We start from the raw sequence: 144,179 nt of genomic DNA on the forward strand, positions 1-144,179 counted from the left end.
GTTTAAAACACTGATTAAATTAACAGCTGGAAGACATCAATGGGACTACTCCCTTACATTTTACTAGGTTTAAAAAAAAAATGTAAGTGCTCATTTATTTTGCCAACAGCTAATTCATCCTCAATTAGGTATCATTTTTCAATCTATTCATTTTCTGTATTTGAAATCGAGGTCAACAGTTAAGGCCAAATACAATACATGGATCATCTGTAATATTAATTTGAGACAATAATCATCACTGTCAAGTTTTTCTAGTCAAAACTAGTTGCCGATTCATATTTTAAATTCTAGCTTGAAACCTTTTTGCGGACGCATATAATGACCATTCCCATGACCTACTATGTTTCATAAGTTGCATAAATGTTTGGGGTTGATATCATCTGTTACACAAATGTGCTGCAATTGAAAATAATACTACAAAATCCCTCAGAAATTCCACATTAAGACACTAATACCTCAAGGAACATCATTAAAATTCATGCTGTGATTTGATATTAAGAACCGATGGCACAAGCTTTAACACTGCTCCTGCTAAAGCCTCGGAGAGACACTAATGTCTATTTAAAAGATGAATACAATATGATGAAGTTATTATTTGAGCGAAACTCTATGGGTAAGAACATCTGATTGATCTGCAGTCTTCCTTGTCTTGGTTAACTGTGCAGTAAGTCTTCAGTCCAGAGATCGCATCGGGACAGGAGGGCCGGTAGTGGACTGCAGTCGCTTGTTCGACAACGACCTGCCTGATGGGTTAGTATCATCAAAGCTTTTCCTTTCAAATGACTTATCCTATTTGTGCACACAGTACTAGCTTGCTTATTCTCGAAGTCTTTCATTTTCCTGGGAGCTGTCTGGATTTAATTCTTTTAGAAGCATTTCTTTAGTGAAGTAATCTATAGTTGCGAGGATTGTGTTGGGGCAGGGGGATCGTTTTTCTGTGATTTTGTGTGCATTTAAAAAAGGATACATTCTTTTTTAAATGCATACAAAATCAGTATTGGTATGCAATTCATTTAGATGCTGAACAGTGTGTGAACAATATTACTATCCTCCCTGTGAAGCTTTTGTCTTGTGTGTAAAGAGAAATGTCTTTGTTATTACTTATGTTTGCTGTTAAGCCCCTTTTTCTAAACATTATATAATCAGATTCAGCAACAGTTTTTATTTTTTTGATTGTCTTTTCTAACCCTTTGTCTTAATGTCATGAAACAGTTGGGAAGAAAGGAGGACGGCCTCTGGAGGATACAGTACCTGAACCACATCACACGTACCACGCAGTGGGAGAGACCGACCAGGTAAACTACACACTTCTTCATCCAGGGCTTTAAATACGACACACTTGAACTTTTAATAACAAAGCATCAGGGGTCTCTGTAAGTGGTTGTACTGTTCCCAACTTCCCCTTCCAGAAGGAAAGAAACGTTCACTAAGCCCAACTCCCAACACAACAATAACAGTCTGTCGTAATGAGTGAATTGCTGACAACTTCCTTAGCCCCCACCCACCCCCCACCCCACCGCAACACACACACACACACACACACACACACACACACACACACCTCTCTAAGTATACTAGCCAGCCAGTCGGGCAGCTAGGTTTTACTTGGCCCCTGTTCCTGCTGGAACAACTGTCGCCTTCCTACTTGGCCCATATCAGTGGAGCCGTTAGGGGAGTAAGCAAACAAATAACGCCACCACCCCCCCCACCGTCACCTGTCACTGGTCCTGACTGACGACAAATGTAATCTGTTCCAGAGTTTAGAAAGAATAATCCATTAATCAGTTTAAGGTGTATGTGGGTGGAAATGTCTCAAAGACTGGGAAGAAAAGAGTGAAAACACCTCTAAAGTAAAGAAGCAGGGTTACTTGGAGGGAGAGGTGGGATATTAGTGAAGGGGGAGAAAAAGGAAATGGGAGGAAGGAAGAGTGTGTGGAAGGGGGAGTGGGTGGGCTCTGGGTTGACGTACAAGGGTCCAAGGTTTTAGATAGCCAAGGCGTCAGTAACTCTGGACAGCCAGACAATGGTCACACACACACACACACACACACACCACACACACACACACAAACACACACACACACACACACACACACACACACACACACACAACACACACAAACACACACACACACACACACACACACACACACACACTCTCTCTATGTGTCGGCCTGTCTATGTCTCCTAAACACACTAAAGATTCTACTGTAGTCTTTGGAGGACTTTCTGTTTGCTTTTATGCAACCCTTAAGCCTTAAAATCACTTTAATCTTAAGCATAACCATGAAATACATTTTTCTTTTTGAGGACTGATGACACAGCTGTTCCACAATAATTACCCTACACCAGTGTGTATGTCTAGACATCACAAGTGCAGATAAACTGGCTGCACCTTTGACTTAACCCATAGCACACCTTTAACACAGAAACACACTTCTTTTCACCCTCCACACCCAGCTTCCTGCATGGCTCATAGTCACACAGTGCATCTAAGGAATCAAAAATAAAACGTTCAATTCTGCTTCTCAATTGATTTTTTCTGTTTTATGTAGTACATTGAGTTCGTTTTCCCCGATTTGTTACAAAATGTATGATGTATTAATATATATCTGGAACATTTCTTTGAAAATAGACTAAACTCCATTTACATGAACCACTCTCCGCTCTTTCCCAGGCCAGCGTCGGAGTACTCCAGCCCCTCAGGGCGTCCTCTGAGCTGTGTGGTGGACGAGAACACGCCGGTAATGACGCCCGTTAACGGGGCCGAGGCGAGCGTGCCGCAGGGCGTACAGCGGGTCCAGGAGAGACGGGTTCGATCTCAGCGGCATCGCAACTACATGAGTCGAACACACCTGCATACACCCCCTGACCTGCCTGAGGGTTATGGTGAGAGACAGAGCATCACACACACACACACACTCACACACACACACTCACACACACACACCACACACACATACACATACACATACACACACTCACACTGCCTTCACTAACTGGTTTAAGAAATATCTGGAGAGAAATATGGTCTCATTAGGTCCGCAATTTAAGTACGGCGACACCATGATAAAAGAAACACACATGTGCAATAGCTGTGACCATTTACATACATACATCAACACACTCACACAGCCTCTCAATTACTTGATCCCAATGCGAGATTTCAAAAACACAAGATTAAAGACACAGTGAGCTGTTCCTCTGGCAGTATCTTGTTTGTAGCCCGGAGGCAATGATACTTTGAACATTTGTTTTCCTTTTGATGATGAGAGTAAAGTTGAAATGCCCCTTTTTCCACTTATTTTCTATCCGTCTGTCTCCTGGCTCTTTCCTTTGGCTCTCTCACACTTTCTCTGCTGACCCACAGCACCACATCATGACAACCACGGTCAACACCTGATGTGTGATCATATTCCTCTCCTCTACTCCACCTTTCTTTCCTCTCTCCTCCTGTTTTCAAACACTTCCCAGAGTTGAAATACTTGGCTTACAGACTGAATTGAAAGCGGCATATTCAAGGCTCAGTTTTTAGCTCTGGCCTTTCTTTAAACACGTTTGGAAAATAATGCAGGAGCTACATAAGTATATTTTCCATCATTGGAATTTTCTTTTTTTTCAGTTAAGTGTACTTTTCAGCGAACCCCACAATACCCACAGAGTCTGTAAAATAAATTATTATTTTAAATGTGGTGCTGCATGCCCTTGATTTTTTTAGAATGGCACAATTGGACCTTTGCCCCCTTTGAAATGTCCTGCTGTGTCCACTGACGCTGGCCAAGGTCGGACAAAGTGAGTCACTGATGCCCAACGGCTAGTGAGCTTTCTTTCTCCGCTGAACCCCCTGAACCAGTGGCTGGGTGTGGTGATGGAGAGAGGGAGGGAGGGAGTGTGTGTGAGGGGGAAAAAAAGAGGGAGAGGTGGGTAGGAAATGAGTTGTGCCAGTAGGAAGTTGGGGTGTGGGGTACTGATGGATTAGCGGGTGCATATACACACACATGAGCCTCAGAACACTGAGCCTGTGCAGCACACAGATTTTGTGCACACACACACACACACACACACACACACACACACACACACACACACACACACACACACACACACACACACACACACACATTCATCCGTGAGCTGGAGGGAACCACACATCTAACGGGCCGATGAGGAACAATTCTCATTTCTTTTTTGCTGTCCTCGGTTCTCCCAGTTGTTTACAGCATATCATTTTCGTTGGTTTGGAAAGACGGACAGAGTTTTCTTTTCCATTTTCTTTGGTTTTGTAGATTAATGGGAAGGGATTACTTTCAGAGCACACACACACCAACCTTTAAGAGAAAACAAGGATGCATCAAGTAACTATGTACAAGGAAAAAGTCACGAGTCTTTGATAAGTTTTCCTTACATTTTATTTCCCCCATTCTTTTGGGATAGTGGAGACTTGGAGAGGAACTCATTGATTACTTTGGCACCCACTTTACAAAACTGTTGTCCTTTCAGTTTGCCTATCACTTCAATTATAAACAGGATTCCCTTTCTCCAAAATACACAAATTCACTATCCATGCTTGTACCCACCAGGACTACAGAACAACAGTTTTGAGCGTCGTGTATCAGTGTTGTTTTTGCCATTTTGATCCAATATGTTTCTCTCTTTCTCCTTTTAGAGCAAAGAACAACTCAGCAGGGTCAAGTCTACTTCCTCCACACGCAGACTGGGGTCAGCACATGGCATGACCCCCGGGTGCCCAGGTAACTCCTTTTTGATTTATAGTTTTCACTTCGTTATTGTCTTTATTTGGTATACAATTTATGTTTCTTTTAGGTAATGTGATGTATGAAATGTGAGTAAAACCATTTCAAAAACACACGACCTGAGGTATTAAGGGAGATTTCTACATCAAAGTGTCTACAAACAGGTTTGTTCCTGTATGTCTCCAACTATTTTAAAACCTACAAACAACCCACATTTTAATCAAGGTTACTTCAATGGCTTGCAGCCTCTCTGCCCATGTTCATTTGGGAAATTATTTTATTTGTACTCGTTATAATCGGGAGCAGACTTCTACGGCTAATTCAGCCTTTGGTAAAAACATCTCTATGAACAATATGCTAACAGGGAGAAGCTAACTGCAATGATGGCAATGGCAGTGATACAAGATCCCATGATCTCACTTGACCTCACAACACCACTAAACTCTGTCGTTATGTGTTGATGAGAAACCCCTAGTGGCAGTTAAGTGCACGATAAATGCACTGCAGTGCTGACAGCCGTAATGTATTATCCTTAATATAAAACCTGACATATATTCCCAAACTGACACGACCAAACTGGACTTAACTTTCTGTATCCAGAAACGTTAGTCTTTATAGTCATATTTCAGGATCAAGTCCGGGTCAGCCAAACTAGTGACCGCTGAAGTCCGATGTGGATTTGGAAGAGAAACATTTTTGGCGCTGTTTGAGCAGAAATGCTAGTGTTCTGCATTCAATCAAACTCTTTCACTGACTCAATAGCCCACTCGTTAATTCACCGAGACTTCAGGCTATGATATTGCGTTACATTTCTGGCCATGTTGCTGCTCAGCGGAGAAGCACGTTGAGTTAACATCCAGCTCACAGCAGCAACCTTTGGGTTTTTCATTTGGACAGAGCTTTTCAAAATGACCCAGTATTTTGTGATGAGTGCAGCGAGGCATGTACTCTGTCCCTCAGTGTCCTCACTTCACACAAGGACAATACACATACATACACACACACACACACCATACACACACACATAGACAAAAACACAAGTTGCCCTGAGGCTTTTGCGCTGTCCCAGATAATGGCTTAGCTTTCTACTGACGGGAATGTCAGTGTACAGGAGCGTAGAAGTATCAGGAAATTAGAGCAAGGGCTTTTTCAGCATTGGCTTTGTTAATGTTGACGATGCTCTTTGTTCTGTTGAGAGCTCTGTTCGAGCGATCTGATTGAGTTATGTGAATCTGCTGTGAAGAAAAAGTCAACGTACCAGTTCATATGAATGTAAACGGCAGCCCATATTCATCAAATGTTAGCAAGGTTAACATTTAGTCTTGGTTATTAAATATTAGTTGAAAAGGTGTTCCGTTTTTTGTGTTAAAATCTGATCGCTACTTACTATTCCTACTTACCTATTAACTTAAAAAAAGCAGCTCAAATTGCATCATAGCTAACAACAAAAATATAAAACACCATAGAAGGCTGGGGTAGGATTCTTCTTAAAAACATTGTAATCCCTTTCAACACTCACCTATGCCACGCTTGAAATGTATGAAGATGTCTGCATGTGCGTGGAATTTCTTATGTTTTTAGTTTTTTTGGCACGTTGGAGTGTCAACCTCTACAAATAAAGTGACCAGGTGCCATATTGTAACATGCATCAAAGAGGAATCCAAATAATGAATGACATGATGCTGAAAAAACACACTTACATCGAGGCGAACGGACAAAGATCGTTCCTTAGCTGAGTTAGTGAATCTGGGGTTGGCTTAGGATAAAAGCGTCAAACAAGTGTAATGTAATGTGAGGCTAATCAATGATATAGTTCTTAAGCTCGTCACAGTGTGGGGATCAAAGTTGTTTGTTTTAGCCAGATTCACGTTGGTAGTGTGAATCTTGCTGATGGTTTTGGTTTGATTTGTTCAGGGATCTCAGCAATGTGAACTGTGAGGAGCTGGGCCCACTGCCTCCAGGCTGGGAGATAAGAAACACAGCCACGGGTCGCGTCTACTTTGTCGACCACAACAACCGGACAACTCAGTTCACAGACCCGCGACTCTCTGCTAACCTGCATCTAGTACTCAAGTAAGTCTATAAATCACTGATGTGTTCAGGCCCACAGGGCAGGATGTTCAAGGACATTACCTTGGCTGTAGTTGAGATTTGAATGACCAAGAACATCAAATATTGCTTTTTTCCTGCAATTACTATATCTGCTGTAAGATAATCACTGACGGCTGTCTTGGTTTCATTCGTCTCACCTTATATTTTTGTCCTCTTTGTCCGTTCTGCCTGTCTCATGTATCTGTCAACGCTCTTTTTCCATCCTCCTCTTCCTGCCTTCCTCAATGACGGAACTATCTTGGCCTAATTTTCCTCTCTGTATTTGTTTTTCTTGTTTTAATCTACGTTTATTCCTTTACTTTGTGTCCTTTTACTTGTTTACTTGCTCTCTTTCCTGTCTCCTGCTCTCTTTTTAATCTTGTCCAATGCTCCAATCCTCATCTCTGTCATTTCCATTGTTTTCATTCTCTTTTCTCCATTTTTCCCTTTCTCTGAATTTTTCCCTTCTCTTCCCCTGTTTTTTTTTTCGTACAGCCCAAGTCCAAATGGTTCCCGTGTGGCCATGGAAAGCCAAAACACTAACCTCAGGTAACCCACACACACAATACACAATACACTCTTGGTATCTGTCTGTATAAAGCATTTTCAGCAGCTAGTCACTCAAAGCTAATTGCACGCACGCACGCACGCGCACTGTTATTATCGCGAGAGAAAATGCTGACTGTGATACGTTTCCACAGGGGAATGTCCAATATGTGCGTTTTATACATGTCGTACATAACCTTCCTCAGGGTTGACTTTCATGTGGGTGTCACTCAAGTCTGAAACACACTCTCACACATATACACACACACACACACACACCAAATGTCAGGGGCTGTCAGTTGGTCTTTCAGTGTGTTTGTCTGTCAGCAGTCTGCCTCCACTGCTTGCAGCAAAGATAGCAGAAAGGCCTGAAAAAAATACTAAACCCGTGTTAGCATATCGGCTGCTAGCTTAGCAACAGTTTTCATATCCTCACACATTGATAAGGTACTTTAGCAGTACGTCTAGATAAAATGACAACTGTCAAGGCTGTGATATTCGTGTGGAAGGAACCTGTGAGTTGTTTGAATCCCTGATACGATGAACTGAATTCTGGGTTTGTTCTGTGTATTTTGGCTGTCGGGGAGCTCCCTGTACTTTCTGCCTGCCAGTGTGTGAGGCAGGAGTCATTAGAACAAAAGGAACATGGAGAGATGTGGAGATTTTCCCCTTTGCTTTTTTAGTGCAAATTCTCAGCTCAAAACCACTTTCAATAACAAGCGGGCTGGCACGATAGGACATGTTTGGGAAATCAACATCTGGTCATTTGGTCAAATAGTATCCATATGTGTCAGAACAGCCTCTGGTTGTGAGTTGAAGCTCAGCTATGTTATCCAGTCAGCATCATTAACTGCCTGTCTGACTCCTTATTAGGAGAGATTTGAGGCAGTCCAGACAAAGTTTGAGAGCTTCTTGAAGGTCAAAATTAGCAAGCTTTAATTTCCAATGCAGCTTTCCGTGATACACACTGATTAATGAAAACAAGATCAAGGCATGTTTTTATACAGACCATGTCACAGCAATAACTGTGCAATGTACAACACTCTGGAAGGTAAGCAAGTGCACACTTTTGCCCCCCCCCAGCCTCCTCTGTGCTTCAAAAAACTGTTAAAGTTATCAGCCTGTCTGCTGGCTCACTGTCAGGACATCTGTCTTTTATCAACACCTGGATTTAAAGATATTTCAACACGCACGCACGCACGCACGCGCTAAGATGCAGCATTGCATTGACCGGTTTCCATTTAGGGAGATTAAAGGTAGTGGTTGTAGTGGGGTTGCATGTGAGAGCCAGCGGACTGCAGTGCCTGTAGAAACTGTTTGTGTTTCGTCTGTAAGATCAGATTGCGTGGAACAAATTTGACATTACAACATCGGGAGTCTGCAGTTTGCACCTCAGTCTACGGAGCCTCCAGGATGCATCTTGGTGTTGGTGTGACTCAGACGGCCCGGTTGCCGTCGACTTCAGACTAATGAAGGCCTTGAATTGTCAGACAGTCAGCCACAGCTGCATTACTGTGGTCTGCCGCGCTGTCTCTCACATGCTCAGCTTCTTCCCTCGCACCAGCACCTAGTATATGTCTGAACCATTACATCAGTGTTTGCTCAAGGTATTTTAAGTTGGATTCATGTTTAGTGGGCATCAGCAGGTATTTTCCCCACCCAGTTATAAATCTTCATGACATTTATATCAACATTTGCATTGATGTTTTAAGAAATGATGATTATATACTATAGTATACTTGGTATATTATGGGTGTGTGGTTATATTTAACTATGAAAGATAAATAAATGCTGGAAATTACTGGGTTAGCGATACATCCCACACATGTATATAGATATAGAGCGGGATACAGGTGGGTAGGCAGGTGGATATTGAGTTATATTTATTATGTATTTGCACGCACAATGTACTACACTCTGTAGTTGGCGTCAAATACCTTTTTGGTCTCATGCTGTATACAGTAAGTCAAATTATGCAGAAAGCACAGATTGTTTTCTGTTATGGTAACATTTTGCAAAGCTTTCATTCGTTATTCTTGGAGACTGTCGTAAAATGCAACATACTTTTGTCGGTACGCAGTCTCATCACTACAGTCTGTCTGCTTCTGGTTTCCTGTACTTCCTGTAGTTTTTAAACCAACACAAGTGTACAGATGTGGTATTTTGCTAGGTGGGAAGAATGTTAAAGATCACACAATTACTGGTAAAACACACACATATTATCCAAGTCAATAATTCAGTGCATACACTTTGACTCCACGTTCTGCAGCACCAGCTGATGCTCACACTCATAAAGGGCCCTTTGATTCTCCAGGCTGGGTGGGGGGCAGAGTGGGAGAGTTGGTGTAGCTTTAACACCACTACACCTACTCAACACTCATTACAGCCCACCTGTGCTGGCTGACATTAAAAAGAGGTTTCTCTCCACACACACAGCCGTGCTTTCTTGTGCGTGCACTCCCTCACCTCACACACCCAGTCTGAGGATGGAGGACTATCATGACTCTGCAGGTTCAGGTGCAGGTGACTTAGTTCTGGCACACTCCTTCATTCCTTCACTTCTCCTTTTCCTCCTGCTCCGTCCACCTTGGAATAACAATAATAAAATCCTCTGGCTCTTGGATTGAATTTGACAGTTATATTTCTCCCCAAGTGGTGTTTTTACCCAAGCTGTCACAGCCATTCCTCTCTTTCGGCTCGGGCAGATTTTCAGCTTTGCCGTCCTTGTATTTTCTATATTTACCATCAAATATGCAGAGCTCGTCCCCGTTTGGAAACCAAAGACGATGAACTATGTCGAAACGTATTTTTAATTACACCGTGCCCTCGGAAGGAAAAGAGAAGTGCGCTTAAATTACGCTTTATTATATGGTTCTTCAGCCTCCGAGCCAAAGGCAACTCATTCCATTTTGTTTTAAGGCCATCTTTTCTTCCCCTCCTCCTTCCTAAAGTGGTTTTCAGGACTGCAGTCTTACCCTTTCTTTGACATGCTAGGAGCCCCAGCGCCTGCCAATAAAATAAATAGCAGCGGACTTGATTATACAGGGATAGACTGGTGAAACTCTGCACCCGTTTAGTTTGGAAAGCCCAAATAGATGAGGCTTTTTTTTTCTCAACCCACTGAACCAGAGAACCCAAATGTACAAGTGTCGGAATAAGTGGGTGGCTATGCGCTGCTACCTCAGAAGGTCTCTCCTTCCTTTTTATACACCAGTTCAGTCTTGTGTTTGGCCAACAGCAGCCTCCTCTCCCAGCGGAGGACAGTAGCATCATTTAAAGAAATCCTCTGCTGGCTCAGCGTTTCCTCACAGGAGAATGAGCGCTGCTGTCCTGTTGAAGGGAGAGATGGATAATGTTTTTAGGAGGCCCACCCAGGCGTCCCACCACCAACACCACAACGAGGCAGAGACACCAGAACTCTGACCATGGCGCACCTTTGCCAAGATTGTATTTTAAAGCCGACTCATCGCTTTAAATATATACAGGCTCTGAATAGCAAGAGAGGAGAAACAGGCAGACATGAACTTAAAACAGTTGCTGTAGTCTACATTTATCAGAAGTCGTTTGCAGCTAAAAGAAAGGCATCTTCAGAACGTGTGTTACTCAACAGAAACAAGACTGTAGAGTTGCAAAAATGTATGTTAATAATGTCTGGCAGCTCCTGTGGTCGTATCTTGGAAGTTCAAGTAGTGGTTGGGCAGGGATACCTTATCAGACTTGGCTGTCAGCTTCTTTGTTCCTTTCGATACATCTTTACTTCCTGTCAAGAATAGAGTTAGACGCAAAGAGAAATGTGTGATCGAGGTCCGTCCAGCTATACTTGCACCTCTCTCCTTTTGTATATTGATTTTCCTCTGTGTGTATCTCTTTCTCTTTGCTTAGCCAGGGTTTACCTCCATCTCTGTCTTTCCTGCTAGTGATATTTTTCAAACGTCTGGTCAAAGGGCTGGCCTGTCCTCAGGGCTTAGGGCTCTGTTTAGAGCTCTTTTCTTTGAGGGGAGTGAGGAGGGTGAGGGCTGAAGAGGGAATCTCTTACAAAACGTCCTAGTTCAGCCGTTGGAGAATATTTGAGATGGAGGGGTTGGGGAATTCCCTTCAGGACAGATTCCTCTTTTTACTTCTATACATCTGTTGCCTAAAAGTAGTACACCAGAACAAATATAAGAACTACTTATGGGAATGTGATGGTAGATGGCTGTAATACACTAAGTCCAAATAAGAAAAGGCTGCTCAGGACAAATTGTTTAATGCTGCTGTTTAAGTGAATTAGTGAATCAGACTGACTTTGGACCCTCTTCACATTATTCCTCCAGTGAAACGCCTCCGTTGAAGGAGCAGGTTGTTCCCGGGGTCCCGCCGCAGCCCCACTCCCCCGCCCAGCTGCCTGAGGAGGCGGAGTGCCTGACGGTGCCCAAATACAAGAGAGACCTGGTGCAAAAGCTGAAAATCCTGCGGCAGGAGCTCTCTGCGCAACAACCACAGGCCGGTCACTGCCGCATCGAGGTCTGCCGCGAGGAGATATTTGAGGTAAAATTGATGAAATAATGATTTACTCAACTGAACACACAACAACATTTTACAATGCACTTGTTTCTGTTAGCAAAAAGCTACCTAGAAAGCTGCACGATGTACAAACACTACCTTTGTTCATGTTTATTTGAGCTGAAAGTCATGATTATTTGTCATATTGTGGAATCACCTATTTTTCTGGCATTACTGTCCAAAGATATTGAAAAATGTCCATCCTAAAGATCAAGGCAAGGTGTTCCAATGTCTTCTGTTTATCAAAAACCAAAGATATATTCAGTTTATTAAGATATTGAAACACAGGAAAACATGAAACCTACATATTAGGGAGGCTAAAACAGTATTTCCTGCCATATTTTTCAGGAGAAAATACTTTAACAATGAATCTATTATCGAAATGTTGGCGATTATATTTCTAATGACTGAATTGTCATTTGTCAACTAATCGTCGCAATTTCCATGTTTATAGAAATAAAAAAACGCCATGATCCCAACACTTTATTTGTCTGAAAGGCTTCACTTCAGAAGGGCAGGTGTTCATTTTCAAAATCTCCTCGAACCTTGTAAACGAGACACCCTAACCTGAAATTCCTGGTGTGATTTAAACCATAAAGGGAAACATGTGGCTCACTGATGAAGGGCATCTGAGCACAGCTGCAAACATGTGCACATAAATGAATGCAAACACAGAATTTCCCTTGAATTCGTATAACATACATTGACCATGTGTGCACAAAATTCCCCATCTGGCATTCACAAAAGCATCACATGCTGACATGCAAACCCCAAAAGTCCTTGAAAACAAAAACTGAATCCTCACAAACCCAGATCTCTGCATTTTACTAGCATTTTTTCACCCCATTTACGACGTGCACCAGAAAAGGGCCCAGGGCAGCGCAGAACCACTGCTCCAAACTGCTTTATTATTCCCAGTGAAAAGCAGAACAGAAAGGCCTTCACAACACCACAAAAACACTCTTTCTCTGTTGCCTTTCTTCTCCTCCTCTGTCTCTCTTTTTCCTGCTCTCCCAATCATTTGTTCTACCAAGGCAAGGCATTCTTTCTGGATGATTTCAGCAGCTAAAGAGATGGGGAAGGAGGAGAGGGGAGGGTGGGAAGGAGCTAAGGGCAGAAGTGGCAAGTATTCGTGGCCAGACATAACTTCATAACTACAAGTTGAGCAATGAAAAATATGACTTCATCGCCCTTCGACGTGACAGCTGTGCAAAGCAGCTCTGCAGATCCACTTGAGGTTTTCTCGTGCAGGAACCAGAGCTTCAGTTAGCCTCTGGCACGGTGTGCATGCACTTACAATTATTCTACTCTGATTTCTTATCCACACTTGTTCTGTGCCACAGGTTGACAAACGATTAACACAAAGGAAATATTTTCTTCTGTGCACATTCCATAATCAATTCAATGCATGTTTAATCACTATCGTTTTAGAGTATCTGAAATGTTTGAGTGTTATCTTCCACTCTGTGCAGCAGTGACAGATTGTTTACTGTGGCAGGGCCTCTGTCTCTGTGGACTCCTGTGAGAGGACAGACACAGAGATGACTCTTATGTAATGTAAAAAGGAAAACACTGACTATTTGTTTAACTGTAACTGGGGAAGGGTTACTATGAATAGATGCAAGGACAGGATTGCCAGGATGCTCTGGTATGAATGTATTCTCTTTAAGAGCAATACATAAAATATGAAATGTTAGAAACATGTATTGAAATAATAGTTGCCCTTACTAAAGCTAAATAGTATAAAGTTGTAATTGACTATTTTATCTACTTCATAAAGAGATTTAACTTGTCACATTTGATTTATTTCCTAACGAATGTATTAAAGTAGTAGATAAAGGGTTAAAATCCTAAAAACGAACTTGCAGTTTCAACCTCACGTCAGTGCCATAGACTGTATATATAAAGTACTCAACACTGATCACTCTTGTACTTCTTAAATTAAAGGATTTTCAATTTAACTGAAATTACTGGTACAGAGCAACAAAGTATTTGTATGTTATCCCATTGTATTCCAAAAAAATAGGAAAAGAAACCTTTATCATTTCATTTTTTCTCAGTAACCAATAATAATGACATTATTTTGTAATTTAAAGTGGACCTATCATGCTATATTTTAATAATATATTGTAGGGCCATACCTATATAAAACATGTCTGTGAATTTTTTTTTTCAAAATACCAAACAGATCATGCATTTTAGCCATGCCTCATTTCACTCTATTTGCTGTATTCCAGCCCTGTTTTTGCAAGGGCTGATTCTGTGAGAAGTCTTCTTCGCTGCTTTTGTGGCAGACTACACTTTCGAGCGGCAATGGCCGTGGCCGTGGCCCAACCCCCCCATTCCCCTGATAGGTGGAGAGTTGCCCATATAGGCAGAGCTCCCCGTTTCTGACGTCAGAACAATTTCAAATCTGTATCAGCTCCGTTGCAGCCCCGTTTTTAGAGATTTGGGTATGGAGGAAAAGAGAGAGGGTTGTGTTTTCTGACACTTGGTGAGTTCTCTGACACACCGGGGACACGTATTCATGTATAAAAGACGTACAAAAGTGCATTTTGCATGATAGGTCCCCTTTAAATTTGTAACATATGACCAGGTTCTCCTCAAAACTACTTACACTCCAGCAAACCTCAAATCAGTTACAATCTTTCTATTTATGAAGGTAGTAGAGATGTCCATCAAATGACATTTTGGAGTCTTGCTTTCTATTTAAGATCTTGTTTTGTGCATCGTTTTAAATGTTCTGTATGTCTTGAATCGCAGGAGTCGTACCGGCAGGTGATGAAGATGCGTCCGAAGGATCTCTGGAAAAGACTGATGATCAAATTTAGAGGAGAAGAGGGACTGGACTATGGCGGGGTAGCAAGGTATTTAGACGCATGTTTATTTTCAATGGTTTTAAATGTCAGGAAATATGTGGTTATGCTTATTTCAATCTTTTGTGTTTTAGGGAATGGTTATACCTGCTGTCCCACGAGATGCTGAACCCGTACTACGGCCTGTTCCAGTACTCCAGAGACGACATCTACACTCTGCAGATCAACCCGGACTCTGCTGTCAACCCGGTACCAATTATTACGCTTTTCCAACATGCATCTAACATTTGATAATAACTTGTGTATCAAGCTAATCTTCATTTGCAGACATAAACCGGACATTTCTAACTTTGGGAATATTTACAAACCGTGTGGATGTGTAAGCTAGAAATAAACAATTGGTTTTAAAAATGATCAACAAAGAGCAGCAATTTGACACAACATTAATTTGATGGGATTTGAAAAAGGTGACTACAATTTAAAATGTTAGATCTTTCGTTTAGTATTTGGATTTTGCTCAATATGTGAACAAATCAGATTTTTTTGCATGCTGTAAATAATGATGAAGTCTAAGAGAGCAACGAATCTCTTGAGTAAAAAACTCAAGCTGATTAATGTGAATCTTCATATACTACATAACACAGAAGCTGATATGATATGAATGAAAGCCTTCATATTGATATCCCTGTCTGATGCGCAGGAGCACCTGTCGTACTTCCACTTCGTGGGTCGCATCATGGGCATGGCGGTGTTCCACGGCCACTACATCGACGGAGGCTTCACTCTGCCCTTCTACAAACAGCTGCTGGGGAAACCCATCACGCTGGACGACATGGAGTCCGTCGACCCCGACCTCCACAACAGCCTCGTCTGGATCCTGTAAGACTTATTTTATACCGGGCCATACATTATTCTCTAAATTATTTCCCTGGCAACATGAAATTATAGGAAACGTATATTATAAAACTGATATTAACACGATTTGCTAATTAAATGTACTTATCAAAGCAGGTATAAATGCAGGTTACACAGAACTTCATTTTAAAGATCTCTTCTTTAACTGTATGCTAATACAACAATGCTAAGCTATGGAGGAGAGTAGCTTCCTAGCTGTTACAGATGCTTTCACATTAGAACATAACTTCAGAAAGTGGTTGCTTACGGCTGGTACAGGAAAGAAAATCATACATATATACATCAGACCTGTAGGGACATGATATACTTCAGAAAGACATATAGACCTAACTGTACTGTCATTTAATACATTCTAATGAGTGTGGCGCCCCCTGCTGCCAGTAAAGCAAATGCCATCTATATAATTGAACACCCTTGCTAGATGTTTAGATGCAATGAGTTTCACACACAATGTTCTTTTAATAGAAATCCTTACCTAATCTAATGTCACCTATTTCAAATGTGTCTGTTAAGCAAACAAAGACAATCATCAAAACTCAATAACCGACCAGTTGCCAAAAGTAATTCCTATGAAGCACATGGGCAGGAGTGTAGAAGACTGCTGTATTTCTTAGTTTTGTTGGCCTTAATTCTAAAAAAACAGCAACGAGAAATAATTCCTGCTGATTCAGAAATGAACCTGCCCTCTCTCTCCTCTTCAGGGACAATGACATAAACGGCGTCCTGGACCACACTTTCTGTGTGGAGCACAATGCCTACGGAGAAATCATCCAACATGAGCTCAAACCCAACGGCAAGAGTGTGAACGTCACAGAGGACACCAAGAAGGAGTATGTCAGGTAAGGAGAGGATTGCTACAAATTTAAAAAATGACAACAATTCGCCAGCAACAAGTTCAGTTTCAGCTGACAGGCTTCATATAAACACGGTTTTCACACTTCCAATCTGTCATATTGTCATTAGTTGTGAGTCATGGTGGTGAATCTGTATTTGCAGTCCCACAATTGTTAAATAAACTAACGGTCTCCTTCCTCTGGTGTTTTCTGCAGGTTGTATGTGAACTGGCGTTTCCTGCATGGCATCGAGGCTCAGTTTCTGGCTCTGCAGAAAGGTTTCAACGAGGTTATCCCTCAACACCTGCTCAAGTCCTTTGATGAGAAAGAACTGGAGGTACAAGATCACCATCATTTATTACATCTTCTTAAATACAAGAAATCTTCCAGGTACAGTTTTCTGGTATAGTATGAACTCAAGTTGATATGTGTGTGTCTGTCTCCCCTCAGCTGATTGTGTGTGGCCTGGGAAAGATCGACATCGCTGACTGGAAGTCCAACACCCGTCTGAAGCACTGCACCACCGAAACCAACATCGTCAAGTGGTTCTGGAAAGCCGTGGAGACGTTTGACGAGGAGAGGAGGGCCCGGCTGCTGCAGTTTGTTACCGGCTCCTCCAGAGTGCCCCTGCAGGGCTTCAAGGCTTTACAAGGTACTCCTCTGACTCTGGGCTCTCTTTTTATTTTAGCCTCTGTCTCTCTGTCCCTGTAATAACCTTTACGCTTAAGTTCTGGTAACATGTCAACTAACATACTTCGGTTATATAACATACTGGTATTAGGTTCATTAAAAAATGAATATCATGTATATAAGACTCATGTCTTTGAGGGTCATTGTAACTGATAATAATTATAATCGTTATAATTTTAATAGTTTAATACCTTGTACCTTGATATTATTTTTAGTTGGTTACTTCACCGTGGTAGCCTCGGTCTTTTGAAAGTTTGAAATGTATGCGATATATGCTTAAAAAGATTATGCTCCAATTATGACAGAATATTGTTGTTAAATCCTAAAATAAACATTTGGATTAATCTATGTTTTTATGTTGAGTTTAAATGTTACCAATCTGAGGCCACAGTTCATTTCAGGAGCATATTTTCGACCAAAAAAAGCAGCCATCTGGCTCAAGAAACAGAGGCTAAATTGTCCTTGTAAAAAGTGTCAGGCCTTTTATTAGATCAATTGTTGGTGGGTAAATGAACAGTGGGATTTGATGCTGAACTGCAGCTGATGCATGCTGTTTGTGTTTTGTCTGCAGGAGCTGCAGGGCCCAGACTCTTCACCATTCATCAGATCGATGCAAACGCCAACAATCTGCCCAAAGCCCATACCTGGTGTGTGTCACATGCACTTGCACACACACACAACCACGCACCACATGCATAAAAGTGATACCTCTCACCTAGCTTCACTCATTTGAACGTATTCTCTTTGTTTTCTCTCCAGCTTCAACCGGATTGACATCCCGCCCTACGAGAGCTACGACAAGCTATACGACAAGCTGCTGACTGCGATCGAGGAGACCTGTGGCTTCGCAGTGGAATGAGAGACACGTTGGAGAGTGTGTTTGTGTGTGAAAATGTACAGACACACTGATGTCTCGCTCAGAGCGTCTTTGACCAGCCTGCGACTGCGACTGCCCTCACCGCTCTCCACATTCTCCCCTGATCGAATTCTGTTTGAACAGCTGCTACTCATCCCGTCATTTAATTGTTTTGTTTTTTTGTAGATTGTGCAAAATACAGAGAGCTACGAGTTGTTTATACAGAAAGACAAACATTACTGCCTGGTCATCTCAATTTTAGATCTTAATCAAATCAGGAAGTAGTTTAATAATTTACAGTTTAAAACAAAACAAAACATATTTTCTCCCCAGGCAACTGAGAGCATTGAGTCGCTCTTTCGTTTTGCAATTCAAACGGATTGATTCATGTCATGCTACTGAATCTTTAACACTGCAGGTAGCCGTATCTTGCCCATAGTAGCATCTGATCCTCCACCAACACAGCTTCCACTCCTCATGGCTGCAGAGTGTGTGCGCTTCTCTTGTTGGAGGCGACACATTCATCCTACCTCGCCTGTAATGCTTCGATATTTGAAGGGTTTCATCTTAAAATGCTATGGACAGTCTTTGATTTTTACATCAATGCTCCATAATAAACTAGGTTTCCATATTAGCGGCGATGTCTCAACTGCATAACCATCCAAAACAATTCAAAGTGTGAATATATCATTTTGAAGTGGAGCTCTACTTGGATATGGGTCTGATGTTTGGTTGCGTTTGTGATTGGAGCTTGTGGTGGGTTGTTTTAAGCTAGAGGGACAGACTCTGGTGAAGAAGAAGGTGTGAATATTATTGTTTTCCCTTAATCACTGCAGTGTGGCCACAGCTCTTGTAAATGTGTGTCTGTATGCGTCTGCATGTGTAAACATAAGTATGCTAGGAAGTTTAAAGATGAGTTTCCCATCCTCTCACAGGATGCTGATTGAAACTCTTTTTGAGCATGGTTTGTATTCCTGTTCTCTACACATTGGTCTCCAGCAGTTGAAATGATGCATGTTTTTTTTTTTCTTCTTGCATTTAGTTTTTAATCCAACCCAAAATCACCCAACACACTTCCTGTCAGACCATATGTGAAAAGGGCACAACTGTCCAAGGGACCAGGCTTGAAATAAGCTATTCAAGGCAGGCGTCCATTTTTAGTCTCGTCGTCAGTTTAAAAGGCAGAAGTATTTCTTTCTCTCGTCACTTTAGAGCACTTTACAAACTGAGCAGCGGCTTGCAGGAGTGCTTTCTTCACGTTAGATAAAAAATATATCATGTTTCATTTGCTATTGGAGTCCATTAGAAATATACAGAGTATCTACACACCTGTAACTTTTGAGTATATATGTACAAATACATAGCTATTTTGTATATGGTTGCTTGTTCTTTCTGTTCAATTTAAATGCAAGCATGTTGGTGTCTGTCACAGACCTCTTTGCATTCTCAGGTGAAGTTGTCCCTTGTTTTACTTTTTTACATTTATTAGGCTAGTGTGTGAGGAGGGGTAATACTGGTTGTAATGGCAAATATATTTCAGAGGCTCTTTAAACCCATGATAGTGTAAAGGTCCACCGTTTAAAGTGACATTTTCCTTTTGGTCAATCACTCTTACTTATAAACACACACATGCCTTCATAGGAGGACATGAATGGCCAGATTTGATGCTCTGGGGGTCTGTGTCACCGCTGAACATTTGAACAGGAGCTCTCTGTTTGCAACATACCATTTTTTTTAAATAAAGAAAACGGACTGAATGCTGCCGGCGGCCTCAAACCCTCAGAGCTTCAAATGTTTGAGGTTGTCTGCTGCTGATTTCCGGGGTGCTACATGGTGAAAAGTCGGAAACATAACATTAAGACGGCCTCTGCCCATCCAAAGAAACCCTTCTGCATGAATGGACGCTCGAGAGTTAAAGCCTATTTATTTGCATAATTAACACTCTAAAAAAACGTTTTGACTTGGAAAAATCAGTTTAAATGTTGTTTTTTTTGTATATGTATACTGCCTGCATTTATCTGTAACCATGAACAGTCTGTTAGCTGATTTTCAGAACATTTTATTTTGTGGTCATCATGAGACAAAACGGAGAAACTGAACATGAAATTGTCTTTGTACAGTTGCAGAGAGTTTATTTGATTGATCCTTTAATAACCTGACTCAGAGGCAGAAGAGAAATGCATTACACCTTTTTTTGCACACATTATGCATACTTGGGCTCCAAGTTATAATCAGACACTTCCTTCTATTTACCAAATAGTTAATGGACTGGTTAAGGTTTTTTTTTCTTTCCTATGTAGATAACGTATATATGAATACACACATGATCTTGATATGCACACATGTATGTTTGTCCAGTGCACACAGTCCACTTCTACTCTTTGTTACTTGTTGGCACAAAGTTTTCTGGCTGGTTCAGTCTTCAGTGCAAAAGTTGTGGGGGTTTTGAGCTTCCAGACGAGGGGAAATCTCCCCAGTTAAGCAGCCAAGCTTTGAACGCCTGTGATATAAAGAGATATTTGTCTACTCTTAACTGATCTGATGAATTGTTGAAATGGATTGAGAGCCAGTTCTGGTCAAAAGGATTTTCTTAAATGATGGTTTAATTGGTTACAAACTAGAACAATGCTCAGCTAACTCTCTCCCTACTCTTTTAAGTGCAAATGTACAGGTTTATGTGCAAATTCATTTGTAAGTGTGTGTGTGTAAATGACTTTTGATTGAATTCAGTACAAAACAGAAATCTTTTTTTTAAACTGCACCATGTTTTTATTTCTTTTGATTTCCTATCTGTTTTTGTATTTATTATTACAGTAAATGTGTTCATAGTTTTTCACATCAGCTGCTCTGTGAGCTTGTAACTGACACCTGTACATAAGGACAATAAAGAAGCAAAGTAATACACTTCTTGTACCCTTGCAGAAAGCTGAGCAATAAAACTATGCTGTTTGAACCTCACAGCATTATGTTTTATAGAACCACGTGTACTACTGTCTTTTGTTCTGATGAGTAAGTTGAGCAGAAGATTCAATTTATTTCTATCTTATATAAACTTGGCTCTTTGGACCACAGCATTATGTTTTATATGACCTACTGTATTTCGTTCTGTAAGGTAATTTAAATTACACCTTTTTAATACTGTACTTTTACTTGAGTAACATTTTGAATACAGTATTGTTACTTGTAACAGAGTATTCCTAACCTTTGGTATTTCTACTTTTACTGTAGTACACAATCTGAGTACTTCTCCCACCTCTGATGGCCTTTCACAGAAATACAGAGAAAAAAGTCACGTAAAGTAAACATCGCATCATTTTACGTTAAAAGGGGGAGTGGCTAACTCGGCTAGCTTCAAATGATGTGCAGTTGGTAGCAGTTTTTAGTGAGTAAGATGATATCTTTCCGTATTATCTTCAATTCACCATGGTGAAATATTGTGTATGTATGTGGGTTGCGTAAACTGCGGCCTGTCAGGACACCGGCTGCACTGTTTCCACCGGGAGGGACGGAGCTGTGTTCCCCGCCTGGCTGCGCTGTGTGCGGGCGAAGAGAGAGGGCTTCAGCGCTGCTTCTGTAAATGAAGACATGGTGCTGTGAAGATATCATTTTACACAGGAGTGTTATATCCCTGACATTATGATGGAGTTCAGGAGGGGTCTCGCTGTTAGGACCTTGGGGCTGTAAACGGGTCCCTCCGAAAGCATTGTGGGGATTTTAAGACCGCGGCGCGGAGTCTACACATGTGCAGCCTCGAAATTTCTCGCTACGAAGTACGCCGGGCTCGGTAGATTTCCAAGTATGCTGGAGATTGGAACAGTACTTCGGCGGCACTCTATATGACGTAGTATGCTTGAAGCAGCTTTACTCGCGATTGAGAAACACTCACGCAGTCAGATGATTTTCCCGCTGCGTCATTAACAGGAGGCGGAAGTGGTTTTATTCAGTGGCGCGAAAGACACACGTGATCTGAGCTCCCTGAGTGGTTTCTGACGTTAGCTAATTTACAATAAATCAGCATAATAATTTAGCTTTTTCCATGTGACTTGTTTGTTTACCTTTTTGTTTTGTTGTATGTGTCTTCAATATGTAAGCTATGGTTTAACTTTGAAAACAATATATAAAGTAGACAAAAATTAAACTGGGAAAACTGTTTTTAAATATGATTTTAATTAATATTTCAACTTTTTAGTGAAACATTTTTGATGAATGTGTCAATTAGTTTTGTAATTATATACACATTATGAAGTTAATATACTTCGTTTTAATTAATCAGCTGTAATATTGAATAGTTTTCATAAATACATTGATTTCATTCAGTAGTAGATTGATGTAAAATGTGGTTGTGGCTAAAGACTTCGCTTTTCCTATATTCATTATGTTTTAGCTAATAGCAGACAGCCCTCCGAAAGTGTGAAGAAATGGAAGAAAGACACTCAGAGCCTCCTGAACCTGCTGTGAAGACGCAAAAGCTGCTTAATCCCAGGTTTGAGCCTCTTGTACTTTACTTTAATAAATGAATACAACTTTCAATAAACAGTACAATAGTATATCATTATATATATTTAGTATTAGTAATATTTTATTCTAAGAAAATCTACATCATGTGTACCTTTTACTTTTGGTACTGTAAGTATATTTGCATACAGATACTTTTGTATTATTTACTATTTGTTTACACTGTTGCTACTTTTACTTCCACAGCTGTCACTTCCTCATAGTGTTGCTGACATGTTTTGCCTTTTCATGTACATTTGGATTATAGAGTATGTAGCTCTCTTCACGACACAGACACAGGTCGGTTCTTTAAAACGGGCGTTTATTTCTTGGACTTTTCATCTTGTAGCCTCCCCTCTTCAGTTACGTCGTGAGAACTACAACAAACGAATTACACGTATACATAGCCAAACATATTAGCATATTGTGCTACACATATATGAATGAAAATAGGAAACATGAAAACATAAAACAAATACCTCGTTGGCCGCTTGTCGTGAAAGGAGATTAATCTTAAAGTACCTTTTCCGTATAACTTTGTCAAATTAAAACTTTGTCACAGACTTCAGCAGAGCTTCAAATAAAGACGTCAAACCACGTTGAGTTGTCCAGTGTATCAACAAACATTAGTTCCTAGGCACAGGAAACAACAAACACTTACGCATATTGGTTTAACATATAAAACAAACTGTATTAAATCATGCCATATTTAACGATTATAATATTACATGAAATAAAGTATTTATTTATTGAATTTAACTATGAAATTAATTGCGTTGTTCTTTTTAATTAAGGCAACTTTGTTACGTCATTTACAGAGTGATTATGAATGACATGTCAACACAACATGCTGCTGGATGACATGAGGTAGTTTATTGTAAACCCTAGTGCTTCTCTTTTTAGTTTATCAAATGAAGTCAAGCAAGATACCTTCGCTGCTCCTTCTGTCCAGACACCTGAAACTGAAAAGGTAAATACGATTGTTTTACATCTTCGATACAAACAATTTCTCTCCAGCACCAATTGTGTTGCCTGTTTTTAACTAAGCAGCATGATGATGCTTGCTGCTCCTTGTCCCATTTTAAGGAGTCGGGGACAAAAGATGCCTCGAGTCAATCAATCAATACTGAAGATAAGTGTGCGACAACCCTCAAGTCAGAAAATAGAGGTGAGTCACATACACACAGCCCTTCACTAGCAAAAAAAAAAGTCAAAAGATTGCAAGATAATTGTTAACAGGAAAAGGTGAAGTCATAACTGATAGGTCTAAAATGAATCCACACAGATATTGAAGAAGATGAAGAATTCAGCACCTCGTTAAGTGTGGGAGACGGACACTACCTGGTGGATTTGGGGAGGTGTGATGATGTTAAAAAAACTGTTAAATTGAACCTTTCTCATTGAAAGAAGACCTGTTATTAAGGTTATGTTGTGTCTTTTCTATCTCCCTCAGCTCATCAGAGTTCATTGTTGATGAAGAGTGCCTCCTTCAGCTGTTGAAGAAGTGCCGGGAATGCAACAGACAGTGTACCGTGGGAAAACGAGTCATAGGACTAAAGCTCATGGTCAACCAGACGTGCTGTTTCTGCAGCAGCAGCTCAAAATGGACTAACCTGCTGGATGATGAGGAAGAAGATTTCCAGATAGAATGAAAAGATACAGCACGTAGACAAAGCAGCTCAGCCAAGCAGTGAGGCTGAGTTGAAATATGCTCCAGTTTTCTTTTTCAACCTCTGACACACTGGACTAAAACTGCTGAACTTCTGCTGCCTTCGTTCAGGTTGGTTATATTAACTCTGGACTCTGTGAAGCTGTGTCAACTACACTGTAAGATGTCACCCTTCTTGTTATAATCACACCCATCAGAACACCATCTGATGCAAGTGAGAGGTTTTGTATTGTTTTCTAAAGGCAGAGATGGTTCACTAAGGAAATATGTTTTATTCTTTGTGTTAAGGTTCTTATTTCAACATGTTAGTATTTTGAAGGTTTCTGTCCTTGAGCCAATATGTAGTTTGACAGTTATCTGCTAAAAAAAAGCAGTATTGAAACGTGTTTTAATGATTCATGTTAGTTGTTAAACTCAATGCAGTCTTTATTAGGATATGCTACGCACGGTGTAATTGTATGCAGGATGCACTATGATGATCAAAGTGCCATAACATCAGAAGCTTGTCTGATTTGCATTGAAATCTCATACAAGAGTAAATGTACTCTGTGCAGCCCGACCAAATTCGGAAAAATTCTATAAATAACTCTGCCCAGCTAATTGAAAATGCATTTAACTCTCTGCAAGGAAACTAAGACAGTAGGAAGGAAGTCATCCTGGCAAAAAGGGAATTAAAGCAGCTGGTGCCCATCAATGGCTTTCCCCCCTGACCTGGCATAACTCAGCAGAACTTATTCCCTCACACTGATCATGTTTCATATTTCTAGCTGTAGGCCCTTAGATGGGATGTCAGCATCCAGATACAAATAGCATGTTGCTTCCAGGTGTAATTGGGGCACAAAGTTTAGGTTAAATACTCAACGTGTTATGAATAAACCATTTCAGTTTTCCTGTCCACATTGTACATCATCTATTCCAGACACCTTGTTTTCTCATTTGATGCACAAGTTTAGCCAAAATAAAATGGCATTCATGTACAGGTAATTGTCTCTAGTCTCTTCAATGTAAGGTTGGATTTGGTCTTTTACCTTTTGAAATTAGAAATGTTCATTCATCGTTATTAAGGGATTTGTTCAGTGACTTTATGTTTTTGGATACTTTGGTCAATTGTATTAGGATCAGCCTTTATCTTCAATAAAATTACTAAAACAGTTACCTGCATATTTGAGGAAGAAAATACAAATGTAACCCTTGAACTTTGACCCGTGTCAGCCAGAAGAGATGAGTGAGCAAACACATTTAATGGAAGATGATGATGGGGAAATGGTGTGCTCATTAGTTACATATCAGTGGACAGTGTTTTAACATCACAGCCTGTTTCTGTTTAAAACTACGATTCCTTTAGTTCTGGCGGAGAGTTAAAAACAATCACAATGGAGGAAAAGACTGATTATCATCGCCCATGGTGATCAGACAGAATTAACCTAGAACACCAGGTTAATTTAAAATCAAACAACATTAAGGTTAACAAATAAATAATCCACAAGCACGGTTAAATCATTGATGATCGGACATTTAAGGGTGAAATGGGAGTTAAAAATCTGTCGGTGTGGGACATTCATAATAACTTTGCATCAAAAGTCCCTATTTGGCAAAAGGAAGAACATTTGAACTAATTTGCTACGAGATCAGCTCACAAAGACCGTTTCAAACATTCTCAGTTATCAAGTACTAAAATCCATGGAAGAAGGGGACTCGGTCCAAGATGTCATTAAGTTCAGGTATAGCAGCTGAGGTGAGAGGAAGTTAGCTAAATAAGCCAATAGCTACATCTTGTCTGAGTGTTCAGTTCATTAATAATCATCAGGACTTGTTCTTACGAGAGTTTCCTCTTCTGTGCAAAGGAAGATGCAGACGTACTGTTCAGCGGCCGGAAAGTCGTACCATTATTTTAGAGAGGCAGAAACAGTCTTTTGCATAATGTTCCTCTGATGTAAATCCAGCTTCAAAGCGTCCTGAGTCTCTGTTCCCTGGTCAGTGCAGATAGCTAGTGTTATTCTGGAAGGAAGCCATCTGGACCCGGCTGCGCAGCCTCTGAACCTCCAGATCCTGGAAGTGATCGTCCTTGTCGTTCTCGATGATGATCTTCTGCAGCTCACCGATCTCACGCTCCATTCTTGAACGCAGCTCTCTCTTCATCTTCAGCAGAGCCTGTGAGAAAATGTGACATTCTTTTCAATTTGGACATTTCAGCTTTGAAGTCACTGCAATAGACATAATAACTTAAAAACTTAAAACCTAAAAACAAAACAAATGTGTGGCTCTTGAGGCGTCTGACAATAGAAATCGGTACAGTTTATTTGTGACCACGGTCATAATTGAAAGGTTTACCTTTTCTTGAGCTTTTTTCCGAACCTGGATGTCCTGCCGCTCCAGAGAGAGCTTTTCAGCTAGTAGTGAAAACTGAAAGAGAGGGGCACATTATAGCTCACCTAGAAATAATGAGTATGTTTTAAACCCATTTTAAAACAGGACCACAGTTAGGCTGACTTCCTGGTTTATATTTAGGTGTGTGTCTTACTTGGTCTTTATAGTAGTTCTCCATGGACTTGATCTGGTCCTGGTGTCGTCTCTGATTCTCCAGACGCTGCTCCCTGGCGAAAGCTTTCTGCTCTCTCAACCGAACCTTCTGTAGCTCCAAGCCCTCCTCAAACAGCTGCCGAAACATCTAAACACACACAACCAAACATCAACAAAAAGACTAATGCCAGATGATCACAGGGTCTGTAATTTATTATCTAACCACGTAACCATACTTATATCTGCTAATAGTAAACAGTTGCTCTGACTTGGTGGCATTTTTAAACACAGTATATAATGAAGGAAACATCTTTTAATAATTGAAAGAAAAGGATGAAGAGATAAACACATTGTAAGTATCTGTTGGTTGTGGTCTTATTCTGTCAGCGGGAGTTCAAAGTGAGTATTGGCCTTCACTACCCACCCTCTCCTCCTCGGTGCGGGCCCTCATGAGGCGGGCCCGGTGTTGGACGTGGTACTCGCTGTGGTACTTCTTGGCACGTGCTATCTGCTGCCTCTGTTCCTTCAGTCTGTTCTGGGTCGACTTCTGCTGCACGACACGCTCTTTGAAGTCCCTCTGGAAGAAAAACAGTTTTAGCTTGTAATGGTTCAGCTTCTTTGAGGTTTTTGGTTTTCCCATTTCCTATTGGCTGACATGGAGCGGCTATATGACCTGTACTGCAGCCAGCCACCAGAGGGCGCTAGAGATACTTTAGCGTCAGTAGTAGTCTATCTTTAGGTAAAGTGTATAGGTATGACAAACACTGCATATCCAGGACAGTGTTACAATAGTTTTTAATTTACAGTGGTAGGGCCAGGGATAATGTCTCACAAGTCTGTAGCTATGTAGATAACATATACATGATTGGAGAACAGTGCAAGAAAGTCAATAAAAGTTCAATGTATTGATCTGTTGATCTACTAGAGTCATCTAAATTGCCATTGTAACTGCATGAGTTTTCTAGATGTGAAAAAGAGCTTTTAAATGTGTTTGTGTTGACGCTCACCAGACGCCTGTTGTGATCCTTCTCTTTGCGAACGATCTCCTGAAGCAGGTCATGTTTCTTTTGCGCTTCCTGAACCTGAAAGATAAGCAGGGATTTTCCACATTCAATCCATCAACCAAATCATATGCTCCAGATTTTAAAGGGCACATCCTGGTCTGGCACCCAGTTCCCAGTCCTACCTGGCTGGAGATCTTGCTGTGTCGCTGGTTCTGAGGGGACGACAGGGCATGGAGTCTGTCCACCTGCTGCATCTGCTGCTCCCACATCCGACCCAGGGCTTGTTGGGAGATGTGAAGGTGGGGCAGCTCCTCCCGAAGCACAGGTAAGAGGTCATTCTCCTTTATCTTCACTGGAGAAAGGAAGAGAAAACACAAACCATAATATTACAACTAAAGTATAAATAGTTGGTCTAAATCTGCAACCTCACAGTAGACTGTCACTAAATCCAAGCCTTTAAAAATGGTAGATTAACATTTAAAGTATCATACAATAATGATTTTTGACATGTCCCTCATAGGTTATCAGAAATGTCCAGTGAATCCTATTTAGAATGACCCTGACTATGACCTCTCAAAGTTAATGGGATTTTACTAAAGTTTTTGATAAATCTAAATGGGAAAGACAGCTCTAACGACATGGTACATAGTAATAACATATTCATATTTTATGTAATGTGAATTGAGCTTACTTTCCCTTTACATTTCGCAAAGACTGTACAGTGTAATAACATTAAAAGGGACCTGGACATAGTTCAGTTTTAAACAAACCATACATGATATTTTAATTTTGAGACAACTTTGTTCAAATAATTAAAAACTGTAGAATACCGTCGAATAGTATTTTAATTGGATTTAATATAACTTACTTTACTATTTACTATGCATCATCTGTGAGAAATAAATACGGTTCTCAGTCATGTTTGGCCGCTTCAAGCACCCGTACCATAACAACACGAATAGACAAGCATCATATTTCAAGTGATTGCAGTGCAGCTACACCAGAGAGAGAGTAGCTGCTGCGGAATCCACCGACAATAACCACACGTACTGACCTTTAAATATATTCAGTCTATGGTACTGACTGGCTAATGTTAGCTGAAGTCGGCGGTGTAATGTTGCATCGTGTGTTGTTCACTAAAGGCATAGTTTGAAGTGGCCGACCTACAGGAGATGGCGGTATGCACGCCTCAAGTTTGGAGAAGTCACGCAGTGTGAAGAAGCAACGCAATGTAATGCTGTGATCGGTTGCAGCAGGTATTAGCCGGCTTCATTTGCCGTCAGACGGCTCTTTAATGTGGCACTACATTCTGTCCACCGAAGAACTTCCGTATACATACGCCAGAGAACGTGTGCTGCAGACTGTATTCCGCTTCCGCTGCTGTTGATTTGCTTGTAAAAACGATGGCGAGTTCACGTGTTTTTCCGTGCTGTGCAGACAATTACGTGTCCTGTCACATCATTTAGCTTTCACCGCGTCACGTTTGAACATATTGTTGAACAGCAGTGGCTTGTAACCTTGGACATTTACAACTCCGCGTTTGCAGTGATCGTTTCTCTGAAGAGGATTCTATAGTACCTCGGTCCAATAGGCAAAATAGAAACTTGCGGAAGCCCACTGCTGTACCAAGGCTACAGGTAAGATGGCGCTGAATGTCCACAAATATACAGAACAACTTACCAAACAACCAGTATAGAAATATTTTTGTTTTGTTTCAATGAGAACCAAAATTGTAGTACAACTGTGCAACACAAACCACATACATTCTGTAAATTATGTATAGGGTAGCGAGTTTGTTTATGATGGAGATGTAGGTCAACATGCTATTTAAAAATGCATAACAAACTAGGACCATTATTGATATATGTAATACTTTAACAGGCATGTACTAACTACACAAAGCACAATACCAGAAAAACATGGGGTCCCCCAATGTAAAACTCATAAGAAGTCACCATTAGAGAGCCACCGGGCCTCCACAATAGATTCACAACTCACTGTTGTTCTCACCAGTCCTGAACAATCCCTCCTCAGACCATCATCATCATCTGGAGCTCACCTTGCCTCACATGCAGCTACATATCAACCAGAGATGAGCTGATTGGTGCTGTCTGCAGTTACCATTTTTACTTTATGGTGACACACAATGTAAAATCTTTTGGCAATAAACACAGAGGTGAACATAAAGTATGTCAACTTTTCCACAAGCGATTAAGGATTTGCTCTCTTGGTTCGATAGTTCTCCATTTGGGAAATTCTTCTTCTGTAGACTTTACTGTTATAATCACTCATTTATAATTTCTTGCATTTGTTGTGTCTTCCTTAGACCAATGACAGCTGATTTCCGGCATAATATTGTATATGGCTAAGTGGCGCTTATGCAAAGAAATACAGACTGGTCTGACAGCAAGGTGAAGCTGTGAAAAATAATCGAAATACAGCTTAAACTGATATTCCTTCCTTGTTTTGGTTCCTTGCTGGTACTCCGGTCTGCTTCTCTAAACTAGATGCACGCTGACTGCCATTTACTGTAGGCACTTTCACACCTGTTTCATGTGGGTCTGCAGGAGATGTGCACAGTTAAAAGGAAGGATTACACACTGGACATATAAGATGGAGCAGGACAGGGGGATATTCTAGTTCCCTGCCATTCTTCTTGACGTACAAGTCATTGTCTGCAGCCAGGGGTTTGAAATGTGTCTGTGTTGTGTGGTATTTTACAGCTGCATGACAGCTCGGCAGTAATGGACGGACCACCAGGCCAGGTCAGAAGCTCAGGTGAGACGTTGAATAATCTTCAACTTTAATGTTCTTTACTATTTGTCTGGTACATTTCTGATGTTCCTCAGCCAGGTGTAGACAGTGTTTATACACTGTTGGCTGCTGATGTAATACAAGTTGTATTGTATTCCAATAGAGAGTTTTTTTTTGTTGGTTTTACTAAGTAGATTATTTACTACAATGGACTAAAAAAGATGCGGTTGACTAACAAAACCAACATTTATTCACAGGCATTCAAGTAAATGTACCTGAGACATGCACTGTAACCACGGAGAAGTAAGTCAAAAAATATCTTTGATCATGAAACACTGATGTGCAAAGTAAACCACATAGCTTTCAATAAAAGGCCGACAGTTCTGTGATACAGTTAATCAATTCAGAGGTTTCATTTACCCCTGCACCACTTTTATACCTTCAGCAATGAATCCGTAGTGACAACATGTTTTCACCTCTAGCCGTGCTGCAACAAGTGTCATAATAATGTATCTCCTTTCATTTTCTTCCCCATAGCAGACCAGATCTGCAGCACATTGTTGATGAAGAGGCCATCCTGCAGCTGATGAAGGAGTGCCCCATGTGCAACAGAAAGTGCCGCTGTATGAAAAAGACTAATGGTCCTTTCTTGATAGTCTACCAAAGCTGTTACTTCTGCCATTATCACGGCAAGTGGGCCAACCAGCCTGAAGTGAGAAATATGAACTTTAAAAAGAAAAGAAAAGCGCGAAAGAAGAGATGTCAGCCAAAGGAGAAGGTGTCCTTAAAGGCTACCGCTCAGTCACCACAGCTTAATAAGACAAACACTTCTGAAGCCTCGGTCTCAGAGTCACCATGACCTCGTACAGACCAGGGGCCTCATTTATAAAGGGATATACGCTCAAAAAATGGCGTACGCCAGTTTCTACGCAATGTTTGCGATTTATAAAATACTAACTTGACGGGAAAATGTGCTGTCCTCCACGCAAACTCTAACCCATGCGTACGCACTAAGCACACAAACGGGAGAGACGAGAAACTGTGACACCGTTGGCAGAAGGAAGCATGGAGAGAAATATGTGGAAATAATACCATAAATAAAATGTTACCTCTCATTTATCAAATATGAAGAATTCATTTTCAAACATTGATTAAAGCCAATCTTAAAATGATTAAACAAACGCCTGTTTGAGACTCCTCAGTGCACACAAAAACATAACTTGGAGAAATAAATAAATACGGATATGCTATTTAAAACCACCTCGAATATGTTGTGTTAATGTTATGAAATGTTTTCTCATAAATGATGCGGTAAGCAGGAGGACAGAATTACGTCTAAACTGACGCCGTTTTGCATTTCTATAGGTTGTAGATACGAGCATGGTTTTATATACTATCACGTTTAATCGTGTTTTATGCCGTTTGCCAAGACTTGATAAGTCGCTCGTAAAACACAGGAGGTATGGAAACTAAGAACACCATATGTGGTAAATTGTACAGCTAATATAACACAACACATTAGTTGTATTTCCTTTAACTGGTGGATTATGGATATATAGTTGCTGATCGACAGCTGGAACACAAACCACCAAATACAACAAAAATAATTCAGATCCAGTCGTCATGACTCCACTCCGGAGGGATTCCCCGATCATTTCTTACAGTTTCTCATCAAGGGGCTCCTGTCCCCGGGACAAACACACTGCCTGAGGAAGGTTATGTGTATTTGTTTTGTCATAAACTTTTTTCGGACCACTTATTTATTTATTTTGGTGACGATCCGACCTCCATGCTGCTACTCTGGTTCAAACTGCATCCACCAAACAATATGATTTATCTCGACCTCCCCACAATAACCAAAATCTGACACGGTGTGAGATGTCTTTTTTAGCTGTTCTATCGTCATTTCCTGCGATCTTCTTCATGCAGTCAGTCCAAATGAATGAATGAATGGGCGTTTCTTTGACTATGTATAGGCATATATGGGCGTTACGAGTCGATTGTGATTTATAAAAGGGAAACAGGCGTAGGGAGTGCCGTACGCACTTCCCTCGCCGGTACGCAAGGTTTTGTGAATCGGAAAATGTATGTACCTATTTTTGTGCTTTGTACTACGTAAGCAACCTTCCTACGTCAATCCTACGCAAGGCGTTATAAATGAGGCCCCTGAAGAGCTACAAGGCAACTCTGTCTAAGATGTAACTGACTCACACGAATCTGAAATTGGATCATTATTATGCTGTGGGAGATGCTTGTTGATGGAAAACTATTCTGTAAACTTTACTTTCTAGCTGAAGCTTTAGTAATAATGTTTAATATGTGCAGTTAGAGTAAAGCAGTAAAAGAAGCGAAAAGCATTGTTTATTCTCCAGTAGTGACAATACTAGTAGTGTGGAAAAATGCATTTAGAATATTAATCAAAATCTAGAATAATAGCCGAAAGGTCCATGTGGTAAATATACAAGTCTAAACCTACTTGATGGAGCTTTCCTGGGGGCCTCCTGCCGTCTCCGTCTCGGTGTGGTTTGTGCTTTACGTTGGGTCTTCGTTCTCTCTGGAGACAGTCTGGACGCGTCCGAAACTTCCCCGAGTATAGCCTCTCTGTACTGGCGCTCCTACACACACACACAGTCACACACATTGACACATTTAAAGGCTAGTAAACTAGGACTAATTGCCCATCAGGTAAAGCAAACAAAAACTTGCAATTTTTTCATTTTTCTCAAAGCTAAAGGACTTTTTGGTAAGGTTAATATCCTTTCTTTGCCGCTCGTAGACTAGTGTGCAAAGCAGAAGTTATTTCTCCTTTCCCATTTTATACCATTTAACATCAGTTGAGGTCATTTGGCGTTAAAGTTAATGTCAGTTTCCATTAGATTAAACAAGTTGCTATTTATATGTTTATCGTGAAAGTAGATTTCTGTTTGAATGCATTCTAAAAGTATTTACCATGTTATGACTATCTGTGTTTTTCTGTAAATACATTAAAACTTTGCACTTATTTTGAACATATGTGATTTCATAAATTGATTTTAGTTCAGAAAGTGCACATGATAAAAGGATTGTGTTTCACCTCTATTGTCTCTAGGTTTTAAACAGTTTTTTTAATAAGGTCATTAACAATGTCTGATTACATAATACTTTGGTTACGGTTACATTGTACTACACATCATACTAATGACTTACAGCTTCCTGAGCTTTGAGGCGTGCCTTGTCTATATCGGCCCGTTCTTTGTCTTCATATCTTTTCAACTCCTCCTCATAGGCCTTATTCTCCAAATACTGAAAGAGAGAGTCCACATTATTTTGTAGGCTCGTGACATGATGAATAGAACCAAAATAAACAAGTTAAGCAAATTAACTTAAATCTGAATATGTGAAAAGCAACATTAAAGAACAACATTTATGAAATTTCTCTCATAATCAGGACATTGAAATTACTTATAAAAATATACACATCTGAGTTCAAATCATTAAGCCAACATTCCAGCAATCTTGTTCATTAGCCATAAACCTCCAAAATATATCCAACTACTCAAAATCAAGCAGCACATCTTCAAATTGCTGAGTAAGAGGACATTTGGCATGCTAGTGTGCCACTAGTTAAGCTACCACATGCCCAGGGTCGCAGACTATGGAAACTTAAAGGGAAAGCACTTTGAAAACAATAACCATGGTAATACCTTGCTCAGTTTTCGGTGAGACGGTGTGTGGTGTAGCTCTCCTCGTCTTGATTGAGCAGAGGCAAGGTTTGTTTGTCTCCCATCATCCAGACTCAAGGCCTCTGCCATGGCAGCTTCCAACTGTCCCTGCAGGGAGCGACGGACCCGCGGAGGGGAGGGGGATAAGGAGCGTGTCCGGGGGGAGGATTCAGTGCCAGGTGCTCCTGAAAATATAACATTTAACAATGGAATAGAATTATTGTAATATTTCCGGCTCTTCAAAGATCATGAAAGAGTTAACTGTGTTAGCCATCATTTGTGTATCTACCCGTTTGCTGTCTGGGAGCCCTGCGGCACTCCATGACGCTGTCACTGTGGTGGGACTGCTTGTCCTCTTCTCTCACGTCACTGGACTCTCCACTGTCCCCCAGAACTCGTTTGAGCATCTACAGGAAAAATGCATGCGTTAAAAAGATAATTAATAACAACATTTGAAAGATGTAAGAATGTCAACCCTCCAAAACATTATTTGTCAAAATGATCACGGTTAGATATTTTCCCCAGATTTTCCTACATAGTTTTAAAATCATGCAGCTAACAATTGCTTAAAAAGTGTGCATGTAGAAAATAAAAAAAACAGGTAAATACAAACACTTAATTAGACACACATGCACAGCAAATTTAATTTTGCTTGGATACAAAACATTTATGAAAATATGATGATATCTTATACAAATGTCACACCTGATCAAGTTCCTCTAATCGATGGGAGAGGTTCTCAGATATGTGATGAAGCTCCTCTTCTGCTTTTTTGTTCCTCTGTCTGCGGTACGACAGAGGCTCCTTCAAATCTTCCTCCTCCAACCTGCTGCTGCTGCTTAGGGAGCAAGTATAGTCAGACAGTCAGGAAAGGGAGCATTAACACATTGTCCCTTCAGTTCAATATTCTGTTGCCTCTTATTGACCTTTGGAAGTCCACTACCTGAGGCCTGTTCGATCCCTGTGATCTATCCTTCTGTCCGCTTGTCTTCGTGTATAACTCAGATCCTCCTCTTCCTCCTCAGTGTCTGGCGGAGAAGGACTTGTGACTACCATCTCATCCTGCAGGGTGAGGAAGAGCACATCTGGCTTGGTGCGGAACAAAACCCTCCTGGGACCCCCGTTAGTGGGCTGAAATTAGACAAAAAGAGATTCCTTAGTTGGTTTACAAAAAGTTACAGAAAGAGGGAAACTAACATAAAGGTGTGGCATTTGTTTATAAAAATGAATAAATCCCTCTTAATAACATGGACACATGGCACAGAATGGGCTTGTCAGTCTTGGATAAACAAGAATGTGACAGATAAGCCTTCACTAACAAATGTCCTATTTTATGTTACAATAAAGTATGATTTTTGCTCAGAGCCCCTTTAAAGAAAGACTGCAAATGAGCCATTGAAGAAAAGAGTTCCCAGTTTTGCAGGTAATATTCAGTGTTTATTTCATTATAGAAATTCCACCAGATTGCATTTACCAGCATATAATGTATATCAATATGTCAGTTTAACCTCCTAATAAAAAGAGCAACCAGCATAACACACACACAGGTCCAAACCCAACCTTCACCCGTGCTGTTTATAAGGGTTTCTGGAGATGACACAATGCTTACAATAAAAAAAGATCCAAACATTTCTGCATGGGTTTGAGGTTTCTGTAAAAATGAATACAAGGGCTTGTTGCTTTCTCACCTCTAGTGTCTCCCCCTGCACCTCTGTCCTGGCTCTGTGCTGACTGGACTCACTTGCAGCTAGACATTGAGAAAAACATTTCATTAAGAATAAAGTTACACTTGTTAGCCCTCACACATGCATATCAGATAAACGGTGATTTACCAGTTGGTAAGGAGATCCACTGTCGACTCAAATATTCTGTCATAATTTATAATCCAATGAAGTTATACCCGGCAGGAGGAAAAGGCAACAGTATATGCTACATATCATTTGTTTGCATCATCTGAGAGCTGGGAATCTGAAGATAAACTTCGTCCGATGCTCGTGTGTACCAAGTTGGAGCACCTTAAAAAAATGTCATGCTGGGATTTGGTGTTTAAAACCTTTTCATTTGGAGAGCTAATGTATAGCATTTTTGCAATTTTCTGAAATCTGTCCTGAAACTCCCTTATTGTCAATATATCTAGAACAGCCATGCACCCTTTGAATAATAAATGTCTGAACCGGGAGATTTTTTACATTTTGATCTGAATTTAATATGAAGGTACATTTGTTTTACTCACCAGGAGAGTGGGAAGTAGGAGGAGAATGTAGCCCATTGGTAACAACTGTCTCAGCCTCTGGTTTAGCTTCAGGCTGTGTGAGAAGGATGGTGAGAAATATAGCTTTATTGTCCACAAGGGGGAACATTGGTCTCAACAAACACAAGAAACAGGAACAAAGAAAAGCAGACAAGTAGTAGTAAAAACAAAACACACAGACAAGGTCATATCACAATTGTCTGTAGCATTAAACAAATTAATTAAAAACATTATTGGCACTTGGAATAGAGAACTGGCTGAGGAGAGGATGGGAGCTTTGAACTATGATACTGACTGCATTCTTCGTCCTTTCCATCAAAAGAATAAAGAGTCGAGAGCTTTTAGGGTTTGCCAACTATTTTGCTTGCTATTGACACAATCCTCAAACATTTTCTTAGAACTAGAGGTTTAGATGACCATTTCAGACTAGCAGGTAGACGAAGAGATAAAACACTCAATAGTTTTGTTCACAAGTTTTTTAAAAGAGCAAGAAAAAATACTTGGTGAATAGGAGCAGGCCCTAGGTTAAGCTGTTATTGTGTGTGTGTGTGTGTGTGTGTGTGTGTGTGTGTGTGTGAGCAGCCACACAACCTCAGGATCTTGTGCATGCCAAGACCTGAGCGTGCTAAGGAGAGTCAGATTGCCAATAGTTTCAGTAAATTCCTTAAAAGGTAATAAATATGTGTATGTCTGTCAGAACTTCGTCAACAACTCGTCACTTAAATTTGGTAATCCAATTTGTGTCAGTAACATTTGTTTCATTAATACAATAGATGTTCAGCAAACTATTTGTGGTTTAGTCTGCTGTATGACAAAGACCCAAGTTCACCTGCATAAATGCAGTTCAAAAGACTGTTGCTAAGCTGTTCAAAGCTTTGGTTAGGTTAAGGGTTTGGTTTAGGTACATAAAACAGTCTGGAAAAAAACTTGGCTGAGGCTTAGTTATCCAAAGTGAGGGTGTGGTTGGTCATGGCTGTAGGGCGGTACAGGAGTTGACCCATAAAGCAAGCCTTATTATAGAAATGTGACACTTCCAAGCTAAAGGACAGCAGACATTCAATATACTTCTCCTTAGGATGTTTGGTAACTGATCCTGAGTACAGTATCCAGTCAGTCAGGAATTCTGAGAAGTTAAACACATAGGCTTATTGCTGAAGAAACTCCAAGTCTCAGCCATTTTGGATGAGTATGCTTTTCCTTTCCTATATTATCCTCAAATCACCAAAATAAGAAGTGTCAGGGTGAAAGTGAGTTTAAAAGAGAGACAGTGTTGCATTGCTGGCACTAGACAAACATATCTCTTGCCTCTAGAACTTCAGGACGATAACGTTTGCATGTCCTTTCATTGCATTCAAATCATAGGTAAAATGTAAACGCTTATCATACTGAATCATAAGGCTACCTCTGTGGTGACAGCAGCAGCTTCCTCCCCTGCAGGCCCTTGGCTGGGACCGGCAGCTGTGGGGGACTGGCTGGGTGAGTGAGGGTCTGTGTCCGGTCTGTGGGAGGTGTTGCTCTGGGTGGGCGGCTGCAGGGCGATGGCTGAGGGCAGAGCGCCAGTCAATGGAGCGTCCTGCGTGTCCAGAGGAACAGAGGTGGGATCTGGAAGGAAGGGTAGGCAAGCCTTGTTGATTAATCGTGAGGTTTATTAAAGGTCACCTATTATGCAAAATCCACTTTTCCATTTCTTTTATACATAAACACATGTCCCCTCTGTGTAAAGAGATTCTGAAAGTTTCAGGAAAAAAGACTCGCCCTTTTATAAATACCTGTCTGAAAATGAGCTGATCAGATTTTGGCCATTTTATGATGTCATAACGTTTTTTTGGCTTGTGTAACCATTAGCCAATCACCAACCAAGGTAACACCCGCCAACCTTATCATCTGAATCTCCTCCTAGAGCACCATTGTGTTCTTTTTAAACAAATATCTCGCGCTGGGAGTGGCTCCTTATTTTCATCTAAAGTAACAGACAGAGAATCAGCACTTTTGAAACAGAGGGGTTTATGGGATGCTACAATGATCTGTTTGGTATTTCAAGCCAAACACTTCAGAGACATGTTTTGTATATATCTGAGACCTATAATATATTGATGAAAAACAGTATAATAGGGGACCTTTAAGAGTCATAACACTCCCAAAGAAATATAAATATTCCTCTATGGTAATATTTATATCTCAGATTGCTGAAAACGTCAGCTTGATAACAAATTGTGACAGGGAAGACAAATAACTGTAATCGTATTGGATTATGTCGACAAGGTTATGCTTTGTCTGCCAAACACTGATTGCTGATGCTAAATTGTATCAGAATATATGTGTGGTTTGCAGTGAAGCCACGCAACTGGTTAGGTCACTACTGTATACTGTGACAACTACAGGTAAACACACTATTATAAAATGTAATAAAAAACCAGAAATGTGTGCATAAAACAACTTATGTTCTCTCAAATGCCTAAACAATTTTCAAACAGAAATGCATTTTGAAAAATCTTTAACTAAGGCAACAATGAACTCCTCACAAATCTTAATGCAACAGTAGAAATGTAGAAATATAGACAGTAAGTAATTTGCCGAAAAACACATGAATTGAGGTAAAGACGGGCAGCGTTTGAGTGTCTCACCGTCTTGTTTGGCTGTGAATGTGCGTGCCGAGACTCCCAGCCCAATGAGCTCACTGGCTGATCCCGCCTCCTCAGCATTCCAGGTATGGAGGGAATGTTTACTGGAATACACAGCGGACCTAAACGATACAACATAATAATATGGTTTGTTGTGATATGGGATTAGATATTTATTCGCAAAAATACTACATAGTAAAAGGATATGACCTACAACTGTTCTTCAAATTGACATATTCTTGATAACAGAATTTAACGAGTACTTAGGACCAAAGAGATGATAATAATTAGACTTGCGTGTTAAACCGTGAGTTTTCCAGATCTGAGCCTTGTCATTGAGCCAGAATGAGTCATGGCAGAGCTGCTGTTATGAGCCATATAACATGCTTGTCCACAGATATTGAAATCCTCACAGCAGGAACATCTACACACTGATTATGTTAAAAGCTGCATTGTGCTACTGGGATATAATCAGTGTTTTTTTTGGCACTCCCAGTACAACGGTTTTATATTTGAATAGCTCTTACTGTCTCCAAAAAAATGTATGTAATAGTGTATGAATAGAAAGAATACACCAGCAGTGCCATAACCTGCACCCGACACATAAAACTAGAATTACTGCCCCGCGGTTGTATGCCTCCTCCTATCAGACTAGTTGCAGTTTACATCCATGTCTGTTCAAAATGTATTTTATTTTTTATGAAAGAATATATGCGTGTAAAATTGTCAGAATGAGCATTTGTATTTGTATATATATATATATATATATATATATATATATATATATATATAGTCTGAAAGCATTTGACGAAAGCATGTACTGTTATTAAACTGAACCTTTCTTTTTTGATCTGGGGCCTCCGCGGCTCCGTCTCTATGATCTCTGTCATATGGTAATTTGTCTCTCTGCCAGAGGGTGCGGACTAAAGTTACCCGCTCCGGCTCTAATATTTACACTACAGCTCCAATGTTTGCCTAATTGTCTGTTGAGTCAACAGGATACGCAGCCAGAATTGTCTCCTAAGCTGATGATGGTTGAAGTCATGTGGAGCAAACCTGACTGTCATCTTTTTTTTTTAAATGGAAGAGCTCAAACAAAACAGAAGATTTGGTATTTTTTCATTTGTTTGAGAGTTTTCTTTGTCCTACCATGCTTGGCCTTTTCTTAATTTAAGAGCAAGGTTGTGTGGGCTGTTGCAAGTTTGAGTCTGAGAAACACATTTATCACATTTGGTCCACTCTCTCTGTCTACTGTCAATTAGTTTAAAAAAAGGCATTTTAATATGAATAGGAAATGCTTTTTTTGTTATGAATATCTAGATGTTATGACTATTTTCATCAGAAAATGTTTTAATAAAGACATATAATATAAATATTAGTATATTTATATAAATATTGTTAGTATCAAACTACTTTTACAAGATTTTAAAACTTTGCACTCCCTTCTTAACTTCCTTTCAATAATTACCTTTAGCATTTCAAAATAATATATAACATACCGACTGACTTTGTCAACTAGTTAACATTTTACCATGAATAAAATGTATCATTTATATAAATTCACAATTGATCTCCAAAATCAACATGTGTGCACTAGTGTTTGCAGTGCAAGTAAAAAAAGCTCTTACTCTCCACTGGAAGACAACGAGGCTCCCTCCAGTTTAGTTTCTTTTTGCGCTGGGGCATCACAGCTGGTAGGCTCTTTGGCTTCAACAGGGACATCCTCATTGAGACTGTCAATCAGTTCCTCTGGAAAAAAGATGAACTATACAAATGACCCAGAGGGAGAGACAGAAAACTACAAAAAAACTGAAGAAAAAACACAGAACCAACAACAAAGAGAAAGCAAAACTTGGGATTACAAAATCAATGTCTGAATAATTTTAAAGAGGAACTAAAAACACATGACCTTTAATTCAACATTCTGAGTGACAACATGTCTGTTTTCCTTAAGCTCACACTTCAAAACGATAAAGATCTAAGAGACTGATAAACAACTCAGACCATCTTGTGGGTTTGAGCACAAAAGTAAATTCAGAAGCGAAATACAGGAACAACTAGGCCTAACTAAGCGGAGTACTAAAAGTTGAAGCACAACTTGTCATTGTTAGACACTAATGAAAGGCACAACACTGAACCAATGTGACAACGGCTTAGATTATTAAACTCTTCAGCCCCAGTAAACTGACCACCAAGAGCTTCTCTTGTACTGAACCAATTTCATTATTACAAATGCAGGACGTTTGATTAGGCCTTTCAGGCTCCGTTTACACGGAGACGGAACGGGTGTTATCCGCTACAGTTCTCTATCGTATGGACGGTTCGTTCACACGAGGCCGTAACGGAACCGCGGAAACGGAGCCCTCAAACGATAAACGATAAGGTGGGTAGAAAACTCTGCCGTGCGGGGGGGTCTGCTGGAGGCTCCTGCTGGGTGCACTGTCCTGCGAGATACCGGGACCTGGCTCGAAACACTTGGACCACTGTTGTTGTTGTTGTTGTTGAGGGGGTGAGCAGGAGAGGTGGGGAGAGGCGGGGCTATGGCGTATCGGGCGTACACACGGAGCCGTTTGACTCCCCAGAGCGTTCCGTCCGCAGATCTACCCGTTATCGTTTGAGGGCTCCGTTTCCGCGGTTCCGTTACGACCTCGTGTGAACTAACCGTCCATACGATAGAGAACTGTAGCGGATACAACCCGTTCCATCTTCCGTAGATCTGGACGGAAGACTTTTTTGATATCGAATTCGGTTCGTTTTCGGTTAAACGGAGCCTCAGACACTCACATCATTTGTAAGTGCAGACAAAGTCATTAACTACTATTAGCCGTTTGGCAGCGGTCAGGGGACAGCCCACTCACACAAAGGCATGCTCAGTTCTGCACAATGAAAAGAGTCGACTGTTCCCTTTAAAATCCTGCACCAGCTGGTCCTAAACTGGGTTCAGGATACATTATGTCCTGTTCATACAGAAGGGCAAACAGGCAGTCTCACCGGAGACTGTGACTGTCAGTAAAAAATCAAACCTTTTTTTTTGTTTTTTTTTCAAGGAAACTGGAAATACCAGATCCTTAAAGGTGGGGTAGGTAATTTTGGAGAAACCAGCTCGAGTGCGCTAGAATTTGAAAAAAATCTGCCACTTCCTTACAGAGCCCCTCCTCCAATACACACGAGCGCGCACATGACCAATGAGCGCACGAGATAAGTCTGTGCACAGATGGAAGGCTGACAGGCAGGTAGGCCATCCAGTTATTTTAGCCGGGCCGGCTAAAATGATTGGTCGTGCTTTTTACAGTACTACGGCTTCCACAGATGACATTTTTTTATGGATTTTTTGTCAAAGCACTTAAGATATTCATTGCTATCGGGATGTTAAGAGCATTCCATGGAATATAACAAAAAGTGTATCTCGAGCCGGTTTCTCAAACTTACCTACCCTACCTTTAAGGCAGAAGTTGGAATATGATTAGAGGACTGATGTCACTTATAATCTAATGTTTTTTCAAGAAAACATACTTAAATGTGTGTGTTTTGTCCAAGGCAAAAATATGCAGTTTACTGTCATAGAGGAGTATGGAAACCAGAAAGCATCCACATTAAAGAAGCTGGAATACGATTATTTTTGACATTTTGAAGATAAAATACCAATCTATGAGATAAAAATAAAAATGTGTAAGATAAAAATCTGTCAAGTTGATGAAGGAAAAGTGAGAAATGAATGTGACTACCTCCATTCTGTGACTCCTCGCTTATCTCCTCCTTGAGATATTCCAGGAGGCCATCAAAAATTTCCAGGAGGTTCTCGGTTGAATCTTTGTCCCCTCTGACAACATTTTCTCCTGCAAACACACAGCAATTATCAGTATTACTTTCAGTACTTTTGCAGAAGAAAAGGGTCGATTGTTAAAGTGACCTTGTGTTTTGGTTTACCCCTTCAGAACAGAAGGATATGGGGTCATGCAGCCAAAAATAAAGTGACTTGAAAGTAAGATTTTCTACCATCTGAAGTATGTAGCAGTTCATTTTAGATGTTCTTATTTTATACATGCCTTAATAATTACTGTTGCAAAGAGTGAAAGTGCATTATACCTGTAATGTGTGAGAGGCTGATCTGAAGGTAATCCAGGGAGAGTGAATCGATTACAGACTGAACGTTATGGGCTTCATCCTCTTGACTGCATGGCGCTGCAATGTAATCTAAACAAATATATACACATAGACAAATGTTAAAGGAGAGGTGTCATGGCCATTTCCACTGATCATAATTCCATTGTTGAGGTCTAGAATAGATTTATACTGTGCATTTTTCCAAACTCACATTGGTTTCTCATACAGCATCTCTGTAAACTACTTGTATTCACTGAATTTCACTCTCTGCCTTTAACGGCTCGTTGTAGCTCCAATAGCTCCAGCCCCCACCCTCCCTGTGAGCACAGTGTGCTCTGATTGGTCGGGACGTTGTGAATCGCGGTGAGCTCCGTGAAGGTGTTGTTTCCTTGTTTAGGATACATAGCGAAACACAGCCAAACTCATCCTGAGCACACACAAAGTCACAGCCGAAGTAAAAACAATAAGTGTGGCTTGATATTGAGTAAGAAAAAGGTTGATAAACGCTGTGAGAATGGGTCTGCAGAGAGAATGTTGCCGCGGTCCCAACTGTCTGTTATCAGCCTGCAGCCAGGGAGGAGAAATCAGCAGAGCTGCCTGTGTGTGAGGAAGTCCGTGGATTGGTCAATTTGGACCAATCAGCGGGGGCTTAACGTAACGGCTCCGCGGACGTAACGTAACGGCTCCACGGATTGGTCCATTTCGTTCCGGGTACGGCATGACATCATGCCGTACCCGGAAGAATCAAATGGACAATGACGTATCTCCAACGAGGCGTTTTGGGGAGGTATTTTCTGTGTTAGAGTTTTACTCGCTACAGGGTGTACTTTGAGGGTTTTGACTCTGCACACCGTTTACATGCATAAAAACCTTCATAACACACAAGGGGACGGGTAATAACCGGAAAAGCATGACACCTCTCCAAAGCATGTATGAGACCAGAGAAACAGTGGAATCCACACAACCGTACAGCAACATGCATACACACTTCCTTGAATACATTGGGCTTTTACTTCCTGTACTTAACAAGGCAGGAAAGAGCTCAGCAACCTTAACGGGCCGTCTCCACGGCAGCGTTAAAAAATCTTGAAACGCTTCTGCCCATTCACTTTGAATGGGGTGACGTCACTTTTTTTCGCTTTCGCCGAAATGCATTGTGGGCAGGCGAGCGGAGATTCTCAGGATTTTCAAGATCCAAAGTTGAACAATGTTCAACTTTTGAGGCTGAGGTGGAAGCGTCAGCCAATCAAATCCCGTGTACGCAAATCTGACAGTTCAAGCTCTAGCCAATCAAACGGCGTGTATGCTGGGAGAGAAATACCGCAGGTCATTTCCTCATATTCCAAAAAATGGAGGAGAAATTAGCGGTAGCGAATCAATCACCCGGTGCTTTATGACCAGACCTACCGGGATATAAACCGGAGGAGCCAGGCATGGAGGGAGGTGGCAGAGACAGTGGTAGGTTTTCGCCTGTTTTGGGGAGTTTATATCCAGTTTACTTCGGGCTTTTTTGCTTCGTATGTCGCGGGCGGGAGATTCATGTGATTGGTTGCTCGCAAAAAATCCTCAAGCTTCAGATACGCCCACCTCCAAGATTTTTTTAACGCTGCCGTGGAGACGGCCCGTAACAGTCTCATGATGGCATATGTAATGGTCTCAGGAAGCATTCCTCACATACTAAGCACACTCAGGAGATCATGCACTGGACTAAAACCTCACAGCTTGTACAAGCCTACACTGGCCTTGTGATTAAAATGTATATGCATCGTTTGGTCTAAAAGTAATATTTATTTTCATCAGATTTCAATCGATTATCTTTTGCTATATACATTAATAATCATTTGCTTAATAAAGCTTGTTAGGTCAGTCTCACCAGCACGTCAAATGCTTTAGAAATTCAGTATATTATCCAATTAGACAGCAATTCATCACAAATAAGCTGTAAACGGTCAATAGTTGTAATTCTACTCAAGAAAAAATGAACAAAAAAAATCAAAATAGGTGCCAATTATTTTTTTAACCAATTGTGTCGACATTTGGTTGATCTGCAGCTTGCTCTTACCTGGAACCTTCTCCCCCAAGATGTTTTCGTACAGAGCAATGAAAACATTTGCATCACAGTCCGTCAGTTTCCTCAGCCTTAGGTTTATGGCACACTTGCTGAGGAGATCATTTGCCACCTCTACCCAATCTGTAGAAAGAAAAGCAAAAGTCTTGTTCATCACCAACAATCAAGTCCTTAAACAGACATTTGGATTTAATATCTAGAAAGTCTTCCTATAACTATAGAGAATAGGGTTACATGTACCATGTATAAAGAGCCAGTTTATCAAATCAAAGTTTATTTATATAGCCTAATATCACAAAACATGTTGGTCTCAGTGGGCTTCACAGATTAACAAACATTAATGTCAGTGCTAAAAGATAAATACAATTACAAGAACATAATAAAAAGACAAGATAGAATGTAAAATACAATTAAAATAGATACAAATAAAAAGGAAATCTAAATACAATCAAAATGCCAAAAGGAAAGTCTTCAGCAAAACAGTCTTTAAAGTTTGGACACTGTCTGCCTCCCCAATAAAAACAGGACGTTGTTTCCAAAGAAAGTGAGACGGTTAGCTGAATGGCTCATTATTGTGACATTCACTTGTTATTTATTTATTTATAAAAGCAGGATCAGTACCTCCTCTAGGGGTGATACTATTAATCATGAATGCCCATCCGCGGCAAACTTAAGTTTGAGAGCGGGGAGTCATCTCTCCCCGTCTTAAAGACAATATCTACCTTACTACTAATCTTACACTCATTTTCATCAAGGTACTGTTAGTTGTTTGGGTTATTTTACTAATGTATTTTGAATCTAATGATAAAGATGAACTGAAAACGCTACCGTTAAAAAGTCTAACGTTACCGGTGGATGACATACATTACGTTTTTAACTAATTATAACGATGGCCGTGGATTTGGGATGCTAAAACAACAAGCAAAGTATAGTCTGACACTTTTAAGTCACCTCTGGTAGGTTTTGACACAACTTTACCGGCTGAGTTGTCTCTAAAGTAGCTAGCTGCCCGTTGCTACTTGCTTGCTAACGGGAATATCACCAGAGAACACTAAACTGTGATACTTAAACAAAACTGTAATTCATCTCTAAAGAATATGTGTGTTCATGTAATGACAGGCTTGGTGACAGTAGCAAAGCAACACAAACCTAGCAGCTAATGTTAGCAGAAACATAACGATACGTGTCGCTAGCTTTCCCCCGGACGGGAGCACAGAGCCTCGGCTGCCTTACCTCTCTCTCCCTCCTGGGTGCCCATGAAACGGCTGTCGATGCGAGGCAGTTGGAGCTCAAAATCTACCCACTAGCAGGAAAAAAGTCGTATCATTCAAAGCTCCGTCCTGACAACAGATGGGGTCACAGTTTCGGTGTTTGTTGTGGGTTTCAGTAACATGGAGAAGGAACTACCGTCTCATTTAAAATTGAAGTCTTGTCTGATTGGACGTTACGCTCGGTCTTTGTTTCCGGAAGTGCCCTCTGATGGGTGCGTACCGCCCTCTGCTGGTAACACTGGGTAAAGCGTTATAACGAGTGAAACAATTGTAGTATAGTAGTCATGGGCGTGACTGTTAGAAAAATCGGTGGGGACAATTTCGCCACATTTCAGTATAGCAGAAGACAAAAGACGTCCCTCCCCTGTTTGTTGAACCTCGAGCACCTACATGATGACAAACCAATGCATAGACCTCTGGACCACCAATATGTTTTTAAAACAATGAACGCCCAACCATAGGTCTGTGATGTGATTTGGAGTGAATTTGTACCATTATAACCACAACGAGCTAACAACTATGGAGGATAGCACATAAGAAAAACATAAATACAGGAATAAATAAATCTGGAAAAAATAAATGAATGTATACATTAAATAATACAACTTGAGAATAAAACAGAACACACATTATTATATATCTTTAATGTATTTCTACATTTATTTTCACTTAAATGTATATATTTATTAATTTTCACACAATGTGGTTTTGCTTGGTAGCCTTGTATTCTGTGGATACGACAACATTTATAACAAATGTACTTTCAATTGCTCTGAAAGTTTCAACAAGTGCACGTGTCTTTAACAATATTTTTGAGTTGCCATCATATTTTATTTTACTTCCTCTGACCAGTCCCATTTTTATTTGGAAGCTTTGTGTCAAGTTTTACACAGTGGAAGGAGAAACACAGTGACTCTTCTCTCTTCAATACATATTTTATAAGCTTACAACACCGGAAATTATGGCGTATTCCTGTTCTGTATAAACTGAAATCCCCTGAGACAAAAGTACAATTTGTGATATTGGGCTAAATAAATAAACTTTGATTGACTTTGATTGATGGAATTGGCACAAGACGTACACTTCACTTCAGAGCTCTCAAGAGCCAGATATACATGTTTATTAGCATAAAAAATGGTGTTGCTATTAAAGGTTTTGTCACTATCTACTCAGTAACAGGAGTTTAAGGTGTGATTTTTAACAGGTTTGAGAACACATTTAACAAGCAGCACAATACACACTAGGATAAATCAACATGATAACTGCATGGCTGGGATTGAACCCACCACCTTCTGACTTAAAGACAGCACAGCCGTATGATGGGCTGTTGTTCAGAAATGATGAAGTCATAGCCGGAATGTCCCAATCGACATGATGATAAGCACTTCATCCTGCAGCTTATCGATCACAATCTTGTGGGCTTTGGTTCTCATGAGTTATAGAGCCATCACTTTTTCACAGATCCAGAATCTTTGCAGTTCACATTGTACATCATTCCAGTTGTTTTCCTTTTCAAAAAACCTTATTTCTACACAATCTTCATCTTTTCCTTCATGTTTGTTGGGCTCCCCATCTTGCCAATAGCTGAAACCAAACCACAAATAATGTGTTCTTAACAGAAAGCACAAACAAATAAGCATGTAATCAAATTAAACCTCATTTGTGACAGTAAAAGATGATGTACACCTGGAAACATTTAGTCACAAATTCAAAGAAATGACTGAACTGAAGAGTTATTTTTCCTACAATGAGTGAACAACTGAACCTTGTCTCCAGTGCAGTCCCATCCACCCATCTCCAAGTCCCATTTGACTCTCTGTCAGTAAGTCCAATCCATGTGGCCTGTTTGAAGCGCCTCGCAAATTCCTTTTTTACAGTAAGAGAAAGAGACCATAATAAACATATATAAAATATAAACAATCCTCCACCTTGGCGAGGACCCTCATTTGTCTCAGAGACAGATTTCATGCTCTTACACACCTGTTCATCTTTGCTGTTGATAATGATCAGGTCTGCATTTCTTTGCTGACAGTCGTCTCTACTCTCCTGCCAGGACTTTCGAATAGCAGAAATGTAATAGAAACTGTGGTTGAAATACACCCATCCTTGTTGGGAGTAATGATCTAACAAGATAACACATTTGAAGAAAAACTGTCAAATCAGAGTGAAACAAATGAGTGAAGATACATTTAGAAAACCTTTGTATGATATATTTTTGTTTCCATGTTGCAAAGCTGTATAATAAGTCTCATTCTCAATACTTACCAAAAGTACTCAGCTTCCTCTTTAAATCTTCTCCCTCAAATTCTTGCATTCCTCGACCATAACTATCTGAAAGAGAAGGAAGATAATGTCTGTGTTACTGCAGTAAACACAGAGGTTAGGGTCTCATGGAAAACTTAAAAAATGTCAGATCACTCACAGAAAGAAAGACGCAGGGAAATGTTGAGAGCAGCTTGCAGGACACACAGGAGTCCGAAGCTAACCAAAACCAGTCTCATGAGTTTGGTCTCTGTGCAGAAAACAGACATACACATGCAACATTACCAGGACTATTAGACAGCCAGGCTTGATATTGGGTTACTTAAACCATTTTTATTAATGTACATGGATGAAATAGATTAAAAATAACTTCATATTTAGTTTGTAGCCTATTTACGGAATTTCTTCTAAGCAAAACCCCACCTGATTCTGATAAACAGGAACACAAATACTTTATGATACTGTTAGACAACCTCAAAAGTTACTTACTCCTGGACAAAGCATCAGGGATGTCTTCATAGTCCAAAGTCATCTCTGCCTTACAATACAAACTCCAAAATATTTGACCCTCCAAAGTATGACAAACGTGTGAAACGTGTTTCCAGAGAGCTGCAGCGAGGTGTCAGCTGCCTCTTCTTCTTCTTTATTTTTGATGACCACAACTTTACACTTATCTTCTGTGTGTTTATGCAACTTACATTATTATAACCACTTCCTCGTTTCTTGCAAACTCAAGACTGTTTCCACCATAGATTCGTATCAAGTAAAAAATAAATAGGTCATCAAGGTCATCAGGAAGCATAAACGCCCACATTGTTCAGGCTTTGAAACAACACTTAACTGTAATTCATAAAAAAAAGCTAAATGTGGCAATTTGAAGTATTACAATTAATTTCTTAATTTTTGTTAAACTTGTATACAAGAACATCATTTCGTTATGCTTGGGAATTGTAAACAGGTTATTTCTACAGTAATGTTGGGCATTTAAACATTGGTTTTATGGAGATTGACTTGCTTTTAGAGCCAGCATAAAGTCGCTGTTTGAAAAACGTCATACTATTAATGAACATTTGATTAATACACCAAGTATTAATGTGTGAAATCCTAAAGAAATATTTCTTACTATTTAACCTAAAGGGAGCTTTAAAGTTAATGACTTCAACATTTGCTTTAAGTAAACACCCTAGTCCAAACTAACTAAAATAAAGTCAAATGAATAAAACACAAAGGAAGCAAAACATGAAAACAGTGCTCAGTACAGAAGAAGATATTTTTTATAACAATAACGTATTATACTTAAATATATTATTACAAATGAACTTGAGACTAAGATATTGATTTTGTCCATGCTTGTCTACATTGTTTTTCATGTTTATTTAAAACTGAAACTCCAAATTGTTTGACGAGGATTTCTGTCTTACCAGGCGCTGCAGCAGGCACCTTGAAGTCTTCAACAGAGCGGCGGGATGCAGCATTCCTGGCTGAAACATCTTCAAAGTTTTCGTATATCGAGGAGAGCTCATGTTCTTCTTCAAGGGAAACCATCTCTTTAGTTTGGCCTCTGCAGAGTGATGATGGTGTTTTCTTTAAATGGCACTTAGTTATGATCTTACTTTATTTTATGACTTTCTCAGCATACACCCAACATTCTCTCACACCCTCTACTTCCTCATTTTTGAGTAATTTGCCTTTGTTCCTCCAATCATAACTAGCTGCTTTTAATGATGCTCAATTTGTAACCTGTGCAGATCCTACTTTTAAAAAAAAATTAAATTATGACTTGGCTTTACTTTAATGAAGCATGATATTGATCTTTTAAAAATATTAATTCCAATTTGAAATCTAATTTTTCTGATATAAAAACCATCAATTTTGGCATGAAACTAAAAGTCAGTTGAAAAAAACTCAAGTAATACAATCAACAAAGTATTGTGTTTAGTTCCCTGTATTTTGCCTGTGACTTTAACATTAGATAATGGGGTTATGCTGCATCTCATAAAATGCAGCACTGCACTTTGTCAAGGTCCAATAATAATTTTACAGTTAGGGCTGAAGTGCTTTAGTGCCACCTGCTGGATTAATGAATGAATGGAGCAGGTGTTTTCACTTAATAATCTGTGTCAAGACCATAGGTCAAGACAGTCTATGGTCAAGACACGCAGAAGACACCTGCACGCGCCGTGATAATTTCTTAACTGTTAACTTATTTTATTATTAGCTATCTGACCTTTTTGCATTATGCAACTCAGTCCCTTTTTTGTGATAGAGTAATGAGACAATTATAAGTTAAGAATTATATTGAATTATTAAATCTGCTTGAAAACACAAAAACACTAATTGGGTTTCTAAACCAGGCGCTGGCAAACAATAAGTACTGAACCTAGGAACCTTCAGATTTTTTTTTTGACTTTCAGTTCTTATTTCCTTCAAAGCTTCTGCTGAATATGGTCAAAGTGTGAAAAAAAGGAATAGATAATTATTGACACAGTAAAAGGAAGTGAAGTGTATGAGAAATGTCTGCTAGAAAGAAGATAACAGATATAAGTCACAGAAGCATGTTGTTTCTTACAGGACCACTAGAGCACCTCTAGTGGTCGTGTAAGAAACAACATACACTTTAAAACGTGTCTCTGGGTCGTAATAAGGGCATGAACAATCGGCCTATATGGTCGTTTTTTCGTAGGAGGACAGGCTGAACATTTCACACAATGTTAAGAAAAAATACACTTTTTCTTACAGTTCCATCACATAGAAAACACCATATTTTCAGCCACATTTTGAAGAAAAGTTAAAGCCATTATCTTTCTTATAAACTGCAAACCTGTATTGTTATTACATATATTTACTACTGCAATCAACCTAAAGAACAATCCATAATATCATAAGAGCCTTTGTGCTGTTTAAATATATGCTGTATATAACATTTGACATTATCTGCAAACAAACATGAGCGTGTTTTCTCTCAAACACATCAGTATAAAGAACATATACAATCAAATGACACCTTTTCACATTGTCTTTAAAATGTTGATTATAGCCGAACTCAGAACACACAGTGGGATATTTGAGTCCAATGTGTCACTTTGCATAAACGGTTCAGTGCTGACTTCAGTTTAGCTGAAGGGGCGAAATACATGATATCTTAATATTCTTCAAGTTGCTGTCATTACGGTGTGAAACCAGTGAGTATGTAGAGCTACATTTTCTTTTCACAGATCCAGAAATATTCATTTTCACATACTTCATCATTCCAGCTGTTTTGGTAGTGGTTTATATTCACACAGTCTTCATTTTTATTCTGATAATTGTTGGGTTCCCCGGAATGCCAGAATCTTTAACAGAAAACAAATCAACACGTTTTTTAATGAACAGAAAGTTCAAACAACAATATTAAAAACATTTTTGAAAATGATGTTTTAAAAAAAGTACTTCTGTGGTTCGAGGACCATTTGTTTCAACACTAAATTTGATTTAAAGTGAACAAAAGGGTAATACATTTACCTTGTTGTAAGTTGTGTCCCATCTACCCATTTCCATTCTCCCTCTGTGTCTCTGTCCGTCAGTCCAATCCAAATTCTATTTTTGTATTGTCCTGTGAAATCCTTGTTTTCAAAGAGAAACATACAGTAATCAACTAATATTTAAAGAGGACATATTATGCACATTTTCCGATTCATATTTGTATTTTGTGCGTCCACTGTGACATGTTTCCATGCTTTAATAGGCTTGTAATAGGCTTGAACCACATGCACATTCCTACCTGCTCTTCTTGGCTGTCGATAATCATCAGGTCTGCACCTCTTTGCTGACAGTCCTTTCTGCTGTCTTGCCAGGTCTTCATGGTGGAAGAAATACGATAGAAACTACCGCTGAAATAAACCCATCCTTGCTGTAAATAGTGAACTGTTGATGAAAGAAAGAACTGAAATAATCTCAATTATCAACAAACAAAGTCATGACAGAAGGACATTGAAAAAGTGTCCATCCTTGTTATTGGAGAACAGAAAGAACGATAAAACCTTAAAGGTCTCAGATATATACAAATATATATAAAACATGTCTATTAAGTGTTTTGCTCAAAATACCAAACAGATCACCTAAAAAAGGGGGGGGGGGGGGGGCTCATGCCTGCTCAGAATTCTACCCACATACTCAGCTAAATGCTGATGAAACGACATATTATGTTCCAAACCAAGGATTATTTCTGAAACAGTATGGAGCTCAAATGCTTTTTCCTTTTCGGGTTTACCACAAGATGAGTAACTTTTTATTTCCTGCTTTTTTACACATACTCTCTCCAGTACAGGTTAGCTCTCAGTGTTAGCGATGCTTGCTAATGTAAACAGAGACCATATTACTTCCAAAACACGTTGAACATTGTTTCTGATAACAATGTTTCTGATTGGGCCGTGGGTGTAAAGCCAGGCCACATTTCCGACATTACGTTATATCTGCAGCAAATCTTCCAGCTCCGTTGTACCCCCGTTTTTAGAGATTTGGGTACGGAGGAAAAGAGAGAGGGTTTTGTTTTCTGAAACTTTGTGAGATCCCTTACACACCATGGACACATATTTATGAGACATAAAAAAGTGCATTTTGCATGATAGGACACCTTTAATATATACATTAAAGGTAGGGTAGGTAAGTTTGAGAAACCGGCTCGAGATACACTTTTTGTTATATTCCATGGAATGCTCTTAACATCCCGATAGCAATGAATATCTTAAGTGCTTTGACAAAAAATCCATAAAAAAATGTTATCTGTGGAAGCCGTAATACTGTAAAAAGTATGACCAATCATTTAAGCCGGCCCAGCTAAAATAACTGGATGGCCTACCTGCCTGTCAGCCTTCCATCGGGGCACAAACTTATCTCGTGCCCTCATTGGTCATGTGCGCGTTTGTGTGTGTTGGAGGAGGGGCTCTATAAGGAAGTGGCAGATTTTCTCCGGTTGTGTATTTTCAAATTCTAGCGATCTCGAGCCGGTTTCTCAAACTTACCTACCCTACCTTTAACAGATGGTTAAGCAAAAACAAAAATTGCCAAGGTGGTATCTACCGTATGATAAATCTGAATGTTTGCTCTTTGATATAAAGGCCCACAGGCTGAACAATTGATTTCATCATCATACTTACCCAAGGCTCTCAGAGTTTTATTCAGGTAATTTCTTCCTAAAGCCAGGTTTTTTCTCAAACATATCTCAAACATAATTCCCATTGTCTTTTGTGTTTAACTATCAATGACATTGGTGTTTGTTTCTTATTCATAGTTGATTACTGTATCAAAAGCATACAGGGAACTTGACTGTGAAGCTGTCATTTTGATTATTTTCAAGAATTCCAAATAAGTGACAACACGCTTTGAGAGGGATATTGAGTTAGATGTTCAAATGAATTTTGATATACATTTCAAGTCAATGTGTATACTCTGATATGTTGCTTCAAAGCATTCAGAGCAATTGATATGTTGTAAGAGAATTGAAACAAGGGCTTCTTGAAGTGAGAAACACAAATTAAGACAAGCATCTTGCTCCCTTTAATAAATCATACAAAGAGCAAGAAGCAGGGAAATGTTGAAAGCCGCTTGTAGAAAATGTGCCCAAAGGATTTATTAAAGTTAAAGAATTGACTTTCCCATTGTACCTACCATATTCTTCCACAGTTCTCTTCAGGCCGTGGTTCTCCTCAGTCAGGATATTGCGACCGGCCTCCAGATCTAAAACAGAATTCTCAATGTTTATCATATCACAGTTTTTTTCAGTTGCTAACACAAGCAGAATTATTTAATCTCACACTCTGCACCCTATTTGCAATTCAACTTGGCACTTTTTGCAAAACACTGCACACGGTTCTCCAAGTAGACACAGAAATCTGACATATTCACTTGTTTGCCATTTTCAAAACACTGCCATTAAAAATGCTACACACATGAACCAATCAACAAATACATATGCCAAATGAACATAAACACCAAACTGCTTTTTTGTTGACTCAGCAATCATACATACGGAACGCCATAAAAGATGAGTTTGGGTTTGATAAGTAAAATGCTGTGTAGTTGGTTGGACAAAGTGTCTTGTACTATACAGTTTTTTCCAATTGCTCTAAAAACTGTAAAGAAGGGCTTATTTTCTCAAAACACTAAACACAATTCACAAAACCATACAAAGTGCAAAACACCTCATATATCTTGCAAAATGAAGCATTGCACCCAACACAACATAAACACTTACCAAAACCAAACATTTGCCCCAAATGGCACACACTTCACACTTCATGGTGCTTTATCTAAAGCACACTCATCTTTTATGGTGATCTGTGTGTAGAGAATTATGCATACTTTGAGGAAAAATAAATACAAAAAAAAAGAAAAAAAGAAAAGTGCTTATGCTGCATCTCGCCACTTAGCTGGGTCTGGCCACAGCTCCTCATCAACCTGCAGAAGAAACATCACCTATAGAGGCCTGACGGTCATACACCTTCAACCGATATGCTGCAAATAACTCTTCAAATGACTTCAATTCATCCTCCCTCTCTCTCTTCCTCTTGCTGCTATCCATTTATCCATTGTTGTTGTAAAAAGTTCTTACATGAAGCCTTTTTCTAGTGCTTACAAACTGATTGCTGAGTCACCAATAAAGCAGTTTGGTGTTTATGGTCATTTGGCATGTGTATTTGTTGATTGCTTCATGTGTGTAGCATTTTTAATGGCAGTGTTTGAAAATGGCAAACAAGTGAATATGTCAGATTTCCCTCTCTTACTTAGAGAACCGTATGCAGTGTTTTGCAAAAAAGTGCCAAATTGAATTGCACATTGGGTGCAGAGCTGAAACAGAATTCTCAATGTTTATTATATTAATCTATCTATGATAATGTGTGGGTGTTAATTTCCTCTTCCTAATCTAATACCAAGTTATATGTTTTCAAGGAATTCTTTCTATTAAACCAGGGGTGTCAAACTCAAGGCCCGGGGGCCAAATCCGGCCTGTGACTTCATTTTCTGTGGCCCCACAAGAGCTCTGAAAGAATATTATATGCAGGTGTGCACATAACTTTCTCAGTGAGGTACTCAGATGAACGTTGTGATCAGCTGTTTTAGCGCAGTTCTCCAGTGCAGGGGGGGAGTCTCCCTCCGCAGCCGGTTGGCGTAGTTTTGGCACAATTACGTTGTACAGACCGACGTTAACAGCAGCCCTGTCTGTGCACACGGAGACCGACTCTGTCGTCCGGTGATCTAACCGCATTCTGGAAAAGCTTCACAAGTACGTCGGTATGCAAATGCGCTTTGTGACACAAGTGACGGTACGCATTTCAGATTTTTGCCGCACATGCGTACCTGCGTACCAGTTATGTGCACCCCTGATTATATCTTTATTATACGGTTACATGATGATTTACAGAAGCACGTTGCCCATAAACTACATGTCCCACAATGCATCTCAAATTAGACTTTTTTCTCAGAATTTGACTTTTTTTCTTCAAAATAAGCCTTTGTTCTTAGAATGTGCCTTTTTCTCAGAATTGGACTCTTCTTTTTAAAATGTTACTTTTTTTTCAAAATGTTACTTTAAAAAAAAAAAAATCACTTCCTTTTTTAAAGATGTCACTTCGTTTTTTTTAAATGTCACTTCAAGGTTCCATATTTTGTCATACGAACATACTGTAGCTACAGTGTAGTTATGCCGATGAAAATCTTAGGTCACAGGCTTCTCCAACAGTGCAACACAATAACACAGATAAACAGAAAAATATAGTGCAAGTAAATAGTAAATACAAAAAGAAAAATAGTTTAAAAAAGTGAAATAGTGAAATAGTGCAATAAGAGTCTATATGCAAGTTATTGGAATATGATATATTAGATAAATAGATAAATAATTACTAAGTAGCAGATGAATGTTATGGATGTTGTTTCAGCAGTTCAGTTGTTTAAGTTGTGGCATTCTCACTGAAGAGACTTGCAATTATTTGCCCCAGACTTCTGCTTTCAGACGTAGCTAATTATGAAGTTATTACCCTATCTGATAATAATCCAATGCAGAGGCAATAATGTAATATAATACATTATTTTATATATATATTTATATATGTATTCTTATATAGTCTTAAAGTTACAACTGGCCCTTTGAGTGCAGCCATAATGCTAATGTGGCCCACGATTAAATTGAGTTTGACACCCCTGTATTAAACTGTCACGTTGAATGGAGAGGTTACCATTATTTTCAACAGGACCAGATGATTAATACAGTATATGTTTGGTTCAGTTAAGTATAGTTGTGAAGAAAATAAATCTTGTGTTCCCTCTTACAGCCACAACACAAGAGCCAAGGCGTTATCAACAACATCTGTATCATTTCCTCTTATTAAAGGTACAATGTGTTAGATATGCCAGAATTTATATTTAAAACATGAACTAACATTATGAACAGAATGTGAAGAGCCTACAGTGTTGACATTATTTTTAAGACGTCTATGTGTTGCAGAAATATGGGGTTATGCTATCTGACTAGCCAAGGCCCGTCATGTGTTGTAATATCATTTGTTCTTCTAAAAGCATAGTGAAGGAGTTGTAGCCCGGGTCTTCCCTCAGACCAGAGGGTGAAGAAGTAGTGCTGCCACGACTCGAGCAGACACGAGGGCTTGTCAATAATTAGCTCGTCCTCTGCAGCCACTTCCTGCTGCTCGTCCAATGGGGGTACAGGATTGAACTGAAACATTATCATCATCATACTTACCGAGGTTGATTCTCTTCATCTCGTCTCTCTCTTCAGTCAGGGAGTTTTGCTGTGAAACTGTCATTTTCAGTGGAGAGGTTACCAACAACATTTGATTATGTGATCAAATAAACACATAATTCAGTTTAAAAACTAAATGTCCACGGAATATATACAGAAGTCCAGAGCTCATGTATCTTTTTTATTTTAAGAATTGGTTTCCTCATTGTACCTACCATAGTTTTCCACAGTTCTCTTCAGTTCATCTCTCTCTTCAGTCAGGTTATTGCAACCGGCCCCCAGATCTAAAACAGGATTCTTATTGTTTATTATATTAATATATCTATGATAACGTATGGGTGTTAATTTCCTCTTCCTAATCTAATACCAACTTTTATGTTTTCAGGGAATTCTTTCTATTAAACTTTCAAGTTGAATGGTTACCATTGTTTTCAACAGGATCAGATGAGTAATACAGTATATGGTTCAGTTAACTATATTTGTGAGAACAAAATTATTGTGTTCCCTCTTGTCAATAATTAGCTCTTCCTCTGCAGCCACTTCTTGCTGCTCTCCCAATGGACAGGATTGAACTGCGAGATTGTCATCATCATACTTACCGAGGTTGATTCTCTTCATCTCGTCTCTCTCTTCAGTCTGGGAGTTTTGCTGTGAAACTGTCATTTTCAGTGGAGAGGTTACATACAACATTTGATTATTGGATCAACTGAAGAAAGTATTCACTTTAAAATAAAATAACCGAGCTGGTTTTGAGAGAATACAGAAGTGAGAGTCACAAATTAGGAACACTTACAGAGAGTGAGACGCAGGGAAATGTTGAGAGTAGCTTGTAGGATACACAGGAGTCCAAAACTCACAACAACCAGTCTGTTCATTTTCATTCCTGTGTGTAGAACCCAGAAACATGCACACACACGGGGGTTTATGGAGGCTGACTTGCACAAGTGGCTGTTTGAGAAACCTTACACTTTAAACTGAGATGTTGATTTTGATATATATATATTTACAGTTCCTATAAGTCATCACCCTGTGAACATTTCTACCTTTTGTCACATTACACCCTGGAAGTGATTAGCCCCTTAAAGTTTACCATTTAAAACTTGCTCAGGTGCAACCAATCAACTTCCATATAAATCACCAGGCTAATTGCCCCCCACCTGGTAATGCAAATAATTCACCATGGTTGGAAAAGTGCTTTCAAAAGGCCTACATAAATGTGTAGGAAGGCACAAGTAAGGTGAAGGCTACACAAATATATTGAAGGCTTTAGCTATCCTTCTGAGTACTGTTCAGAGCATCATTTAGAAGTGGAAAGTGTATGGCACCACTAACACCTTGCCTAGATCAGCCCGTCCGTCCAAACTGGCGGACCAAGCCTAGAGGACATTGATCAGAGAAGCTACCAAGAGGCCAAAGGCAACTTTGAAGGACTGGTCGATCTGTGCATGTGACAACAATCTCACAAGCTTTACACAAAGCTGGCCTCTATGGCAGGGTGGCAAGAATGAAGCCTTTTCTGAAAAGGTGCCACAAGCAGTCTTGTTTGTGCTATGCAAAAACACACATGGAAGATTCTGTTGCCATGTGGAAAAAGTTCATATGGTCAGATGAGACTAAGATTGAACTTTTTGGACTGAACTCCAAGCGTTATGTTTGGCCAAATGAATGGAAAAATGTTCCCCAATCTAGGCGTTCAAAGCTGAGACATATTCAAATAGATTGATGGCTGTAATTGCAGCAGAAGGAGGCCATAGGAAGTATTACATCAGGGGACTGATGACTTTTTCAACCCTGTTATTCTAGTTTTTCATTTTTTTTATTAATATTCTGAAATGTTGCCTTGTTTTCATTAGTTTGATGTTGTCAAGCTACATTTGTAAATAAAGCTGGAAAAAGTATTTTTTTAAATAGGTTGCAGGCTGGATGATAAATAAATTAACTATTTCAAAGGGGTATGATGATTTTCTATAGGCACTGTATATGATGATCTTTAAGTTTAAAATGAAGTTTACAAAATAAGGTTATTGTAAACTCAACTACTCTAAATTGTTGGACTATGATTTCTGTCTTACCAGACGCTGCAGCAGGCACCTTGAAGTCTTCAACAGAGCAGCGGGATGCAGCATTCCTGGTTGAGACATCTTCAAAGTTTTCGTATATCATGGAGATCTCAGGTTCTTCTTCAAGGGAAACCATCTCATCAGTTGAGCCTCTGCAGAGTGCTGATGGTGTTTGTCAAAGTGTCTTCTTTAAAGGGCACTGATCTTCCTTTATGTAATGATTCTCTCAGCATACACCTAACTCTCTCTCTCTCTCACACACAAACACACACACACACACACACACACACACACACACACACACACACACACACACACACACACACACACACACACACACACACACACACACACACACACACACACACACACACACACACACACACACACACACACTCTCTCTTCTTCCTCATTTTCTATAATTTGCCTTTGTTCCTCAACTCAGTATTTTATGCTTTGACTGCTGCTCTATACCTGTGCAGATCTTTAGGTACCTGATCTAATCTTTATCCTCCAGGAAGGAAAACTCTACTTTGTCATTACTGATAATGTTAATGTTAATTAAGTAATTAATGATCATATTAGTTTGTTTACTTTGTTCATCAAAAAACAAGCAAGCCAATCAAAATCCATAAGCAATGGCCTCTAAAGTTAATGCAAAGCCTAATCGGCTCAATGCTAAGGTGTTTAAGAGCTGGTTTAAAAAACTCTGAAGTTGCTGTAAAGTTGTGTAAATCAAAATCATAATCTGTGTTGATGCATATCTATGCATATTGATGCATTGTGTTATATTAATTATGTGATGTGTACTTTATTGCGGTGTTATATTAAAAGCTATATATTTTAACTACACTATACATGTAGAATGAAAATAAGCAACAACTCTCAGATCAATGGTCTGTATTTGTTTTATTACAAAGGGGTTTATCCCAATCAAATGAATTACATTTAAATTGAACATCATGTTAACACATTTTAAAATGCATTATAACATAATACACACACTATTATTAATATTTATTTATTTTTGTAAACCTACATTTAACCAGGTAAGTCCTGTTGAGATCAGAACATCTCTTTTCAAGGGGAAACTTAGTTCACACTAAGGCATTTTTCTTATTTTTCTTTTGACATTTCTATCTCAGACAAAAACAAAAAACAAACAGAAAAATAAAGATACAGTCAGTAGGTCACTTCAACATTTCATCAACAAAAAAATAGGTTTACAGTCCAATACCATCAAAAGCACATAACATAGCATATTTTAGTGGGAATGCTGATAACAGCATTCCAACTATCTGTTCTTCTATGCACGAAATTCTTTATTATTATTCCGCCCGTTATTTTGCCGGTCTTCTCCTCCCGCATTGAACATCGCAGACACTCCGTTCAAACATCAAAACGTTCAGCTCGGTCGGGAATCGATGGCTATTACTTTTATCATTCATAACTTTCATAATTCCAGAGATACATCCCATAATTCATCACATTTTTATCCATTGAAGTCAATGGAGAAAATCTTCAGACTTGAACAATCTTCATGCGAATTCAACTGCTAACTGTTCCTTCATACTTTCACTCAGAAATCTCATTCCAACTTTAAAATGTTACACATCCTTCTGACATTATTCGTGTAACACAACTTTTAAATCTGATTCTTATTTTTAGAGATATTAAACATTGTTCAGACCTTGGTACAGAGGCCGTCTTCAGATTTTAACATTAACTAGAGTGCGTGATGTCACAGAGTGTAGGAAATCTTGAAATTTGCCTTCATATTTCTTTTTAAAACTGCCAGTGAAAATGCTCCAAATGGCCCAAAACTTCACAGGTTTGGTAACGATGCAGCCATCAACGCATCTAAGCGTATTATGGGGTGTCATCAAATGCCGTTGGCATGGCGACAGATCATTCACCATCAAGTTAGTTCAAAAGTTTGCAGTTCAAATATTCTGCTGCTTTTCCAAGCCTTTTTACTTTCTTTTCTTCTCTCATCACACATTCAAGCCCCCAGTGTTCATGTATCATTTCAATCTAAATTCTTCACTTTCTTCTTACACATTACATTTCAGCATAGCAGTTTAGCGTCAGCTTTTCAGCATAAAGCATTCCCACTAGCAATTTCTTCAGGAATTGCATTCTCTAGTTATATTTATTGTTCCTTTTTATCCCACATTTTTTTCTTCTTTGATTGTTTTCCATGTCATGGTGTGTTGAGCCACCCTTTGATTCTTTGTGTCAATCATCCTTTCCAAAATAAATTGTGATTTTAATCTACTTTTCACACATCTTAAATTCAGATTTGTCCGTGATTGAGTTTTAAAAACAAGTATTTTAGCCAGAAGAATAATTGTATTCATCAACTGTGTACTGTCCTCATCCAAAAGCCCAAACAAAACACCAAAGGGAGTAAATGCAAAATCAATATAAAGTGTCTTAAGCCAATTTTGAATCTCAGTCCACAGTCTTGCAACGTATGGACAATAAAAAAATAAATGCATCTGGTCTTCCTCTTCCTCCTCACAGAATCTACAAAATGGTGACGGTTCAATATTAAAAGTGTTTTCGTAGCGATAATCTTGTAAAAAATCTTCAGTTGGAAGATTTTTGAAAAGGAATCAATTGTTGTTTTGTATATGGTTCTAAAAAATGGTTTCCAGGGTATCAGAATATTAAATTCCTCTTCCCAGAAAGAACAGACCGCATGAGGAAAATTCCTTTTCTCGGGACACTTTCCCATAATAGTGGTTTCCCATCTATTGAAACTTCTGAGTTAAACCATATTAATTGATTTTGGATTTCTTCTGGTGTGTCTGGGGGGTAATACTGGAAATTCAACCAAGCCTTCAATGCATCTTAAACAAATGGTGAGATTTTCCAACCATTCCAAAAAAAGTTGTAACAGAAGCAGCCGCGCCGAGATTGCAAAGTGACTCGAACGCGGCCATGCAAATACATAAATATAAACATTATGCAACATTAACCAGACATATGCATATGATAAACACTATTCTTCGTTGTCTAAAACTGCAAAACCACTCTTGTTCTTTCTGGTTTGAAGTCAAATGGTCTGTCTTCTTCCTTAATGTTCACAACTCGCTTGCTGTTACAACCTCTGCTGCAGCTTTGACGTATTGATTCTTGTGTACCTTGTGTAATTTTGACTTTTATTCACAATTCACACATTTCTTTTTACTTCCAAAGAAAATCATCATTATTTTGTTTATCAGTGACACATACAGATGGGGCATCTTATTTCGGACGCCAGCATACAGCTTCCTGCCTACTGCCAGCCAGTTACCTGCCTAAGACCTGCCAAAGACCAGTATCCAGGAATGTTAAGCCCTCCCACTATTCTCCAATTTCAGGGTTTAACCAGGAGATGGCGCTATATATTAAATAACTATGGCCAAACTAAGACTTAGTTTTTCACAAGAGAAAATGCAGATATTATATAAAAAACTAAAGTTAAAATCTTGTTTTTAATGCCCCAAGAGCAATAAATCACCGACCCCCCTCTGAGTGAATACCTGTTAACTTAACATCTTTTCACAAGCTTTTTGGAAGAAAAGACTGACCCAAGAGACCTGTAGTTGACTAAGTACAGGCCTCAATAAAGTTCTGCCATTGGTTGTGAAAAACAATGGTGGACATAGTGGAAAGTGAAATTGACAATGTCGAAAAACACTTGTTAAAAAAATCCTGAGTGAGGCTTTCATAAATTGCATTTAGCTGACGCTTTTATTCAAAGCAACTTACTATTTGATAAATGATTATTCATAACAAACATGAGTGATGTGTGATTATTATTCATGCTATATACTGATATAGGGCTAAGTAAGCAATCAATCCTGCAAATGAACCCTTAGTTGTTCAATATATTTATTCAGACAATGTGAGTAGAAATACAGAAATTCTGCTCCCACCTAAGGCCAACGTTGCAATATTACAACATTTCCCTAAAAACTTACCAAAACGTAAACATTTTTAAAACTCAGTCATTTCTGCTCCAGAGCAGTTAAATTGGGATTTGATATGTGGGGGGGGGGGGGGGGTTCTGTTAGAAGGTGCAACGGGGGAGGGGGGAGAGACGCTCGTGAATTGTCAACGGGGGGGGGGCCTCTCTGCACGGAGGAGCCGCGGAGAAGAGACACACGTTCACTAAGCCGAATCACAGTGATCTGCTATTTTAAAGTAAATTCAACACATATCGACCCTAAATATAGCATATATTAAGAACGAGAAAGTGTTAACATCGTTTTTTGTAAACATATGACAAATGTGCGAGGGTGATGACATCAGAGCATCGTCCTATGGGCTTAGCCCCGGACAGGTACAACAGGTATTCACTCAGAGGGGGGTAGTTACTCATTTACATGTCAAAAAGCAACATACAGTAGGCGGGTGGGGGATGGTGAACGTTTACATTTAATTTAAGGGGAGCAGTTACTGAGAAGTATATAATGAGAACTGCTACCAATGGTGGCCTATTTAGTTAAAACAAATGAATAACGACTATATATTATAATAAAATAAACACCGGCTGTTGTTATGCCTGCTGTAACGTTAACTTACTCCGTTCTCCGCTTAAGTAATTATGCCGTTACAAGCTTCATAGTTGTATTTATCATCTAAATTTGCCGAAACAAGTTTAATATTCTGAAAGCCAAGACTTTGTTTATTTGAAATCAGATGAAAACAAACTGTAACGGACCCTGCCGTGTTATCTTGATATTTCCGGCACAGACCCTTTCATACCGGCAATGCGCGATAGAAACAAGAGGAACTGCGACAGCATAAATATGCGAACACAAACCTACAGACTGCTGGAGAAGAGATATCACAGGGGGGGGGTTGGGACACACACATTCCGATGGCCAATTCGTTTTAAACAAAGCTATATTCAACATATGGGGGTGGGGGCTGGTGAACGGTATGGTCAATGTTTGTAAACACTGTGACATTTTGACTTTATTTGATCATTTCAGTTAAAAACTAACGTTCATATTTCATATTACTGTTTTGCCTGGCTGGACCTGTAATTTACAGGAAAGGAGTGCACGCTACTAAAGAGACACGCTACCATGGAAACCAAACAATGTTGTTGCTGTATTGAAGTCCGAGTGGAAACAGTCGTATTTGGAGCGTTATGTTATAATGAAACAGCGAGGTTGGGACTCACAAAAAAAAAGTGTTACTTCACTAACTGTAAGCTTGTCACTCAGAGTAACCTACAGTTAACTTAACTGTTGGAAAAGAAAGATCAGGGGGGCGGGGGGGAGAGCTGTGATGGGCCATTAGGAGTGTAAACACACAGCTGAGAGCTGCCGTTTCATTCTGACTGTTTAAAAAATGGTAACAACGGACTATTTTTCTTAGCGGATGCATGTCAATTTAAATCAATACATACAACTATTTTTTAAATCAATAAAAATATTTTGTAAATCCATAAAAGCATTTTAATTAATATTGGGAGTCATGTCGTTACTTTGTTGAGAATGTGGCCATGTAATAAGCGGGATAATTTGCAGCGACTTGGTCATTATGGGGAAAAATAACACCCAGGGATCAAGATCCCTCCGCGATGCGACGCGGAGGGATCAGTAATTTTTAGTGAATTACTGAGTTTAGGCACGTTAATAACATTTTAATGAAGTTGAATATAGTCAACTGTAAATAAAAAGTCATGAAAGAGATAAGGAGGAGAAAAGGTTTAAGGAAGTAAGCAAGGAATACAGAATGTTTCGTTACGTAACTTTGTTGAGAATGTGGCCATGTAATACACGGGAAAAATAACACCCATCCTGATCGTTTCAATGAAGTTGAATACAGAATATTCATATTTGTCAGTGATTTCATGTCAATTCGGCGAACATAAACAATGATGATGATTAAATTAGGATTAAAAATCGGGAGAGCCGGCTCGTTCGTTTTTTTCGACTAAACAACATTATTTTGTTAAATAACAACATGGTGATGTTTTGTAAATGATTACATGTCTTATTTAGCACAGACTATGATCCTATCCGTGACATATGGATCTTAACAAAGATCCGCTATACATTAGTACCAGACATACTGTACAAGACTCCACACATGACTCCAGTGTGGAACCCCACTGCACCCCCTGGTGGATCAATGATCCATTGCAGCTGGCTTCACAATAATTAAATTTATTTATCACGGGGGCGGTATCAAGTCAGACTGGGGGCCGGCCGGCCATCACGGACCGTGCACGAACCAATCACGACCCTCGCGTTTTAAACTGTCCAAAATAAGACGCTCCATCTGTAATGCAAAGACATTTCATGTTCTTTAATTTTTTATTATTTGAATGACTATATTCTACCCTTATTTATCTGCACCTGAACTGGTTATCTCTGTACTTATTAGTTTGACATTTTTTCTAAATATCACCTACAATTTAAACACATTCACAATTAAATGATCACCAATATCCGGTGTAAAATAAACCCCTTAACTTACATAATCATCCAGTAGTATGCTACAGTAAGTACTGACATCACTTTTTTACAACAAACTCTGAATTCTTTTTAAAATAAAATAAAAAATAGGAAAACATTAAAAGCATAGTTTACCCAGAAGGGAGAAGATTTGGTTAGTTACAAAATTGCACTTCCCTCTATAATTTTAGAACTGCTCTTCATCAACAAGACTTGGAGAAGATTCAAGTCCTCTTGTTGCAACATTCATTTCTCATATGCCTTACAAAAAAACACAACAATGGTTTGACCTGTTTGTCAAATGCAGCTCAGTCTATTTTATAGTGAGGGATTCATCGGAAAACTCAGACTTTGTTTTGAAAATAAAATAAAATCATTACATCTCTAAGACACAACACTAGGACATGATTTCAAGTTGGCATGATTGAAATAAGAGAATCTAAAAGCAGGCAGCCAATATTATAATCTCAAAAGCAGAGAAAAGACACATTTAGAAATTGCAATTACATTTTTTAAATAATCCTAAATATTGATTGATTGATTGATTGATTGATACATTTATTTCGAACAAGTAAAATGAATAATTACAAAACAAAACAAATGTTGCAGTGCATAGTCATGTAAGAGAAATCAAAACAAAAAATGACATTTACAACAACAGCAACAGCATTAGCAACATAAACAGTGCCACATCTAGTGTTCGAAAAGGAGTGAGAAGAAGTATAATTTATTTAATCTCACCCCCTTGTCCCTAAATTATTTATTTATAATCTATAATCTGCAATAAGTATCATTATTATTCATTATTATTGTTATTATTATTATTAATCTGCTTTACCTGTTGATTGACATATATACATATACACATATACATACACACACATACCTACACTGATATACATATATGCACACATACATATACACACCTACATACTCACACATATACACATAGTCAAACACCTTCCCCTTCTCTCATATTGGGAGTCACGTCGTCTCCCAATATGAGATACGACGTGACTCCAGATATCTACGTGAGAGTCCAACCCCTCGCCCACCTGGACCTCCACATTTGAATTTAGGCTGAAAATGAGAAATGCAACTTTTTCCTGTTTTTTTTCCTCATCGTTTTGTGTGCATAGATGTGGAGTTATGGCAATCTCTTCTCACATATCCATCGATTTGTAGTATAACTGCAATGGTAATCTAGCCAGCCTTCTCCTACATTTGCGGGAAATATTTGTGCGCAGTCTTCGTCCAGCTTCGAATTTCCATTTGGCTCACCTCGGTACCAGTAGCTGAAACCCCCAAAGGAAAAATAATAATACATTTCAACCTGACATCAACTCAAATAAAAATGCTTTATTGAGATTGATAGAGATAGAATAATAAATGTCTATCCTATGTCTGGTTTGTTTTCTGACATGAAATAAGCTTTTAAAGGACATCCCAAAATGTAGTTGTGTTCAGAGAGGTAGATAGGATACTAATATACAAATAATTTCTCCGAAGCTGCAGAGCGAGTGTCTGTCACAGCTCACCTTGACAATAGAAAAGTGAAATAATGAGTGAACCTTGTGGTCAGCGGAGTCCCATCGACCCACTTCCATCTGCCCTCTGTCGCTCGATCAGTGAGTCCGATCCACACGCGCTCACCAAAACTTGTTATGTATTTCTTGTTGTGGAGAGAAAAACGCACAATCACAACCACTATATAAACCGTGACATGCTATCAACCACTTCTGTGACACACACAAACCAAACATACACACACACACACACACACACGCACGCACACAGACAGGCACGCACGCACGCACGCACGCGCACGCACGCACGCACACACACACACACACACACACACACACACACACACACACACACACACACACACACACACACACACACACACACACACACACACACACACACACACACACACTCACCTGTTCTTCTTGGCTGTTGACAATCACCAGATCTGCCCCTTTTTGAAGACAGTCATCCCTACTCGCTTGCCAGTTTTTATTGATAGAAGAAATGGTATAGAGACTACCGCTGAAGTACTTCCATCCTTGATAAGAATAGTGGAAAACAGAACGAACGATAAAACATTTATACATAAATTACCAGATGCTTAATCTACTAAGTAAAGTACTAAGGTGGTATCTACCGTATGACATAAAGGCCCACCGAAATTGATTTCATTATCAGACTTACCCCCGGCTCTCAGAGTCCTCCCCAGATCGTCTCTTTCCTTAGCCAGGTTTTTGTTAGTTGCCACCATATCTGAAACAGAAATTCTATTGTGATGTTTGTTTCCTTTTAATACTGAAAAAAAAGCTTTTAGGGAACTTTGCTGATGCATGCTGACGTCGGTCAGCATGCATGTTTCTTGATGTTCTGAGTTTGTATCTTTATAGTTTATTGCACCTATTGTAGGTTGCTTTGGATAAAAGCCTCAGATAAATTAAATAATATTTTGTTACCTAATGTGATATTCAGTTCCGATTAGGTACGATATTCCCCTTCAGAACAAACCCCTGATTATTGCAGTAGTTTTTGCACTACTATATACTGGTAATAATTACATTAATTATGTGACCGTCTATGTTTCATGTTTCCTGTAGATATTTAATTGCTCTTTTTACTGCACTTTTAAGTGTACAGTTTTACTATTATGCTGCTGTGTTTATTGTATTTTTGTAACTCTGGCACAACAATTTCCTTCGGGATTAATAAAGTCTTATCTTATCTTATCTTATCTTTCATCACAATACTTACCAAGGTTGATTCTCTTCAAGTTGTCTCGCTCTTCAGTCAGGGAGTTTTGCTCTGAAACTTCAATTTTAGTGAAGAGGTTACCAACAAAATGTGATTATGTGTCCAAATAAACATATGATTGAGTGTAAAAACTAATGTCTGAGCTGGCTTTGTTGAAAATAAAGCACAAATTATAGTTCAGTAAAAAAAGTAATATATTTATTTTGTATTTCTGATCCTATTGTATGTATACCCTGATGTACAGGGATATGTTTCTCAAAAGCAATCAGGGTAACTACTGTAAAGTTTGATACTCAAACCTGGGTGTTGACCATTTGCACCAGAAGTGAGAGGCACAAATTAAGACTTTAAAAGAGCAAAACAGAGGGAAACATTGAGAGCAGCTTGTAGAAAATACAGGAGTCAAAAGCTCAAGTGTCTATTTCACTTTAACAATTGACCTTATCATTGTACCTACCATAGTCCTTCACAGTTCTCTTCAGGTCATCTCTCTCCTCAGTCAGGTTTTTGCCACTGGCCTCCAGATCTAAAACAGAATTCCCAATGTCTATTATGTTAATCTATCAATGATAATGTATGGGTCTTTGTTTCCTTTTCTTAATCTAACACCATATCATGTTTACAGGAAATTATTTCTGCCAAACAATCCTGTTGAATGGACCAGATAAGTATTAAGGTATATTGTATGTTTAGTTCAGTTAAGTATATTTGTGAAGAAAAAAATATTGTGTTCCCTCTTACAGCCACAAAACAAAGAGCCAAAGCGTTTTCAACAACAGTTGTTTCATTTCCTCTTCTTAAATGTGTAAGATAAGCCAGAATTTATAATTGAAACATAAACTAATGAACTGTCATTATCAGCAGAATGTGAAGAGCCTAAAGTGTTGACGTGTCTTCAAAGAGGTTTACGTGTTCCAGAGATTTCTACAGAAATTACATGATTAGCATGCTAACTGACTAGCTGGTTGCCCATCAGTTAGCATGCTAACTGACTAGCTGGTCGCCCATCAGTTAGCATGCTGACTGATCTGCATGTTTCTTGATGTTCTGAGTTTGTATCTTTATGGTTTATTGCACTTATTGTATGTTGCTTTGGATAAAAGTCTCAGATAAAAAAATATAATATATTGTAACCTAATGTGATATTTAGTACTGATTACGTACGATATACCCCTTCAGATCAAACCCCTGATTATTGCAGAAGTCTCATCTCAATACTTACCAAGGTTGATTCAAGGGCCGTTTCTAGCTTTGTGGGGGCCTTATGCAAGATGCTGTTTGTGGGCCCTAGTTTTTACAGTTTTTTAACTACAATGGGCGGATTCCGAAGCCTTTAAGATGATCTGTGGAGATGCATCCATCTGTTACACTTTAAGAGGAAAACAGGCTAATTTCATGAAAACCAAGCAATTGAAACGTACAAAGAATTATATTAAAAAGGTAAACAATAAGGCTCCTCTACGTCAATAAGTGCAAGAGATGCAGCATTTTCTCAACAATGTATAATTTACATTTTTCATCTTCCTCAGACGTCACTCATTGGGTAACAGCCCAACGATGATTTTGACTTTATTCCCCCAAAAAACACAAGCCACAGCTTTGCTATCATTGCAGTTTAATTGTGTTTATATCCTACATTTTATTTTTAAGCATATAATGCTTCACCGAACACAGGAGGGGGCTGAACCTGAACTTTCAGCTTGGGGACCCCCTAGTGGCCGCGGGGGCCCTATGCATCTGCACAGTCTGCCTATACTATAGGAAGACACGACCCTTAATTCTCTTCATCTGGTCTCTCTCTTCAGTCAGGGAGTTTTGCTGTGAAACTGTTATTTTCAGTGGAGAGGTTACCAACTATGATAATTGGATCAACTGAAGAAAGTATTCACTTTAAAACAAATTAACCGAGCTGGTTTTGATTATAATTATTTCAGAGCAATTATTGTTCAATACAATGAATTAAAAATACATTCACACATACTGTTGAAATGAATATTAATAAAATTTCCCTGAGTTGTGTAAATAACTTTTTATATTTAAAATGTAAGGTCATATTGCACACCCTAATACACAGTTATTTTCTTTTTTCTAAAGCATTCAGAACAAGTGATCGTCATATCTTGCACAAATTATAATTGAAACAGGGACGGTTATCACTTGCACTGGCTACAGAAGTGAGAGGCACAAATTAAGAAGACTTACTTAGGTAAATGATGAGAGCAGCTTGTAGGATACACAGGAGTCCCAAAATCACAACAACCAGTCTGTACATTTTCATTCCTGTGTGTAGAACCCAGAAACTATCCTCATCGTTTTGTGTGCATAGATGTGGAGTTATGCCAATCTCTTCTCACATATCCATCGATTTGTATCACTGCAATAACTATCTATCCAGCTGTTTCTTACATCTTCGTGAAATATTTCTGCGCAGTCTTCGTCCATCTTCCAATTTCCATTTGGCTCACCGGTGTACCAGTAGCTGAAACCCCCAAAGACAACATAATAATACATTTTAACCTGACATCAACTCAAATCAAAATGCTTTTTTGAGATTGATAGAGATAGAAAAATAAATGTCTATCCTATGTCTGGTTTGTTATCTGACATGAAATAAGCTTTTAAAGGACAAAATGTATGACATAAAGCTGCAGAGCGAGTGTCTGTCAGAGCTCACCTTGACAATAGAAAAGTGAAATAATGAGTGAACCTTGTGGTCAGCGGGCTCCCATCGACCCACTTCCATCTGCCCTCTGTCTCTCGATCAGTGAGTCCAATCCACACCTTCTTACGAAAACTTGCTATGTATTCCTTGTCGTGGGGAGAAAAACGCACAATCACAACCACAATAGCCACGTTCACACTGGAGTACTTTTCACCGTACTTTTCGCGTTTAGTTCCGTTAGTATGTCGCGTTCACACCAAAAAGAGTACTGAGTGCCGGGAACTTTTACCCCCATTTTTAGTGCCTGCTGAGAGATGGTACTTTCCTGGGGGAAAAAAGTGCCCCAGTTCTGATTGGCTGGGCGAATTACAAACCACGCCCCGTAAAACTCTGAAATGTTTTGTAGAGCCGCTATTTTAGCATTAGCATTATTAGCATTAGCATTCGCCCAGCGCACAAACCAACACATCCTCACTCCCAGGTCGGCCTATGTTGACGTTATGTCAAGTCCCCTGTATCGGCTTTTTCCAACGCAAGGGGGGCGGCCCTTAGCGTACATTTTCAACTTTCCGGGATGTCCATAGGCTGTCCGCCGCGGTCCATAGGCTGTCCGCCGCGGGCCATTCTCTGCTGAAGCGAGACTGCATTGCATTAAAAACATTATGCTCTCTATATATTGTCTTTATTATGCTTTAAACAGTGTCTCGGGCTTTGGCTATAGGGCGGCTCAAAGTATTTTGTCCGGCCGTTGTGAAGACTGCTTTGTTTATTGTCCTTGTTTTTGTTTTAAATAAAGCATATTCAATCGAGACATGCCAAACATGTGACATCATATGACGCGTCGCACAGGGAGCAGGGAGACCCCGAGATCCGTATTCCCCGTATTTTTTAAATAAAGAGATGTTCAATCACGGGCGCGCATCAAACGTGTGACGTAATGTGGTATTAAAAGTATTAAAAGAGGTGAAAATCACTACAAGTCTGGGCATGTTGAGAGCTATACATACACACACATTTCATAGTCTTATATTTCAACAGTTTTACGACAAACTGTGACTTTTTTGACATGGAAATTATTATTTAAGATTGACAAACATCATATGTGTAATTCATGGCACAATTCAAACGGGATCGAAAGATAATCTTTCTCTCGCCATTGACTTCAATGCATACTTTTTCCGAAATAAGATCCCATGGAGGAACCCGGAAGTTTGATGGACATTACCCACAATCCTCTGTAGCAACCATAGACTGTATAAAAAAATTAAATAATACATTATTCCGAGTGTGCTTGCTTTTCTCTTTGAAAGTCATCACATAACGGCATTGTAATACACGTTTCGGCGGCATTAAATATTACATATCTGCCGATGTTAACTCTATTTAGAGAGCCCTAATGACAAGACTTCTAGACAAACAGGAACTGCCGCCAAAACTGAAAACTTGACGTGGATCTTAAATATATAAGCAATTAAACAACATCTTACATTTCTTTTCACACAATACGTCTCCTTGCAGTATCAACACTAATTCGGCTGACTTTTATATTTGATCCAATTGGTAGATAGGCTGTATTTACGCCATAACGGTGCACAGCTGATTTCATTTTTCTGAGACTCTGAGCCCCATTTCTTTTCCTCACAGACGGCAAAAAAAGTCCGACATTATACGATTTAAAATAAAAACAATAATCGTGGCTTGGTATTGAGTAAGAACATGTTTTTATGAACCACACAGCTTCCGGTCTACCAAGACCCGACCGGACAAAAATAAGTGGTGCAGGCACGAAACGTGGCGTATCATATGCACGCAAAACTCGGCCTCAGAACTCAATGGGAATGGTTAGCGTATCATATGCACGCAAAATCGGACTTCTGCGTATCTATTGCACGCATTTCCAATGTGTAAAGTGGTGTCATTTGTACGCAGACTGAAGAGAGAGGGTTGGGTATATCGTACCAAATCGGTACTGAATATCACATTAGGTAACAAAATATTATTTAATTTATCTGAGGCTTTTATCCAAAGCAACCTACAATAGGTGCAATAACCATCAACATCAACCGCCTCCACCCGTCCCTTAACCCTAGACCACCGCCATTCTTGTTCACACCCTGGTCACTTCCCTCACCAGAACCCCCTCCATTAACCACATCACTCCTGTTCTTCAGCAACTTCACTGGCTCCCCGTCAAATCCCGTATCGTTTTTAAGATTCTGCTCCTCGCCTTTAAGGCCATCCATAACCTCACTCCTCTGTACCTCTCCGACCTCCTGCACATTAACACACCCATCCGCACACTCAGGTCTTCTGCTTCCCTCCACCTCACTGCACCCCCCTTCCGTTTAACCACCATGGGGTCTAGAGCCTTCAGCCGCTCTGCACCCCGCCTCTGGAACTCCCTCCCATCTGACATCCGCAATACTGACTCTCTCCCCATTTTCAAATCACGCCTCAAAACATATCTCTTCACACTCGCATATAAAACCTGATCATTATCCATCACACATCCTCTGTTTTTATTTATTTGGTTATTTGATTGATTTATATACTGCATTGGCTTGTTTATGTTTCTTATGCTGGTGTTATCTATTGTGTATCTTGTTTTTTGTGTGTTTGTACGGCGACCTTGAGAGCCTTGAAAGGCGCCTATATAAAATAAATGAATTATTATTATTATTATTATAAACTATAAAGATACAAACTCAGAACATCAAGACACATGCATGCTGAACGACGTGCAGCGGCTAGTCAGTTAGCATGCTTATCTCTGCAAAACAACATATAGATGTTTTTGAAGTTACGTCAACATCGTAAGCTCTTCACATTCTGTTGATAATGATAGTTCATTTTTTTTACGTTTTAAATTTAAATTACTTATCTTACACATTTAAACAGAGGATATGATACAGCTGTTGTTGATAACGGTGATCACAATATTTATTTTCTTCACAAATATACGTTACTGAACCTAACATATCCTGTATAACTGATATGGTTCTGTTGAAAAATAATGACAGCCTCTCCATTCAACAGGACAGTTTAGCAGAATGAATTTCCTGAAAACATGATATGGTGTTGGAATAAGAAAAGGAAACATGGATCCATACATTATCATTGATAGATTAACATAATATACAATGAGAATTCTGTTTTAGATCTGGAGGCAAAATTGAAAATGACAGTTTCACAGCAAAACTCCCTGACTGAGGAGAGAGACAAGTTGAAGAGAATCAACCTCGGTAAGTATTAAGATGAAACTACTGCAATAATCAGGTTTTTGATCGGAAGGGGTATAAGGTATACTACATTGGTGGTGTATATGAAAGAAATAAAGGTGTACTTTCTCAGGTAAAACACTGAAGTGACACAAAGAAAACACGATTTGAACAACAGCCACAAAACAAACAGCCAAGGCGTTTTCAACAACATCTGTTTCATTTCCTCTTCTTAAATGTGTAAGATAAGCCATCATTTATCATTAAAACGTAAAAAAAGAGAACGTGGAATGCGAATAGCCTAAAGTGTTTACGTGTCTTCAAAGACGTCTATGTGTTGTGTTGCAGAGATATCTACGGAAATTAGCATGCTAACTGACTAGCCCCGCCTGTTTCCTGATGTTCTGAGTTTGTATCTTTATGTAACCAACATAAAATACACAATTCATGACTTCCTTATTTGATACAAAAAACTCATGCTAATATGCAGACCTATTTCGAAATAAATGTTTTACTGCAGTCATCATTCCTGTTAATACAGGCTCTTTCTTCTTATAATGCATTCTATGTAAGCGATGGGGAACAACATTCAAATTGTTTCTTGTGCAACTTCCCCTTTTTTTACCCAGATAGTGTTTCTGTGCAGAGTTTCAGTTTAGGGCTGCTAACACAAAGAGGATATTAGCATGTGCACTTTTCTCCCATTACTTAGTTTGAAATCACATTAGGAGGCAAGTTTAAAAGGTCATTATGAACAGGACAAACTTGTTTCAATTTACATTTACTGTAATGTCTTTCCTTTGCCATTTGTCACTCACCTTGAAAGTTTTGTTAAAACCAAGCATAACAATTTACAAGCCTTGTTATAAATGTCTAATTTGTTGGAAATAATTTCAACATATTAGCCGATAACAATAAAAGGTGAATAAAACCCTTAATATCTTGAACAACAAGTGGGAATCTTTTTTGATAAATGTTATTGCAAAACCACAAATGAAGTAATATTTTACACTGCTTACATTTCTTATACATTAGACCTCATAATCATGAGTTCATCCCTGATAAAACAGCATCTTTGTGTAAGAGTTTTTTCCATTATTTAATGCTGTATTTTGTTGAAAATGCCTCCTTTTAAAAAACAAGTAACACAAACATTACCACAGTTTCCATTTGAGTTATACAAGAGGTGTTATGTAACACAATCACATATGGGTGTCTACTGCACGGTGACGGTAAAATGATTAACACAGCTTCTTTTTTAATACAGTGCATCAAATTACAAGTTCCCACCATTAGATTATTTATTGGAGATAAAATAAAGAAATTAAATTACATTATTGAGAAAGTGCTGCAGTTTATGGTTCACTATTGTTTGTGTTGGATGTCATTAATGCTGCACTGCACATAGTCAAAGTCCAGGTATTATTTAGAGGGCTGAAGTGTTTTACTGCCACCTGCTGGATGTATAAATAAATGGCGTGGGTGTTTTCACTTAAAGCTCCCATGTCATGCTTTTCCGGTTATTACCCGTCCCCTTGTGTGTTATGAAGGTTTTTATGCATGTAAACGGTGTGCAGAGTCAAAACCCTCAAAGTACACCCTGTAGCGAGTAAAACTCTAACACAGAAAATACCTCCCCAAAACGCCTCGTTGGAGATACGTCACTGCCCATTTGATTCTTCCGGGTACCGCCTGATGTCATGCGGTACCCGGAACGAAATGGACCAATCCCGAAGAGCTATGGCCACACCAGCAGCGGCGTGTTCCTCCTCCAGAGGTTCGAAGAACCGGCATTTCACAGACGAAAGCTTCCAAAACATTGCCCAGTTTGAGGCCGGATATGCACAGCTTGTTTGGACCGTTTGGAGCAGGGGAAGATCCGGGTATACAACCTGTAAGTTTGCATTGTTATTTGTGTATTTATCAAACAAGACTGTTTAAATGTGTAAACTGTGTTGGACTGCTAAGCCATTGACACAGTGCTAACTGTGCTAACTAAGTTGCTAGAGTTTCCATATATCAACTCTAATATCAGCAGATGGCCTTGCATACATGTATCTCATAGCAGGAGAATGTCTGCATTCACACACAAAATACCTATTGACAGTATACTGCCGTGCGGTCAGTCGCGAAACGTAATTACATTATAGCTGGCGTAGCGTGTGTGCAACCGATCTAACACACGGAGCTAGAGCTAGATTTGGTCGGAAAAACATTTTTGTGATGCTACGTTGCTAGCGTTTAAATATATCAACTACAATGTCAGCAGATGGCCTTACATGTTTGTCATGGCAGGAGAATGTCTGCAGTCACACACACGGAATACTCATACAGTATACTCCGGTTTACCGTACATTGTGACCGTACATATACTGCATGTAGCTAACGAGGCTAGCTGTATGCTAGCGCAAAACAATGTATTCATGCAAGTTACATTGTATGGTAGCAGAATACCCGTATACGATTGCAATTATAAACACGTTATTGCTAGCCTAATATGAACCACTAGCTTTTGTTCATAGTAGTTTTATTACACTGCATTATAGTTGCCTTTCCTCCAAGCTAACGTTCATATCGTGTTAGCTACCAAGGTAAACAAAGCTAGGTTAGCATATTAGCAGGCAAGCTGTTCATTACACAACTACTACTAACGAATCTAAAACAACTAAGTTTCTCTAATATTTTGTGATTTGCATTTGATTTCGTCCAGCCAGATCCTGGCGGACAATCCATGACGGGGACGGGACGTGCTAAAAGGCACCGCACCGCACCGGCTGTGCGCAGGCAAGAGGAGGAGGAATGGATGATATACCGTGTGTATATATGTATATTTATGTTCATTTTGTACATTTCTAAAAATAAAGTTTAATGGAAATACTTAGTAGGCCTATCCTTTCTTCCCTGAATTCATATATTAGCAAACCATGATTTGATTTCTCATCAAACAGTAGTAGTTTATTACAGGTAAAAATAACTTACTCTTTGTTATGTTGGCTCGTAGGCCACAACGGAAAGGCAAGGAGACATACACGAGTTTACAAAACCACGGCACATTTATTGTGGTAAATGCAGAGATAGGTGGTCGAGGGGAGAGGGTCGCTCAGTTCGTCCTTCTGCAGCCGCTTTGGAGAGAGACTCCGGGCCGCTGGGATTAATAGCACCGGCTACGGAAGTGTCCGTGATCGCGCTGATTACCCTCTTCAGCTCCACCCCACCGTAAGCCCTGCAACACACCTGCACAAAGGCCCTGGGGCCGTCACACTCTTCTATAACAACAGTTGTAGGTTCAGTTCGGTTAGTTAGTATAAAATATCAGCTGTACCGACGCCTGGAACACTGATGTTCCCCGAAAAAAGCGGGCGGAGCCTCTCTGGTGGTTGACTAATCAGAACAGAGTGGCCGAGCTGACCAATCGGAGCACACTAGGCTCACAGGGAGGGGGGGGGGCAAGAGCTCCAACGAGTCGTTTAGTGGAGAAAGTGAATACTGCTGAATACACATGCTTGACAGAGATGCTGTATGCGAAACCAATGTGAGTTTGGAAAATTGCACAGTATAAATCTATTTTAGTATACCTCAACAATGTAATTATGATCAGTGGAAATGGCCATGACATGGGCCCTTTAAAGTGGACCTATATCATGCTATATTTTAATAATATAGTGTAGGACCATACCTATATAAGGTATATTTATACTTTTTTTTTTTCAAAATACCAAACAGATCATGCATTTTAGCCATGCCTCATTTCGCTCAATTTGCACTTCTTTTAGCCCTGTTTTTGCAAGGGCTGATTCTGTGAGAACAGCACCACCTACAGGCCTGGCATATGTACTACAGCGTCTCCAGCGCTTTCGAACGGCAATGGCCGGGCTGTCTCCTCCTGATTGGTGGAGTTGGCCCAATAGCCGTAGCACCACCGTCCTGACGGCAGGACAGTGTTCAAATCGGGATCAGTTTTTTATCAGATCCGTTGCAGCCCCTTTTTTAGAGATTTGGGTATGGAGGAAAATAGAGAGGGTTGTGTTTTCTGACACTTGGTGAGTTCCCTGGAACACCGGGGACACATATTCATGTATAAAAGACGTACAAAAGTGCATTTTGCATGATAGGTCCCCTTTAACCTGTTTCACACCTTCCCCCCGGTACCGGGCGGATAAACGCGTCATTTGCAGGAAACAACGTCTAAGGAATCTTAATATTGAATAAAACTATGAATGTGTTATATCCATGTAACGGGAAGAAACTCAGCTAACTGATCTTTTTAATTCAGCCTCTGAATTAGCCTCGATCGAAAAAACGGGACCTACTAAGGCACTTAAACTCACTCATAACTCCCTTATTACTTATCCTAGATGCACAGCCAACCACTCGTTTTTGGTGTCCTGGAGACACTGAATCTACCGGTGCCCACCTCAACACTCAGTGATAAACATTCGCGACGCTATCAACGAAAGCGTACATCATCACATGTGGAGCTAAGAAGCTAAACATGTAAATATGGCTTACCTTGGTCAAAAGTGGTCTTCAATGGCATTAAAACGATAAAAAAACGATGCTGCAGTTAATCCATAGGTTCATCCTATGTGTCTGTGCCTTCTTTGAAATTATTTCTGATAATCCATAAGCAATACAACTGCGTTTTAGTTTCCAAACTCCAGAAGGAGACATTCCTCCAGTTTGGTTTCGTTTTCCACACGCGAAGCGGCCACATTTTTTCTTTACAATGTGTGTGTATGTGAGTCTCCTCCTTCGATTCTATTGGCTCTAACGGTCACAAGGGTATGTCAACCAACCAAATCGAGCAAGGGGGGCCAGAGATAGGTCAAATCCACCCAAATGACCCCAGATGGCCCAGTTTTTTGCTAAATCTCTCTAAAAAGGTCAAATTTCACTTGTTTTGCATCAATCTTGATACAGGGTACTTATTATATGTTGTACTTTGGATTCCTAAAGCTTTTAGTCTACTAACCCATCATCCAAGGGTAGTTTTCACTATCTGTAAAAAATAATTTTTGGACGGACACTATAATTTACAGTTTTTTACTATGTAAAATCTGAATTTTCTTTAAAATAAAAAACATTTATATTGATTCTGACACTTCTACATCCAACTCACAGGTTTATCATTACTTTGAGAAAAAAGATTATTAATTTAACCCTTTTAGAAGGGAAGATATGGTCATTTGTTCTGGGAATGTCATTTTCAAGCCTGAGACCTGAAAAACAGGCTCAGAGTGGAACAGGTTAAAGATCACCTATCATGCTATATTTGAACAATATATTGTAGGGCCATACCTATATAAAGTATATAAATATAGTTTTTTTTTCAAAATACCAAACAGATCCTGCATTTTAGCCATGCCTCATTTCGCTCCATTTGCTCTTTCCAGCACTGTTTTTGCAGGGGGCTGATTCTGTGAGCTGCAGGAGAGGGGAGCGTGCTCTGAACAGCTGCTGAGCTGTCAGAAGAGGGGGAGATCTCCGTCCTCCTTGTTTTATTATATTATTATATAGAGTCGTTATTCATTTGTTTTAAAGCTCAATAAATAACAAAGAAGACCTTTGACGTGCACTTTTCAAATTTTGTCCAGAAGATTTAAACTTGAACGGACATCTTGACCGGCGAAAAAAAATCTAACTGAAACTCTGCCACACGGTCCCCTCGTTCCTTGGAAGAGGCGGAGAGGTGGGTGTTTGTCATCTGCTGGTGGACTAACCGGAGAGAATTACAGTGCTTGCCTCGACGGGGAGGGATTGCATTGAATTACAGCAGCAGGAGCAAACGCTTGCCTCGGGGAGGGAGAAAAAAAGCCACAGCGGAGAATAAACAGAAGGGCAACCATGGCAACCATGCGCGGGAAGTCTTCTTCGCTGCTTTTGTGGCAGACTACAGCGCCACTTACAGGCCTGGCATATGTACTACAGCGTCTCCAGCGCTTTCGAGCGGCAATGGCCGGCCGTGGCCCTACCCCACATTCCCCTGATAGGTGGAGAGTTGGCCCAATAGCCGTAGCGCCACCGTCCTGACGTCAGTAACGTGTTCAAATCTGGATCAGTTTTGATCAGATCCGTTGCAGCCCCGTTTTTAGAGATTTGGGTATGGAGGAAAATAGAGAGGGTTGTGTTTTCTGAAACTTGGTGAGTTCCCTGGAACACCGGGGACACATATTCATGTATAAAAGACGTACAGAAGTGCATTTTGCATGATAGGTCCCCTTTAAAGGTAGGGTAGGTAAGAATGGAGAAACCAGCTCGAGTGCGCTAGAATTTGAAAGTACGCAGCCGAAAACATCTGCCCCTTCCTTCAGACTTCCTTACAGAGCCCCTCCTCCAACACACACGAACGCGCACATGACCAATGAGGGCACGAGATAAGTTTGTGTACGAGATTGAAGGCTGACAGGCAAGTAGGCCATCCAGTTATTTTAGCCGGGCCGGCTCAGATGATTGGTCGTGCTTTTTACAGCGCCACGGCTTCCACAGATGAATTTTTTTAATGTATTTATTGTCAAATCATTTAATGTATTCATTGCTGTCGGGATGTTAAGAGCATTCCCTGGAATATAACAAAAAGTGTTTCTGAAGTGAATTACCTACCCTACATTCTGCTTCAGTTTGAAGCTCCTGGTATCATGCATGCTGGCTCACTGTCAGGGTGTCATGGTTTAGGAGGACACATTAATTACTACGAGTCATTTTTAAAGCTAGGGTGGGTAATGTAAATATAAAAAAGGTGTCCTGTCTACCTAATTCAAGCAATATTGTTACAGTTTGTTTGCACATGGGTGGGATATGGTTACCCCCGTCCCTCCCTGTTGCTCAAAAGTATCTGTCGCCGGATGTGAGAGTGAAACATCATTGATCTTTCCCGATTTCTTCTTGATGTCCTCTGAACTTCTTCTCAGGCAACGCTGCGACTGGTTTCTGCTGTTGAGAGTAGAGGAGACAGATTATTGATGGCATTTCTTGGCCACAGAAATCTTTCTTCCTCGGCACCTAACTCTTTAAAACACTAAACATTTACACTTGTAATTACCTTGAAGTTTTCTCTGATGATCATTTATTTCACTGGTCAGGGCTTTGATTTGTTTCTCTCTTTCTTCAGACAGGATGTTGTATCTGGTCTGTAACTGATCCTTTTGTATTGTCAGGTTAATCTGTAACTGTTTTTTCTCACTGGTGAGGTTGTTGTTACTGATCTTAAGCTGCTCTCTTTCTTCAGTCAGGATGTTGTAACTTGTCTGTAGCTGATCTTTCTGTATTGTCAGGTTGTTGTAACTGTTTTGTAACAGGACCACCTCCATTTTCCACTCCGAGTTGCTGTTAATTACTGTGTTTGACACATAAACAAATGCATAAAGAAACACTGACAACCAGTAAACTCCTTTTGTGTTTTATAATCAAGCTAACAAAGTACTCACAAAGGTAAACCAGAGGTATGAGTCCAGTCAGAAGGAATAGACACAGCAGACGCAGAAAAACTTCAGCAGCTCTGCAGGAACTACGCTTCACCTCTTTAGCATCTGAAGGTAAAATGTAATGTTTACAATTTGCTTCTTTGTATTTCAGGTTCAAGTAAATTAAAGGATACAGAAAGTGCTTGGAAAGAGTAACCACAAGTAAAAAGGGTTTGTGAGCAAAAGTCACACCTTGACTATATTAAACTAATAGTCTTGTCCTGTTTGTGTGCCTGTGTGTAAAACAATGTTATATGTTTATTACCTGAGGCTGCAGTTCCAGGTCTGTGTGGCCCCTGATTAAGGATAGACAAATATTCATAAATATTTTCTGTTCATTTTGTCTCCCTTTTGCTCCGGCTGTGGTAAACCGATAATTCCTCTACATTCATATAGATGGACATTTCACCCATGGTGTCCAGCTGTACTGAAGGTGCAGTTTGGTCCGTGCTGCCTGATGTCATCAAAGTCTGCAACGTGTGCGTTTGACATTCATCACCCTCAACTGTGCACGGAAAGTAACTATCATTTATATTTACGCATGTGTTTGCCACGTCATCAGGAAACTGAGGGCTGGTGGTTTGAAAGGTGTTAGGTGACCCTTATACAAACTACATGGTGGGGCTTTCTATTATCACAAAATGTTTTAATGTCACAGTTCACATCTATCTATGTATCTATCTATGTATCTATGTATCTATCTATGTATCTATCTATCTAATATATATCTATGTATCTATCTATCTATCTATGTATCTATCGATCGATCTATCTATCTATCTATCTATCTATCTATCTATCTATCTATCTATCTATCTATCTATCTATCTATCTATCTATCTATATATATATATATATATATATATATCTAATATCTATCTATCTATCTATCGATCGATCGATCTATCGATCTATCTATCTATCTATCTATCATCTATCTAATATCTATCTATCATCTATCTATCTATCTATCTATCTATCTATCTATATATCTATCTATCTATCTATCTATCTATCTATCTATCTATCTATCTATCTATCTATCTATCTATCTATCTATCTATCTATCTATCTATCTATCTATCTATCTATCTATCTATCTAGTATAGCTATCTATACCCATCCATCTATCTTTAGACTGAAAGATAGATGTGCTCAGAAGGTGAATATTTGTAGCTGCAGCACTGACAAAGTATTTGAAGTAAAGCTGCATGACAGCTGGTGGTTTATTATTATTTGAATTAAAAAAAAACAATACAGTAAACTGTTGTTTAATGCAATACCGAATACTTGACATTTTAACATTTAATTGATTAATTTATTGTGCCAGAGAATAGGTAAAACTCTATTAGTTTTATTCTCCTTCCCAGACATAATGCCAAGCAATCATTACACACATTTCAATTATTATCACATGATTATTTGTAAATATTGGCAACCATCCATTGAATTATCAGATGGGGTTTAGAGCATCTGCAGAAACAAGACTTTAAACATACATCTAGTTCAATAGGAATGATCTTAATTCAAACAGCTTAGGTTATTCCATTGCTTTCACTTTCAGTAATGGTATAAATACAAATAAGCCAGTGTAATAAATGTATTTTAAACAAACAGACATTTACATGCACTGAGAGTGCTGTTGAGGTCAAACGCGCTCAAAACATTTCCTTCCTTATTAAACAAAGCCACAAATCAGATATTCCTAAAGACTTTAAATCTGGTTTGCTTCTCTATCTGTATCTGCGCATGTGCCTCCTTGTCTGTTTTTGAAGTGGAGTTTATTTCATTATTATGTTGCGTTATATAGCTAACATCTTTTCACAGATCCAGAAGTTTTGATCTCCACATTGAATATCATTCCAGCTGTTCTCCAGGTCAAAAAACCTTATTTCTACACAGTCCTCCACATTGCCTTCAAAGCTGTTCGGCTCCCCGGGTCCCCAGTAGCTGAAACCAAAACACAAATCCTCTTTAATAACAAACATAACACAAGATGCATCTGATAAACTGGTTTAAATTGCACAATTAAATGTTCCCTTTGAATCATTTTAGATATATTTATTAATCTAACATGAACATCTACAAGATGCTTTTTTGATTTAATGTCATTTGAAAAAAAAGCTATGAGCTAACCTTTTGTTGAGTGGAGTGCCATCCACCCACTTCCAAGTATCTTCGGTTTTTACGTCCGTCAGTCCAATCCATGTGAGTCTGTTGAATTTTGTCATGAAATCCTGGTTTACAGAGAAAAACACTTATCGTCAATCATCAGTAGAAATGGACGGTGGCCTTGATACCGGACACTTTTTACGCTGCTATGGACAATATTGCAATAATGCACATTCTATGGACAATTTGCACTAATGTACATTCTCAAAATATTGAAGTGACTGTTATTTTGTATATATTGATTGTTGTATTTTTATTTAGGTGTCTCAACAGCAGAAACCAGTCGCACTGTGTATATACATGCACACATATTTTCACATTTTATATTCTATATACATTGTTTTTATATTCGGGATTGTGGGAAACAGTATTTCGATCTCTCTGTATGTACACACCAACTGGAAGATTGACATTAAAGTTGACTTTGACTTTTGACTTGACATCCATCACACGATTCAAAATACAGGAGATTTTAACAGAAAATGTGTACACACACACACACACACACACACACACACACACACACACCTGCTCTGCTTTGCTGTTGATGATCACGAGGTCCGCACCTCTCTGCAGACAGTCAGCTCTGCTTTCCAGCCACGTTTTCCTGACAGAAGAAATGTAATAGAAACTGGGACGGATATACACCCAGCCTTGTTGGAAAAAGTGATCTGTGGGACCACAACAAAGAAAACCTTAATATCTCAGGAATTAACGTATGTGACTGTACAATTTACACATTTTAAAAGCAATTATGAATTGATTAATTCAATTGAATCAAATGTAAGCATTATAAAGCTCACGGTTAAAAACAACATGTCCCCAATTTTTGGGGGAGTTTTTTCTTATTATCTGCAAGGGTTTAAGGACATTCTGCATCAGGCACATTTTTATTTGTCATTTTAGGCTATATAAATACAATTGAATTGATCGATTTATAATTTCAGGACTTTATCCCTTTTTTCAAAAGAGGAATTAACAACAAACTTTAAAAAAAAAAAAGGGTTTTAAACTTCATTTTGTTATTCCTTTCAGTAATTTATCCACCTATTACATGTGATTGGTAGGTACACCTGTACAATCTAACGCAATAAAACACAACTTTTCTGCTATAGTATTATGATGCCTAGGATGTTCAGTTTCTGTTGACATAGAGGGGTTAGTCATTTGTCTCTGTGTGGAGGTGTTGACATTTATAAATGCAACATATGTCAGTAGTGTTACCAATCCCGCTTCAATCACATTAGTATGCATAAAAAAGTGACAGGTCACACCTTCTAAGTCCCGCCCCCTAATTATGCTAATGAGCCCCTTTGATATGCTAATGAGCCCCTTTGATATGCTAATGCGCCCCTTTGTTCGAGGTGTTATCGCGTATAGGTGTTACATCCCCCCGGTAGCCCCCACCCCCCTCAGCCCGCCCCCCTCCCCCTCACATACAGGTGTTACATCCTCACCGGTAGCCCCCACCCTTCTCAGCCCCCACCCTTCTCAGCCCCCACCCTTCTCAGCCCCCACCCCGCTCAGCCCCCACCCTCTCAACCCACCCCCTCCTTACAGCAGGTTTCACATCCCCCCTCCTCAGCCCCCACCCCTCTCAACCCCCTCCTCCTCCCCCCTCCTGTCCGGTCGGCATGTTCGTTACAGTTTAAATCTTCCGAGGCAGAATTAGAAAAGTGCCGGTTAAAGGTCTTCTATGTTATTTAATGAGCTTTGAAACAAACTGATATGATTCGATATTAAACCAACTAATTATAGTAGATTAATTAACTATTCAAAAACGTGTACAGTAATTTACAATAACACGGGAATAATAAACGGACTGCTCTCCCCCTCCTGACAACACGACAGTATCAAAGTCGCGGGTCCAATAATGAGTGACTCGACAGTAAAACTAAAACATATCTATAAATAGTTTAGGTAGTTTGAGAGGTAAATAAAATAGCTACGTGTGATATCTGAAGAGTGTGTTTTGTTCCGCTCACCGCATGCAGAGATGCATGTCGAATAGTCCGCAGCATCGGATCTCCCCCCGTCAGCAACAGCGGGTCTCCCCCGTCAGATTAGACTTTACTAGCGTTTATGTCCATGCGCAATCAGCCCCTACAGGACATCTTTTGTCTGTCACACACACTATTCTTGTATGTCGCATAAGTGGTGTAGCTGATGCTGTATTGCGCTAAAGGGGATATCATTCTGAGAGATTTCCCTCCACACACACACACACACACACACACACACACACACACACACACACACACACACACACACACACACACACACACACACACACACACACACATACCCGTATTCCCCTCCTACCCAGCCTTTTTTTTATTTTAAATAAGAGTTGGGTTAATAACTAAGGAGGCTCTCTTGAAGTGTACGGATGGTGAACTAATGTTTAATTACTATACTAACTATAAGGGCCTCTCTTATAGAAAGGAGGGGTAATCTGGTAATAAATGCAACAAAGTCTCTCTGAAGAGGTTGGCAATAAATTAAAAATCTTAATGACCCTGGGGTATTTTGGTTTTTTCTTTATGTTTAATTACATCACCCCTTAATAAAATAATCCTTATATGAAGTTATATGTGTCATCTTTCCTGAAACTGACGTGCTGTCCGCTTTACAAACAAGTTATCTTTCTGCTTCTTCACCCCTGAATTTTCCTCCCCCGTCCCTATTACTTCAGCCATCACAACAGCAATCAAGTCAGATCTGTGAAATTAAACACCTCTTCCCAAAGCGTGACTTCCCTATTGGGGGAGTGGGGCAGTAGGGCCTAACCCGCTTTGGCCAAATATACTAACATGCAGAACATATGGTATGTTTGAAAAAAGACTAACCATCTATCCAGTTCAAGCTGTCTTTAAGATGTGACATTGCGCTCTGACTTTTCCCCGTAAAATCGTGACAAACTATTACTTATTAAATTTGACCTCATGCTGCTTGGTTGAAAATGATAGATGAGCATTTACCAACAGATCAACGCGCAATCAACCCATACAGGAGATCTCTTTCTACACATTATGTGTTATCACTATAATATCATGTCATTATTTAATGTTGTTTTGTTTGTGTGTGTGTGTACAACGAAGTCTCTTTGAGAGGAAAATTATAATTTAAAGATCTTAATACCCCCTTATTGTTTAATTACTTCACACAACTATTAAAGAATCCCTATATGAAGTTACATGAGGCTACATTTACTGGTGTGCTTCCCTAGATGATGTAAATAGTCTAAGTGTCATGTTAGGGGGGCATTACGGACCTCAGGAGTCCGCCCTTGGAGGCTTGGAGAGCGGATAAAGAGAGGTGTATTTACTGGGGTTGAGCCCTGGATGATATAAATAGTCCACGTGCCATGGAACTCAGGAGTCCGCCCTTTGAGGCGTTGTTAACATTAATGCTTTTTGCTTTTGTTTTTGTTACTAAGATACTTTTTTAGCCTTATGATAGGATGAACTTAAGCTGTAGTCAATAAAGACATGTTTAATAGAGTGTTGCTGTTAGAGAACATACCTGCGCAGCACTCCACCACGTCTTGGCTTTGGCTTCATGGCCTTCACTGTCCTCTCCCTTTGAGTTTTTTCAAAGGCTGGGATACATTTTTCCAAATGATCACTTGTTACATGGTGAGAAACATATGGTTATATAACCTTAAAGAACTAACAAAAAATAATTAAGTATTTGCAATGCATAAACATAGAAGTTATCACTGTCAATATTATTCACCTGGGCATTAGTGGGCTTGAGGGTCTCAGGGAGCGTGGACAAAGTGACTTGTCTCTGTATTTGAGGATTCTCAGTGCAGGCACTAACAGGAAGCTGCTGTGCATTAGTGGAGAGTCCTCTGAAGGCAGCTGTTATTTCATTCACACACTCATCTGCTACCTGCTGACTCCTCATAGTAAGTCTAGCCAAGTTAGCTGTTAAGTTGTCCATACCATCGCTTGATAACTGGTAACTTTTGATTGACAGTCCAGCCATGGCAGCTGCCAACTCGTCCATATAATTCTTAAGAACGTGGTGACAATACTACAAAAAAAAAAAAGTGTATATATTAGGTCAGTTAACCTTGAAGAGCTAAACAGTTCAAGTGGTAAGTAACTAAGTATTTGCAATGAATAAACATAGAAATGATCACTGTCATATTATATAATCACTTAATATGGAGATAAGTAAAACTGACACAGACAGTTTAAACTGCTTGTTAAAACGCTATTGCTTATTGTGTTTTCTCAGCACACTAACATAAATAAGGATGTATAATATAAAAAACTAGAAAACGATATAGTATTTTCAAGTCTTACTTTAGTATGGTAAAATTAAGAATAAGTCACATTAAAGTGTGTCATGATTTTCCGTAAAAAAGTCAAGTATAGTTTGTCAAAAGAATATGAAAAAATCATTTTGTAGAGTAGTATGTTGAAAATCTCAGTGTTTAACTGAACACACCTACATGTGATAACGCCTCGAACAAAGGGGTAATTAGCATACAAAGGGGGGTCACTAGCATCAGTGGGGGAAAGGTGCTACGGGAATGAACTTTGAGGAGGGGGAACTTGTAAGAATTTCCAGCTTCTGAAGATAATTATATGGTACCCGTCCTTACAGCTAAACAAATCCTATGCCAGGTATTCTACAGACCACAAGAAGCACAAGAAGCCCCAGAAAGTATTACATTCAGAGCTAATAATGGTGAAACCGAAGAAGAAGCAAAGCAGATTATAATCGTTGCGGGTGAAAGGATAGAGAATTTGCAAGTGATGTTAATGCACTTATCTGATATAAAAAAATGCATTCATTTACTTCCAAGAGACCCCTAAACATCTACTTGGGCAATGTGAATTGAACGATAAACCGATCACTGTAAATGAAACGCGGAGAGAAGCAGCAGTGCAAATCGGTAAGTCTATTACCTTGAATGCACTACGACATTAACTTGGTCAAATGTAATATGTCTTTCTGAAAATGTGGCGAATGGTGTGTTTTTCAATTAAGCAACCATAACAAATTAAAATGTGTTTTATTCTTGCTTTCATATATAGTAATAGTATTAACTCCTTTGACTAGACTGTACTAAAATAAGACGTTTCACTGTTAAATAAAAAAATGGAAGTAGAAAATCGAGATAATGATGAGGTTCGTTATGTATCCAGTAACTATGAACAGCAGTTGAAAATGTTATTTAACCCTTTAACTCTAATAGACAAATCTAAAATAGCCTCTAGCTTATCTATAAGTTTGTGATTTTAACACTTATTCACTGACACAAGGCAGATTTTGGCTTTTTTCTCATGCCAAGATACTTTTAGACACACTTTGAGGTATGCAAAACCTTAAAACTAGAAAATGAAGTACATTGTCTGATTAGATTTTTTCTTAAAGACTGTTTCTCTAAAAGGCAAGTTTTGTGATTTTTAACACTTATTTACTTTTTTCTCTCTTTTCTTGTGTTACCAAGATACTTTTAGATACACTTTTGATGTATGCAACACTTAACAAAAGGGTATAATATGAAGTACTTTGTAAGGAATGGGGGTTTCTTTAATACCCCGTTTTTTTTATTTTTAAAAACACTTGTACAGTTAAATAATGTAGGTTTTCTCTGATATTTTAGTTATTTTCAGCTACCAAGATACTTTTTTGATACACTTTAATGTAGGAACATTTGGCAACTGGTAGAATGTCAATTATTTTGTAATAAAATGTATTTTCTTAAAGACTGTGACTCTAAAAGGGGAAGTTTTTTTTTTTTTTTCTCCCGTTGTCTTTCACTTACTTTTTTGGATACAGTTTTATGTATGACAACTTTACAACTGGTAGAAAGTTAAGTACTTTTTCTGAACAGATTTTCTTTAAGACTGTGACTCTTAAAGGTAAGACAATCCAGTTTTATGGAAGTAACTTAAATTATTATTTTTTTTTTTTTTCTCCTACAAAGATACTTATAGTTACACTTTAATGGATGCAAAACTTTATAACTTGGTAAAATATTCATTATTTTGTAATGAATTGAGTTTTCTTTTTTTGTTTTTGTTTTTCAACATACTATTGTACACAATGACTTTTCCATATATATATATATATATATATATATATTTTTTCAGACAAACTATACTTTTGACTTTTTCCGTAAAATCGTGACAAACTATTACTTATTCTTACATTTGACCTCTTGCTGCTTGGTTGGAAATGATAGATGAAAAAGCTACAAAGCTTAAAGAACTTTTCTAAAAAACTCTCAATTCTACAGATGACTCCCCCCACTCAACGCAATAAGTCCACCCCCCACTCAGCAAATCATCTAAAACGAAGGACCCCACTAAGACGCCCGTTGAAAACTAGCCAGGGATCTGAGAAAAACCAAGTCTCCCCCCGCGAGATGCAGCCAGGAACAAACTCCTGGACTACTATCGTCCCCAGCATTGTGGACACCCAAATCTTGCAATACTACAGCTGCTGATGTTACTCCTGGGGCCAACACGTCTCTGTTTTTGAACATAGTGAAATCGGAGTTGGTTGATATTCTGGAGAGGGTGCTGCATCGGTACAGAGAAGAAATCTGCAATGGATCCCGAGTCAGTCACCCCAGCCAGAGGCAACACGATTGTGTGAATGACATTCCAGAATATTTCTTCAGAAACAATTACAACGCGTTAATGAAAAAGACTTTGGCTCGCCGACTTCATTACTGCGATTGACCAGAGTCTTAATGATATAAACATTTACATAGCTGAATGAAGGATCCAAGGCGCTTCGGAGGCTTTTCTGCACAATCTCAAAAACTGCAGACGCCTCAAGGAGAGACTTGAAAAGATCCACGCCGAGCTGGATGGAGAGGAAGAAGACTAATAACCAGCGGTTGATTTGAAGCCGGGGATTTTTTCGATACTTTGACTTTTCTTTAAAGTAAAATAAAAATGGGTAACTACTATGGAAAACAATCTGTATTTATCTATCAGAATGCAGTCAATACCTGTTTAATAAGTGTGTTGTTGATGACGATTGAAAACAGAATGAGTAGTGATCCCCGTGTAAACAGAACGGCTGAAGTTTGTAAACTAGAAGACATTTTGGATATCGTTCATTCTGGCAGTACTATTCCGGGTCATTGGGAAACGATTGTAAACGAAACATTTAAAGTGGTACTGGAATCTTCATTTTCCGAAACATTCTGTAACATTACCGAAGAAATGAAACAAACACCAAAAGTGTATCATGTACTCGCATTGTATGCTCTGTTTGTAGATGTAATGCATCTTTGTGTCAAAAACAGCATACACATGAATACTTTGGCCGAAGTGCAAAAACTCCATTATAATATTTCCCTTCATCTGGGGGATTCTATGCTGGAAAAGATCCTGGGGATGTTGCAATCAGTATAAATGTATTATTGATTCCTATGGGGTGAAAACAATAAATTGTAAATATGAAATTCTGCAAATAAAAAAAGTGTTTTTTACATTTAAAAAAACTTGTCTTCAAATCATAGTATAGTATTTCCTACATATCATTTTAAAAAAGAGTCACAGTGTAGAATGTCCAAACATTTAATTTAAAAGTACTAGTATAGTATGTTAAAAGTATCTTGAAAAAAGTCCAAGTATAGTATGTAGTTAAGAAATATATTATATAGTTTTGTCTGCAATGTCAGTATAGGATCTCTAATAAAAAAATAAAAAATGAGAGAAAGTCATAGTATAGTTTGACAAAAAGATCCTGAAAAAGTCATGACACTGTGTGTTGAAATGGTTTTGAATAAACACATCAGTATTTTAAAAAGTAAAATTGTATCAAGTGCATCAGACAACTCAAATTACTCCATTTGAACCATATTATAAATAAGTAAAGAATGGTCATAGTATATAGCAGGGGTGTTTAATAGTTTTCTGTGTGTCGGTGTTTCAGTGTTTCAGTGTTTCAGTGTTTCTGTGTTTCAGTGTTTCAGTGTTTTGTGTGTCGGTGTTCAGTGTTTCTGTGTTTCAGTGTTTCAGTGTTTGTGTTTTGTGTGTCAGTATTTCAGTGTTTCAGTGTTTCAGTGTTGTGTGTCAGTGTGTCAGTGTTTCAGTGTTTCAGTGTTTTCAGTATTTCAGTGTTTTGTGTTTCAGTGTTTCAGTGTTTCAGTGTTTTGTGTTTCTGTGTTTTGTGTTTCAGTGTTTTTTGTGTTTCAGTGTTTCAGTGTTTTTGTGTGTCAGTGTTTTCAGTGTGTCAGTGTTTCAGTGTTGCAGTGTTTCAGTGTTTCGTGTTTCAGTGTTTCAGTGTTTCAGTGTTTTTGTGTTTCAGTGTTTCGTGTGTCAGAGTGTCAGTGTTTACAGCCTTTCTTTGCTCTGATCAATCCCCAGGGATCCTCCCCTGGAAGGAATATAGCAGGATGAGAGAAAAACATTTAAAAAAAACGTATCTTAGAAGTGGCTATAACATTTTGATGCAATTCTAAAAGATAGTCAGATTCCTAAAAAGTTACAAACGGATGCTGGAAAAGAATTATTTAACAAGATTTTTGAAGCCTTGCTGAAGAAACAAATAATTCTTTTCCAGCATCCGTTTGTAACTTTTTAGGAATCTGACTATCTTTTAGAATTGCATCAAAATGTTATAGCCACAAGATACGTTTTTTTTAAATGTTTTTCTCTCATCCTGCTATATTCCTTCCAGGGGAGGATCCCTGGGGATTGATCAGAGCAAAGAAAGGCTGTAAACACTGACACTCTGACACACGAAACACTGAAACACAAAAACACTGAAACACTGAAACACTGAAACACGAAACACTGAAACACTGCAACACTGAAACACTGACACACTGAAAACACTGACACACAAAAACACAGAAACACTGAAACACTGAAACACAAAAAACACTGAAACACAAAACACAGAAACACAAAACACTGAAACACTGAAACACTGAAACACAAAACACTGAAATACTGAAAACACTGAAACACTGAAACACTGAAACACTGAAACACTGACACACTGACACACAAAACACTGAAACACTGAAACACTGAAATACTGACACACAAAAACACAAAACACTGAAACACTGAAACACAGAAACACTGAAACACTGAAACACTGAAACACCGACACACAGAAAACTATTAAACACCCCTGCTATATACTATGACCATTCTTTACTTATTTATAATATGGTTCAAATGGAGTAATTTGAGTTGTCTGATGCACTTGATACAATTTTACTTTTTAAAATACTGATGTGTTTATTCAAAACCATTTCAACACACAGTGTCATGACTTTTTCAGGATCTTTTTGTCAAACTATACTATGACTTTCTCTCATTTTTTAATTTTTTTATTAGAGATCCTATACTGACATTGCAGACAAAACTATATAATATATTTCTTAACTACATACTATACTTGGACTTTTTTCAAGATACTTTTAACATACTATACTAGTACTTTTAAATTAAATGTTTGGACATTCTACACTGTGACTCTTTTTTAAAATGATATGTAGGAAATACTATACTATGATTTGAAGACAAGTTTTTTTAAATGTAAAAAACACTTTTTTTATTTGCAGAATTTCATATTTACAATTTATTGTTTTCACCCCATAGGAATCAATAATACATTTATACTGATTGCAACATCCCCAGGATCTTTTCCAGCATAGAATCCCCCAGATGAAGGGAAATATTATAATGGAGTTTTTGCACTTCGGCCAAAGTATTCATGTGTATGCTGTTTTTGACACAAAGATGCATTACATCTACAAACAGAGCATACAATGCGAGCACATGATACACTTTTGGTGTTTGTTTCATTTCTTCGGTAATGTTACAGAATGTTTCGGAAAATGAAGATTCCAGTACCACTTTAAATGTTTCGTTTACAATCGTTTCCCAATGACCCGGAATAGTACTGCCAGAATGAACGATATCCAAAATGTCTTCTAGTTTACAAACTTCAGCCGTTCTGTTTACACGGGGATCACTACTCATTCTGTTTTCAATCGTCATCAACAACACACTTATTAAACAGGTATTGACTGTATTCTGATAGATAAATACAGATTGTTTTCCATAGTAGTTACCCATTTTTATTTTACTTTAAAGAAAAGTCAAAGTATCGAAAAAATCCCCGGCTTCAAATCAACCGCTGGTTATTAGTCTTCTTCCTCTCCATCCAGCTCGGCGTGGATCTTTTCAAGTCTCTCCTTGAGGCGTCTGCAGTTTTTGAGATTGTGCAGAAAAGCCTCCGAAGCGCCTTGGATCCTTCATTCAGCTATGTAAATGTTTATATCATTAAGACTCTGGTCAATCGCAGTAATGAAGTCGGCGAGCCAAAGTCTTTTTCATTAACGCGTTGTAATTGTTTCTGAAGAAATATTCTGGAATGTCATTCACACAATCGTGTTGCCTCTGGCTGGGGTGACTGACTCGGGATCCATTGCAGATTTCTTCTCTGTACCGATGCAGCACCCTCTCCAGAATATCAACCAACTCCGATTTCACTATGTTCAAAAACAGAGACGTGTTGGCCCCAGGAGTAACATCAGCAGCTGTAGTATTGCAAGATTTGGGTGTCCACAATGCTGGGGACGATAGTAGTCCAGGAGTTTGTTCCTGGCTGCATCTCGCGGGGGGAGACTTGGTTTTTCTCAGATCCCTGGCTAGTTTTCAACGGGCGTCTTAGTGGGGTCCTTCGTTTTAGATGATTTGCTGAGTGGGGGGTGGACTTATTGCGTTGAGTGGGGGGAGTCATCTGTAGAATTGAGAGTTTTTTAGAAAAGTTCTTTAAGCTTTGTAGCTTTTTCATCTATCATTTCCAACCAAGCAGCAAGAGGTCAAATGTAAGAATAAGTAATAGTTTGTCACGATTTTACGGAAAAAGTCAAAAGTATAGTTTGTCTGAAAAAAAAATATATATATATATATATATATATATATGGAAAAGTCATTGTGTACAATAGTATGTTGAAAAACAAAAACAAAAAAAGAAAACTCAATTCATTACAAAATAATGAATATTTTACCAAGTTATAAAGTTTTGCATCCATTAAAGTGTAACTATAAGTATCTTTGTAGGAGAAAAAACAAAAAAAAATAATTTAAGTTACTTCCATAAAACTGGATTGTCTTACCTTTAAGAGTCACAGTCTTAAAGAAAATCTGTTCAGAAAAAGTACTTAACTTTCTACCAGTTGTAAAGTTGTCATACATAAAACTGTATCCAAAAAAGTAAGTGAAAGACAACGGGAGAAAAAAAAAAAAAAAACTTCCCCTTTTAGAGTCACAGTCTTTAAGAAAATACATTTTATTACAAAATAATTGACATTCTACCAGTTGCCAAATGTTCCTACATTAAAGTGTATCAAAAAAGTATCTTGGTAGCTGAAAATAACTAAAATATCAGAGAAAACCTACATTATTTAACTGTACAAGTGTTTTTAAAAATAAAAAAAACGGGGTATTAAAGAAACCCCCATTCCTTACAAAGTACTTCATATTATACCCTTTTGTTAAGTGTTGCATACATCAAAAGTGTATCTAAAAGTATCTTGGTAACACAAGAAAAGAGAGAAAAAAGTAAATAAGTGTTAAAAATCACAAAACTTGCCTTTTAGAGAAACAGTCTTTAAGAAAAAATCTAATCAGACAATGTACTTCATTTTCTAGTTTTAAGGTTTTGCATACCTCAAAGTGTGTCTAAAAGTATCTTGGCATGAGAAAAAAGCCAAAATCTGCCTTGTGTCAGTGAATAAGTGTTAAAATCACAAACTTATAGATAAGCTAGAGGCTATTTTAGATTTGTCTATTAGAGTTAAAGGGTTAAATAACATTTTCAACTGCTGTTCATAGTTACTGGATACATAACGAACCTCATCATTATCTCAATTTTCTACTTCCATTTTTTTATTTAACAGTGAAACGTCTTATTTTAGTACAGTCTAGTCAAAGGAGTTAATACTATTACTATATATGAAAGCAAGAATAAAACACATTTTAATTTGTTATGGTTGCTTAATTGAAAAACACACCATTCGCCACATTTTCAGAAAGACATATTACATTTGACCAAGTTAATGTCGTAGTGCATTCAAGGTAATAGACTTACCGATTTGCACTGCTGCTTCTCTCCGCGTTTCATTTACAGTGATCGGTTTATCGTTCAATTCACATTGCCCAAGTAGATGTTTAGGGGTCTCTTGGAAGTAAATGAATGCATTTTTTTATATCAGATAAGTGCATTAACATCACTTGCAAATTCTCTATCCTTTCACCCGCAACGATTATAATCTGCTTTGCTTCTTCTTCGGTTTCACCATTATTAGCTCTGAATGTAATACTTTCTGGGGCTTCTTGTGCTTCTTGTGGTCTGTAGAATACCTGGCATAGGATTTGTTTAGCTGTAAGGACGGGTACCATATAATTATCTTCAGAAGCTGGAAATTCTTACAAGTTCCCCCTCCTCAAAGTTCATTCCCGTAGCACCTTTCCCCCACTGATGCTAGTGACCCCCCTTTGTATGCTAATTACCCCTTTGTTCGAGGCGTTATCACATGTAGGTGTGTTCAGTTAAACACTGAGATTTTCAACATACTACTCTACAAAATGATTTTTTCATATTCTTTTGACAAACTATACTTGACTTTTTTACGGAAAATCATGACACACTTTAATGTGACTTATTCTTAATTTTACCATACTAAAGTAAGACTTGAAAATACTATATCGTTTTCTAGTTTTTTATATTATACATCCTTATTTATGTTAGTGTGCTGAGAAAACACAATAAGCAATAGCGTTTTAACAAGCAGTTTAAACTGTCTGTGTCAGTTTTACTTATCTCCATATTAAGTGATTATATAATATGACAGTGATCATTTCTATGTTTATTCATTGCAAATACTTAGTTACTTACCACTTGAACTGTTTAGCTCTTCAAGGTTAACTGACCTAATATATACACTTTTTTTTTTTTGTAGTATTGTCACCACGTTCTTAAGAATTATATGGACGAGTTGGCAGCTGCCATGGCTGGACTGTCAATCAAAAGTTACCAGTTATCAAGCGATGGTATGGACAACTTAACAGCTAACTTGGCTAGACTTACTATGAGGAGTCAGCAGGTAGCAGATGAGTGTGTGAATGAAATAACAGCTGCCTTCAGAGGACTCTCCACTAATGCACAGCAGCTTCCTGTTAGTGCCTGCACTGAGAATCCTCAAATACAGAGACAAGTCACTTTGTCCACGCTCCCTGAGACCCTCAAGCCCACTAATGCCCAGGTGAATAATATTGACAGTGATAACTTCTATGTTTATGCATTGCAAATACTTAATTATTTTTTGTTAGTTCTTTAAGGTTATATAACCATATGTTTCTCACCATGTAACAAGTGATCATTTGGAAAAATGTATCCCAGCCTTTGAAAAAACTCAAAGGGAGAGGACAGTGAAGGCCATGAAGCCAAAGCCAAGACGTGGTGGAGTGCTGCGCAGGTATGTTCTCTAACAGCAACACTCTATTAAACATGTCTTTATTGACTACAGCTTAAGTTCATCCTATCATAAGGCTAAAAAAGTATCTTAGTAACAAAAACAAAAGCAAAAAGCATTAATGTTAACAACGCCTCAAAGGGCGGACTCCTGAGTTCCATGGCACGTGGACTATTTATATCATCCAGGGCTCAACCCCAGTAAATACACCTCTCTTTATCCGCTCTCCAAGCCTCCAAGGGCGGACTCCTGAGGTCCGTAATGCCCCCCTAACATGACACTTAGACTATTTACATCATCTAGGGAAGCACACCAGTAAATGTAGCCTCATGTAACTTCATATAGGGATTCTTTAATAGTTGTGTGAAGTAATTAAACAATAAGGGGGTATTAAGATCTTTAAATTATAATTTTCCTCTCAAAGAGACTTCGTTGTACACACACACACAAACAAAACAACATTAAATAATGACATGATATTATAGTGATAACACATAATGTGTAGAAAGAGATCTCCTGTATGGGTTGATTGCGCGTTGATCTGTTGGTAAATGCTCATCTATCATTTTCAACCAAGCAGCATGAGGTCAAATTTAATAAGTAATAGTTTGTCACGATTTTACGGGGAAAAGTCAGAGCGCAATGTCACATCTTAAAGACAGCTTGAACTGGATAGATGGTTAGTCTTTTTTCAAACATACCATATGTTCTGCATGTTAGTATATTTGGCCAAAGCGGGTTAGGCCCTACTGCCCCACTCCCCCAATAGGGAAGTCACGCTTTGGGAAGAGGTGTTTAATTTCACAGATCTGACTTGATTGCTGTTGTGATGGCTGAAGTAATAGGGACGGGGGAGGAAAATTCAGGGGTGAAGAAGCAGAAAGATAACTTGTTTGTAAAGCGGACAGCACGTCAGTTTCAGGAAAGATGACACATATAACTTCATATAAGGATTATTTTATTAAGGGGTGATGTAATTAAACATAAAGAAAAAACCAAAATACCCCAGGGTCATTAAGATTTTTAATTTATTGCCAACCTCTTCAGAGAGACTTTGTTGCATTTATTACCAGATTACCCCTCCTTTCTATAAGAGAGGCCCTTATAGTTAGTATAGTAATTAAACATTAGTTCACCATCCGTACACTTCAAGAGAGCCTCCTTAGTTATTAACCCAACTCTTATTTAAAATAAAAAAAAGGCTGGGTAGGAGGGGAATACGGGGGGGTGTGTGTGTGTGTGTGTGTGTGTGTGTGTGTGTGTGTGTGTGTGTGTGTGTGTGTGTGTGTGTGTGTGTGTGTGTGTGTGTGTGTGTGTGTGTGTGTGTGTGGAAATCTCTCAGAATGATATCCCCTTTAGCGCAATACAGCATCAGCTACACCACTTATGCGACATACAAGAATAGTGTGTGTGACAGACAAAAGATGTCCTGTAGGGGCTGATTGCGCATGGACATAAACGCTAGTAAAGTCTAATCTGACGGGGGAGACCCGCTGTTGCTGACGGGGGGAGATCCGATGCTGCGGACTATTCGACATGCATCTCTGCATGCGGTGAGCGGAACAAAACACACTCTTCAGATATCACACGTAGCTATTTTATTTACCTCTCAAACTACCTAAACTATTTATAGATATGTTTTAGTTTTACTGTCGAGTCACTCATTATTGGACCCGCGACTTTGATACTGTCGTGTTGTCAGGAGGGGGAGAGCAGTCCGTTTATTATTCCCGTGTTATTGTAAATTACTGTACACGTTTTTGAATAGTTAATTAATCTACTATAATTAGTTGGTTTAATATCGAATCATATCAGTTTGTTTCAAAGCTCATTAAATAACATAGAAGACCTTTAACCGGCACTTTTCTAATTCTGCCTCGGAAGATTTAAACTGTAACGAACATGCCGACCGGACAGGAGGGGGGGAGGAGGAGGGGGTTGAGAGGGGTGGGGGCTGAGGAGGGGGGATGTGAAACCTGCTGTAAGGAGGGGGTGGGTTGAGAGGGTGGGGGCTGAGAAGGGTGGGGGCTGAGAAGGGTGGGGGCTGAGAAGGGTGGGGGCTACCGGTGAGGATGTAACACCTGTATGTGAGGGGGAGGGGGGGCTGGCTGAGGGGGGTGGGGGCTACCGGGGGGATGTAACACCTATACGCGATAACACCTCGAACAAAGGGGCTCATTAGCATATCAAAGGGGCTCATTAGCATATCAAAGGGGCTCATTAGCATAATTAGGGGGCGGGACTTAGAAGGTGTGACCTGTCACTTTTTTATGCATACTAATGAGATTGAAGCGGGATTGGTAACACTACTGAGATCAATAAAGTGGAATGTTTTCCTTTCTAATACACCTCTCCTTCCTCATCCTCCTCATCTCCCAGGCTATCAGCTCCAACCTCCTCGTAATCTTTTTCCAGAGCGGCCATGTCCTCTCTGGCCTCAGAGAACTCAGAGAACTCTCCCTCCTCCATACCCTGTCCCATATATGTCTCTATAAGACCTATCTTCCTAAAGTATTTGTATGTATTATATTTAAAATATGAATAATAATTAAGGCTGCAAGCAGCAATGAATGGGTCTTCGTAGATCTGCGCAGATTCGCTGTGTCACGTAGATGTCTTCAGGACTGGACCATCGAGCAACGTGTGAGGTTATGGGCTAATCGGACAATGTATATAGGAGGTACAGCAAAACTGTGATTCATGGCGAGGAATCTGTCTCTACAACAACGGCTTATGATGACTCACAATTGGCTCAGATGTCTTGAGGGCTGCCTCGTTATCAAAGACGAGTTGAGGGCCCTACCATTAACGGTCGTCTAAAGTCTGGTGATGTTTGGACCATTTAACATTGAGTTACGTCGACATTGTGTTTTATGGCGAGTTTGTGTTTCCATGGCAACAGCATACTATGAGATGATCAGATTTGATGTAGAGCTGTTCAGGGCCGTAGCGTTATGCTGTGTTCACACCAGACGCGATGCGAATATTCGCTTCGCTCTAATCGCTCCTATCGCATCGCTCTAAACGCTCGAGTTTCACCGCGGCTGCCAGCTGTGTTTACTCGCATCATTCAAACAAGACGCGCTGGCTCGGGAGCTACAACTACAACAACATGAACATATTTTACCGTGATTAAATTGTAATACACGTTTCTAAATGATGCCGAAGTAACAACATACTGATACCGGTTAGTAAAAACCATGAATTAATGCTTGACAAGTCTGCAGACAAGACGGCAGGCGAAACATCTTTTAAAATGCTTGTTTTCTGAATGAAGATCGGGTCGACCAGGCTAAGCTAACGTTGTATATGCTCATTCCACACTCATAACAACGGCCTACAGACATAAATAAACCAGCGACTGTATTCGCCATGACACAGACAGTCTGTGGTTTGTACTTGTTTAACTTTTGTCCAGTTTCTGAACAGATATGAGGAGCTGTGTGCTAACTGCTAACAGCTAACGGCTGATATTTTCTGGTTGAACGTCAGGGACGGCAGGCTGAGATCCTCACCGCTGATTGGCTTCCGCGAGAACGCGTCATGTGAATTTGACGCTCGAGTTGAAAAAATTGAACTTGAGCGTTTGACGCGGCACCGTTTAATCGCCTCAATCGCGTGATTCGCGCCGCGTCCACCGCTTAATGCTCGCCGTCGGAGCGAATTTGCGTCTGCCCGCGTCTCTGCATTGACTTTACATGTAATCGCGCCGCCCCCAAACATCGCATCCCGTCCGGTGTGAACGCACCATTAACTATCATGTGACGTTTGGTGCCTATGTACTTTTGACTTGTGACAACATTGTATTTTATGGCGAGTTTGTGTTTCCATGGCAACACCATACAACCAAACTATTTCAGTGACATCACGTATGACATCTCTGGAATGACATCCTCACATACTAGAGTGATGACATCATAGTTCGCCTTGATCTCCTATGACGGAACTCTCATCAAGGCCATTGATGATGTCACTGGATAGGGAAGGCAGATAGCAAGGACTCTCATCTGAATTCATTCTTCACTCCAGCGGTAAGTGGTAAGACGCATTCAGACAACCTTTACAGTCTTCTAGACAGAACACTTCTTCCAAAGAAAAATAGATTATTTTACCTACGCACAACACAAGTCTACAGACTGTGCCATGGATAGAAGAAGCGCCCAGAACCATGCAGCTGAAGCTGATCGAGCTTACAGGCAGAACCTGGATGAAAAAAATCACACCTGGGAGAGTGAGAAGCAACAGATGGAGACAACAATAAAAGAGGTGACTCAGGAAAAGAACGACCTGGCCAAGGAAAACCAGAGCCGGGAGACCGAGTTCAAACAGGTGGAGGCTAAATTAAAGCGCATGGAGAAGGAGAAAGATCACCTGGCCGAGAAAAACCTGAGCTGGGAGACGGATGTCAAACAGCTGAAAGACGAGATGAGAGAGCATGAGGAGATGTTCTCCAAAGACCTGGCCCAGAACCAAGAGAGCTGGGAAACCAAGGTTAATTTGGTGGAGACCAAATTAAAGGAGGTGACTCAGGAGAAGGACGACCTGGCTCAGAAACACCAGAGCAAGGAGAGCGATTTGAAAGAGGTTCAGGCAAAGTTAAAAATGGTTGAGGATGAGAAAAAGGACTCAGCCAAGAAGAACCAGAGCTGGGAGTTAGATGTCAAACTGAAGGAGAGGCAAGTCAAGCAGTTGAAGAACGATTTGGATGAGCAGAAGAAGATGTTCTCCAAAGACCTGGCCCAGAATCAAGAGAGCTGGGAAACCAAGGTTAATTTGGTGGAGACCAAATTAAAGGAGGTGACTCAGGAGAAGGACGACCTGGCTCAGAAACACCAGAGCAAGGAGAGCGATTTGAAAGAGGTTCAGGCAAAGTTAAAAATGGTTGAGGATGAGAAAAAGGACTCGGCCAAGAAGAACCAGAGCTGGGAGTTAGATGTCAAACTGAAGGAGAGGCAAGTCAAGCAGTTGAAGAACGATTTGGATGAGCAGAAGAAGATGTTCTCCAAAGACCTGGCCCAGAATCAAGAGAGCTGGGAAACCAAGGTTAATTTGGTGGAGACCAAATTAAAGGAGGTGACTCAGGAGAAGGACGACCTGGCTCAGAAACACCAGAGCAAGGAGAGCGATTTGAAAGAGGTTCAGGCAAAGTTAAAAATGGTTGAGGATGAGAAAAAGGACTCGGCCAAGAAGAACCAGAGCTGGGAGTTAGATGTCAAACTGAAGGAGAGGCAAGTCAAGCAGTTGAAGAACGATTTGGATGAGCAGAAGAAGATGTTCTCCAAAGACCTGGCCCAGAATCAAGAGAGCTGGGAAACCAAGGTTAATTTGGTGGAGACCAAATTAAAGGAGGTGACTCAGGAGAATGACGACCTGGCCAAGAAACACCAGAGCATGGAGACGGAAGTCAAACTGTTGGAGGAGGAAATTAATGAGCAGAAGGAGGTGTTCTCCAAAGACCTGGCCCAGAATCAAGAGAGCTGGGAAACCAAGGTTAATTTGGTGGAGACCAAATTAAAGGAGGTGACTCAGGAGAATGACGACCTGGCCAAGAAACACCAGAGCATGGAGACGGAAGTCAAACTGTTGGAGGAGGAAATTAATGAGCAGAAGGAGGTGTTCTCCAAAGACCTGGCCCAGAATCAAGAGAGCTGGGAAACCAAGGTTAATTTGGTGGAGACCAAATTAAAGGAGGTGACTCAGGAGAATGACGACCTGGCCAAGAAACACCAGAGCATGGAGACGGAAGTCAAACTGTTGGAGGAGGAAATTAATGAGCAGAAGGAGGTGTTCTCCAAAGACCTGGCCCAGAAACACCACAGCTGGGAGACCAAGGTTAATTTGACGGAGACACAACTGAAACAGGTAGAGGAGCAGAGGGACAAGCTGGCTCAGAAAAGTCTGACTTGGGCCACGACTGAGAAAAAGATGGAGGAGGAAAATAAACTTGTGGAAGACCTCTGTCTTCACATGAAGCACAAGAGGAGAGGTTTCTTCTCTCGCAGGAGGGAGACTGAGGATAGAGACGTCGTCTTGCAGAAAATGCTAAGCAAGATGCAAGAGAAGGAGATGAGGAAGAAATCAAAGAGGGGGGAACCTGAGGCGAGAAACTCCTCCTCAGAGGAGACGGAGAAGGCTGCTGGTGATTCAGCTCCTGCTGGACAACAGTAACTCCCTCCCTCCAGCCCCTACTTCCCTCCTCCATTTCCCCTCACCCCCTCCTCCTACCTCCCTTCACTTTTTGCTCAGATAGGTTTTCTCCTGGTATCAGGTTTTCCTGCAATCCATATTCATAGTTGAATAAGGATTAAATAAAACATCAACACTAAGTCCCTCCTCTATTTACCCCCTATAATGTATTATTATTGTTATTTACCTCACCTCCTTCCTCCCCCTCCCTCACCTCACTCCCCCTATAATGTATTATTATTGTTATTTACCTCACCTCCTTCATCCCCCTCTCCCTCCCATATAATGTATTATTATTGTTATTTACCTCACTTCCTTCCTCCCCCCTCACTCCACCCCAAACTCCATAATACAATTAGGATTAAAATGACTTGATTTAAAAATAAAATACAAAATCTAATCTAATTTGTTTACGTGTGTGCCTCACTGTGTAAACATATACAGTATACATTCTTAACTGTATCACATTTTGGTTTCTAAAGTACTTCTATGTATTGTATGTTTAATCAACACTTTCATAAATAAAACAACCCATGGTATGAAATGGAAAATTGTGTTTTTATATTTGTCTCACTGTACACGTTCAATTCCATTATATATATTTATAATCTGTTCATTTCATACAAGCTGGTCAAAGGGGACATTACTACAAATGTTGAGGTGAAGAGCAGAAAATGTAATTTTCTTGACAGAAACATGGTGTCACTCACCTCAGAGTATAATAACAAGAGAACATTGATATTATGCCTTAGCTGATGTGCTTTTAATTCAACGACAGTAAAAATGCATAATTATTATCTGCAAAACGTTGGTAAAATCCTACCTTTATTCACAAATAACCCTCTCTGTAAAATCCTAAATTGTAGGATAGTTTGGCCATTAAAATGCTATTTGATTAGACTTCTAGCGAGAAGTGTATATTGTAGGCTACTTTTAGAATCCACGTCCAGTGGATGTGTAGGATCTATAGTTTGATAGATATTACGAAGATGATTTGAGGTTTCGCCAGGAGAACGTGTATATGCAGCAGCTTCCATGTAAAGTTAGCGTCAACCCTCACAGGGTGAAAACAGTATTTCCGGTCTCGAAGTTTTCATAATAAAACCAATGATCAAATGATTTAACAGTGATATCTGCAGTACTCATCCACTAAAAAACATCAGTTTATCCTTGTTAATTACCCGACATTGGTTTAAATTGTGAACAATGCTTTTGTGTTTTTCCCCATAGGTTTTTCCCTTTAGATTCTGAGAGACACATTTCTTTTTTCAGAGGTTTTGATGAGGCCGATCCGGCCTTTTTGCGCGACTGTCACTCAAATGCGGGACAGTCTGTGGGACGCGGGACAAATAATAAAAATGCTGTGTGTGCAGTCCCGCACAATGCGGGACACCTGGTCACCCTACACACACACGCTTCAAATCAAGTTGCATAAATGCTTGAGCTACGTTTTTATTATAATTAGCCTACTGTGAAATCTGCCTATGTTTTCGTCATTATTACAACAAATACACACTTGCAACTGATAACACTGGTGTAAGCATTGGGTTGAGAGGTCATGTGTTGTTCTTTTTCCTGACAAGGACCACTGGGGCGGACCACGGGCTACAACTCTCTTCAATTATGTCATCCTCCAACAGGCGCTGAACCTGTCTGCCTATCTCCTTCCGTTTTTCTGGCGAAGTACGGTAGGCCCGACGCTTGACCGGGGAATGATCACCTGTCTGTATGCGGTGTTTGATCAGACCGGTGTTTCCTGTTCTGCCCTTCCCAGAGCCGAACACCCCTTGGTGTTTCCCCATCAAGGCCTGCAGCTGCAGTCTCTGTTCAGCAGACAACGGGAAGCCAGCCACATCCGGCAGAGGGGTAGCCCCCTGCTGAGAGGGGAAAACCTCAGCGGGGGTGAGTAGATCACACCACACTCCCTCTCACCACTCCAGGACAGACTGCGCATGCTCACAACACATGACATCTCAACCCAATGCTTACACTGGCAATGATTTTATATTTATTAGATTACAACAAAAAATCATGCTTCAAATAAGTGGGGATACGGCGTAGGCTACTCCCGCGTCCAACGCCCACTACACCACTGGTAAAGAGACAAACCCACCAGCATTATAGGATACACCAGTGGCGGCCGGTGGTCTTTTTTTTTGGTGGGGCTCTTGACGTACCGTAAGTGACCTACCCGGGGGGTCCGGGGGGTTTCCCCCCGGAATTTTCTTTCGAGAAATGACCCCTTAAATGATGACTTCTGGTGATGTTAGAGGGGGGGGGAAAGGAGAAATCGAGGCTTAAAAATATGAGAAGACTGATCAATACCTCCATAATCTTCAGTGTGGAAAATATTATTTATCAACCTGAACATCTACTACTTTACCAGGAATTTGTGTTCTCAGAACTGGTCTGTTTTTTTCTTTCTTAAAACTGTTCATGTTTTATGAACCAACACCTTCACCAAGTAGCTTTACAGTGAACTGCATGTGAGATATAAAATGAATAGCATCTTTTCAGTAGCATTAATTATAAATATTTAAGTGGTTCAATACAAGTCACTACAGCATTTCAAACTGAACTGTGAATAAATGCAATTTAAAAAAAATAACCACAGCACAAAATGTCATAAATTGTGTTTTTTCTTTGTTTCTCTGAGGATTATTTACAAACAGGCTTATTTACATATAGCAATAACTCAGAAATGAAAAAGCTACATCGTCTAACACGAACAACCAGTTAGCATAATGATAATATATGTGTTATGTACAATGTAACTGGCAAGGCTAGAGCAAGAAAGAACATAAAGTTTGCAAAAGGTTTAAATAACTTCAAGTATCTGTCTTCAGATTACGTGGAGGTTTTAGTCCGATGGGAAGCAGATTTTAAGCGACACCGAAGATAAACCAAAAATGTGGTGGAGCTGCAAACCGTGTAGTGTTGCTGGGACAGAACAGGAGCTATAACCGTTGGAAAATACATCACAGACAATGCAACAAACGTGGAGACAGAACAATCACTTCTGTGATAAATGCCCACTTATTAATAAACTTCTAACAACCATGGGAAACCTCCTCTCTACATATAAAGTGATATCCAAGCATGGGAAACAAAAGACAGCATTTACCTGTTTGCATCCAGCTAGCCAAGCCTTTCTTGTGTACCAGCTACTTGTGAAGCCTCGTGTATACATTTTGTCTTTTTCACGAGATTGCTGCGATATATTCAAATCGGGTTGGTCCGGTGCAAGGTCTTTAAGCAACAATTTATCTGCCAAACTTCTCCTTTCGAAAGGATTGGAGATTAGCTCTTGAACAGAATTAGGCCGGGACCGAGGTCCGGAGACTCCACCTGCACACGAAGCCATCCTCATCAACTACTGCGTCAACCGGATACGAGTCACTGTCCAAACTACTCACAGACTGCACTGGGCGCTGACATTGGCGCCCGGTGACCGTCATCTTTGACGACGCTGATTGGCTGAAATTATATTTTCGCGGCATAGTTTACACGTTACAGATAGCAACAGTCAGCTGCTGGTGGCTGCTGCTGCACTGGTTGAAGGCTCCTCTCTTAGCGCCCAGACGAGAGAAGGTGCATGGGCAAGGCCAGGCAGGAAACATGTGACTTATCAGTAACTTTAGACATCGTAACACAATTTTAAACGAGATTTTATTGTAGATTATACATTTTACTGATACCAATTATATAATATTTACCTTGTTCATTAAAAATAAAAATAAAAACATATATATGTTTTTAAACATATTTTTTTTTTTAATTTTAATTTTAATTATTATTATTTTTTTTTTTTTCAATATGGGAAGAGGTGGGGCGGCGCCCCTAGCGCCCCTATGGACCGGCCGCCACTGGGATACACCATAAAGTGACATTTTACATTAAGTTAGCTTTAATACATTTCTTATTTGGCATGCGTTTCTGCCCAATAACCGATCATAAATGTACAAAATCCATTAACTACCAAAGAGGCAATTGAAAGTGCAATAGGAATGCATTAGTTTAGGTCATTGTATTGTAGAATCCATTTTGTTTTTCTGTTTGAATGACATTAAATATCCCTGCTTAATGTCAAGAAAAACCATTTTTTTGTAACCGAACATGGTGAATGATTTCAGAACTGAAAATTTAAAAAAACGTCTACAACATCTGTGAAAACACTAATCTCCTTACAACACTATTTAGCCTTTTTCAATGTTGGCTTTACATGGTTCCTAATGTATTGCTTTCAGTTTCATTCATTTTCCAGTCTGGGAACAGCAGAACTAAGTACTTTTAAACACCACCCGTCTGCCCGCTTGAGAGCCCCACCCCCCCGCCTCATTCCTCCCTTGGGCCAGAGTGAATACCACACCCTATTTTAGATCAGGCCAGGGTTAGGACTCTGTTCTTCTCACGTAAAGCACAAATCCAATCTTAAATAAGTAAATGTAAGATATGCAAATAGAACTCTTGAATCATCTGATGTTGAGAAATAATTTAGTGATTCATCTAGCATTTAACTAGATTGCCATGGCTGTCTGTTCAGAGAAAAAAAAAATATATATATATATATATATATATATACATATACATACATTAAACACCACTGCCTCCAAGTGACTGAATTGAGCAATAGCATCTCTGTGTGAAAACATTTTTGATTGAACTGAGCAAGTGAATACATACAACCCATCTAGGCAGATAGGTAATGTTTTACAGTGTATTTATTGACGAGAGGAAAGCATATGTTCAGGTTCAGTCAATTAACAACTTTATTTTCTTGACATTAATAAAACAGCATGGCTCAGAGAGCAATAAAGTGGAATGTTTGCCTTTCTAATACACCTCTCCTTCCTCATCCTCCTCATCTCCCAGGCTATCAGCTCCAACCTCCTCGTAATCTTTCTCCAGAGCGGCCATGTCCTCTCTGGCCTCAGAGAACTCTCCCTCCTCCATACCCTCACCCACATACCAGTGCACAAAGGCACGCTTAGCGTACATCAGATCAAACTTGTGGCCAAGCCGAGCCCAGGCCTCTGCAATAGCAGTGGTGTTGCTCAGCATGCACACAGCCCTCTGGACCTTGGCCAGGTCTCCACCAGGAACTACAGTGGGCGGCTGGTAATTGATGCCTACCTTGAAACCAGTGGGGCACCAGTCCACAAACTGGATGGAGCGCTTGGTTTTGATGGTGGCAATGGCAGCGTTCACATCTTTGGGAACGACATCACCACGATACAAAAGGCAGCAGGCCATGTATTTACCGTGGCGTGGGTCGCATTTCACCAACTGATTGGCTGGCTCGAAACAGGAATTAGTGATTTCTGCCACCGAGAGCTGCTCATGGTAAGCTTTTTCCGTGGAGATGACAGGGGCATAGGTGGCCAGAGGGAAGTGGATACGGGGATAGGGCACCAAGTTGGTCTGGAACTCTGTCAGATCAACATTGAGGGCACCATCAAAACGAAGGGAGGCAGTGATGGAGGACACAATTTGACTCATTAACCTGTTCAGGTTTGTGTAAGAGGGACGCTCAATATCGAGGTTTCTACGGCAGATATCATAAATAGCCTCATTATCAACCATGAAGGCACAGTCAGAGTGCTCCAGGGTGGTGTGGGTGGTCAGGATGGCGTTGTAGGGCTCCACCACAGCGGTGGACACCTGGGGAGCTGGGTAGACGGAGAACTCCAGCTTGGACTTCTTGCCGTAGTCGACGGACAGACGCTCCATCAGCAGGGAGGTGAAACCAGAGCCGGTGCCCCCTCCGAAGCTGTGGAAAACCAGGAAACCCTGAAGACCGGTGCACTGGTCGGACTGAAAGAAAGAGAAAATCAAATAATAATAATAAATGTATTTATATAATACAAAGACAGCAGTGCCAAGGGTTCACAGCTAATGATAAAAAGCGTATTAGTGCACAGCATGTAAACATATAGATGAAATGAAAACAGATCAGAGATAAGAGGGTGCCATACCATGGAGGGCTTTGAATGCGATCAGGAGGATCTTAAACTGAATTCTGCAGGGTGGAGAAAGCCGATGCAAGTGGGCCAGAATCGGGGAAATATGCTCACTTTGAAAGAGTGATACGAGATTGTTATGTCTTGTGTTTGTTTAAAACACTGTACAGCTCTACATTTTAAAACATATACTTCACATATTTATTATTAGTTATGACACTTGGCTTTTGCAATACTTATTTTTGCCATTCACCACAATATGATTGCATACTCCTTGTATGTGAAAACCTACTTGGCAATAAACTGATTCATTTCCATTTAATACTCTTCAGAAAAATTGACTTCTGTTCTAAATGTACTGACCAGCTTTCGGATTCTGTCCATCACTGTGTCAATTATCTCCTTTCCGATGGTGTAGTGTCCTCGTGCGTAGTTGTTGGCAGCATCCTCCTTGCCAGTGATCAGCTGCTCAGGGTGGAACAGCTGGCGGTAAGGCCCCGTGCGCACCTCATCTAAGGGTAATGAGCATTAGATTATTTAAGGTTTTGAATGACAGAGGGGGGAAAAGGCATTTATGATACTTTTATCATTTATAATTAATGAGAATTTACCGATGACAGTGGGCTCCAGGTCAACAAACACTGCCCTGGGGACGTGCTTTCCAGCTCCAGTCTCCATGAAGAAGGTGTTGAAGGAATCGTCCCCTCCTCCTCCTGAGATGTTCTGGTCACCAGGCTTCCTGCCGTCCGGCTGGATCCCATGTTCCAGGCAGTAAAGCTCCCAGCATGAATTTCCAATCTGCACACCAGCCTGACCGACATGGATAGAGATGCACTCGCGCTGTAAAAGGAAAAAAAGGTTGTTAAGAAACTATCATAAAAAGGAAGCCTAGTTGGCTGATTCTTGTGCAAAAACAGTGTAACATACATACATTCTAGTGGCATATCATCACATGTGGGAGGACTGCTCTAGAGAAAAAGGCTATTTTAATAAGAACCAAACATCATATCATGATTTAAGTCACCTGACGCACACATTTGTCATCTGAACAGAAAGACAGTTATAATTAAAAACAAAAAGAGGCTAAATACTGTTTATAGCCTATGTCTAATACCGAAAGCACAATGACGCAGTTGTTGGCAGACAGGTGGCACGATTGGACGTGAATGTGGGCCAGTGTTAAGAGAGGGTCCTACGCATTTACATTTTCTGCAACTGTGTCACACGGATTGCGCCACTGCCACACCCCTTTAGGAGACTGGCGTGGCAGGCCAGAACGTAAACACACATACATGTAGGCTAATAATCATCTAATTCGACCTAAATAAAGTAAAAATTGGAACCATGTCTCTCTTCTCTCTAATGTGAAGACATTAGAGAAAACACGTCGGTTTGCTATACTGGTTCCAAAATGGTGTAATGAGCTCCCCATTGACATCAGGACAGCAGAAAGTTTACACATCTTCCGGCGCAGACTGAAAACTCATCTCTTTCGACTCCACTTCGAGCAATACAATTACTAACAACGCACTTATATAAGCTACTAATAAAGGACTGGCTTATCTAAAGCCAGTTGAGGAGCACTTGAAATGTTTTGGCTCTATGAAACCTGATGTACTTATATGATTCTGTTTTCTTCAAGTGTGTATCTTCTTGGTCGAAATGCACTTATTTATTGTAAGTCGCTTTGGATAAAAGCGTCAGCTAAATGCAATGTAATGTAAAGACACTAAACAGAGGTTGACACAAATCCGTCCGTTCATTTAATTTAAATATCGGCAGCGAGTAATCATTTCAGACGTAGGCTACGTTGGAAAAACGCCATGGTTCACTGAAATTCGGTAAATGTTTTATCTGTGTTAATATCATGTTTTAAATATGAAACCATTAAACCTGACCACTAATGAGACAAGTATATTTATTTCCAACAATTCGCGCCGATTGTAAATGCGTCACTTCAACATCTTGACTGTGACGTCGAGTTACACTTAATTTACCAACACCACAGTTAAAACGACTTATTAATGACGAAGCTTGATTTACCAGCTTATACCGCAACATTTTTGTTTCACTATAAAAATGATGCGTCTTCTTTAAAGAGTAAGCGGTTAAAAAACGTTAAGCTGGTTACGTTTTCGCATGATGACACACGTTCAGAGCGCTGCATTTGGTTAAATACACATCCTCTAAGTGGAGAAAACCTGTACTATCGTACTCACCATTTTTCTGAAGACGGAGGGTTTCGATAAAGAAGAGGAAAAGGCAAAGTTATCTCTCACAGCAGGGTAAGAAGTAACTAACTGGTGTATTTGTTCTAGGCGGGGCTATTTATACTATTTTACGCGGCACAATTGCTGCGGAATCTGATTGGTGAAGAGTTTATCGCCGGCCACTAGAGGGCAGCGTCTCACTGCTGTCGCACCGGATATGCCGTGCTCTGACCCGGTAGTACTGAGCGGCCATTTTAGTTCAAACATTGTTCAATCACTCCGCCTCGTGTCGAGACGTTCATCCACTTACACATGTAAGACTGTTCCCACTATTGTTGGTGTATATATACGTGGTGTCGTAGCATATATTTGTGTTGTGTTAATGATGACATGCATGTATGTAATACTTTGTCAGCTTACCTCGATGTATTACTCTGTTTCAGGGTGTCGTCATCTTTGTCATTAAAACACTGAAACTGACATTGAGGAGTGTGTTTCTTCATGACGACACCATGGTCGTTGTTGGATGCCCTGCCCCCGGCTGCGAGTTCAAATCCGAAGACGTATCTGAAGCACTCGTCATTGCCCTATTGACGATTCATGGATTTAGCCACCAGCACGCAGCGCCTGTCATGGCCGCGCCAGCCCAGGCCCCAGCCCCTCACGGCCCGAGACTCGATCGGCCCAAAGTTGATGTGGGCGTATCGATAGAGGAATGGAACGTGTTCATCCGCCGTTGGAATGTATTCTGCGCCGGCTCAGGCATAGGGAATGCCCAGGCCCCATTCCAGCTGTTTCAGTGCGCTGGGCCTGTACTTGGAGACAGCCTGTTGAAAGCCGTCCCCGACGCCGCTTCCGGACCCTTGCCAGATCTGATCGCCGTCATGCGTTCCCTGGCTGTCATCCCAGTCGCTACATGCGCCCTGCGCACCGAGCTACTCCAGTTACGCCAGGAACGCGACGAGACATTCCGCGCATTCGCTGCCAGAGTGCGGGGTAAAGCAGAGACATGCGCATATAATGCGGTATGCGAGTGTGGTAAAGACGTGGACTATACCGACCACATTATCCGTGATGTTCTGCTCAATGGCATCTATGACTTTGGACATACGCCGCGAGACGCTGGGAACATCTGATGTCCTGGTCAAGCCAGTTAACGATGTAATTGCACTCGTCGAGAACAAAGAGATGGCCCGTAACGCTCTCCCGTCATCCTCCCTATCAGCCATGTCGTCATTCCGGCGCCTGCAGACGACTCCACAGACGAGCCCCGCCCCGAGCCCTGCGGCCGGGGCTAAACGTGCTTCGTGCCCGGAATGTAAGAGCGTCTTCAGCGTCTTCACGGAGCGGCCTCGCGGGTGGAATCCGAAGCCTCACCTGGTGTGCATCGGCTGCTACAGGGCCCGCCGACGACAGAGGCGTCCACAGCCGTCATCCGACAGTCAACATGCCGCCATGGGGTCGGAGCTGGTCTCCCAGGTCTCGTCGGTGCGAGCTGGAGCCCGCCCTGGCCGACGTCACGGGAGCCATCGCCGACGCCGCGCCCCTACGTCGCACGGCTGAAAAGACAAGTGGGTCCACTTCTGATTGGTTGAATTCTTTAGAATTTGTTTTAAAGAAACTTTATTGAGCACATGGAAAACAAGAACACTGGCTAAAGAAAAAAGGGATGGAGATCTGGCAGAAAAGGTGGGAGAAAGACCAGAAAGGCAAAGACTATCACAAAGTACAAAAGACAATTACAATTCATATTTATAAAGAAAGAAACAGAAGGGAGGAAATCACGATCGCTAGACTCAGAATAAATCACACGGCTTTGAATGGTACGCTGTATATCATGGGGAAAAGTGACGGTGACAAGTGTGGGAACTGTGGAGTAAAAGAAGATGTAGAACATATCTTGTTACATTGTGACATCTATAAAGCGGAAAGAGAAAAACTAAAGGCTAAAGTTTTAGAGGCAGAGAGGGAATGGAGTGTGGTTGGTGTTTTGGGAACAAAAGGAGAGGGAGTATAAGAGCTACCAGAAAGGCACTGTTTACATTCTTGAGTGAAACTGGGGTAGGAAAAATAATTTAATATTAGGTCAGGAAAGAATATAGATTTTTATTTTTGTTTTATTTATTTCATGTTTTTTGTGGATTTATTTATTTATTTAGATTTATTTTGATTAGATCATAGGTTAAAGAGTTCGTATGATATGATGATTCATACTCATGTACAGTAGGTGGCGGTATTCACCTTTTAAGTTGTTTGCAATCTGCCAAAAACGAAGAGAAGAAGAAGAAGACTGGCTAACAAAATTCCTGTTCAAAGCGGAATCACACCTAAGAACGTCAGTCCCATGGATGTACTGGGAAAACGTGGTTATTGCTGAACATTAATAAATAGACGTAGTATAATAATACAACACATGCATATTACTATACAAGAACGTTTAGCAAATAAGATAATAAGAAAAGAAGATTGGCATATTCCGACTTTTGACGTTCATATTTGAATTACGATAAATATATATATATATTTTAGTCATTTTCAAACATATCTTTGTCTGACATGAGTAATATTGTCATTCTTTATTGGTAAATATCATTCATTGTATCAACTGCAGGAAATAGTAAGCCCTCCTTTTATATTTTTTAACTATCTGCAAGTTTCAGCAGAAAACTGCAATCCAACATTAAGCCAGTCTTTTTGTTTTCATCTTGCTGCTGCTCTGTCTCTTAAGACTCCAAAGCATGTCGAGTTACATTTCAGCTAATTGCATTTGAGACTGTGGTGTACTACACTGTGAAACTTTCTCTTTTCACTGGGATTTATATGCATTATTGTCAATTTGCTGCTTTGGTTTGGGAGCTGTAGAAAAGGGGGCAATAGGAAGCTTATGAGTGTCACAGTACTGTATGTTCCTGTTGGTTTTTAAATGAGAGCTGTGTATGCTTTGCAATAGAATGAGCAAACAAGAGAAAGGATTTATGTTAATAAAAAAAAACAATCACTGTATGATGTAAGTTCCTCAATTTACATCGATACACAACAGAAGGGGATGTTTTGGCCTGTGCACAATTTGATGTATGTTTTAGTGTAGTAAACCGTCCGTTCTGATTCACAATGCCTTATTTTCAGGGCGTTTTAGTAGAGCCAAATACGCCAACTTGTGTACGCATGAGGGCACCGTGTGTGTATGCGTCTGTATTTTTGTATCATTTTGAAGTGCACATCTTTTCAGCATTCAAAATATTCTGTTGTATGATTTTTTTTTTGTCAGAGGCAGTTATGCAAAGCTAAATTAATTTATTTCCCAAACAGTCCAATTACCTCATGATTGTGAGATGGAGAAAAACATATTGAATGGTTCTTAACTCCATGTCTTACGGTGAGAAGAGCACCCTCGAGATATGCTATATTATCTTTGAGCCATTTAACACATTGCTTTTGAGAAGAACAAAGGTTTTAAGATGAATTTCCTTTACAAATGAACAAACTGGTTGGGAGTTGTTCTAACGCATACACTATATGACTTTGAGCCAAATTCAGGTTTTTGGGCTGTATAAATAAATTGACTTGAAACAGTTGCTGATTTAGAGTACTGGCACCTTTTTTATTCCAATTCAAGCACTGGTTATTTGTGAATACAATAATCTCCGGAGCGTTTGCAATCAACGGGAGCATGTTGTTTCTTACACGACCACTAGAGGTGCTACACTTTAAAACGTGACTCTGGGTGCAGGGCGAGAAGGGTCCAGCTTCGGCCGCGGCATGTACACACTACACCGTTCTTATTATACATCCATGCACTACACGACACGCCCCCTACACGACACGCCCACCTGACACGACCCTACGGTGGCTGAGAGACATTACCGTACATGGCAGATTAAAAACGAATTGCAAATGTTATTGTAGCATTTTAAGCAACTATTAGGCAAATAAATTAATAACCTAGTCTATCCGTTTGAGACACAACAGTATAACTTTCAACCCAAATCATTTTGTCAACAAACGGTGGTTTAGTAAACTTTTTTTTAATATATAAAATAGGTATTAATGAGATAATCTATTAATTATGTTTGTCTAACTGCTACACATGTATTTATACATAAATGTAGATATTTGTGAACATCTAAATATAGTTGTTAAAGGTTTTAAGATATACATCATCACATCATGGGGTCATTAAGGACCAAATTAGGAGGGCCAGTCAGGCTACTAATGAGCTCAATCATTCACATGTATTATTATTACTTTATAAATTAAAAGTACTAGGGGTCTATTACAAAACCTTTTAAGGAATCGTCATGCATTCTGAATATTTCTGTACTTTAAAAACATCATGGCTCAAGATCCTGTTCTTGTTCAAGATTATTCATACTCATTTGTGAATTTAACATCCATATTCACTCAAAACTGAAACACCAACATTTTTTTTGAAAGCATTGCAGGCCTAAAGCTCCACGTCAGTGACCTATATTTTAATTTCTTCCATCAAACTTTAAAAATGGCAAACAGCATGTTTTTAAAGATTTAATCTTTGAAGAAACAAAATATCAAATTTGAACAGAAGGGCTTAAAAACACGTTTTTAATGCAAATAAACTTGAAACATAAACCTATTTGTCATTTCAAAATTCACTTGTATTGTCTGCGTGAAAGGCACAGTAGGCTATGAGCGAATACATATCAACATTAAAAAAATGACAAAGTCGTACAATATATACCATGTGCTAGGATTAAGTATGATGAGACTTTTTTTAAGGAGGGACCCCAGAGCCAAGGGCAGGCCGAGCAGACCGCCTTCTCCCGCCGCAGGCTTCCCCGGTGATGGGCTCCGTGTAACAAGTCCCCTCAGTCTGTGCGGGGAGCTGCACCACGGTGATGCTGCTGTCATCGCTCGCCTCTCCTCCGGTGGTGCCCTCGGCTCCCTCCGCCGCCACACTGCCCAGCACACGCGTTTCCACTACAGCGCGGAGCACGGTTTAAGAGGGCTGTGACGTGAGCGGCCCGTTTTTGGTTGCGTTTCCACTTGGCCTAGTACCGGCCGGCGGGTCCTAATTCACAGTTTTTCTGGCCTCATAAAATCGTGGGTCTAGGGCCAGAGACAACGAGGCTGAGTCGGGCTGAGTATGCTAAACTAGAGAGAGAATCGCTGGCAAGGGGGATACAACTACAACAAGATGGACATATTTGACCGTGATTTAATTGTAATACACGTTTCAAAATGATGCCGAAGTAACAACATACTGATACCGGTTAGTAAAAACCATGAATTAATGCTTTGACAAGTCTGCTGACAGACGGCAGGCGAAAAACCTTTTAAAATGCGTGTTTTCTAAATGGAGATTGGCTAAGCTAACGCAGTATATGCTCCGACCGTCCACACTCACAACAACGGCCTATACAGACATAAATAAAGCAGCGACTGTATTCGCCATGACACAGGCAGTCTGTGGTTTGTACTTGTTTAACTTTTGTTTAGTTTCTGAACATATATGAGGAGCTGTAAACTCTGAGTGCTAACAGCTAACGGCTGTGTTGTTTTTCTGGGGTTCTCATTGAAGATGACGTCACGGCTCCGCCTACACTGCGTTACTATAGATACTACCCAAGTTCCTAAACTGTAATGGAAATGCGCCATAAAGTGAGCCAGTCCTAACGAGGCCTAGCCATACCGAGCGAGGCCGAGCGAGGCCGTGTAGTGGAAATGCGCCATAATGTCTCTCAGCCACCGTAGTGTCGTGTCAGGTGGGCATGTCGTGTAGGGGGCGTGTCGTGTAGTGTCGTGTACTTGCCGCCATAGATATATATAATCATATTTTTTATATATTCCTGTTATAGGAACATATACATGTTTATATATATCTATGCTTGCCGCGGCCGCAGCTAGACCATATTGTGCAGGGCCGGGTTGCGGTCGAATACTCCAAAAAAACAGCTCCTAAGTTCTAACCCTATCGTCTATTCCTTGACCTCGGAGTTAAACGTCATGGGGTTAAGGGATAGTGGATAGGAGAATTCAAAAGGATTTAGGAGAAGAGACTGCGGTACTTTAGAGAATCCGACTGCACTTTCACTATCCGACGTGTTTATGATGCGCCAGCGGAGGTCATAAATGTGCGCCTGCTGCTGTGGGGAAACTATGGAAACTACAGTTTTCTATACAGCGGACTACAACATGGATGTTTAATAAGAACGAGGGACTACTGTAAACTCATCTAGAGACTCTGCACCGTGCTCTGATGCTGTTGTTTTATGCTTTATGAACGGGGACAACAGAGAAACATATTCTTCATGACCAAAGTTGGAATTGAAATAAAAAAGGAAAGTGAAACTTATGCTCGTCACCCTCTCCCTCCGGTCCACATTAATACAAATGATCCCAATACGTATGATTGTATGAAAAGATCTTAAAATCAATACAAATGTATTTATTATAAACGTTAGTCCTTAACATCTATCACTGTGTATATCACCATTCAAACATCTTTTAAAAGTTGAACAAACCCCACACAGCTCAGTAAAGACTGTGAAATGTTGACTTTATTTGATCATTTCAGTAAAAACTAACGTTCATATTTCTCTTTTTGATTATAATACTGATGAACGTTCAAAACAAAGCACTTTGGCAACTTACCACATACGTTTTAAAATGCTTAATAAGCACCGTAACTTTCATGATATCATTTCTCGTTCATAATCGGCTGTTTCCGTGAACGGCCGACTGTTGTGTGACGCAAATGCGGCGGCCGCAAGGCATTGTGGGGCAGCATTTTCTCCTCTCCTTTCGGTTAGGGAGGTCCAGTGGTTCCTAAGCTAAAGGAGGTTATAAAGGAAGTTTGAAACTTCCTTTCCTTTTAATTTAGAGAATTCGAACGGCACTTATCGGTTCCTAAGCTAAATGGACTATTCGACCGCAACCCCGGTGTTATGCCGTAGATTGAAGCCTTGCTGTAGATTGAAGCCCTGTTCGCGGGGACGAGCAAAGGTGACGTCATCGCCTGTATTGAGCGTTCGCCTAGTTTTCTAAGCGGAAAAACGAAAGATACTATTTACTTTCTCTCTTTTGAATGATATATTTCCCATCAGATTAAACAGCAAACGGCTGAATAAATAATGTGCATACAATTGCGTGGAGGCTCGTTTTAAGGACACTTTTCAGATCTGTCACAATCTTCGTATTGGAACAAACTTCCGTTTTTGAGTCCACTCTGTTATGTTCCTCCTTCCTACAGAACAGACAATGACAGGATAATATGTCATTTGTCAGTATAGTCCTATTTTTTAAAACCTTCTCTGTTGTTTAAGTGTCTGATAACCACGAATAGTAAGCAATGATATAACAGTAGCCTAATTATATAACATATGTCAGACACTGTGTTATTTTCAATCAAGCCTAAAAGATTATAATGTGTTCAAACTGGCTTCACTCGCTTGAATTGCTCCTTTGAATGTAATTTTCCTCTGTGGTTTCCTTCTCAACACATGTTTGTATTGTAATGCCACTCATATTTTATTTTTTATTGTATTTTAAGGTGACATTGAATGCTTTGAAAGGTGCCCTAAAATAAAGTGTATTATTGATCTTATATCTGTGCCTATATCACACTATTAATGTTCCTTATTTTAGACTAGGTTAATCCTGGTGTCAATAGGGAAGATCTGCACTGTTCTCTACATAACATGTTCAGCAGAGCAGGTATTTCTCCTGCCAGATTTGGAAGCCTCCCTATCATTTTGTCCAGGATGGTCATAGACTCACCAAAATCACACGAAGGTGTTGTAGCTTGCCCGGATTGGAAGCCCCCCCTATCATTCGTTGTCCAGGATGGTCATAGACTCACCAAAATCACACTGGTGTTTTTGCTGTTCCCCTTCTAGGGTTTGTGCTCACAAAGATAATTTTACTCTGGGCCCATTAGGTAAAAAACTAAAAGAGGGGATTCCATATCCTGGCATTGAGAAGGTGTTTGTATGCTGCCGGATTTGGAAGCCCTCCCTATCATTTTGGTCCAGGATGGTCATAGACTCACCAAAATCACACTGGTGTTATGCTGTTCCCCTCTAGTTTGTGCTCACAAAATAATCTTACTCTCTGGGCCCATAGGTAAAAAAAAACTAAAGAGGGGCTTCCATATCCGGCAGGAGAAGTGTTGTAGCTGCCGGATTTGGAAACCCCCCTATATCTTTGGTGTCCAGGATAGTCACAACTTCACCGAAAAAATGCATACTGGTGTGCCTGTTCCCCTCTCGTTTGTGCTCACCAAAGCATTTTACTCTGGCCCAGCAGGTAAAAAATTAAAGAGGGGCTTCCAAATCCGGCAGAGAAGGTGCTGCCAGATATGGCACCCCCCCTACAACTTTGTCCAGGACAGTCACAACTTCACCAAAATCATACTGGTGTTGCCTGTTCCCCTCTAGTTTATGCTCACCAAAGCATTTTACTCTGGGCCCAGCAGGTACAAAACTGAAGAGGGGCTTCCATATCCGGCAGACCAGGTGTTGTAGCTGCCGGATTTGGAAGCCCCCCTATATCTTTATCCAGGATAGTCACAACTTCACCAAAATCCTACTGGTGTTGCCTGTTCCTCTCTAGTTTGTGCTCACCAAAGTATTTTACTCTGGGCCCAGCAGGTGCAGAACTAAAGAGGGGCTTCCATATCCGGCAGACCAGGTGTTGTAGCTGCCGGATTTGGAAGCCCCCCTATACCTTTGTCCAGGATAGTCATAGACTCACCAAAATCACACTGGTGTTTGCTGTTTCCCTCTACTTTGTGCTCACAAAAGCATGTTACTCTGGGACCAGCAGGTGAAAAATTATAGGGGGGCTTCCATATCCGGCAGCCAGCCACAACACCTTCTCTGCCGGATATGGAAGCCCCTCTTTAGTTTTGTACCTGCTGGGCCCAGAGTAAAATGCTTTGGTGAACATAAACTAGAAGGGAACAGGCAACACCAGTGTGATTTTGGTGAAATTGTGACTATCCTGGACAAAGATATAGGGGGGCTTCCAAATCCGGCAGCTACAACACCTGGTCTGCCGGATATGGAAGCCCCTCTTTCGTTTTTTACCTGCTGGGCCCAGAATAAAATGCTTTTGCGAGCACAAACTAGAGGGGAACAGCAAACACCAGTGTGATTTTGGTGAGTGTATGACCATCCTGGACAAAATGATAGGGGGGCTTCCAAATCCGGCAGCTACAACACCTTCTCTGCCGGATATGGAAGCCCCTCTTTAGATTTTCACCTGCTGGGCCCAGAGTAAAATGCTTTTGCGAGCACAAACTAGAGGGGAACAGCAAACACCAGTGTGATTTTGGTGAGTGTATGACCATCCTGGACAAAATGATAGGGGGGCTTCCAAATCCGGCAGCTACAACACCTTCTCTGCCGGATATGGAAGCCCCTCTTTAGATTTTCACCTGCTGGGCCCAGAGTAAAATGCTTTTGCGAGCACAAACTAGAGGGGAACAGGCAACACCAGTGTGATTTTGGTGAGTGTATGACCATCCTGGACAAAATGATAGGGGGGTTCCAAATCTGGCAGGAGAAATACCTGCTCTGCTGAACATGTTATGTAGAGAACAGTGCAGATCTTCCCTATTGACACCAGGATTAACCTAGTCTAAAATAAGGAACATTAATAGTGTGATATAGGCACAGATATAAGATCAATAATACACTTTATTTTAGGGCACCTTTCAAAGCATTCAATGTCACCTTAAAATACAATAAAAAATAAAATATGAGTGCCATTACAATACAAACATGTGTTGAGTAGGAAACCACAGAGGAAAATTACATTCAAAGGAGCAATTCAAGCGAGTGAAGCCAGTTTGAACACATTATAATCTTTTAGGCTTGATTGAAAATAACACAGTGTCTGACATATGTTATATAATTACTGTTATATCATTGCTTACTATTCGTGGTTATCAGACACTTAAACAACAGAGAAGGTTTTAAAAAATAGGACTATACTGACAAATGACATATTATCCTGTCATTGTCTGTTCTGTAGGAAGGAGGAACATAACAGAGTGGACTCAAAAACGGAAGTTTGTTCCAATACGAAGATTGTGACAGATCTGAAAAGTGTCCTTAAAACTATGGAGGACGGAACATGACTTAAGTATAAATAAATAAATAAATAAATGTGTAAATAAATGTATGAAGAAATACAGGAATAAATAAATAAATACGTAAATAAATGAATAAATACAGGAATAAATAAATACAGGAATAAATAAATGACGAAATAAATACAGAAATAAATAAATGTTGAAATAAATACACAAATAAATAAATAAAAGAATAAACAAATAAATAAATGCATAAATAAATATGGAAATAAATACACCAATGTATAAATAAATAAAACAGAACACACGTTATTATATATCTTTCATATATTTCTACATTTACTCGACATACATTTAGTTATTTATTTATGTGTCCGTATGTTAATGAGGTGGGCGGTCCTAACCTCAGTCTGAAGCAGGATTGGTTACAGGAGTGTGTGATCATTTCTGGCAGAGGGCTATACTAACGCCTGGCTAACCGCGCTGATTCGAATGCAGGAGCTTTACTGTTTAGCCCTTATCTTTATACATCCATGGTTTATCCACAGTTGTAAGGATTATTTATGGGTATTGGTTTAAGAGCCATTGGAGATCATTAGCGGACCATTTAGAGAACGGAGAACCAAAAGACTATGTCCTCTCTATGTCCAGTTTCGTGTGGAACGATGTATAGAGGACTTGGCTCAGCTCGACATGGATGTGGATGTTAACCCAGCTGTGTTTGAGAGTCTTCAAGAGGTTGCCCGCCAACTTGAAATCCTCTCGGAAACAGAGGAGGCGACCCTTGGGCGTCCATCTTACATGTTGCCCCCAAACGTTATTGAAGCACATCTTTGTTGGGGGCACACCGCTGGGGACATCGCGAACGGGTGTGCAAAAGAACAATTATTAAAGAAGCCATTATTAGCGAGTTGCCGTGGGTGTACACTGTACACAGAATGAACAGATGTGACTTGCCACAAATCTCTTGCTTCTGCCTGGCTCCAACAATTGGCGAATCCTGCTTCAGACTGAGGTTAGGACCGCCCACCTCATTAGCATACGGACACATAAATAAATAAATGTATGTCGCGTAAATGTAGAAATATATGAAAGATATATAATAACGTGTGTTCTGTTTTATTTTCGACTTTTATTTATTTATTTATACATTGGTGTATTTATTTCCATATTTATTTATGCATTTATTTATTTGTTTATTATTTTATTTATTTATTTGTGTATTTATTTCAACATTTATTTATTTATGTATTTATTTCGTCATTTATTTATTCCTGTATTTATTTATTCCTGTATTTATTTATTTATTTACGTATTTATTTATTTATTCCTGTATTTCTTCATACATTTATTTACACATTTATTTATTTATTTATTTATACTAAAGTCATGTTCCGGCCTCCATATAAAACGAGCCTCCACGCAATTGTATGCACATTATTTATTCAGCTGTTTGCTGTTTAATCTGATGGGAAATATATCATTCAAAAGAGAGAAAGTAAATAGTATCTTTCGTTTTTCCGCTTAGAAAACTAGGCGAACGCTCAATACAGGCGATGACGTCACCTTTGCTCGTCCCCGCGAACAGGGCTTCAATCTACGGCAAGCAGTGGCGGCGCCAGGGTATGGCTGGGGTAGGCTACAGCCATACCAAGAAATGGCTTAGCCCCACCTTAGCCCCACCATGAAAAATGATGTTAAAGTAAGCAAAATAAAGTCCGCCAACTCGCGCGGAGTAAATTGCACAGACAGCAGTTAGCAAGATTGATTTCAGTAGCCACTTGTCTGGAAATACCGAAGACTAGAAACGGTTTTGAAAACTTTTGTAACGTAGTGATCGTCTTCCCAATAAAACATCTTTGATAATGTCTTCTGGCCAATCAGAATCACGATAACGGCGTGGTGTTGTTGCAGGAAGTCCCGACGGAGAATACTTTTGCTGTAGTACATCTCTATACATCAAGGTTCAAGGTTCTTTATTGTCAATCTGACATAGCTACAGAGTAATTATGCAGTTGAAAATCTTATGTCACAGGCTTCTCCAACAATGCAACATAATAACATAATAACAATAAGAGCATGAGCAATACAAAAATAATAATAGTTATAAAAATGAAATAAAGTTATGATGTGGAATAGTGCAGTACGAGTCTATATACAAGTTATTGGAATGATATATATATATTAGGTATTAGATACATACTACTGAGTAGCAGATGAATGTTTGATGTTGTTTCAACAGTTCAATTTTTTAACAGTCTCACTGCCCGCGGGAAGAAACTGTCTCCGAATCTTCTTGTCCTTGCCAGGATGCTGCGGTACCGCCTGCCAGACGGCAACAGAAAGAACAGTTTGTGGCTGGGGTGATGGGGGTCTTTGATAATCCGTAGTGATTTCTTCCTGAGCCGCTGGGAGTAAAGGTCCTCCATGGATGGCAGCTCCGTCCTGGTGATGTGCTGTGCAGTTTTCACCACCCTCTGTAAAGCCTTACGATCGAGGTCGGTGCAGCTGCCGTACCAGGCCGTCATGCTGCCAGTGAGGATACTCTCTATCGTGCACCTGTAGAAGTTGCAGAGTATCCTGGGATCCATTTTGAACCTCCTCAACCTGCGGAGGAAGAAGAGCCGCTGTCGAGCTTTCTTGGTGATGGTGGTGGTGTGAAGAGACCATGTCAGGTCCTCAGTGATGTGGACCCCAAGGAACCTGAAGCTTTTGACTCTCTCCACCGTAGTCCCATTGATGGCGATGGGGGCGTGTCCCTCTCCCTGCTGCTTCCTGTAGTCCACAATCAGCTCCTTTGTTTTGCTGATGTTGAGATGGAGGTTGTTATCCTGGCACCAAGATGTCAGGTTTTTGACCTCCTCTCTGTACGCCGTCTCGTCATCGTCTGTGATCTGGCCGATGACGGTCGTGTCATCAGCAAACTTCATAATGGTGTTGGAGCTGTGTGTGGCCACGCAGTCGTGGGTGAACAGGGAGTAGAGGAGAGGGCTGAGCACGCAGCCTTGAGGGGCACCGGTGTTTAGAATCAGGGTGGAGGATGTGATATTTCCCAACCGCACTGCCTGGGGTCTGCCCGTCAGGAAGTTCAGGATCCAGTCACAGAGGGCGCTGTTGAGCCCGAGGTCTCTGAGCTTGATGGCCAGCTTGGAGGGCACAATGGTATTGAATGCTGAACTGTAGTCAATGAACAGCATTCTCACATATGTGTTCCTGTTCTTCGGGTCCAGGTGTGAGAGGGCAGTGTGGAGGGTGAGGGCTATGGCGTCGTCTGTGGACCTGTTTGCTCTGTAGGCAAACTGCAGGGGGTCCAGAGATTCAGGGAGGGAGGAGGTGATGAATAATTTGACTAACCGCTCAAAGCACTTCATTATGATGGAGGTGAGTGCTACTGGGCGGTAGTCGTTGGGGCAGGTGATGATTGTCTTTTTGGGGATCGATACAACATTACGTGTTGATAGAAATCAACACGTAATGAAATAAGACCCCACGGTTTGATGATTGATAGGTGTGTGGGCTGTCTTTCATTTTGACACACAGAACAATGGGGGCTATCCACCCTTATCCACAATGTAAAGTAATTCACACAGCCTCTTCCCTCTTCTCTCTGTGAGGAGCAGCAGGTTCAGCTTTCAGAACAAAGTAACAAAAAACAAAAATGGCATTCATTTTTTTAAATGTGTAGTAATAGATTTATTTTTTTTCTTCTCAAGAGAGTACCAGGATGTGTATTTGATGTTAGTATTTCAAAAAATCTCCTGGGGGAGAATCCCCCCAGACCCCCCTGCAGGGGTCGGGTTTTCAGCATGTCAACTCTTTCACCTGTGGGGAAATTGCAGGATTGGCTCCAGGTCGCCCTTTTTATTTACTACAAGACAAATGTGCCTTTTTATTTCATACAGTTCAATTTGGATTGAGACAGGGAAACCCTACCATAGCTTACCCAACAAAAATACTCTGGAGCCGCCACTGACGGCAAGGCTTCAATCTACGGCATAAGGCAGTATAGGCGAATGCTAAGGGCGCATCAAACCATCGGGGGCGCCGAAAATTGGGGGAAAAAAAAAAGAAAAAAAGTTAGAAATTAAAAAAATATTTTTGTGGAAATTTCATGACAACACAATTTCCCGATTCCCAAGCTAAAATCTTGCCTAGGGCAGCAAATTGGTCAGGGCCGGCCCTGTCTACGATACGATACGATACGATATACTTTATTGTCCCCGTAAGGAAATTTGTTCTGGACTCCGTCTTGCAGTGCATCCATGTACATATACAAACATAGTGGACATTAAGAGACATACACATATCATCAGTCATACACCGTTTGAACAAACACAATACACACACGTACATACTGACAATGGCGACCTATTGCACAACCCTCATGGCCAACATTAAAAAAAGTACATTTCATTACATTTGACTACATATCATTTCATGTGAATGTTAAGAAGCTTAATCGACATAGGTAGGAATGAGTGCTTATAGCGGTTCAGCCTGCTCCTGGGAACCCTGAATCTTCTACCAGAAGGTAGGAGCTGGAATTCTGGGTGGAGTATGTGGGTGGGATCAGACACCATTTTTTTTGCCTGTCTGATAATCGACTGCTCGTATATGTTTTGGAGAGATGGGTGTTTTTTAACCCCCATAATCTTCATAGCAGTCTGTACTAGGCGAGCGATCTGTGACTTTGACTGCACTGTCAAGTTACCATACCAGGCAGTGATAGCATACCTAATGATGCTCTCCAACACTGCATGTCTTTCTGGGTGTAATAGCTGCTGAACAATCGATCCATATGGTCGTTTTTGTAGGAGGACAGGCTGCAATAAACCCGTTTCTGATTCTGATTATTGCACGGATAATAAATACATGTTTCCTGATGATTTAAGCTCAAGCCGGTGACTTAAAGCCAGCTTCTGTTGGTTTTAAGTGTTTTTGATCAATCACAAAGTTAAGTGTTACTGCCGTTAGCATTTAGCATACAGCTAATACTTTTATGTACAGAAAATAAACGTAGGCCTACTTCAGCCGGTTTCTTGGGGTAGGGGGTTTCAGGTTTGCAGAAAGAGGGTGTGAATAAAAGCGCAGCAGAAATAAAAATAACTTTAAATTGTTTATCTTATGTGTTTAGCACATTAGACAGAAGACTTACTCTCATTGTCAGAACTGTCTGCTGGAGGAATGGAAATGTTTCATCCTGTAACATCCTGACGAAGAGGAGGAAAAACATGTCAATGTAAGTTTTATTGGGAACAAATCGTATTTTTATGATTATCAGGATAATTTTGACAGGGAAGCTTCCTGTAGGTTTCCGTTAACATAAAGTCACTGTTGGGGGCTGTTTGCCCATTCCTCCTTAGGAGGGTTTTTGGCAGGATTGTCAATTACGGCGATTACAATAGGGTCTTCGCCGACCTCTGGTCTCAGACCCTAATAACAGCTGTTGTTCCCAGACCTCATCTTTTGCACACTAGTTTCTTTGAGGTACAAACATTCATCCATGCATTATTAGTTTATGAAAGCCTGCGTAACACAACCGCTGTTTGTGCATCTTAATTGAAACATGTCACATCCTACACAAACACAGAGGAACAGATTATATGTCTGTATTTATTTTCATCAGAACACAATTTTAATTATTGTAGCAGTAGTTTTCATACTTTTTGAAAAGATCATGACTTGTGAGACTTTTATAAATCATTTCATCAAAGTGGTTTGTAAAAAAATTAAAGAAGTTACTTGAACTAAAGCATCTATATTACAATATACTGGTAGTATAGTAGTAATCATAATCACAATGATACTTCTATATGACTTTAAACCTTTTTCATTTCTATAATCATGAATCTTTCACACACAGAACCACAACCTTTCACAATAAGGTCGCGAAGCTGAGGACGAGTCTATTGGGTAAACCTCACCACATTCTCTTTTATCAATGATTTCAGACGCTCCAAAGTACAACACCTGTGAAAACACTAATCTCCTTACAACACTATTTAGCCGTTTTCAATGTTGGCTTTACATGGTTTAATGTATTGCTTTCAGTTTCATTCATTTTCCAGTCTGGGAACAGCAGAACTAAGTATTTTTAAACACCAACTGTCTGCCAGCTTGAGAGCCCCACCCCCCACCTCACTACTATCCCTCCCTTGGGCCAGAGTGAATACCACACCCTATTTTTAAATAAGTAAATGTAAGATATGCAAATAGAACTCTTGAATCATCCGATGTTGAGAAATAATTTAGTGCTTAATCTAGCATTTAACTAGATTGCCATGGCTGTTTGTTCAGAGAAAAAAAAAAAAAATATATATATATATATATATATATACACACACACACACATGTTAAACACAACTGCCTCCAAGTGACTGAATTGAGCAATAGCATCTCTGTGTGAAAACATTTTTGATTGAACTGAGCAAGTGAATACATACAACCCATCTAGGCAGATAGGTAATGTTTAACAGTGTATTTATTGACGAGAGGAAAGCATATGTTCAGGTTCAGTCAATTATCAACTTTATTTTCTTTACATTAATAAAACAGCATGGATCAGAGATCAATAAAGTGGAATGTTTGCCTTTCTAATACACCTCTCCTTCCTCATCCTCCTCATCTCCCAGGCTATCAGCTCCAACCTCCTCGTAATCTTTCTCCAGAGCGGCCATGTCCTCTCTGGCCTCAGAGAACTCTCCCTCCTCCATACCCTCACCCACATACCAGTGCACAAAGGCACGCTTAGCGTACATCAGATCAAACTTGTGGTCAAGCCGAGCCCAGGCCTCTGCAATAGCAGTGGTGTTGCTCAGCATGCACACAGCCCTCTGGACCTTGGCCAGGTCTCCACCAGGAACTACAGTGGGCGGCTGGTAATTGATGCCCACCTTGAAACCAGTGGGGCACCAGTCCACAAACTGGATGGAGCGCTTGGTTTTGATGGTGGCAATGGCAGCGTTCACATCTTTGGGAACGACATCACCACGATACAAAAGGCAGCAGGCCATGTATTTACCGTGGCGTGGGTCGCATTTCACCAACTGATTGGCTGGCTCGAAACAGGAATTAGTGATTTCTGCCACTGAGAGCTGCTCATGGTAAGCTTTTTCCGTGGAGATGACAGGGGCATAGGTGGCCAGAGGGAAGTGGATACGGGGATAGGGCACCAAGTTGGTCTGGAACTCTGTCAGATCAACATTGAGGGCACCATCAAAACGAAGGGAGGCAGTGATGGAGGACACAATTTGACTCATTAACCTGTTAAGGTTTGTGTAAGAGGGACGCTCAATATCGAGGTTTCTACGGCAGATATCATAAATAGCCTCATTATCAACCATGAAGGCACAGTCAGAGTGCTCCAGGGTGGTGTGGGTGGTCAGGATGGCGTTGTAGGGCTCCACCACAGCGGTGGACACCTGGGGAGCTGGGTAGACGGAGAACTCCAGCTTGGACTTCTTGCCGTAGTCGACGGACAGACGCTCCATCAGCAGGGAGGTGAAACCAGAGCCGGTGCCCCCTCCGAAGCTGTGGAAAACCAGGAAACCCTGAAGACCGGTGCACTGGTCGGACTGAAAGAAAAAGAGAAAATCATCAAATAATAAATGTATTTATATAATACAAAGACAGCAGTGCCAAGGGTTCACAGCTAATGATAAAAAGCGTATTAGTGCACAGCATGTAAACATATAGATGAAATTAAAACAGATCAGAGATAAGAGGGTGCCATACCATGGAGGGCTTTGAATGCGATCAGGAGGATCTTAAACTGAATTCTGCAGGGTGGAGGAAGCCGATGCAAGTGGGCCAGAATCGGGGAAATATGCTCACTTTGAAAGAGTGATACGAGATTGTTTTGTCTTGTGTTTGTTTAAAACACTGTACAGCTCTACATTTTAAAACATATACTTCACATATTTATTATTAGTTACGACACTTGGCTTTTGCAATACTTATTTTTGTCATTCACCACAATATGATTGCATACTCCTTGTATGTGAAAACCTACTTGGCAATAAACTGATTCATTTCCATTTAATACTCTTCAGAAAAATTGACTTCTGTTCTAAATGTACTGACCAGCTTTCGGATTCTGTCCATCACTGTGTCAATGATCTCCTTTCCGATGGTGTAGTGTCCTCGTGCGTAGTTGTTGGCAGCATCCTCCTTGCCAGTGATCAGCTGCTCAGGGTGGAACAGCTGGCGGTAAGGCCCCGTGCGCACCTCATCTAAGGGTAATGAGCATTAGATTATTTAAGGTTTTGAATGACAGAGGGGGGAAAAGGCATTTATGATACTTTTATCATTTATAATTAATGAGAATTTACCGATGACAGTGGGCTCCAGGTCAACAAACACTGCCCTGGGGACGTGCTTTCCAGCTCCAGTCTCCATGAAGAAGGTGTTGAAGGAATCGTCCCCTCCTCCTCCTGAGATGTTCTGGTCACCAGGCTTCCTGCCGTCCGGCTGGATCCCATGTTCCAGGCAGTAAAGCTCCCAGCATGAATTTCCAATCTGCACACCAGCCTGACCGACATGGATAGAGATGCACTCGCGCTGTAAAAGGAAAAAAGGTTGTTAAGAAACTATCATAAAAAGGAAGCCTAGATGGCTGATTCTTGTGCAAAAACAGTGTAACATGCATACATTCTAGTGGCACCACATGTGGGAGGACTGCTCTAGAGAAAAAGGCTATTTTAATAAGAACCAAACATCATATCATGATTTAAGTCACCTGACGCACACATTTGTCATCTGAACAGAAAGACAGTTATAATTAAAAACAAAAAGAGGCTAAATACTGTTTATAGCCTACGTCTAATACCGAAAGCACAATGACACAGTTGTTGGCAGACAGGTGGCACGATTGGACGTGAATGTGGGCCAGTGTTAAGAGAGGGTCCTACGCATTTACATTTTCTGCAACTATGTCACACGGATTGCGCCACTGCCACACCCCTTTAGGAGACTGGCGTGGCAGGCCAGAACGTAAACACACAGGCTAATAATCATCTAATTCGACCTAAATAAAGTAAAAATTGGAACCATGTCTCTCATCTCTCTAATGTGAAGACATTAGAGAAAACACGTCGGTTTGCTATACTGGCTCCAAAATGGTGGAATGAGCTCCCCATTGAGATCAGGACAGCAGAAAGCTTACACATCTTCCGGCGCAGACTGAAAACTCATCTCTTTCGACTCCACTTCGAGCAATACAATTACTAACAACGCACTTATATAGGCTACTAATAAAGGACTGGCTTATCTAAAGCCAGTTGAGTAGCACTTGAAATGTTTTGGCTCTATGAAACCTGATGTACTTATATGATTCTGTTTTCTTCAAGTTTGTATCTTCTTGATCGAATGCACTTATTGTAAGTCGCTTTGGATAAAAGCGTCAGCTAAATGCAATGTAATGTAAAGACACTAAACCGAGGTTGACACAAATGTTATCTGTGTTAATATCATGTTTTAAATATGAAACCATTAAACCTGGCCACTAATGAGACAGGAAGTATATTTATTTCCAACAATTCGCGCCGATTGTAAATGAGTCACTTCAACATCTTGACTGTGCCGTCGAGTTACACTTAATTTACCAACACCACAGTTAAAACGACTTATTAATGACGAAGCTTGATTTACCAGCTTATACCGCAACATTTTTGTTTCACTATAAAAAGTCTTCTTTAGAGAGTAAGCGGTTAAAAAACGTTAAGCTGGTTACGTTTTCGCATGATGACACACGTTCAGAGCGCAGCATTTGGTTAAATACACATCCTCGAAGTGGAGAAATCCTGTACTATCGTACTCACCATTTTTCTGAAGATGTGAAGACGGAGGGTTTCGATAAAGAAGAGGACAAGGCAAAGTTATCTCTCACAGCAGGGTAAGAAGTAACTAACTACTGTATTTTTTCTAGGCGGGGCTATTTATACTATTTTACGCGGCGCAATTGCTGCGGAATCTGATTGGATGAAAAGACAAGTGGGTCCACTTCTGATTGGTTGAATACTTTAGAATTTGTTTTAAAGAAACTTTATTGAGCACATGGAAAACAAGAACACTGGCTAACAAAATTCCTGTTCAAAGCGGAATCACCCCACCTAAGAACGCCAGTCCCATGGATGTACTGGGAAAACGTGGTTATTGCTGAACATTAATAAATAGACGTAGTAGAATAATACAACACATGCATATTACTATAAGAACGTTTAGCAAATAAGATAATAATAAAAAAAGATTGGCATATTCCGACTTTTGACGTTCATATTTGAATTACGATAAATATATATATATATTTTAGTCATTTTCAAACATATCTTTGTCTGACATGAGTAATATTGTCATTCTTTATTGGTAAATATCATTCATTGTATCAACTGCAGGAAATAGTAAGCCCTCCTTTTATATTTTTTAACTATCTGCAAGTTTCAGCAGAAAACTGCAATCCAACATTAAGCCAGTCTTTTTGTTTTCATCTTGCTGCTGCTCTGTCTCTTAAGACTCCAAAGCATGTCGAGTTACATTTCAGCTAATTGCATTTGAGACTGTGGTGTACTACACTGTGAAACTTTCTCTTTTCACTGGGATTTATATGCATTATTGTCAATTTGCTGCTTTGGTTTGGGAGCTGTAGAAAAGGGGGCAATAGGAAGCTTATGAGTGTCACAGTACTGTATGTTCCTCTTGGTTTTTAAATGAGAGCTGTGTATGTTTTGCAATAGAATGAGAACAAGAGAAAGGATTTATGTTAATAAAAAAAAAACAATCACTGTATGATGTAAGTTCCTCAATTTACATCGATACACAACAGAAGGGGATGTTTTGGCCTGTGCACAATTTGATGCATGTTTTAGTGTAGTAAACCGTCCGTTCTGATTCACAATGCCTTATTTTCAGGGCGTTTTAGTAGAGCCAAATACGTCAACTTGTGTACGCATGAGGGCACCGTGTGTGTATGCGTCTGTATTTTTGTATCATTTTGAAGTGCACATCTTTTCAGCATTCAAAATATTCTGATTTTTTTTTTTGTCAGAGGCAGTTATGCAAAGCTAAATTAATTTATTTCCCAAACAGTCCAATTACCTCATGATTGTGAGATGGAGAAAAACATATTGAATGGTTCTTAACTCCATGTCTTACGGTGAGAAGAGCACCCTCCAGATATGCTATATTATCTTTGAGCCATTTAACACATTGCTTTTGAGAAGAACAAAAGGTTTTAAGATGAATTTCCTTTGCAAATGAACAAACTGGTTTGGAGTTGTTCTAACGCATACTATATGACTTTGAGCCAAATTCTGGTTTTTGGGCTGTATAAATAAATTGACTTGAAACAGTTGCTGATTTAGAGTACTGGCACCTTTTTTATTCCAATTCAAGCACTGGTTATTTGTGAATAAAATAATCTCCGGAGCGTTTGCAATCAACGGGAGCATGTTGTTTCTTACACGACCACTAGAGGTGCTACACTTTAAAACGTGACTCTGGGTGTAATAGCTGCTGAAATGTCATTTCTCGGATGAGAATAGGTCATACAGGGCTCAATCATACATTGAGTAGAATAGGAAAGCATCCAACCGGAAAATGTATACACTGTAGCCAGTCAGAAACTGTGGAACATGTTTTACTGCTTTGTGGGAAATATAGTGTTCGGAGAGGTGTGTTTTTCCAGACACTGAAGAGGGCAGGATTCAGTGACTTGTCGATGTCGGGGCTGTTGGGGAAAACATCAGGCAATATTTATTGTGAGATTATTAAGTTTTTAAGAGAAATTGATAAATTTAAAATAATCTAGAGTTTTGGTTCTTTTTTTGTTTTGTTTTGGTTTGTTTGTTTGTTTGTTTTGTTTTTGTTTGTTTTGTTTTGTTTTATTTCTTTTGTTTATTGTTTTCTGGATAGTCTCTTGTCCACACTCCAGTCCAGTTGGTGGCGGTAATGCACCTATAAATTGGTTTGCCAACCGCCAATAAAATCTAAAGAAGAAGAAGAAGAAGAATAGCTGCTGAACAATCGATCGTTTTTGTAGGACAGGCTGCAATAAACCCGTTTCTGATTCTGATTATTGCACGGATAATAAATACATGTTTCCTGATGATTTAAGCTCAAGCTGGTGAATTAAAGCCAGCTTCTGTTGGTTTTAAGTGTTTTTGATCAATCACAAATTTAAGTGTTACTGCCGTTAGCATTTAGCATACAGCTAATACTTTTATGTACAGAAAATAAACGTACTTCAGCCGGTTTCTTGGGGTAGGGGGTTTCAGGTTTGCAGAAAGAGGTAGAGGGACCTAAAGAAAGAGGGTGTGAATAAAAGCGCAGCAGAAATAAAATTACTTTAAATTGTTTATCTTATGTGTTTAGCACATTAGACAGAAGACTTACTCTCATTGTCAGAACTGTCTGCTGGAGGAATGGAAACGTTTCATCCTGTAACATCCTGACGAAGAGGAGGAAAAACATGTCAATGTAAGTTTTATTGGGAACAAATCGTATTTTTATGATTATCAGGATAATTTTGACAGGGAAGCTTCCTGTAGGTTTCCGTTAACATAAAGTCACTGTTGGGGGCTGTTTGCCCATTCCTCCTTAGGAGGGTTTTTGGCAGGATTGTCAATTACGGCGATTACAATAGGGTCTTCGCCGACCTCTGGTCTCAGACCCTAATAACAGCTGTTGTTCCCAGACCTCATCTTTTGCACACTAGTTTCTTTGAGGTACAAACATTCATCCATGCATTATTAGTTTATGAAAGCCTGCGTAACACAACCGCTGTTTGTGCATCTTAATTGAAACATGTCACATCCTACACAAACACAACAGAGGAACAGATTATATGTCTGTATTTATTTTCATCAGAACACAATTTTAATCATTGTAGCAGTAGTTTTCATACTTTTTGAAAAGATCATGACTTGTGAGACTTTTATAAATCATTTCATCAAAGTTGTTTGTAAAAAAATTAAAGAAGTTACTTGAACTAAAGCATCTATAATATTACAATATACTGGTAGTATAGTAGTAATCATAATAATCATAATCGCAATGATACTTCTATATGACTTTAAACCTTTTTCATTTCTATAATCATAAATCTTTCACACACACAGAACCACAACCTTTCACAATAAGGTCGCGAAGCTGAGGACGAGTCTATTGAGTAAACCTCACCACATTCTCTTTTAACATCAATGATTTCAGACGCTCCAAAGTAAAAAATTAAAATAGAAGAAGAAGAGAAAGAAGAAAGAAACAGCATGACATGAACTAAAATAAAAATACACAAGGAAACCTGGACGCAAAGACATACAGTGTTCAGCATACTAGGGAATGTATTTACAACCAAAAAGGAATGGGCTTCTGCATAGATCCACAGGATAGAGAACTGAACTATTGTGAAAACAGAGAGAGGCTGAGAGGAAGTGAAGAGGGCAATATTTGTGTACATACCATTTGTGTGGTGGGTGCACAGGAGGTAAGGGGCAAGAGGCATACATAGTCTATATGTGCAGGGGAAAAACACAAATGTAGTTTTTGTAGTGTTGTGAAATATGACAGACCATACCCTACGACTGCTACAGACCACTGTCAGGGATGTAGATTGAATCGATAGGACCCTACACAGTTTCTTCTCAGTATAGTGCAGTAAAAAGTGAAAACACACTAGAAATGATATTAACACAGCAGAGTAACTGTTGTGTGCATGCCTGCATTACCAACCAAAGTCATCAAAGATTTACATCAGTCAAATCTAATTTTATTGTCTGGAAGAAACTTTGAAGCGGCATGAAGGACACCACAGCAATCACACCCATGCAACCACAGCCAGGATGGTTTCTGCATGTACAGCAGAAATTAGTTATTGTATGAATATGTCCAGCATTTGGTTTGTGATGGCTGTTGCATCACAGCATGAACTGCTGACATGGTAGGCAGAATGAAATCACATTTATGTCATGAATAGATCCCTTACACATGTTAATGGTGAGTGTGGTTGAGGCTTATGAAATGCAATCCGTTTATTGCTAACATGGCACATTTGTCTAACACTGACTGACCCTATCCTCCTGTTGTCCAGTGTGTTTGGTCATGAAAATCCTAGTTTCATATCAGATCTAAATTTGGTTTATTTGACTTGATAGGCTTTGGCACCAGTTTCAGTTAATTGCACCATCTCATTTCAGAAAAGGGTGTTGGGATATATTCTGAAGGGCATGTGAAAGGAAACAAATAGATACACCCCTACCTTGGTCAGTTTGGGGTCTTAGGCGCTAATACAGTTATTTGACATTGTACATTACAATGAATTTATACTAAAGTCCAGACAGTTTAAAGGCTGCAGTGAATAATGAGTTGACTAATGCATCAGGTGCCTGTAAAGACAGTGGTGGTTTGCCACACCTGTCCCTAAGGCCCCAAGGTCATAGCAGAGCTAATGAGCTCTCCAAAGATCACACAGCAATTAGCAACAGACACAAACACACATTTTTGCATACACACACTCCACACACATGCACACATGCACGCGGACACACATCCACACACAAACATGGACCCATCACCTTTTCCACCAGAGCTCAGCCTTCCTGACTCCTGTGTGTATGAACGTCCTTGTGTGACAGGTCTTCGGCAGCGGTAGCAATATAATATAATAAAAGATATGTCTATCTACTGGTGACCAATAGAGTAGCAGCATTTTTCTATCACCGACTGCGGCCGTCTGAGATGGGCATGGGTGTGCTGTGCTGAATGACAATGATTTGTTAGGTTTTTCATGCAAGCTGGAGTGGTAATGTTCAGAGTGGGGCAGGGTCCAAACACAAAAAAAGGTACAGCGTCAACATAATCCAATATACTGGTTATTTAGACATGTTGTGAATAAAGATGAATTTTGAAAATCCTCATATAAGCTGTATAATAAAGTTCTTGACATCAGATATCAGATTGGACATCTCATTTGAGTAATCAACTTACTTAAGAGTGGAAAAATGCATTAAACAACATCAGTTTATCTTTGATTACCTGATCTCATAGCCTTGTTCATCAAAGGAAAAACAATCTTGAAACTAAAAAGAAGTCAGCCCTTAAAGTCACACCATTCCTTTCTGTTCACACGCTGGTCAACATTTAGAAAATAAACACAAGTGTCAGTTTACTATTATCCAGTTATTCCATTAGTGCTTAAACAAACACACTCCTCTCTGGTTTGTTTCTGTTCTGCAGCAGCGGCCTGTGGAGTGCCTCGGTACTTCAGGTACACACGTTTAAAAGAAACAGGAAATTAGCCATTTTTCACCCTCTGTCTGCTAACAATTTGAATGTGAATGTTGATTATAATGTGTTGTACTGTTTATCTTAATAAGCCCTTTACTTAATGAGACATTAGTTTGATGTTTTTAGGAGAAAGTATGTGACAGTGGGCATGCTACAGGAGCTGATTTGGGATAAGATGTGGAGTGCGGAGTGGGGACAATAAACAAAAGAGGCTGTCATACTCTTGCTCCACATGCAGTTTGTTAACATCCATTACACATTTAGATTCAACAGTCGAAGCAGTTGTCCCCGTGTTGGTGATATGTACCTTGTATTATGGACAGGGGATTTTCCTTCACATAACTGCATGCTACCTTTCCCAGGGATACATTTTATTTTCATCCTATCTGCACGGGAGTTCCAGATATATATATATATATATATATATAACTGGAATATAACCATTATAGTACTTAAAGGCAACATCCAGTCATTATGATTCCTGTGAATGAGAAGGCTTGAGGATAAAATGAAACCACCAGTATTGACATCAGAATTGGTTCGAGGGCAAACAGTAAATTTAGTCTTTTTAAAGCAGTGTTAACAGGAAAAACGTATTTATACTTTAATTGCTGGTTACAGCAGGCCGAAGGGCAAAAAACAAGTCTTTAGAGACAGAAAGACAATTTAGTAATTATTTATGCTCTGGATAACTATTTTGACTGGATAATACCTTTTCAAATCTAATATAACACAAGCTTCTTTGTCAATAACAACAGGGTATCGTATATATTGATCCAGTGATATCTTTTTGATGTCAATAAACTCTGCTGAGCAATGCTATGTGACCACAATCTGAATGGGGTTTTAGTAAAAGGCCTAAAATAAAAGCTTTGGATAAGACAAGCTTAAAAGAGTTTCATGTTTTCTATATGAAATAAAAATAATCCCATCTGTGTTTTATTTTATTTGATTAGCTTCCTGTCCAGTGATTAAACAGGGTTGCTAACAAGTGGCTAAATACCGTTTCATCAACTAGTATTATTGAAAGGAAATTAAACGACAATTACCATAACCAATGTAAAGATTCCCTCCTAACTTTTACATTATATTGACTAAAAGCATTAAACAGGTTCTTTGGCTCTCATTGCATGCTTTTCTATCTTCATTCAAAACACAGCAGAATGCAACCTGAGATGTTTATATTCATATTTCTTATATTACACATATATATTACAGGGGACCTATCATGCAAAATGCACTTGTGTACGTCTTTTATACGTACATGAATATGTGTCCCCGGTGTTCCAGGGAACTCACCAAGTGTCAGAAAACACAACCCTCTCTATTTTCCTCCATACCCAAATCTCTAAAAAAGGGGCTGCAACGGATCTGATAAAAACTGATCCAGATTTGAACACTGTCCTGACGTCAGGACGGTGGCGCTACGGCTATTGGGCCAACTCCACCAATCAGGAGGAGACAGCCACGGACATTGCCGTTCGAAAGCGCTGGAGACGCTGTAGTACATATGCCAGGCCTGTAGATGGTGCTGTTCTGCCCTTATCTGCCCTTACAAACAGAGAGCTAAAAAATGTCAAATTGAGCAAAATGAGGCATGGCTAAAATGCATGATCTGTTTGGTATTTTGCAAAAAAAAAGTATAAATATGCCTTATATAGGTATGGTCCTACACTATATTATTCAAATATAGCATGATAGGTCCACTTTAATATCGTTTGTTATTTCCAAATTGTAATTATGTAACTTTGTTTATTTGGCTCAGCCCTATTGTAGTGTTGGCCTTAAGGTTTAATGATCACTCTGGTTTAATACGTCTTGGATGTTACTTTTATAGTTTTGGCTGTCAGTTTTATTGATAATGATCACATTTTACACAACAAGTTATTGCTGAGATCTGTCAACACGTCCTTAGAATGAGTCCACAAGAGGTCAGATGACACATACTTAGCATATATTATGCTTATTATATATTAAGATATCAGTTTAGCAAGATTAATGTATTTGGCATAAAAACAGAAAGTGAGATATCGTTTGTGATGCTGAAGGAATGCATCCTGGTCAGTTGTGACGTGTTGCATATTTCAGGGTTAACTTTTTCATTGCTTTGGATCTTTTAAAATGGTGTTAATAGGTAAATATTATCTCACGATTCATCCTAGTGTAGGAAAACTGTAAACCTTAGTTTACCCCAGAACTCATTCAGAAGCACATTTGAATCCCATTTTCCCAGTGATTGTGGCCAACACACCAGCACATCAGAGCTAAGTGACATCTGAAAGGGGGTTGGGGGGGGGGGGGGGCACATCAGCCTTTTAACTCGCCTTTTATGATACTTGTCACCAACACACACTCATCCTCACCTGCACACACATTCACACGTGTAAAGACATACAAGTACACCCATGCACACTCGCACACAGTTCAGAAACGCATATCAATCGCAAAGAAACTCGCAGCTAATTATTATTTTAACGTATTATCTGTCTTATTTAGAGAACACATTTTCTTCCTGTATGAGAGAACCAGAAATAAAACTCAAAAAGGATGAACATTAGAAAGAGAATATGATTGTGTTATCCCTTAGTCAGCCAGTGCAACAGAAACCAATAATTGGAACACAGTGTAAAAAAGCGTAGTGAGAGAAACTCAGCCATGGGGAAGCCGGCCTTCCCACTCAACAAAGGCTGTGGCATTGTCCCCTTTCTACCTAAGGGACTGTTGGAGTCCCTTAGTGTGTCTGTTTGTTTTCTTATTTATTTGTTGATTGAATTGTGTGTCTTTCGTCTCCAAGCGTCCCACATTTTCCATTTGCCAGAAAGCGTTGCAGAGTGTCCACAGGCACACAGCTCCAGCCCATCGCACAACTGTGGCTGTATTTTTCCACATCGGTTGCCATGGTGAGGGATTCCCCCACCCGGACAACCTCACCTCCTCCTGGCAGCTCTATCACTCCTCATTGGCAGGGCTCTCCTCCAGAGGCGTGATGGTGGGGAGGCCCAGTCCTGTTGCATTGTGGGATGCAGTGAGGCTGGCAACAGTGTGTAGGAGGACAAGGACCAGCAGGCAGAGTTTGAGCCGGCTGTTACACAGTCTGCAGGCTGCCGATGAGCTGAGGGAGGTTCGGTGCTGGCATGGCGGGTGAGTTCTTTTCAGCGTCCCCCGGGAACGGTTGTCCACTTTCAAGTCCCACCGCACGTCGCAGCACTTTGCATTCGGGTCAACACCTGATGGGTAGTCCTCCAGCAGCCCTGGGGGTTGTTTGAGGGGAAAACAGATCACATTAAGTCCTTTTAAATTCAACCATTTTCAAACTAGCCAAGAGAGCTCAGTGCACCAGAATGTAGAACATGTAAACAAATGGAGAAAAAACACAAGAATAAACATTGTTACCCAACTTTCCAACACAACATCTGTCTTCCAGACATTCACATCAGTTTTAAGTGTCCCTTAAAAATCTTTTTTTTCGTTTTATGCTTTTCTTGATTTGCTTGTATTTAATTGTTTGAAGCTGGAGCTGAAACATTAATTCAAAGTAGTCAAATGACAGAAACTACAGAGAATACTATTGATAGTAAATAACAATTTCTCTCAAAAATGCAAAATACTAAAGCTCCTAAAATATCAACATTTGCTGTTTTTTTTAGTATTTTCCGATAAAAAGTTATGTCTTTGGGAGTTGGGGTCGGGAAAAAAACAAACTTACACACAGGTAAGGTTTAGATAATTTCTTAATAAAAACAAGCCTAATCCTTCAAAATTCAAAAATGGACAAAAGCAGCATTGTTAATATATCAGCCCAAATGATAACAAGAAAAACGGACAAAAACAAAAATCACAAACACTATTTGTATTAGCTTATGCCAAACTGTACATTTAGGTAACCTGATGCTCAACATGACCACCAGGGGGCAGCATTACCTTTGTGATGTGACTGAGTGTCTCAGTATGTTCTGGATGAAAAATAAATCTCACAGTAACACTGCCCCCACTCACCTTCCATGTATGAGGAGAACAACATCTGATTAAGGTTAACCATATATTTAGCATTCAGCTTTGTGTACACATGTGTGTGTGTTTCCACTGCTGCAAACATTATTTCATTGCATTGAATTGCATACACTCAAACTGCTCAGTTGTGCAGCTACCTCTTGGTGCTGTCAGTAATTGGCCACCATGTTGTGGTGTGGTGTAACACCGTGTTTTCTGGTTATTAAACAGAACATCCTGTAACTGTAAAGTCACAAGTGTTTGCTGTGTGGCCATCAGAGGTTGGGTATCGTGTGTGTGTGTGTGTGTGTGTGTGTGTGTGTGTGTGTGTGTGTGTGTGTGTGTGTGTGTGTGTGTGTGTGTGTGTGTGTGTGTGTGTGTGTGTGTGTGTGTGAAAAGTCCACTATTTGGGGAGGTAATGCAGTTTTATCCATGAGTTGTTCAGTACTTTACTAGGCAGCTGCATGTACAGTACTTATCTTAAAACTAGGGTTAAACAAACCAATGAGCTTAAATCAGTCTAAATAATCCATAAACTGTAAGACTTTCTGTTACCTGTGCATATAAAACTTGGGCTGCCTCCATGAATGAGATCATCATTGTCAGGCAGGACGAAGGGGCACCGCTGCTGCACCTCCAGGCAGTACTGACCACAGGGGATTGGCTTACTGCAGTGCATCTGGGTGGTCTGGAAGTACTGAGAACACAGCCAGGGCTTATAAACCATCTAGGTGGGAGACATAGAGGTGAGAGCAGGGGGGAGAGGAAGACAGGTGGAGGGGGTGCAGAGATAGGAAATTGAAGAATTAGGAAGGGTTGCATTGGATGATATACGCATGCACACACTCACATGTACGTAAATCAACCATGACCTCAACAGCTATTGATTCTCACAGGACTGATCAGATATCCTGGTGATCCTGAATTTCACTGTTTAATGAATGTGGATGTTGCTGGGCTATCATCACTTTGACAGTCAATATATACAGTATTAGACCCTCTCACAACGACTCACATATTTCACGTTTACTTTGTCTTGCACAGGATTCCGAATAGGATTTGTTATCTTCAGGTGTTTCACTATGCCCACAAATCAATAGTAAAATAAAATTCAACTGCAACTTATAATTGAATGGGTCTGAATTGAATTCACCTTTCACTACCAAATTGAAAACTGTTTTTAAACAATTTCAACAATCTAAATAATTAATGGTATCAGATGCTGTTAGGTTTGTTTGCAACAATAACGCTTGTTAACACTGAAAGAAGCCAGGCTTATTTTTAGAATTATCATTATTTCCCTATCATGTAATGACACAAATACTGGTGTTAAATTAAATTGTGTTATAAATATGTATTTGAGATTAGTTTAAATATGCATTATATGCATGTGCATGCTCCTAACAGGGCCTGTATTATGTCATGTTGATTTTGTCTGTGTTCATTTCGAAATGTCTTCTCATTACATTACATGTCACTTGTTAGACGCTTTTATCCAAAGCGACTTACATACTCAATACTGTGGGCAATCCCCACAGGAGCAATTTGGGGTGAAGTGTCTTGCCCAGGGACACAACGACTTGCTGACTGCAGTGGGGTTTGAACCTGATCCGAACACCCACACTCAACCCACTGCACCACACGCCTCCCTTCTCACCTATGTTCTCAACTCTATAAGTGCACAAGTGGGGACAAATGATTTACTTCGCACCTATTTTTTTTCTCAATGTGATAAGCTATTTGCATCATGCAGTATTATCACCTGCAGCAATAAACTGGCATTTCCTGTGAAACTCTCCAGGGACTCCTAGTCAAGCTAGCACCTGCTATTAGCTAATCATCACGCCTAAAACAGTGCATCAAACCATAGGTCACATAACTCCCTGCATAGATATGCACTGTAAGTGAGGAATACAAACTGTTCATAAATGTATAAACAGATGTTCGTAATAATTCATATATAATGTTTAATTAACATAATCCATGTTCATGTTCATGTATGCAATAAATGCTCATACAAATTCATGTAGAGCTTCTTATGGATGAATCAGAATCTCTTACATGAAATAAGAGCATTACACAAGCACACCAAATCTAATGATTTTCATTACAAGTCCGAAATATATTCCCTGCAGGGAACAAAACAATTCTTTATGAATGTACACAACAAAAGGTTGCTTTGAACTGAGCTATAAATACATCTGTAAATGTTGACGCAATCTAACCAAGATGTAAAGCTGAGGACAGGGGAAGAACACATTGATGGTACAGAGTGAATTGTACATCCTTTATAGTGAATAACAGACATTGCAGGCTATGTTTTATGACAGAGGTTATAATGATAATGATGTTTGGACTTCATCAAACATAATTAGTAGGTTTCATATTAAAAAAAAATTCCTGAACAATGGAGGAGTTAACAATGGTGGATGATGAGGGATATAAACCTCCTTCGTTTAATCCTGGCAAAAAGGTTTCAAATGATGCAATATGTGATAAAAAACAAGTTTAAAAAAAGAGGATGCATTAGGAAACTATTCTTAGAAATTGTGTATTGTAAGTTTACATGTTGTCATAATAAAGAGATGCTTGACTATTGTCTTTATTGTAAAAAGGTTCCTATTGTCTGCCACTCAAATATCCCTTGGGCTGATAATGGCCACACTGAGATGTCCTTTTGTAGCATCTGTAA

The 144,179-nt window shown here is 39.8% G+C and overlaps 8 protein-coding genes across 13 annotated transcripts in view; 1 reads left to right on the top strand and 7 right to left on the bottom strand.

The window, feature by feature from the left end:
- Window positions 1-638: 638 nt before the first annotated feature.
- LOC117481437 (E3 ubiquitin-protein ligase SMURF2-like) lies at window positions 639-21,021 on the top strand (the record flags this gene model as incomplete). Its single annotated transcript, XM_034129115.1, is given in 16 exon segments — window positions 639-750; window positions 1,213-1,238; window positions 1,241-1,295; window positions 2,678-2,889; window positions 4,667-4,751; window positions 6,669-6,827; window positions 7,341-7,394; window positions 11,705-11,918; window positions 14,697-14,800; window positions 14,884-14,998; window positions 15,450-15,628; window positions 16,366-16,503; window positions 16,714-16,834; window positions 16,948-17,149; window positions 17,759-17,834; window positions 17,947-21,021. Coding segments are annotated over 16 exon segments (1,952 nt in total), but the record flags the coding sequence as incomplete, so codon positions are not given.
- A 4,405-nt stretch (window positions 21,022-25,426) lies between these two features.
- Window positions 25,427-46,673, bottom strand: LOC117481461 (centrosomal protein of 95 kDa-like). 3 transcript variants are annotated; one of them, XM_034129149.1, is made up of 21 exons: window positions 46,463-46,673; window positions 45,224-45,352; window positions 43,144-43,251; window positions 42,783-42,893; window positions 40,686-40,806; window positions 39,061-39,179; window positions 37,839-38,038; window positions 36,419-36,491; window positions 35,874-35,932; window positions 35,129-35,316; window positions 34,891-35,017; window positions 34,475-34,592; window positions 34,168-34,370; window positions 33,671-33,766; window positions 32,961-33,099; window positions 27,913-28,082; window positions 27,734-27,808; window positions 27,151-27,303; window positions 26,728-26,874; window positions 26,538-26,609; window positions 25,427-26,357 (listed from the first exon to the last, which is right to left on the bottom strand). In XM_034129149.1, exons 1-21 carry the CDS (start codon window positions 46,485-46,487, stop codon window positions 26,181-26,183), a joined length of 2,610 nt encoding a protein of 869 aa, XP_033985040.1. In that variant the 5' UTR covers window positions 46,488-46,673; the 3' UTR covers window positions 25,427-26,180. The 3 variants fall into 3 exon arrangements, with proteins under 3 accessions (XP_033985040.1, XP_033985038.1, XP_033985037.1); XM_034129147.1 differs by having other exon boundaries at window positions 34,891-35,020; XM_034129146.1 differs by having other exon boundaries at window positions 34,891-35,023.
- Window positions 46,674-47,186: 513 nt separating this feature from the next.
- Window positions 47,187-50,450, bottom strand: LOC117481466 (CD209 antigen-like protein E). Of its 3 annotated transcripts, none has more exons than XM_034129156.1 (6): window positions 50,184-50,450; window positions 48,923-49,012; window positions 48,766-48,831; window positions 48,481-48,623; window positions 48,247-48,366; window positions 47,187-48,084 (listed from the first exon to the last, which is right to left on the bottom strand). In XM_034129156.1, the coding sequence occupies exons 1-6, from the start codon at window positions 50,305-50,307 to the stop codon at window positions 48,052-48,054; spliced, it is 576 nt and encodes a 191-aa protein (XP_033985047.1). In that variant the 5' UTR covers window positions 50,308-50,450; the 3' UTR covers window positions 47,187-48,051. The 3 variants fall into 3 exon arrangements, with proteins under 3 accessions (XP_033985047.1, XP_033985045.1, XP_033985046.1); XM_034129154.1 differs by having other exon boundaries at window positions 48,266-48,366; window positions 50,184-50,439; XM_034129155.1 differs by lacking the exon at window positions 50,184-50,450 and adding an exon at window positions 49,252-49,488 and having other exon boundaries at window positions 48,266-48,366.
- Window positions 50,451-66,871: 16,421 nt separating this feature from the next.
- On the bottom strand, window positions 66,872-71,087 carry LOC117481467 (CD209 antigen-like protein C). The gene is made up of 7 exons (XM_034129157.1): window positions 70,998-71,087; window positions 69,253-69,321; window positions 68,796-68,852; window positions 68,232-68,300; window positions 67,961-68,085; window positions 67,589-67,689; window positions 66,872-67,312 (listed from the first exon to the last, which is right to left on the bottom strand). The coding sequence occupies exons 1-7, from the start codon at window positions 71,071-71,073 to the stop codon at window positions 67,165-67,167; spliced, it is 645 nt and encodes a 214-aa protein (XP_033985048.1). The 5' UTR covers window positions 71,074-71,087; the 3' UTR covers window positions 66,872-67,164.
- A 12,303-nt stretch (window positions 71,088-83,390) lies between these two features.
- On the bottom strand, window positions 83,391-86,421 carry LOC117481462 (CD209 antigen-like protein E). Its single transcript, XM_034129150.1, has 4 exons — window positions 86,415-86,421; window positions 84,836-85,002; window positions 84,272-84,372; window positions 83,391-84,085 (listed from the first exon to the last, which is right to left on the bottom strand). The coding sequence occupies exons 1-4, from the start codon at window positions 86,419-86,421 to the stop codon at window positions 83,938-83,940; spliced, it is 423 nt and encodes a 140-aa protein (XP_033985041.1). The 3' UTR covers window positions 83,391-83,937.
- A 13,730-nt stretch (window positions 86,422-100,151) lies between these two features.
- LOC117481468 (tubulin alpha-1B chain-like) lies at window positions 100,152-112,255 on the bottom strand. 2 transcript variants are annotated; one of them, XM_034129159.1, is made up of 5 exons: window positions 112,156-112,255; window positions 110,548-110,776; window positions 110,300-110,448; window positions 108,806-109,790; window positions 100,152-100,195 (listed from the first exon to the last, which is right to left on the bottom strand). In XM_034129159.1, the coding sequence occupies exons 1-4, from the start codon at window positions 112,156-112,158 to the stop codon at window positions 108,810-108,812; spliced, it is 1,362 nt and encodes a 453-aa protein (XP_033985050.1). In that variant the 5' UTR covers window positions 112,159-112,255; the 3' UTR covers window positions 100,152-100,195; window positions 108,806-108,809. The 2 variants fall into 2 exon arrangements, with proteins under 2 accessions (XP_033985050.1, XP_033985049.1); XM_034129158.1 differs by lacking the exon at window positions 100,152-100,195 and having other exon boundaries at window positions 108,722-109,790.
- A 16,544-nt stretch (window positions 112,256-128,799) lies between these two features.
- LOC117481470 (tubulin alpha-1B chain-like) lies at window positions 128,800-132,120 on the bottom strand. Its single transcript, XM_034129160.1, has 4 exons — window positions 132,040-132,120; window positions 130,552-130,780; window positions 130,304-130,452; window positions 128,800-129,795 (listed from the first exon to the last, which is right to left on the bottom strand). Exons 1-4 carry the CDS (start codon window positions 132,040-132,042, stop codon window positions 128,815-128,817), a joined length of 1,362 nt encoding a protein of 453 aa, XP_033985051.1. The 5' UTR covers window positions 132,043-132,120; the 3' UTR covers window positions 128,800-128,814.
- Window positions 132,121-139,298: 7,178 nt separating this feature from the next.
- Window positions 139,299-144,179, bottom strand: part of LOC117481465 (transmembrane protein FAM155A-like) — a 74,758-nt gene continuing 69,877 nt past the window's right edge. Inside the window, exons 2-3 of the mRNA XM_034129153.1 lie at window positions 142,043-142,214; window positions 139,299-140,748 (exon numbers count right to left, since the gene is read on the bottom strand). Of these exons, the coding sequence (XP_033985044.1) occupies window positions 140,447-140,748; window positions 142,043-142,214 (474 nt within the window). The 3' untranslated portion in view covers window positions 139,299-140,446. The remainder of the gene's footprint in view (window positions 140,749-142,042; window positions 142,215-144,179) is intronic.

The sequence above is a fragment of the Trematomus bernacchii genome, unplaced genomic scaffold (genome assembly GCF_902827165.1).
Source record: "Trematomus bernacchii unplaced genomic scaffold, fTreBer1.1, whole genome shotgun sequence".
NCBI classification, from domain to species: Eukaryota; Metazoa; Chordata; class Actinopteri; order Perciformes; family Nototheniidae; genus Trematomus; species Trematomus bernacchii.

Bases quoted from the DNA above. Each gene is read 5' to 3' on its own strand.
- LOC117481461 (XM_034129146.1), bottom strand. From the start codon at position 46,487: ATGGGCACCCAGGAGGGAGAGAGAG. The intron at 40,807-42,782 runs GTAGTCACATTC...TCTTTTTTCCAG, and splicing joins CGAGGAGTCACAGAATGGAG to AGGAACTGATTGACAGTCTC. The intron at 33,100-33,670 runs GTAAGTCATTAG...GTGTGTGTGTAG, and splicing joins GCCTCAAAGCTCAGGAAGCT to GAGCGCCAGTACAGAGAGGC.
- LOC117481466 (XM_034129154.1), bottom strand. From the start codon at position 50,307: ATGGTTTCCCTTGAAGAAGAACATGAGCTCTCCTCGATATACGAAAAC. The intron at 48,832-48,922 runs GTGAGTGATCTG...CTTCTCTTTCAG, and splicing joins TTCCCTGCGTCTTTCTTTCT to ATAGTTATGGTCGAGGAATG. The intron at 48,624-48,765 runs GTAAGTATTGAG...TTATCTTGTTAG, and splicing joins GAGGAAGCTGAGTACTTTTG to ATCATTACTCCCAACAAGGA.
- LOC117481467 (XM_034129157.1), bottom strand. From the start codon at position 71,073: ATGAAAATGTACAGACTGGTTGTTGTGATTTTGGGACTCCTGTGTATC. The intron at 68,853-69,252 runs GTAGGTACAATG...CTAAAATTGAAG, and splicing joins GAGAACTGTGAAGGACTATG to TTTCAGAGCAAAACTCCCTG. The intron at 68,086-68,231 runs GTAAGTCTGATA...ATTCTTATCAAG, and splicing joins GAGGACTCTGAGAGCCGGGG to GATGGAAGTACTTCAGCGGT.
- LOC117481462 (XM_034129150.1), bottom strand. The intron at 84,373-84,835 runs GTGTGTGTGTGT...TCTGTAAACCAG, and splicing joins TCAACAGCAAAGCAGAGCAG to GATTTCATGACAAAATTCAA. The intron at 84,086-84,271 runs GTTAGCTCATAG...TTTTGGTTTCAG, and splicing joins GGCACTCCACTCAACAAAAG to CTACTGGGGACCCGGGGAGC.
- LOC117481468 (XM_034129159.1), bottom strand. The intron at 110,449-110,547 runs GTAAATTCTCAT...CATTACCCTTAG, and splicing joins CCTGGAGCCCACTGTCATCG to ATGAGGTGCGCACGGGGCCT. The intron at 109,791-110,299 runs GTCAGTACATTT...TCTTTCTTTCAG, and splicing joins TGGACAGAATCCGAAAGCTG to TCCGACCAGTGCACCGGTCT.
- LOC117481470 (XM_034129160.1), bottom strand. The intron at 130,453-130,551 runs GTAAATTCTCAT...CATTACCCTTAG, and splicing joins CCTGGAGCCCACTGTCATCG to ATGAGGTGCGCACGGGGCCT. The intron at 129,796-130,303 runs GTCAGTACATTT...TTTTTCTTTCAG, and splicing joins TGGACAGAATCCGAAAGCTG to TCCGACCAGTGCACCGGTCT.